We start from the raw sequence: 133,502 nt of genomic DNA, 5'->3' as shown, positions 1-133,502 counted from the left end.
GACTCCATAACAAGACTCCATAACAAGACTCCATAACAAGACTCCATAACAAGACTCCATAACAAGACTCCATAACAAGACTCCATAACAAGACACCATAACAAGACACCATAACAAGACTCCATAACAAGACTCCATAACAAGACTCCATAACAAGACTCCATAACAAGACTCCATAACAAGACTCCATAACAAGACACCATAACAAGACTCCATAACAAGACTCCATAACAAGACTCCATAACAAGACACCATAACAAGACTCCATAACAAGACTCCATAACAAGACTCCATAACAAGACTCCATAACAAGACTCCATAACAAGACTCCATAACAAGACTCCATAACAAGACTCCATAACAAGACACCATAACAAGACACCATAACAAGACTCCATAACAAGACTCCATAACAAGACTCCATAACAAGACTCCATAACAAGACTCCATAACAAGACTCCATAACAAGACACCATAACAAGACTCCATAACAAGACTCCATAACAAGACTCCATAACAAGTCACCATAACAAGACTCCATAACAAGACACCATAACAAGACTCCATAACAAGACTCCATAACAAGACTCCATAACAAGACTCCATAACAAGACTCCATAACAAGACTCCATAACAAGACACCATAACAAGACACCATAACAAGACTCCATAACAAGACACCATAACAAGACTCCATAACAAGACCCCATAACAAGACACCATAACAAGACTCCATAACAAGACTCCATAACAAGACTCCATAACAAGACTCCATAACAAGACAACATAACAAGACACCATAACAAGACTCCATAACAAGACACCATAACAAGACTCCATAACAAGACCCCATAACAAGACACCATAACAAGACTCCATAACAAGACTCCATAACAAGACCCCATAACAAGACACCATAACAAGACTCCATAACAAGACCCCATAACAAGACACCATAACAAGACTCCATAACAAGACACCATAACAAGACTCCATAACAAGACCCCATAACAAGACACCATAACAAGACTCCATAACAAGACTCCATAACAAGACTCCATAACAAGACTCCATAACAAGACAACATAACAAGACACCATAACAAGACACCATAACAAGACTCCATAACAAGACTCCATAACAAGACTCCATAACAAGACTCCATAACAAGACACCATAACAAGACACCATAACAAGACTCCATAACAAGACACCATAACAAGACTCCATAACAAGACACCATAACAAGACTCCATAACAAGACACCATAACAAGACACCATAACAAGACTCCATAACAAGACACCATAACAAGACTCCATAACAAGACACCATAACAAGACTCCATAACAAGACTCCATAACAAGACTCCATAACAAGTCACCATAACAAGACTCCATAACAAGACACCATAACAAGACTCCATAACAAGACTCCATAACAAGACTCCATAACAAGACTCCATAACAAGACTCCATAACAAGACTCCATAACAAGACACCATAACAAGACACCATAACAAGACTCCATAACAAGACACCATAACAAGACTCCATAACAAGACACCATAACAAGACACCATAACAAGACTCCATAACAAGACTCCATAACAAGACACCATAACAAGACTCCATAACAAGACTCCATAACAAGACTCCATAACAAGACTCCATAACAAGACTCCATAACAAGACACCATAACAAGACTCCATAACAAGACACCATAACAAGACTCCATAACAAGACTCCATAACAAGACTCCATAACAAGACTCCATAACAAGACTCCATAACAAGACACCATAACAAGACACCATAACAAGACTCCATAACAAGACTCCATAACAAGACACCATAACAAGACTCCATAACAAGACTCCATAACAAGACGCCATAACAAGACACCATAACAAGACACCATAACAAGACACCATAACAAGACACCATAACAAGACACCATAACAAGACTCCATAACAAGACTCCATAACAAGACACCATAACAAGACACCATAACAAGACACCATAACAAGACACCATAACAAGACTCCATAACAAGACTCCATAACAAGACTCCATAACAAGTCACCATAACAAGACTCCATAACAAGACTCCATAACAAGACAACATAACAAGACACCATAACAAGACACCATAACAAGACTCCATAACAAGACTCCATAACAAGTCACCATAACAAGACTCCATAACAAGTCACCATAACAAGACTCCATAACAAGACACCATAACAAGACTCCATAACAAGACACCATAACAAGACACCATAACAAGACTCCATAACAAGACTCCATAACAAGACACCATAACAAGACTCCATAACAAGACCCCATAACAAGACACCATAACAAGACTCCATAACAAGACACCATAACAAGTCACCATAACAAGACTCCATAACAAGACACCATAACAAGACTCCATAACAAGACTCCATAACAAGACTCCATAACAAGACTCCATAACAAGACACCATAACAAGACTCCATAACAAGACACCATAACAAGACTCCATAACAAGACTCCATAACAAGACTCCATAACAAGACTCCATAACAAGACACCATAACAAGACTCCATAACAAGACTCCATAACAAGACTCCATAACAAGACCCCATAACAAGACACCATAACAAGACTCCATAACAAGACTCCATAACAAGTCACCATAACAAGTCACCATAACAAGACTCCATAACAAGACTCCATAACAAGACACCATAACAAGACTCCATAACAAGACTCCATAACAAGACACCATAACAAGACACCATAACAAGACTCCATAACAAGACTCCATAACAAGACACCATAACAAGACTCCATAACAAGACTCCATAACAAGACTCCATAACAAGACTCCATAACAAGACTCCATAACAAGACACCATAACAAGACTCCATAACAAGACTCCATAACAAGACTCCATAACAAGACTCCATAACAAGACTCCATAACAAGACATTATAACAAGACACCATAACAAGACTCCATAACAAGACTCCATAACAAGACACCATAACAAGACTCCATAACAAGACTCCATAACAAGACTCCATAACAAGACACCATAACAAGACTCCATAACAAGACACCATAACAAGACACCATAACAAGACTCCATAACAAGACACCATAACAAGACTCCATAACAAGACTCCATAACAAGACACCATAACAAGACTCCATAACAAGACTCCATAACAAGACTCCATAACAAGACTCCATAACAAGACTCCATAACAAGACACCATAACAAGACACCATAACAAGACACCATAACAAGACACCATAACAAGACTCCATAACAAGACACCATAACAAGACACCATAACAAGACTCCATAACAAGACTCCATAACAAGACTCCATAACAAGACTCCATAACAAGACTCCATAACAAGACTCCATAACAAGACTCCATAACAAGACACCATAACAAGACTCCATAACAAGACACCATAACAAGACTCCATAACATAGTGCAGTTACATCTACCAGATACAATGCAATAACTGCACATCCTCGTTCCCCCATCCCCCGCAGGGGGACAAGGCCTAACCTGCCAGGATGCATAAAAGAAGAAAGTTAGGTAAGGTGTATGTTTATATATACAGACGGTCCCCTACTTAAGAACACCCGACTTACAGACGACCCCTAGTTACAAACGGACCCCTGGATATTGGTAATTTATTTTAGTTTAGCCCTAGGCTACAATAATCAGCTGTAACAGTAATCACAGGCGTCTGTAATGAAGCTTTAGTGTTAATCTTGATTCTTATGACAATCCAACATTTTAAAATCCAATTATCACAGAGACCAAAAAAGTTCTGGCTGGGATTACAATGATAGAATATACAGTTCCGACTTACATACAAACTCAACTTAAGAACAAACCTACAGACCCTATCTTGTATGTAACCCGGGGACTGCCTGTATATGTATGTGTATACACTCACCGGCCACTTTATTAGGTCCACCATGCTAGTAACGGGTTGGACCCCCTTTTGCCTTTAGAACTGCCCCAATTCTTCGTGGCATAGATACAACAAGGTGCTGGAAGCTCCTCAGAGATTTTGCTCCATATTGACATGATGGCATCACACAGTTGCCGCAGATTTGTCGGCTGCACATCCATGATGCGAATCTCCCGTTCCACCACATCCCAAAGATGCTCTATTGGATGGAGATCTGGTGACTGTGGAGCCATTTGTGTCCAGTGACCTCATTGTCATGTTCAAGAAACCAGTCTGAGATGATTCCAGCTTTATGACATGGCCCATTATCCTGCTGAAAGTAGCCATCAGATGTTACAGGGTACATTGTGCTCATAAAGGGATGGACATGGTCAGCAACAATACTCAGGTAGGCTGTGGCGTTGTACCAAGGGGCCCAAAGACACCATGACACCACCACCACCAGCCTGACCCGCTGATACAAGGCAGGATGGATCCATGACACCAGCACCACCAGCCTGACCCGCTGATACAAGGCAGGATGGATCCATGACACCACCACCACCAGCCTGACCCGCTGATACAAGGCAGGATGGATCCATGACACCACCACCACCAGCCTGAGCCGCTGATACAAGGCAGGATGGATCCATGACACCACCACCACCAGCCTGACCCGCTGATACAAGGCAGGATGGATCCATGACACCACCACCACCAGCCTGACCCGCTGATACAAGGCAGGATGGATCCATGACACCACCACCACCAGCCTGACCCGCTGATACAAGGCAGGATGGATCCATGACACCACCACCACCAGCCTGACCCGCTGATACAAGGCAGGATGGATCCATGACACCACCACCACCAGCCTGAGCCGCTGATACAAGGCAGGATGGATCCATGACACCACCACCACCAGCCTGAGCCGCTGATACAAGGCGGGATGGATCCATGACACCACCACCACCAGCCTGACCCGCTGATACAAGGCAGGATGGATCCATGACACCACCACCACCAGCCTGAGCCGCTGATACAAGGCACGATGGATCCATGACACCACCACCACCAGCCTGAGCCGCTGATACAAGGCACGATGGATCCATGACACCACCACCACCAGCCTGAGCCGCTGATACAAGGCACGATGGATCCATGACACCACCACCACCAGCCTGAGCCGCTGATACAAGGCACGATGGATCCATGACACCACCACCACCAGCCTGACCCGCTGATACAAGGCAGGATGGATCCATGACACCACCACCACCAGCCTGAGCCGCTGATACAAGGCAGGATGGATCCATGACACCACCACCACCAGCCTGAGCCGCTGATACAAGGCAGGATGGATCCATGACACCACCACCACCAGCCTGAGCCGCTGATACAAGGCAGGATGGATCCATGACACCACCACCACCAGCCTGAGCCGCTGATACAAGGCAGGATGGATCCATGACACCACCACCACCAGCCTGACCCGCTGATACAAGGCAGGATGGATCCATGACACCACCAGCAGCAGCCTGACCCGCTGATACAAGGCCAGATGGATCTATGACACCAGCACCACCAGCCTGACCCGCTGATACAAGGCAGGATGGATCCATGACACCACCACCACCAGCCTGAGCCGCTGATACAAGGCAGGATGGATCCATGACACCACCACCACCAGCCTAAGCCGCTGATACAAGGCAGGATGGATCCATGACACCACCACCACCAGCCTGAGCCGCTGATACAAGGCAGGGTGGATCCATGACACCACCACCAGCCTGACCCGCTGATACAAGGCAGGATGGATCCATGACACCACCACCACCAGCCTGAACCGCTGATACAAGGCAGGATGGATCCATGACACCACCACCACCAGCCTGACCCGCTGATACAAGGCAGGATGGATCCATGACACCACCACCACCAGCCTGAGCCGCTGATACAAGGCAGGATGGATCCATGACACCACCACCAGCCTGAGCCGCTGATACAAGGCAGGATGGATCCATGACACCACCACCACCAGCCTGAGCCGCTGATACAAGGCAGGATGGATCCATGACACCAGCACCACCAGCCTGAGCCGCTGATACAAGGCAGGATGGATCCATGACACCACCACCACCAGCCTGAGCCGCTGATACAAGGCAGGATGGATCCATGACACCACCACCACCAGCCTGACCCGCTGATACAAGGCAGGATGGATCCATGACACCACCACCACCATCCTGACCCGCTGATACAAGGCAGGATGGATCCATGACACCACCACCAGCCTGAGCCGCTGATACAAGGCAGGATGGATCCATGACACCCCCACCACCAGCCTGAGCCGCTGATACAAGGCAGGATGGATCCATGACACCACCACCACCAGCCTGACCCGCTGATACAAGGCAGGATGGATCCATGACACCACCACCACCAGCCTGACCCGCTGATACAAGGCAGGATGGATCCATGACACCACCACCACCAGCCTGACCCGCTGATACAAGGCAGGATGGATCCATGACACCAGCACCACCAGCCTGAGCCGCTGATACAAGGCAGGATGGATCCATGACACCAGCACCACCAGCCTGAGCCGCTGATACAAGGCAGGATGGATCCATGACACCACCACCACCAGCCTGAGCCGCTGATACAAGGCAGGATGGATCCATGACACCACCACCACCAGCCTGAGCCGCTGATACAAGGCAGGATGGATCCATGACACCACCACCACCAGCCTGACCCGCTGATACAAGGCAGGATGGATCCATGACACCACCACCAGCCTGACCCGCTGATACAAGGCAGGATGGATCCATGACACCACCACCACCAGCCTGAGCCGCTGATACAAGGCAGGATGGATCCATGACACCACCACCACCAGCCTGACCCGCTGATACAAGGCAGGATGGATCCATGACACCACCACCACCAGCCTGACCCGCTGATACAAGGCAGGATGGACCCATGACACCACCACCACCAGCCTGAGCCGCTGATACAAGGCAGGATGGATCCATGACACCACCACTACCAGCCTGAGCCGCTGATACAAGGCAGGATGGATCCATGACACCACCACCACCAGCCTGACCCGCTGATACAAGGCAGGATGGATCCATGACACCACCACCACCAGCCTGAGCCGCTGATACAAGGCAGGATGGATCCATGACACCACCACCACCAGCCTGACCCGCTGATACAAGGCAGGATGGATCCATGACACCACCAGCACCAGCCTGACCCGCTGATACAAGGCAGGATGGATCCATGACACCACCACCACCATCCTGACCCGCTGATACAAGGCAGGATGGATCCATGACACCACCACCACCAGCCTGAGCCGCTGATACAAGGCAGGATGGATCCATGACACCACCACCACCAGCCTGACCCGCTGATACAAGGCAGGATGGATCCATGACACCACCACCAGCAGCCTGACCCGCTGATACAAGGCAGGATGGATCCATGACACCACCACCACCAGCCTGAGCCGCTGATACAAGGCAGGATGGATCCATGACACCACCACCACCAGCCTGACCCCCTGATACAAGGCAGGATGGATCCATGACACCACCACCACCAGCCTGAGCCGCTGATACAAGGCAGGATGGATCCATGACACCACCACCACCAGCCTGACCCGCTGATACAAGGCAGGATGGATCCATGACACCACCACCAGCCTGAGCCGCTGATACAAGGCAGGATGGATCCATGACACCACCACCACCAGCCTGAGCCGCTGATACAAGGCAGGGTGGATCCATGACACCCCCACCACCAGCCTGAGCCGCTGATACAAGGCAGGATGGATCCATGACACCAGCACCACCAGCCTGAGCCGCTGATACAAGGCAGGATGGATCCATGACACCACCACCACCAGCCTGAGCCGCTGATACAAGGCAGGATGGATCCATGACACCACCACCACCAGCCTGAGCCGCTGATACAAGGCAGGATGGATCCATGACACCACCACCACCAGCCTGAGCCGCTGATACAAGGCAGGATGGATCCATGACACCACCACCACCAGCCTGAGCCGCTGATACAAGGCAGGATGGATCCATGACACCACCACCACCAGCCTGACCCGCTGATACAAGGCAGGATGGATCCATGACACCACCACCAGCCTGACCCGCTGATACAAGGCAGGATGGATCCATGACACCACCACCACCAGCCTGAGCCGCTGATACAAGGCAGGATGGATCCATGACACCACCACCACCAGCCTGACCCGCTGATACAAGGCAGGATGGATCCATGACACCACCACCACCAGCCTGACCCACTGATACAAGGCAGGATGGATCCATGACACCACCACCACCAGCCTGAGCCGCTGATACAAGGCAGGATGGGTCCATGACACCACCACCACCAGCCTGACCCGCTGATACAAGGCAGGATAGATCCATGACACCACCACCACCAGCCTGACCCGCTGATACAAGGCAGGATGGATCCATGACACCACCACCACCAGCCTGACCCGCTGATACAAGGCAGGATGGATCCATGACACCACCACCACCAGCCTGAGCCGCTGATACAAGGCAGGATGGATCCATGACACCACCACCACCAGCCTGAGCCGCTGATACAAGGCAGGATGGATCCATGACACCACCAGCACCAGCCTCACCCGCTGATACAAGGCAGGATGGATCCATGACACCACCACCACCAGCCTGAGCCGCTGATACAAGGCAGGATGGATCCATGACACCACCACCACCAGCCTGAGCCGCTGATACAAGGCAGGATGGATCCATGACACCCCCACCACCAGCCTGAGCCGCTGATACAAGGCAGGATGGATCCATGACACCACCACCACCAGCCTGAGCCGCTGATACAAGGCAGGATGGATCCATGCTTTCATGTTGTTGGCGCCAAATTCTGACCCTACCATCCGAATGTCGCAGCAGAAATCGAGACTCATCAGACCAGGCAACGTTTTTCCAATCTTCTACTGTCCAATTTCGATGAGCTTGTGCAAATTGTAGCCTCAGTTTCCTGTTCTTAGCTGAAAGGAGTGGCAACCGGTGTGGTCTTCTGCTGCTGTAGCCCATCTGCCTCAAAGTTGGACATACTGTGCGTTCAGAGATGCTCTTCTGCCTACCTTGGTTGTAACGGGTGGCGATTTGAGTCACTGTTGCCTTTCTATAAGCTCGAACCAGTCTGCCCATTCTCCTCTGACCTCTGGCATAAACAAGGCATTTCCGCCCACAGAACTGCCGCTCACTGGATGTTTTTTCTTTTTGGACCATTCTCTGTAAACCCTAGAGATGGTTGTGCGTGAAAATCCCAGTAGATTAGCAGTTTCTGAAATACTCAGACCAACCCTTCCAGCACCAACAACCAAGCCACGTTCACAGGCCACAAATCACCTTTCTTCCCCATACTGATGCTCGGTAGAACTGCAGGAGATTGTCTTGACCATGTCTACATGCCTAAATGCACTGCCGCCATGTGATTGGCTGATTAGAAATTAAGTGTTAACGAGCAGTTGGACAGGTGTACCTAATAAAGTGGCCGGAGAGTGTATGTATATATGTATATTCTGTATATGGTGTGTGTGTGTGTGTACATTTGCTGTTTGTATGTGCAGTGTGTATATGCTGTATATACTGTTTGTATATGTGTATTTGCTGTATGTATACTCAGTACGTGTGTAGATGTTGTATATTCTGTATGTGTGTGTATATATGCTGTATGTTTATGCAGAATTGGTCAGTGGCGTAGAAGCCCTGAAATAATTGCAAATTTTAGCTTTATACCACATACCAGTGTGCTGTATGGATTTTATAATACATGGGGGGACGCTGTATGTATTTTATACTACATGGCGATGTGCTGTATGTATTTTATACTACATGGCGGCACGCTGTATGTATTTTATGCTACATGGTGGCACGCTGTATGCATTATATAATACATGGTAGCACGCTGTATACATTTTATACTACATGGCGGTACGCTGTATGCATTTCATACTACATGGTAGCACACTGTATGCATTTTATACTACATGGCGGCACGCTGTATGCATTTTATACCACATGGTGATGTGCTGTATGGATTTTATACTACATGGCGGCACGCTGTATGCATTTTATACTACATGGTAGCACACTGTATGCATTTTATACTACATGGCGGCACGCTGTATGCATTTTATACCACATGGTGATGTGCTGTATGGATTTTATACTACATGGCGGCACGCTGTATGCATTTTATACTACATGGCAGTACGCTGTATGCATTTCATACTACATGGCGGTATGCTGTATGCATTTTATACTAAGTGGCTGCACGCTGTATGCATTTTATACTACATGGCCGTACGCTGTATGCATTTTATACTAAGTGGTTGCACACTGTATGCATTTTATACTACATGGCGGTACGCTGTATCTATTTTATACTACATGGTGGTACACTGTATGCATTTCATACTACATGGCGGCACGCTGTATGCATTTCATACTACATGGCGGTATGCTGTATGCATTTTATACTAAGTGGCTGCACGCTGTATGCATTTTATACTACATGGCGACACGCTGTATGTATTATATACTACATGGCGGCACGCTGTATGTATTATATACTACATGGCGGCACGCTGTATGTATGATACACTACATGGCGACACGCTGTATGTATTATATACTACATGGAGGTATGCTGTATGCATTTTATACTACATGGCGGTACGCTGTATCTATTTTATACTACATGGTGGTACGCTGTATGCATTTTATACTACATGGCGACACGCTGTATGTATTATATACTACATGGCGGCACGCTGTATGTATTATATACTACATGGTGGCACGCTGTATGTATTATATACTACATGGAGGTATGCTGTATGTATTATATACTACATGGCGGCACGCTGTATGTATTATATACTAAATGGCGGCACACTGTATGCATTTTATACAACATGGCGGCACCCTGTATCTATTTTGCCGGGCTTTACTTTCACACCTGGTCCTGACACTTCCTAATATATTACATATATTACATATATATATATATATATACATATATTACATATATGGAGGGGGGGAGTCTCTCTATGGCTCACCTCGGGCATCAGAAAGGCTTGGTTCACCCCCGCTTAGACCACTATATTTCTGTGCCAGCTACATTCTCAAATAGGACAGTGATTGGTGTGTCAAGTGACCCCTGCACAAAAAAGGGGCTTATCCAGTAAAGGGGTAGAGACTTAAAGTGGTGTAAAGTGGTGTGCCCACCAAATGTAATTTTTTTCAGTGTGCTGACCTTCCATGTAGAACTGCATATCTATAAAAGCCCCCAATATTGTGCATAGTAAATGTGTAATTTATTGTCAGGGCCGGCACCTGAACTGGCCATACCCGGGCAAGTTCCAGGGCCCAGAGCTGCTGGGAGGGTCGACATAAGCCTGTACATAAGGAATACATGCGGTTAAAGGGGGCTGTATCTAATAAATGAATAGAGGGTGAGGAGGCTGTGTATAAAATAACCATGAGGGGCTGTTTGGTATGTGAGTTTATTGCAGAGGGGCCCACTGAGGCTTGACTAATATGAAAGTAAGGGAAGTGTTATGCTGGTTTCCTCTAATATACTTTTTAAGTTCATGATTTTTATTTTTGGAACATGTATGCGAGTTATTTATATGACCATTACTGATTTAATGAGCCATTCGTCGTTTCACCGTAAAGAATATTCATTCTATAGTTCTATAGATAGAATGATTCACTTATAGTAATATATAATAAAGAAGAGGAACTAAAACCTCACACATCAAGAAAATTGCACATAAATGAAATGGAACCTACCATGAGAAGTAGATGTGATGGTGGATTCCTCCTCCTGCCTATGTACCAATCTGTAATCTAATAATCCTCAAACCTAACGTGTTAAAAAAACCCTTTATTTTAGTAATATGTAAATTACCTACAGAGGCTCCGGGGGCGTGGAGTAGCCTCAGCTCCCAGTGCCCGGCCAGGCTAGGACACGCCCAGTAGCCTCTGCAGTTAATTTACATATTACTAAAATAAAGTTTTTAACAAATTAGATTAGGTTCCAGGATTATTAAATGACAGATTAGGGCAGAGGCAGCAGGAGGAATCTACCATCAGATCTACTTCTCATAGGAGATTCCTTGCTGTAGGTTTCTTTCCAGTGCGGAGAATTTAGGCTGCATTGATCCAAGGATCCACTAGATGTCGCCATTACCCTGTGCTCGTGGGAACGTGTGTTGTGCTACGCTGTTTCCGGGGGGAAGATTATAGTGGACGGGCTGGTTGGCAGCAGGAGGTAGGAAGGTGGTCCTGGATATGGGGGGGAAGATGTGTGAGCAGAATGTAAAGACAGCCTGATATATGGTAATATGGATATCACAGGCTGACACATTGCAACTAGAGGCTAAGACAATGCAACTATAAGTTAACACATAGTAACCACATGCTAACGCATAGTAACTACAGGCTGACACAATGCTACTAGAGCCTAACAATGCGACTACAGGCTGACACAATGCGACTACGGGCTGACACAATGCGACTACGGGCTGACACAATGCGACTACGGGCTGACACAATGCGACTACGGGCTGACACAATGCGACTACGGGCTGACACAATGCGACTACGGGCTGACCCAATGCGACTACAGGCTGACACAATGCAACTACGGGCTGACACAATGCGACTACGGGCTGACCCAATGCGACTACGGGCTGACCCAATGCGACTACGGGCTGACACAATGCGACTACGGGCTGACACAATGCGACTACGGGCTGACACAATGCGACTACGGGCTGACCCAATGCGACTAGGGGCTGACCCAATGCGACTAGGGGCTGACCCAATGCGACTAGGGGCCGACCCAATGCGACTACGGGCCGACCCAATGCGACTACGGGCCGACCCAATGCGACTACGGGCCGACCCAATGCGACTACGGGCCGACCCAATGCGACTACGGGCCGACCCAATGCGACTACGGGCCGACCCAATGCGACTACGGGCCGACCCAATGCCACCACGGGCCGACCCAATGCGACCACGGGCCGACCCAATGCGACCACGGGCCGACCCAATGCGACCACGGGCCGACCCAATGCGACCACGGGCCGACCCAATGCGACCACGGGCTGACCCAATGCGACTACGGGCTGACCCAATGCGACCACGGGCTGACCCAATGCGACCACGGGCTGACCCAATGCGACCACGGGCTGACCCAATGCGACTACGGGCTGACCCAATGCGACTACGGGCTGACCCAATGCGACTACGGGCTGACCCAATGCGACTACGGGCTGACCCAATGCGACTACGGGCTGACACAATGCTACTACGGGCTGACGCAATGCTACTACGGGCTGACGCAATGCTACTAAAGCCTAACAATGCAACTACAGGCTGACACAATGCGACTACGGGCTGGCACAATGCGACTACGGGCTGGCACAATGCGACTACGGGCTGGCACAATGCGACTACGGGCTGACACAATGCGACTACGGGCTGCCTTATTGGGGCACATTTACATAGAAAAGTGCGGTGTGTACTATGTGCAGTTAGCTGTGTAGTGTGCAGGGGGCGCCAAATTCACGATTTCTGATGCACATTCTTCATGATTCTGGCGCCCCCTGCACAGAGTGCACCAACGTGATTTTTTTGGTTCACCTCTAACATTGGCCATGCAACACATTTCTGTCTGACTTTTCATGTGAAATCTCCGACTGAGCACCGGAACGCTGCCTTCAGTGCAGAAATGTGTGTCGCATAAAGACTAGTGCAGCCATGACACAAAACGGTCAAGTGTGACACACATGCGACGCGGACACTTCTTAAATATCTGTGCAAGCAGATGGCGCACGGCCCTTAGTAAATGTGGCCCATTGCTACTACAAGCTGATACATAGTAACTAGAGGCTGGCATAATACAACCACAGACTGGTACATGACAAGTAGAGTCTAACACAATGTAACTACAGAGTCAGCTTAATAATAAATAATATCTTTATATAACATCATTATATTCTGCAGTGCAGGGTACATATACAAAAATATTATAGAATGGAAACATAATGATATAAAAACAATTGGAGGGAGGGCCCTGATCACCAGAGCTTACAATCTGTCAACTTTAATTTTATATATAGCAGTGGGAAAACTAAAGCCGAGCTCTGATTGGCTGCCATCAGGTACTACAACACTTCTGATAATTCTCCCCCATTGTAAGTACTGCTGGGAGATCTCAGCTCTGAAGCCTGCAAGTAAAGGGAGTATAGTAGCGCCCACTATTCGTTTATGTTATCGGCCGCTGCTTTGGATCGGAACTTATATTACACATTTGCTAATTTCTGTCTCATTATTTATCCTCACAGAGTCTGCACACTATGGCGCTGTCACAGGAGATGGACGCTCACTTCTTAAAGCTGCCGTGGCAGACCCTCCACGTAGGAGAATTCAGTTTCTTCACTAAAGTTCATTTTACAGAGACCTCATATTGTCTTCTTGTGTCGGACCTTAAAGGTGTGTGGTGTGAGGAGGCTGCAGCCGATGTAATACAAGAGAGGTCAAAGGTAAAGATTTGGACTATCCTAATTGTAGCAGGATGTAACTCAGGGCACAGTGATTTCACAAGCAGAATAATGAGTGCAGCTCTGGAGTATAATACAGGATGTAACTCAGGATCAGTACAGGATAAGTAATGTCATGTATGTACACAGTGACTGCACCAGCAGCAGAATAGTGAGTGCAGCTCTGGAGTATAATGCAGGATGTAACTCAGGATCAGTACAGGATAAGTAATGTCATGTATGTACACAGTGACTGCACCAGCAGCAGAATAGTGAGTGCAGCTCTGGGGTATAATACAGGATGTAACTCAGGATCAGTACAGGATAAGTAATGTCATGTATGTACACAGTGACTGCACCAGCAGCAGAATAGTGAGCGCAGCTCTGGAGTATATTACAGGATGTAACTCAGGATCAGTACAGGATAAGTAATGTCATGTATGTACACAGTGACTGCACCAGCAGCAGAATAGTGAGTGCAGCTCTGGGGTATAATACAGGATGTAACTCAGGATCAGTACAGGATAAGTAATGTCATGTATGTACACAGTGACTGCACCAGCAGCAGAATAGTGAGTGCAGCTCTGGGGTATAATACAGGATGTAACTCAGGATCAGTACAGGATAAGTAATGTCATGTATGTACACAGTGACTGCACCAGCAGCAGAATAGTGAGTGCAGCTCTGGAGTATAATACAGGATGTAACTCAGGATCAGTACAGGATAAGTAATGTCATGTATGTACACAGTGACTGCACCAGCAGCAGAATAGTGAGTGCAGCTCTGGGGTATAATACAGGATGTAACTCAGGATCAGTACAGGATAAGTAATGTCATGTATGTACACAGTGACTGCACCAGCAGCAGAATAGTGAGTGCAGCTCTAGGGTATAATACAGGATGTAACTCAGGATCAGTACAGGATAAGTAATGTCATGTATGTACACAGTGACTGCACCAGCAGCAGAATAGTGAGTGCAGCTCTGGAGTATAATACAGGATGTAACTCAGGATCAGTACAGGATAAGTAATGTCATGTATGTACACAGTGACTGCACCAGTAGCAGAATAGTGAGTGCAGCTCTGGGGTATAATACAGGATGTAACTCAGGATCAGTACAGGATAAGTAATGTCATGTATGTACACAGTGACTGCACCAGCAGCAGAATAGTGAGTGCAGCTCTGGAGTATAATACAGGATGTAACTCAGGATCAGTACAGGATAAGTAATGTCATGTAGGTACACAGTGACTGCACCAGCAGCAGAATAGTGAGCGCAGCTCTGGGGTATAATATAGGATGTAACTCAGGATCAGTACAGGATAAGTAATGTCATGTATGTACACAGTGACTGTACCAGCAGCAGAATAGTGAGTGCAGCTCTGGGGTATAATACAGGATGTAACTCAGGAGCAGTACAGGATAAGTAATGTCATGTATATACACAGTGACTGCACCAGCAGCAGTATAGTGAGTGCAGCTCTGGGGTATAATACAGGATGTAACTCAGGATCAGTACAGGATAAGTAATGTCATGTATGTACACAGTGACTGCACCAGCAGCAGAATAGTGAGCGCAGCTCTGGGGTATAATATAGGATGTAACTCAGGATCAGTACAGGATAAGTAATGTCATGTATGTACACAGTGACTGCACCAGCAGCAGAATAGTGAGTGCAGCTCTGGGGTATAATACAGGATGTAACTCAGGATCAGTACAGGATAAGTAATGTCATGTATGTACACAGTGACTGCACCAGCAGCAGAATAGTGAGTGCAGCTCTGGGGTATAATACAGTATGTAACTCAGGATCAGTACAGGATAAGTAATGTCATGTATGTACACAGTGACTGCACCAGCAGCAGAATAGTGAGTGCAGCTCTGGAGTATAATACAGGATGTAACTCAGGATCAGTACAGGATAAGTAATGTCATGTATGTACACAGTGACTGTACCAGAAGCAGAATAGTGAGTGCAGCTCTGGGGTATAATACAGGATGTAACTCAGGATCAGTACAGGATAAGTAATGTCATGTATGTACACAGTGACTGCACCAGCAGCAGAATAGTGAGTACAGTTCTGGGGTATAATACAGGATGTAACTCAGGATCAGTACAGGATAAGTAATGTCATGTATGTACACAGTGACTGCACCAGCAGCAGAATAGTGAGTGCAGCTCTGGTGTATAATACAGGATGTAACTCAGGATCAGTACAGGATAAGTAATGTCATGTATGTAAACAGTGACTGCACCAGCAGCAGAATAGTGAGTGCAGCTCTGGTGTATAATACAGGATGTAACTCAGGATCAGTACAGGATAAGTAATGTCATGTATGTATACAGTGACTGCACCAGCAGCAGAATAGTGAGTGCAGCTCTGGGGTATAATACAGGATGTAACTCAGGATCAGTACAGGATAAGTAATGTCATGTATGTATACAGTGACTGCACCAGCAGCAGAATAGTGAGTGCAGCTCTGGAGTATAATACAGGATGTAACTCGGGATCAGTACAGGATAAGTAATGTCATGTATGTACACAGTGACTGCACCAGCAGCAGTATAGTGAGTGCAGCTCTGGGGTATAATACAGGATTTAACTCAGGATCAGTACAGGATAAGTAATGTCATGTATGTACACAGTGACTGCACCAGCAGCAGAATAGTGAGCGCAGCTCTGGGGTATAATATAGGATGTAACTCAGGATCAGTACAGGATAAGTAATGTCATGTATGTACACAGTGACTGCACCAGCAGCAGAATAGTGAGTGCAGCTCTGGGGTATAATACAGGATGTAACTCAGGATCAGTACAGGATAAGTAATGTCATGTATGTACACAGTGACTGCACCAGCAGCAGAATAGTGAGTGCAGCTCTGGGGTATAATACAGGATGTAACTCAGGATCAGTACAGGATAAGTAATGTCATGTATGTACACAGTGACTGCACCAGCAGCAGTATAGTGAGTGCAGCTCTGGGGTATAATACAGGATGTAACTCAGGATCAGTACAGGATAAGTAATGTCATGTATGTACACAGTGACTGCACCAGCAGCAGAATAGTGAGTGCAGCTCTAGGGTATAATATAGGATGTAACTCAGGATCAGTACAGGATAAGTAATGTCATGTATGTACACAGTGACTGCACCAGCAGCAGAATACTGAGTGCAGCTCTGGGGTATAATACAGGATGTAACTCAGGATCAGTACAGGATAAGTAATGTCATGTATGTACACAGTGACTACACCAGCAGCAGAATAGTGAGTGCAGCTCTGGGGTATAATACAGGATGTAACTCAGGATCAGTACAGGATAAGTAATGTCATGTATGTACACAGTGACTGCACCAGCAGCAGAATAGTGAGTGCAGCTCTGGAGTATAATACAGGATGTAACTCAGGATCAGTACAGGATAAGTAATGTCATGTATGTACACAGTGACTGCACCAGCAGCAGAATAGTGAGTGCAGCTCTGGAGTATAATACAGGATGTAACTCAGGATCAGTACAGGATAAGTAATGTCATCTATGTACAGTGACTACACCAGCAGCAGAATAGTGAGTGCAGCTCTGGAGTATAATACAGGATGTAACTCAGGATCAGTACAGGATAAGTAATGTCATGTATGTACACAGTGACGGCACCAGCAGCAGAATAGTGAGTGCAGCTCTGGGGTATAATACAGGATGTAACTCAGGATCAGTACAGGATAAGTAATGTCATGTATGTACACAGTGACTGCACCAGCAGCAGAATAGTGAGTGCAGCTCTGGGGTATAATACAGGATGTAACTCAGGATCAGTACAGGATAAGTAATGTCATGTATGTACACAGTGACTGCACCAGCAGCAGTATAGTGAGTGCAGCTCTGGGGTATAATACAGGATGTAACTCAGGATCAGTACAGGATAAGTAATGTCATGTATGTACACAGTGACTGCACCAGCAGCAGAATAGTGAGCGCAGCTCTGGGGTATAATATAGGATGTAACTCAGGATCAGTACTGGATAAGTAATGTCATGTATGTACACAGTGACTGCACCAGCAGCAGAATAGTGAGTGCAGCTCTGGGGTATAATACAGGATGTAACTCAGGATCAGTACAGAATAAGTAATGTCATGTATGTACACAGTGACTGCACCAGCAGCAGAATAGTGAGTGCAGCTCTGGGGTATAATACAGGATGTAACTCAGGATCAGTACAGGATAAGTAATGTCATGTATGTACACAGTGACTGCACCAGCAGCAGAATAGTGAGTTCAGCTCTAGGGTATAATATAGGATGTAACTCAGGATCAGTACAGGATAAGTAATGTCATGTATGTACACAGTGACTGCACCAGCAGCAGAATAGTGAGTGCAGCTCTGGGGTATAATACAGGATGTAACTCAGGATCAGTACAGGATAAGTAATGTCATGTATGTACACAGTGACTGCACCAGCAGCAGAATAGTGAGTGCAGCTCTGGGGTATAATACAGGATGTAACTCAGGATCAGTACAGGATAAGTAATGTCATGTATGTACACAGTGACTGCACCAGCAGCAGAATAGTGAGTGCAGCTCTGGGGTATAATACAGGATGTAACTCAGGATCAGTACAGGATAAGTAATGTCATGTATGTACACAGTGACTGCACCAGCAGCAGAATAGTGAGTGCAGCTCTGGGGTATTTTACAGGATGTAACTCAGGATCAGTACAGGATAAGTAATGTCATGTATGTACACAGTGACTGCACCAGCAGCAGAATAGTGAGTGCAGCTCTAGGGTATAATATAGGATGTAACTCAGGATCAGTACAGGATAAGTAATGTCATGTATGTACACAGTGACTGCACCAGCAGCAGAATAGTGAGTGCAGCTCTGGGGTATAATACAGGATGTAACTCAGGATCAGTACAGGATAAGTAATGTCATGTATGTACACAGTGACTGCACCAGCAGCAGAATAGTGAGTGCAGCTCTGGGGTATAATACAGGATGTAACTCAGGATCAGTACAGGATAAGTAATGTCATGTATGTACACAGTGAGTGCACCAGCAGCAGTATAGTGAGTGCAGCTCTGGGGTATAATACAGGATGTAACTCAGGATCAGTACAGGATAAGTAATGTCATGTATGTACACAGTGACTACACCAGCAGCAGAATAGTGAGTGCAGCTCTGGGGTATAATATAGGATGTAACTCAGGATCAGTACAGGATAAGTAATGTCATGTATGTACAAAGTGACTGCACCAGCAGCAGAATAGTGAGTGCAGCTCTGGAGTATAATACAGGATGTAACTCAGGATCAGTACAGGATAAGTAATGTCATGTATGTACACAGTGACTACACCAGCAGCAGAATAGTGAGTGCAGCTCTGGAGTATAATACAGGATGTAACTCAGGATCAGTACAGGATAAGTAATGTCATGTATGTACACAGTGACGGCACCAGCAGCAGAATAGTGAGTGCAGCTCTGGGGTATAATACAGGATGTAACTCAGGATCAGTACAGGATAAGTAATGTCATGTATGTACACAGTGACTGCACCAGCAGCAGAATAGTGAGTGCAGCTCTGGGGTATAATACAGGATGTAACTCAGGATCAGTACAGGATAAGTAATGTCATGTATGTACACAGTGACTGCACCAGCAGCAGTATAGTGAGTGCAGCTCTGGGGTATAATACAGGATGTAACTCAGGATCAGTACAGGATAAGTAATGTCATGTATGTACACAGTGACTGCACCAGCAGCAGAATAGTGAGCGCAGCTCTGGGGTATAATATAGGATGTAACTCAGGATCAGTACTGGATAAGTAATGTCATGTATGTACACAGTGACTGCACCAGCAGCAGAATAGTGAGTGCAGCTCTGGGGTATAATACAGGATGTAACTCAGGATCAGTACAGAATAAGTAATGTCATGTATGTACACAGTGACTGCACCAGCAGCAGAATAGTGAGTGCAGCTCTGGGGTATAATACAGGATGTAACTCAGGATCAGTACAGGATAAGTAATGTCATGTATGTACACAGTGACTGCACCAGCAGCAGAATAGTGAGTGCAGCTCTAGGGTATAATATAGGATGTAACTCAGGATCAGTACAGGATAAGTAATGTCATGTATGTACACAGTGACTGCACCAGCAGCAGAATAGTGAGTGCAGCTCTGGGGTATAATACAGGATGTAACTCAGGATCAGTACAGGATAAGTAATGTCATGTATGTACACAGTGACTGCACCAGCAGCAGAATAGTGAGTGCAGCTCTGGGGTATAATACAGGATGTAACTCAGGATCAGTACAGGATAAGTAATGTCATGTATGTACACAGTGACTGCACCAGCAGCAGAATAGTGAGTGCAGCTCTAGGGTATAATATAGGATGTAACTCAGGATCAGTACAGGATAAGTAATGTCATGTATGTACACAGTGACTGCACCAGCAGCAGAATAGTGAGTGCAGCTCTGGGGTATAATACAGGATGTAACTCAGGATCAGTACAGGATAAGTAATGTCATGTATGTACACAGTGACTGCACCAGCAGCAGAATAGTGAGTGCAGCTCTGGAGTATAATACAGGATGTAACTCAGGATCAGTACAGGATAAGTAATGTCATGTATGTACACAGTGACTGCACCAGCAGCAGTATAGTGAGTGCAGCCCTGGGGTATAATACAGGATGTAACTCAGGATCAGTACAGGATAAGTAATGTCATGTATGTACACAGTGACTGCACCAGCAGCAGAATAGTGAGCGCAGCTCTGGGGTATAATATAGGATGTAACTCAGGATCAGTACAGGATAAGTAATGTCATGTATGTACACAGTGACTGCACCAGCAGCAGAATAGTGAGTGCAGCTCTGGGGTATAATACAGGATGTAACTCAGGATCAGTACAGAATAAGTAATGTCATGTATGTACACAGTGACTGCACCAGCAGCAGAATAGTGAGTGCAGCTCTGGGGTATAATACAGGATGTAACTCAGGATCAGTACAGGATAAGTAATGTCATGTATGTACACAGTGACTGCACCAGCAGCAGAATAGTGAGTGCAGCTCTAGGGTATAATATAGGATGTAACTCAGGATCAGTACAGGATAAGTAATGTCATGTATGTACACAGTGACTGCACCAGCAGCAGAATAGTGAGTGCAGCTCTGGGGTATAATACAGGATGTAACTCAGGATCAGTACAGGATAAGTAATGTCATGTATGTACACAGTGACTGCACCAGCAGCAGAATAGTGAGTGCAGCTCTGGGGTATAATACAGGATGTAACTCAGGATCAGTACAGGATAAGTAATGTCATGTATGTACACAGTGACTGCACCAGCAGCAGAATAGTGAGTGCAGCTCTGGGGTATAATACAGGATGTAACTCAGGATCAGTACAGGATAAGTAATGTCATGTATGTACACAGTGACTGCACCAGCAGCAGAATAGTGAGTGCAGCTCTGGGGTATTTTACAGGATGTAACTCAGGATCAGTACAGGATAAGTAATGTCATGTATGTACACAGTGACTGCACCAGCAGCAGAATAGTGAGTGCAGCTCTAGGGTATAATATAGGATGTAACTCAGGATCAGTACAGGATAAGTAATGTCATGTATGTACACAGTGACTGCACCAGCAGCAGAATAGTGAGTGTAGCTCTGGGGTATAATACAGGATGTAACTCGGGATCAGTACAGGATAAGTAATGTCATGTATGTACACAGTGACTGCACCAGCAGCAGAATAGTGAGTGCAGCTCTGGGGTATAATACAGGATGTAACTCAGGATCAGTACAGGATAAGTAATGTCATGTATGTACACAGTGACTGCACCAGCAGCAGAATAGTGAGTGCAGCTCTGGGGTATTTTACAGGATGTAACTCAGGATCAGTACAGGATAAGTAATGTCATGTATGTACACAGTGACTGCACCAGCAGCAGAATAGTGAGTGCAGCTCTAGGGTATAATATAGGATGTAACTCAGGATCAGTACAGGATAAGTAATGTCATGTATGTACACAGTGACTGCACCAGCAGCAGAATAGTGAGTGTAGCTCTGGGGTATAATACAGGATGTAACTCGGGATCAGTACAGGATAAGTAATGTCATGTATGTACACAGTGACTGCACCAGCAGCAGAATAGTGAGTGCAGCTCTGGGGTATAATACAGGATGTAACTCAGGATCAGTACAGGATAAGTAATGTCATGTATGTACACAGTGACTGCACCAGCAGCAGAATAGTGAGTGCAGCTCTGGGGTATAATACATGATGTAACTCAGGATCAGTACAGGATAAGTAATGTCATGTATGTACACAGTGACTGCACCAGCAGCAGAATAGTGAGTGCAGCTCTGGGGTATAATACAGGATGTAACTCAGGATCAGTACAGGATAAGTAATGTCATGTATGTACACAGTGACTGCACCAGCAGCAGAATAGTGAGTGCAGCTCTGGAGTATAATACAGGATGTAACTCAGGATCAGTACAGGATAAGTAATGTCATGTATGTACACAGTGACTGCACCAGCAGCAGTATAGTGAGTGCAGCTCTGGGGTATAATACAGGATGTAACTCAGGATCAGTACAGGATAAGTAATGTCATGTATGTACACAGTGACTGCACCAGCAGCAGAATAGTGAGCGCAGCTCTGGGGTATAATATAGGATGTAACTCAGGATCAGTACAGGATAAGTAATGTCATGTATGTACACAGTGACTGCACCAGCAGCAGAATAGTGAGTGCAGCTCTGGGGTATAATACAGGATGTAACTCAGGATCAGTACAGAATAAGTAATGTCATGTATGTACACAGTGACTGCACCAGCAGCAGAATAGTGAGTGCAGCTCTGGGGTATAATACAGGATGTAACTCAGGATCAGTACAGGATAAGTAATGTCATGTATGTACACAGTGACTGCACCAGCAGCAGAATAGTGAGTGCAGCTCTAGGGTATAATATAGGATGTAACTCAGGATCAGTACAGGATAAGTAATGTCATGTATATACACAGTGACTGCACCAGCAGCAGAATAGTGAGTGCAGCTCTGGAGTATAATACAGGATGTAACTCAGGATCAGTACAGGATAAGTAATGTCATGTATGTACACAGTGACTGCACCAGCAGCAGAATAGTGAGTGCAGCTCTGGAGTATAATACAGGATGTAACTCAGGATCAGTACAGGATAAGTAATGTCATGTATGTACACAGTGACTGCACCAGCAGCAGAATAGTGAGTGCAGCTCTGGAGTATAATACAGGATGTAACTCAGGATCAGTACAGGATAAGTAATGTCATGTATGTACACAGTGACTGCACCAGCAGCAGAATAGTGAGTGCAGCTCTGGAGTATAATACAGGATGTAACTCAGGATCAGTACAGGATAAGTAATGTCATGTATATACACATTGGGGGTTATTAATCAATGTTTTTTTGTGGATTCTTTTAATGTAAAATAGTTGCATCACGGGTTGTGCAATTTTTTGTTGAATGGGGCAAACTCTTCCCACCTGAACATAAAAGTTGTAACCTACAGATTTATCAGACTGTCGGCTAGGGAATGACCTTTTATTGTTACTGTTTAACAAACAAGTGGCAACAAGTCAGCAGTGCAGGAGAACATTGCTGATAGACTTATTAGAGGGCCAACACACTGTCACAAGGAGCCGGCCTAGTGATACACGAGCCGCACTGACTACTAATCTGAAGTATAGCTCCAGCAGAATAGTTCTAGAGTACAGAATTGGGTCGTAGCTGTACAAGCTAGAAGTGAAGTCATTCTTTACTCTTCTTTCTGCTCCCGAGATTCCGTTCTTCCCCTTTGTTCCTGCACAGGAGCTGAATAAACGCCTGAAAGCCCCCATCTCCTCGTTCCTGGGTCATCTGTCCCAGCTCATCCGTCCCTTGTTGGATTCTAAAGAGAAGACAGCGAACACATTGTCCTGCACCCGCACCCGGGGGACCCTGATGCTGCATGTGAAGAGTCGGCTCTCTGGGCTCCCATTTTACTGGAACTTTCACTGTGAAGAGTCCAGCGTCGGCACGGTGAGAGATGGCGCCCAGAATAGTCCTATCAATTATTTATCTTATATCTTCTCATATTTTATGCTCTTGTTACATCCAAAGCTGCATTCAGAATTCTACCTCTTACTGCAGGAGTACAGATTGTGCTTTGCTGCATTGCATTGTGGGAGATGTTGTGTTTACACGTCTCATTACCCGTAAAGCTAATTTCTTTCAAAATACAGAAACATTCTCCGGCATTGGAAGGGCAGCGCCCACAAATTCCATTTGGTTATGAGCAGAATTTTGCCACTCTGTTAGCTGAAATGAAAATTTGGAAGAAACCAGACTTTTTTATACTTTGAAGCTGATGAGCTTGTCATTTGCTATGTGACCACTAGGTGGCGCCATCCCCATAGATTAGTAATACAGTGATGTGACGATGTCACTGCCGCCTGCCAGGGGGGTTTTATAGTGATGTTGGGTCCAGCTGGTGGGTTATGCTGGGACTTGTAGTCCCACTGTTTGGAAAGAACCACAGGTTGTAGGTGTTCAGATAAAGTGCGATTCTGCTGATGAATATTTTATGCAGCAACAAATATACTCATTAGGGAACTCATGCAATTGCCTAGGGCCCCAGAGCTTAGAGGGGCCCCATGCTGGCGTCCTCATGCCCAGAATACAGCTATAATCTACGGCAGTAATAGATTCCTCGCTCTGCCTTGTGCATTAGTTGGCTTCAGAGATACTAGATCGTCAGACCACACAGTAGATACACCTTGTACCGTGGCTCCTCTGTTTGATTGGCAGGTGTGCCGCCACTTCCTGCAGCCCCTCATCTCCATGACCAAGGCCTTGGACTCTCAGTGTCAGGAGCTCTGCCTCTTACTCAGGAGGAAGGATGAAGAAATTCAGGATTATCTGGAGGGCGGAGCAGTGCTATCACGAGGTAAAGACATTAACATTTAAAGGGGATGTCCAGAGAAGGACATCTCTACAACTGTGAGGATGGGAGAATGGTCAGTGTAACCCCTTATATGCCATGGGCTGACACCTCCAGCATTACTGTGTGGAAGGGAATGGATGGATCATCATGGGATCTGGAGGCCTCATAAATATTATAATGATGGGGCAGCAATTAAAAAACATTTCCCACGTCCGGCAAATAATTAATATTGTTTGTAAAATATAATTTTAATGTATAAATTCCTCCCATTTTTTAGATCTCTGCTGTCATTGTTTACTTCCTGGGAATACATTTCAGTCCCTGGTCACGTGATGTCACACAGGTGCACAGCTCTATATATCCCTGGTCATGTGATGTCACACAGGTGCACGGCTCGTTATATCCCTGGTCATGTGATGTCACACAGGTGCACGGCTCGTTATATCCCTGGTCATGTTATGTCACACAGGAGCACGGCTCGTTATATCCCTGGTCATGTGATGTCACACAGGTGCACGGCTCGTTATATCCCTGGTCATGTGATGTTTCACAGATGCACAGCTCGTTATATCCCTGGTCATGTGATGTTACACAGGTGCACAGCTCGTTATATCCCTGGTCATGTGATGTCACACAGGTGCACAGCTCGTTATATCCCTGGTCATGTGATGTTACACAGATGCACAGCTCGTTATATCCCTGGTCATGTGATGTTACACAGGTGCACAGCTCGTTATATCCCTGGTCATGTGATGTCACACAGGTGCACAGCTCGTTATATCCCTGGTCACGTGATGTTTCACAGATGCACAGCTCGTTATATCCCTGGTCATGTGATGTTACACAGGTGCACGGCTCATTATATCCCTGGCCATGTGATGTCCCACAGATGCATGGCTCGTTATATCCCTGGTCATGTGATGTCACACAGGTGCACGGCTCGTTATATCCCTGGTCATGTGATGTCACACAGGTGCACGGCTCGTTATATCCCTGGTCATGTTATGTCTCACAGGAGCACAGCTCATTATATCCCTGTTCATGTGATGTCACACAGGTGCACGGCTCATTATATCCCTGGCCATGTGATGTCCCACAGATGCACGGCTCGTTATATGCCTGGTCATGTGATGTCACACAGGTGCACGGCTCGTTATATCCCTGGCCATGTGATGTCACACAGGTGCACGGCTCGTTATATCCCTGGTCATGTGATGTCCCACAGATGCACGGCTCGTTATATCCCTGGTCATGTGATGTCACACAGGTGCGCGGCTCGTTATATCCCTGGTCATGTGATGTCACACGGGTGCACGGCTCGTTATATCCCTGGTCATGTGATGTCACACAGGAGCACGGCTCATTATATCCCTGGTCATGTGATGTCACACAGGTGCGCGGCTCGTTATATCCCTGGTCATGTGATGTCACACAGGTGCACAGATCATTATATTCCTTGTCATGTGATGTCACACAGGAGCACGGCTCATTATATCCCTGGTCATGTGATGTCACACAGATGCACGGCTCATTATATCCCTGGTCATGTGATGTCACACAGGTGCACGGCTCGTTATATCCCTGGTCATGTTATGTCACACAGGAGCACAGCTCATTATATCCCTGTTCATGTGATGTCACACAGGTGCACGGCTCATTATATCCCTGGCCATGTGATGTCCCACAGATGCACGGCTCGTTATATCCCTGGTCATGGGATGTCACACAGATGCACGGCTCATTATATCCCTGGTCATGTGATGTCACACAGGTGCACAGCTCATTATATCCCTGGTCATGGGATGTCACACAGATGCACGGCTCATTATATCCCTGGTCATGGGATGTCACACAGGTGCACAGATCATTATATTCCTGGTCATGTGATGTCACACAGATGCACGGCTCGTTAGTACCATAGGGAGTAATCAGATCTGTGTGAAATATAACAATGCACCTGTGTGACATCACATGACCAGGGTCCAGTTTTTATCTACAGGAAGTAAGCAATTAAGTTTCCTGTTGAATGACAGCAAGCAGAGATTGAGAAAACTGAGGAATTGATACAGAAATTATATGGGCAGATTGCATAATTTTTTTATTACACAAACAACATTTAGTTTTTTGTTTTTTTTTTGCTTAAAGTGGACAACCCCTTTAAGTAGTAAACTTACAAAAGGATACGTTTTAGGTGAACTGTTAATTCCTTTAAAAATGAGTAGAATGTTTCTTAGATTTGTGGATGATGTTTCTGCAGAGCGCTTGAAAACGGAGACTTTTGATGAGAATTCCTTCTCCAAGTCCTTCATGAGGAAGGTAAGTGTTGAGTTCTAAATTTAAAGGGGTGTTCCAGTTGTGTGTAAATTAAGGGGGGCTTCCACCCTTTTTAATTTGACCATCTATGCTGATTGTTGGGTAGGGGAAGGGGTTTGTGTGACGCACTACAACCTGCACTACCGTAACAGTGGAGGGAAGTGAAAGCAGAAGGCTCTGTGCTCTGTGTAGTGGCCAGGCAGAGGTACTGCAGCCCATTGTAGTAAATGAGAGCTGAGCCGCCGCTGCGTTAGGTGTGGGAACCCCATCAGACTGATAAAGATGGGCAATCAGTATCCAAAGGAGCCATTTAAAGGGCTTTTCCAAATATGTGAATTTGATGACCTATCGGCAGGAGAAGTCATCAAGTTTTTGGGGTTCTATAGAGAAGATGCACCTCTGTTCTCTTATGATATGCCAACACTGGAGGAATCTGCTTGGACGATTGGACCAATAATTTGATATTATCCCAAATCTGAATAACCTCCTCAGGTTCAGTGACTGTCTAGGTTCATTTTCATTATCTCTGCTTGCTGTCAATGACTAGGTACCTTCTACTTTTACATCTAGATGCAGAAAAAACTGCCCTAATCGCATATTTTTGCACAGCTGAGGGTTTGTTACAATTGTATCTTATCAGCTGTAATAGGTCTATATTGAATGTAGATATTTGGGGCGGCAGCAGTTGGCATGAGCCCGGCGTTTCCTGGTATGACTTCAGCACACGCCTTATACAAGGTGTGTGTATATAAACACCAGGGACTGCTGGGACTTGCCTCCTGCCCGCACCTTCCCATAGTCTGGGGTGTCATTAGACGGAGGTCCTATTTGTTTTAACCACGTGCCAGGAGATCAATACCGCACCGAGGATCATGAGAAGATGGAGAAGCGATAACCAGTCTGGATAAAGAAGACATTGTAAGGAGTTTATGGGAAGTATGAGCGCTGTCAATAGAGGGCGCTCCAAACCGGTGTGACTGCTCACAATTACAGAGCATTCCAGTATTGGGGTGCCTAAAGTGGGGGAAGAGTCAGTGCAAACTTCCCTGGTGGTCTAGAGTAGTGGAGAGGTAACCGCTAGATTCCCTGGTGGCCTAGAGTAGTGGAGAGGTAACCGTTAGATTCCCTAATGGTCTAGAGTAGTGGAGAGGTAACCGTTAGATTCCCTGGTGGCCTAGAGTAGTGGAGAGGTAACCGTTAGATTCCCTGGTGGCCTAGAGTAGTGGAGAGGTAACCGTTAGATTCCCTGGTGGTCTAGAGTAGTGGAGAGGTAACCGTTAGATTCCCTGGTGGCCTAGAGTAGTGGAGAGGTAACCGTTAGATTCCCTAATGGTCTAGAGTAGTGGAGAGGTAACCGTTAGATTCCCTAATGGTCTAGAGTAGTGGAGAGGTAACCGCTAGATTCCCTAATGGTCTAGAGTAGTGGAGAGGTAACCGCTAGATTCCCTGGTGGCCTAGAGTAGTGGAGAGGTAACCGCTAGATTCCCTAATGGTCTAGAGTAGTGGAGAGGTAACCGCTAGATTCCCTGGTGGCCTAGAGTAGTGGAGAGGTAACCGCTAGATTCCCTGGTGGTCTAGAGTAGTGGAGAGGTAACCGCTAGATTCCCTGGTGGTCTAGAGTAGTGGAGAGGTAACCGTTAGATTCCCTAATGGTCTAGAGTAGTGGAGAGGTAACCGCTAGATTCCCTGGTGGTCTAGAGTAGTGGAGAGGTAACCGTTAGATTCCCTGGTGGTCTAGAGTAGTGGAGAGGTAACCGCTAGATTCCCTGGTGGCCTAGAGTAGTGGAGAGGTAACCGTTAGATTCCCTAATGGTCTAGAGTAGTGGAGAGGTAACTGTTAGATTCCCTGGTGGTCTAGAGTAGTGGAGAGGTAACCCCTAGATTCCCTGGTGGTCTAGAGTAGTGGAGAGGTAACCGCTAGATTCCCTGGTGGTCTAGAGTAGTGGAGAGGTAACCGCTAGATTCCCTAATGGTCTAGAGTAGTGGAGAGGTAACCGTTAGATTCCCTAATGGTCTAGAGTAGTGGAGAGGTAACCGCTAGATTCCCTAATGGTCTAGAGTAGTGGAGAGGTAACCGCTAGATTCCCTGGTGGTCTAGAGTAGTGGAGAGGTAACCGTTAGATTCCCTGGTGGTCTAGAGTAGTGGAGAGGTAACCGCTAGATTCCCTGGTGGTCTAGAGTAGTGGAGAGGTAACCGTTAGATTCCCTAATGGTCTAGAGTAGTGGAGAGGTAACCGCTAGATTCCCTAATGGTCTAGAGTAGTGGAGAGGTAACCGCTAGATTCCCTGGTGGCCTAGAGTAGTGGAGAGGTAACCGCTAGATTCCCTAATGGTCTAGAGTAGTGGAGAGGTAACCGCTAGATTCCCTGGTGGTCTAGAGTAGTGGAGAGGTAACCGCTAGATTCCCTGGTGGTCTAGAGTAGTGGAGAGGTAACTGTTAGATTCCCTGGTGGTCTAGAGTAGTGGAGAGGTAACCCCTAGATTCCCTGGTGGTCTAGAGTAGTGGAGAGGTAACTGTTAGATTCCCTGGTGGTCTAGAGTAGTGGAGAGGTAACCGCTAGATTCCCTGGTGGTCTAGAGTAGTGGAGAGGTAACCGCTAGATTCCCTAATGGTCTAGAGTAGTGGAGAGGTAACCGCTAGATTCCCTAATGGTCTAGAGTAGTGGAGAGGTAACCGCTAGATTCCCTGGTGGCCTAGAGTAGTGGAGAGGTAACCGCTAGATTCCCTAATGGTCTAGAGTAGTGGAGAGGTAACCGCTAGATTCCCTGGTGGTCTAGAGTAGTGGAGAGGTAACCGCTAGATTCCCTGGTGGTCTAGAGTAGTGGAGAGGTAACTGTTAGATTCCCTGGTGGTCTAGAGTAGTGGAGAGGTAACCGCTAGATTCCCTGGTGGTCTAGAGTAGTGGAGAGGTAACCGCTAGATTCCCTGGTGGCCTAGAGTAGTGGAGAGGTAACCGCTAGATTCCCTGGTGGCCTAGAGTAGTGGAGAGGTAACCGCTAGATTCCCTGGTGGTCTAGAGTAGTGGAGAGGTAACCACTAGATTCCCTGGTGGCCTAGAGTAGTGGAGAGGTAACCGTTAGATTCCCTGGTGGTCTAGAGTAGTGGAGAGGTAACCGCTAGATTCCCTGGTGGTCTAGAGTAGTGGAGAGGTAACCGCTAGATTCCCTGGTGGCCTAGAGTAGTGGAGAGGTAACCGCTAGATTCCCTGGTGGCCTAGAGTAGTGGAGAGGTAACCGCTAGATTCCCTGGTGGCCTAGAGTAGTGGAGAGGTAACCGCTAGATTCCCTGGTGGTCTAGAGTAGTGGAGAGGTAACCGCTAGATTCCCTGGTGGCCTAGAGTAGTGGAGAGGTAACCGCTAGATTCCCTGGTGGCCTAGAGTAGTGGAGAGGTAACCGCTAGATTGCCTGGTGGTCTAGAGTATTGGAGAGGTAACCGCTAGATTCCCTGGTGGTCTAGAGTAGTGGAGAGGTAACCGCTAGATTCCCTGGTGGCCTAGAGTAGTGGAGAGGTAACCGCTAGATTCCCTGGTGGTCTAGAGTAGTGGAGAGGTAACCACTAGATTCCCTGGTGGCCTAGAGTAGTGGAGAGGTAACCGTTAGATTCCCTGGTGGTCTAGAGTAGTGGAGAGGTAACCGCTAGATTCCCTGGTGGTCTAGAGTAGTGGAGAGGTAACCGTTAGATTCCCTGGTGGTCTAGAGTAGTGGAGAGGTAACCGCTAGATTCCCTGGTGGTCTAGAGTAGTGGAGAGGTAACCGCTAGATTCCCTGGTGGTCTAGAGTAGTGGAGAGGTAACCGCTAGATTCCCTGGTGGTCTAGAGTAGTGGAGAGGTAACCGCTAGATTCCCTGGTGGTCTAGAGTAGTGGAGAGGTAACCGTTAGATTCCCTGGTGGTCTAGAGTAGTGGAGAGGTAACTGCTAGATTCCCTGGTGGTCTAGAGTAGTGGAGAGGTAACCGCTAGATTCCCTGGTGGTTTAGAGTAGTGGAGAGGTAACCGCTAGATTCCCTGGTGGTCTAGAGTAGTGGAGAGGTAACCGCTAGATTCCCTGGTGGTCTAGAGTAGTGGAGAGGTAACCGTTAGATTCCCTGGTGGTCTAGAGTAGTGGAGAGGTAACCGTTAGATTCCCTGGTGGTCTAGAGTAGTGGAGAGGTAACCGCTAGATTCCCTGGTGGTCTAGAGTAGTGGAGAGGTAACCGCTAGATTCCCTGGTGGTCTAGAGTAGTGGAGAGGTAACCGTTAGATTCCCTGGTGGTCTAGAGTAGTGGAGAGGTAACCATTAGATTCCCTGGTGGTCTAGGGCAGGTAAGGTCTTACTTCGCCATCTTGGTAGAGTAGTGTTCATGCTGATTGTCTAGAACAGTGGTGGCGAACCTATGGCACGGGTGCCAGAGGTGGTACTCAGAGACCTCTCTAAGGGCACACGCTCCATCACCTGAGCGCAGAGTTTGCCAGACAGGACTCGAGTCCCAGGCAGCTCAGGACCCTCAGAGGAAGCTACAATGATAATCCGAAACTTCTTCTCCTTCTTTCTACTGTATTGGGGTCCTCAGGTGCTCTGCCATAAGTTACTGCCTAAATTATTGCATTGGCACTTTGCTAAAAATATTTGGGTTTGGGCTAAGAATGAATGATAACTACCCAGGTGTAGGGGATCCATGTTCTCTTCCCTTGTGGCCTAGAGTAGTAGAGGCATCAATGCCAGATTCTTTAGTGGGCTAGAGGAGTTAATGGTAGCATCCCTGGCAGTCTATAGGAGTGCAGGAGTTAATGGTAGCATCCCTGGCAGTCTAGAGGAGTGGATGAGTTAATGGTAGCATCCCTGGCAGTCTAGAGGAGTGGAGGAGTTAATGGTAGCATCCCTGGCAGTCTAGAGGAGTGGAGGAGTTAATGGTAGCATCCCTGGCAGTCTAGAGGAGTGCTGGAGTTAATGGTAGCATCCCTGGCAGTCTAGAGGAGTGCAGGAGTTAATGGTAGCATCCCTGGCAGTCTAGAGGAGTGGAGGAGTTAATGGTAGCATCCCTGGCAGTCTAGAGGAGCCCTGGTGTTCTAAAGTTGTGGAAGAGGTTAGTGCTAACATCTCTGGTGGTCTAGAGGAGTGGAAGATTTTACGCTAATATCCCTGGTGGTCTAGAGGAGTTAGTGCTAACATCCCTGGTGATCCAGAGGTGTGAATGAGTTAATGATAGCATCCCTGGTGGTCTAGAGGAGTGATGGAGTTAACGATAAGAACCCTAATGCTCTAGAAGGGTGGAGGAGTTAATGATAGCATCCCTGGCAGTCTATAGGAGTGCAGGAGTTAATGGTAGCATCCCTGGCAGTCTAGAGGAGTGGATGAGTTAATGGTAGCATCCCTGGCAGTCTAGAGGAGTGGAGGAGTTAATGGTAGCATCCCTGGCAGTCTACAGGAGTGGAGGAGTTAATGGTAGCATCCCTGGCAGTCTATAGGAGTGCAGGAGTTAATGGTAGCATCCCTGGCAGTCTAGAGGAGTGGATGAGTTAATGGTAGCATCCCTGGCAGTCTAGAGGAGTGGAGGAGTTAATGGTAGCATCCCTGGCAGTCTAGAGGAGTGGAGGAGTTAATGGTAGCATCCCTGGCAGTCTAGAGGAGTGCAGGAGTTAATGGTAGCATCTCTGGCAGTCTAGAGGAGTGGAGGAGATAATGGTAGCATCCCTGGCAGTCTAGAGGAGTGGAGGAGTTAATGGTAGCATCCCTGGCAGTCTAGAGGAGTGCAGGAGTTAATGGTAGCATCCCTGGCAGTCTAGAGGAGTGGAGGAGTTAATGGTAGCATCCCTGGCAGTCTAGAGGACTGCAGGAATTAATGGTAGCATCCCTGGCAGTCTAGAGGAGTGCAGGAGTTAATGGTAGCATCCCTGGCAGTCTAGAGGAGTGCAGGAGTTAATGGTAGCATCCCTGGCAGTCTAGAGGAGTGCAGGAGTTAATGGTAGCATCCCTGGCAGTCTAGAGGAGTGGAGGAGTTAATGGTAGCATCCCTGGCAGTCTAGAGGAGTGGAGGAGTTAATGGTAGCTTCCCTGGCAGTCTAGAGGAGTGGAGGAGTTAATGGTAGCATCCCTGGCAGTCTAGAGGAGTGGAGGAGTTAATGGTAGCATCCCTGGCAGTCTAGAGGAGTGGATGAGTTAATGGTAGCATCCCTGGCAGTCTAGAGGAGTGGAGGAGTTAATGGTAGCATCCCTGGCAGTCTAGAGGAGTGGAGGAGTTAATGGTAGCATCCCTGGCAGTCTAGAGGAGTGCAGGAGTTAATGGTAGCATCCCTGGCAGTCTAGAGGAGTGGAGGAGTTAATGGTAGCATTCCTGGCAGTCTAGAGGAGTGCAGGAGTTAATGGTAGCATCCCTGGCAGTCTAGAGGAGTGCAGGAATTAATGGTAGCATCCCTGGCAGTCTAGAGGAGTGGAGGAGTTAATGGTAGCATCCCTGGCAGTCTAGAGGAGTGGAGGAATTAATGGTATCATCCCTGGCAGTCTAGAGGAATGGAGGAGTTAATGGTAGCATCCCTGGCAGTCTAGAGGAGTGGAGTAATTAATGGTAGCATCCCTGGCAGTCTAGAGGACTGCAGGAATTAATGGTAGCATCCCTGGCAGTCTAGAGGACTGCAGGAATTAATGGTAGCATCCCTGGCAGTCTAGAGGACTGCAGGAATTAATGGTAGCATCCCTGGCAGTCTAGAGGAGTGCAGGAGTTAATGGTAGCATCCCTGGCAGTCTAGAGGAGTGCAGGAGTTAATGGTAGCATCCCTGGCAGTCTAGAGGAGTGGAGTAATTAATGGTAGCATCCCTGGCAGTCTAGAGGAGTGGAGGAGTTAATGGTAGCATCCCTGGCAGTCTAGAGGAGTGGAGTAATTAATGGTAGCATCCCTGGCAGTCTAGAGGAGTGGAGGAGTTAATGGTAGCATCCCTGGCAGTCTAGAGGAGTGGAGTAATTAATGGTAGCATCCCTGGCAGTCTAGAGGAGTGGAGGAGTTAATGGTAGCATCCCTGGCAGTCTAGAGGAGTGGAGGAGTTAATGGTAGCATCCCTGGCAGTCTAGAGGAGTGGAGGAGTTAATGGTAGCATCCCTGGCAGTCTAGAGGAGTGCAGGAGTTAATGGTAGCATCCCTGGCAGTCTAGAGGAGTGGAGGAGTTAATGGTAGCATCCCTGGCAGTCTAGAGGAGTGGAGGAGTTAATGGTAGCATCCCTGGCAGTCTAGAGGAGTGGAAGAGTTAATGGTAGCATCCCTGGCAGTCTAGAGGAGTGGAGGAGTTAATGGTAGTATCCCTGGCAGTCTAGAGGAGTGGAGGAGTTAATGGTAGCATCCCTGGCAGTCTAGAGGAGTGGAGGAGTTAATGGTAGCATCCCTGGCAGTCTAGAGGAGTGGAGGAGTTAATGGTAGCATCCCTGGCAGTCTAGAGGAGTGCAGGAGTTAATGGTAGCATCCCTGGCAGTCTAGAGGAGTGGAGGAGTTAATGGTAGCATCCCTGGCAGTCTAGAGGAGTGGAGGAGTTAATGGTAGCATCCCTGGCAGTCTAGAGGAGTGCAGGAGTTAATGGTAGCATCCCTGGCAGTCTAGAGGAGTGGAGGAGTTAATGGTAGCATCCCTGGCAGTCTAGATGAGCCCTGGTGTTCTAAAGTTGTGGAAGAGGTTAGTGATAACATCTCTGGTGGTCTAGAGGAGTGGAAGATTTTACGCTAATATCCCTGGTGGTCTAGAGGAGTTAGTGCTAAGATCCCTGGTGATCCAGAGGTGTGAATGAGTTAATGATAGCATCCCTGGTGGTCTAGAGGAGTGATGGAGTTAACGATAAGAACCCTAATGCTCTAGAAGAGTGGAGGAGTTAATGATAGCATCCCTGGTGGTCTAGGACTGCCTGGTTCTCTGGAAGTCTTGAGTAGTGGAAGAGTAGTTTCTAGTAACTCTGGTTTCAGTGATGGCCTAGAGTCATATTGGAGCGGATGGCTGGTTTTCTAGAGCTGTAGGGATGTGGGGAAGGTTCCCTGGTGCACAAGAGATGTGAAAGGAATAAATGTTGGCTTCCCTGATGGCCTAAGGCAGCGGTGCCAGCATAGGCTCTGAGAATTTAAAGGGGTTGTACAATAAAGCAAGTTAGGTCCTATCCACATGATGAGGCTGACTTGCGGATTGGTGGGGGTCTCAGTGATGTCAGGGGGTCTCCTGTGGATAGGGCCTAACTTGCTTTGTGAAAAGCCCCTTTAATTTTGACTTCCCTGGTGGTCTAGAGGACAGGATTAGGATTAGATGTTACCCATGGGGTTCACCCTGGATGTTTAGATCTTCTTGTAAGTCTGAGGATTTGTATAGTTGTAGCAGTTGTGCACAGAGGAGAAGCCCCTCCTTATGGCCCGGGCAGTACATGGTATATATGATCATGTTGTATATGTTATACGGATTTCCGTATCTGGGATGGGCTGACAAACAGGATGCAGACTGACAGGACACCATTATCAATAATATGGGGGCAGGTGAGACCCTCAGGAGCTTCACATCCCCCATCCCCATACAATCCATGGAGTAACCGCTTCATGTCTGTGAGGTAGAGACGAGCGCATCCCGGAAATCTCCACAGGCAACATCAGCTCTAATGTATCATCACCCTGGAGTACAGTAACCTCTCCCCTCCGAGGTCATCAATGTCTGAGAGTTATAGAGGGAATCACAATGACCATTGTTACCTGAAGATTTCAGGTTTCCTCTGTATTATACCCCAGAGCTGCACTCACTATTCTGCTGCTGGTGCAGTCACTGTGTACATACACAACATTACTTATACTGTACTGATCCTGAGTTACATCCTGTATTATACTCCAGAGCTGCACTCACTATTCTGCTGCTGGTGCAGTCACTGTGTACATATATGACATTACTTATCCTGTACTGATCCCGAGTTACATCCTGTATTATGCTCCAGAGCTGCACTCACTATTCTGCTGCTGGTGCAGTCACTGTGTACATACATGACATTACTTATCCTGTACTGATCCTGAGTTACATCCTGTATTATACTCCAGAGCTGCACTCACTATTCTGCTGCTGGTGCAGTCACTGTGTACATACATGACATTACTTATCCTGTACTGATCCTGAGTTACATCCTGTATTATACTCCAGAGCTGCACTCACTATTCTGCTGGTGCAGTCACTGTGTACATACATGACATTACTTATCCTGTACTGATCCTGAGTTACATCCTGTATTATACCCCAGAGCTGCACTCACTATTCTGCTGCTGGTGCAGTCACTGTGTACATACATGACATTACTTATCCTGTACTGATCCTGAGTTACATCCTGTATTATACCCCAGAGCTGCACTCACTATTCTGCTGCTGGTGCAGTCACTGTGTACATACATGACATTACTTATCCTGTACTGATCCTGAGTTACATCCTGTATTATACCCCAGAGCTGCACTCACTATTCTGCTGCTGGTGCAGTCACTGTGTACATACATGACATTACTTATCCTGTACTGATCCTGAGTTACATCCTGTATTATACCCCAGAGCTGCACTCACTATTCTGCTGCTGGTGCAGTCACTGTGTACATACATGACATTACTTATCCTGTACTGATCCTGAGTTACATCCTGTATTATACTCCAGAGCTGCATTCACTATTCTGCTGCTGGTGCAGTCACTGTGTACATACATGACATTACTTATCCTGTACTGATCCTGAGTTACATCCTGTATTATACTCCAGAGCTGTACTCACTATTCTGCTGCTGGTGCAGTCATTGTGTACATACATGACATTACTTATCCTGTACTGATCCTGAGTTACATCCTGTATTATACACCAGAGCTGCACTCACTATTCTGCTGCTGGTGCAGTCACTGTGTACATACATGACATTACTTATCCTGTACTGATCCTGAGTTACATCCTGTATTATACTCCAGAGCTGCACTCACTATTCTGCTGCTGGTGCAGTCACTGTTTACATACATGACATTACTTATCCTGTACTGATCCTGAGTTACATCCTGTATTATACCCCAGAGCTGCACTCACTATTCTGCTGCTGGGGCAGTCACTGTGTACATACATGACATTACTTATCCTGTACTGATCCTGAGTTACATCCTGTATTATACCCCAGAGCTGCACTCACTATTCTGCTGCTGGTGCAGTCACTGTGTACATACATGACATTACTTATCCTGTACTGATCCTGAGTTACATCCTGTATTATACTCCAGAGCTGCACTCACTATTCTGCTGCTGGTGCAGTCACTGTGTACATACATGACATTACTTATCCTGTACTGATCCTGAGTTACATCCTGTAATATACCCCAGAGCTGCACTCACTATTCTGCTGCTGGTGCAGTCACTGTGTACATACATGACATTACTTATCATGTACTGATCCTGAGTTACATCCTGTATTATACTCCAGAGCTGCACTCACTATTCTGCTGGTGCAGTCACTGTGTACATACATGACATTACTTATCCTGTACTGATCCTGAGTTACATCCTGTATTATACTCCAGAGCTGCACTCACTATTCTGCTGGTGCAGTCACTGTGTACATACATGACATTACTTATCCTGTACTGATCCTGAGTTACATCCTGTATTATATCCCAGAGCTGCACTCACTATTCTGCTGCTGGTGCAGTCACTGTGTACATACATGACATTACTTATCCTGTACTGATCCTGAGTTACATCCTGTATTATACTCCAGAGCTGCACTCACTATTCTGCTGCTGGTGCAGTCACTGTGTACATACATGACATTACTTATCCTGTACTGATCCTGAGTTACATCCTGTATTATACCCCAGAGCTGCACTCACTATTCTGCTGCTGGTGCAGTCACTGTGTATATACATGACATTACTTATCCTGTACTGATCCTGAGTTACATCCTGTATTATACCCCAGAGCTGCACTCACTATTCTGCTGCTGGTGCAGTCACTGTGTACATACATGACATTACTTATCCTGTACTGATCCTGAGTTACATCCTGTATTATACTCCAGAGCTGCACTCACTATTCTGCTGCTGGTGCAGTCACTGTGTACATACATGACATTACTTATCCTGTACTAATCCTGAGTTACATCCTGTATTATACTCCAGAGCTGCACTCACTATTCTGCTGCTGGTGCAGTCACTGTGTACATACATCCTTCATGTGATAATATCCCAGAGAATATATCAGATTTTGTGGAATATTTTATACTATGATTAGAGGTTTCTGTACAGGTCTGGGTGGAGTCATTTGTTCCAGGGATTAAACACTTTGTTTACTAAGTAAATAAAAACTAAAAAGTAAGATGTTCTCCCCTAATTATCCCTGTGCTGTGACGGCTTCCATCATCCCCAGATCCCCTGTGCATTAGAGGGGCTGCGTGTGAGTTGCTGTTGTCAGTGGCGTCACTTGTTGTTCTAGGAGCGGGCGCTCCGTGCGCTGTGTGAATTGTCGCTCGCCTCTTTGATCCCGGCCGCCGCCGCTCTGGCACAGAATATTATTTCTAGCTCCTAATTCTTTTTATCTCTCCTCTCGAGGCGGAATAAGCCACGTCTAATTGTTTGTATTGCGGAGAGATCATTAAAGCCTCACAGGATTGTCAACCGCACATGGAGCTGGCGGCCGCCCAACGCGTCACACACAGGTGGAGTGTGGGTGCTATGGGACATCACTGCGGCTGAACCCTATACGGGGTAGGATATGGATGGATAAGGGAAAGAGATAAACAGAGGCTCCTGCAGACGAGCTGAAACGTTGCGCTGCGGGAACGGAGAAGAAGAACTGTCAGATGGATTTGGGACCCTAAACCAACTACAGGTCATTATGTACAAGTGGTTTAGGGTCCCTAATCGACCTTTTTCAAGTTTTTAAATGGCAGGAAATTAAAAAAAAAATAAACTCGTATACTTACCTGGATGAGGAGATCCCTCACCAGCGCCTCCTCTCGCAATGAGGGAAGCCGGAGCATTACACCCGGGGTTTTAATACTCCGGCTCCGGAATGTGCAGGTTCCGAGGAACCGAGGTGAGTATCAAGTTTAATATAAAGGGCAATTTGAGGCACTAAAGCACCGGGCCATATGGACCTGTGGGTGGTTTTGTGTACCAAATCACCGTGACAGGTTCCCTTTAATTGCATTGGTGTGCAGTCATATTTCGCACCCCTGTATTGTCATAGGAACAAGGATTATCCATAAAGCTTCATTACAGACGCCTTACTGTACATCACTGCCGCCTGGCACACAAGTAAAGCATCCGGAGAGCTTCACTACAGGTCACAGTGGGCAGAGAGGTCTGTCTGTAACTAGGGGTCGTCTGTATGTTGGGTGTCCTTGAAGGGGTTGTGCGAGACTGTAAAACAAAAAACATTAGTGGTCAGGAGGTGGCTGCTGAAAAAAATAAACATGTACTTACCTCTGTGGTCCCTCCCGTCGTCCCATGCTGCCATCTCTCCAGTCTGTGCCTCATGTAAACAAAAAGAAGCACAGCTTCCGGCTGGCCACGTGGGTGGGTGCTGCCGGCCACGTGGGTGGGCAACCACCTAGGCCGGTCAGAAGCTGGGCGCAGCGTGACTTCCATGCCCCTGATTGTTTACAAGGGGCACGGACCGGAGAGATGGCAGCGGTATCCTGGACCACGAATGTGAGTACATGTTTACGGATCAAGTCCAGTGGTGGGTGCACGCCTCCACCAAACCCGATCCACCGGTTTGTAAGGTCAGATATCCAAAAATATAATAAGGCAGCTCTCCAGTAAGTATAAAGGTGATATTTATTCACCCATGCCAAAATAAATTGCACCTTATTTTGCCGTGAGAAATGAGATACCGTAGATATGTGATAGGGAGACCTAGATAGTAATGTGATAGATATGAGATAGATATTATAAAGATACAAGATAGATAAATGGATATATTGATATACCAATAGATATGTGAGATGGATAGTAATGTGATAGATTCAAGATAAAGAAATAGATTTAACTTATATACTCGAGTGTAAGCCTAGTTTTTCAGTACAAAAAATGTGCTGAAAACCCAAGCCAGCAGGGGGCTGGCTATATACTGGGGGATATGGGCTGGCAGACTATACACTGGGGGGGGGGGGGGCAGGTGCTGGCTATATACTGGGGGATATGGGCTGTCTGGCTATATACTGGGGGATATGGGCTGTCTGGCTATATACTGGGGTAGGGGGCTGGCTATAAACTGGGGGATATGGGCTGGCAGACTATATACTGGGGGGGGGGGCAGGTGCTGGCTATATACTATGAGGCAGGGTCCGGCAGGCTATATAATGGGGAGGCTGTGACCAATGCATTTCCCACCCTCGGCTTATACTCAAGTCGATAGGTTTTCCCAGGTTTTTGTGGTAAAATTGGGGCCTCGGCTTATACACGAGTATATACAGGTGTATACAGATAGATAGTAATGTGTGAGATGGATATGTGATAGATACATGCTTATTTTTTTGTAATGTAGATAGATGGATGATATGAGATAGATAGATAGATGGATGATATGAGATAGATAGATGGATGGATGATATGAGATAGATGGATGGATGATATGAGATAGATAGATGGATGGATGATATGAGATGGATAGATGGATGGATGATATGAGATGGATGATATGAGATAGATAGATGGATGGATGATATGAGATGGATAGATGGATGGATGATATGAGATGGATGATATGAGATGGATAGATGGATGATATGAGATAGATAGATGGATGGATGATATGAGATGGATAGATGGATGGATGATATGAGATGGATAGATGGATGATATGAGATGGATATGAGAAAGATGGATGATATGAGATGGATATGAGATAGATGGATGATATGAGATGGATATGAGATAGATGGATGATATGAGATGGATATGAGATAGATGGATGATATGAGATGGATATGAGATAGATGGATGATATGAGATGGAAATGAGATAGATGGATGATATGAGATGGATATGAGATAGATGGATGATATGAGATGGATATGAGATAGATGGATGATATGAGATGGATATGAGATAGATGGATGATATGAGATGGATATGAGATAGATGGATGATATGAGATGGATATGAGATAGATGGATGGATGATATGAGATGGATATGAGATAGATGGATGGATGATATGAGATGGATATGAGATAGATAGATGGATGATATGAGATGGATAGATAGATGGATGGATGATATGAGATGAGATGGATGATATGAGATAGATAGATAGATGGATGATATGAGATGGATGAGATGAGATGGATGATATGAGATGGATGATATGAGATGGATAGATAGATGGATGATATGAGATGGATAGATAGATGGATGATATGAGATGGATATGAGATAGATGGATGGATGATATGAGATGGATATGAGATAGATGGATGATATGAGATGGATAGATAGATGGATGATATGAGATGGATATGAGATAGATGGATGATATGAGATGGATAGATAGATGGATGGATGATATGAGATGGATATGAGATAGATGGATGGATGATATGAGATGAGATGGATGATATGAGATAGATAGATGGATGATATGAGATGGATGAGATGAGATGGATGGATGAGATGAGATGGACATGAGATAGATGGATGAGATGGATGGATAGATGGATGATATGAGATAGATAGATGGATGGATGATATGAGATGGATAGATGGATGGATGATATGAGATAGATGGATGATATGATATGAGATAGATAGATGGATGATATGAGATGGATATGAGAAAGATAGATGGATGATATGAGATGGATATGAGAAAGATAGATGGATGATATGATATGAGATAGATGGATGGATGGATGGATGATATGAGATGGATGATATGAGATGGATGATATGAGATGGATGATATGAGATAGATAGATGGATGATATGAGATGGATGATATGAGATGGATGATATGAGATGGATGATATGAGATGGATGATATGAGATGGATGATATGAGATGGATGATATGAGATGGATGATATGAGATGGATGATATGAGATGGATGATATGAGATGGATGATATGAGATGGATGATATGAGATGGATGATATGAGATGGATGATATGAGATGGATGATATGAGATGGATGATATGAGATGGATGATATGAGATGGATGATATGAGATGGATGATATGAGATGGATGATATGAGATGGATGATATGAGATGGATGATATGAGATGGATGATATGAGATGGATGATATGAGATGGATGATATGAGATGGATGATATGAGATGGATGATATGAGATGGATGATATGAGATGGATGATATGAGATGGATGATATGAGATGGATGATATGAGATGGATGATATGAGATGGATGATATGAGATGGATGATATGAGATGGATGATATGAGATGGATGATATGAGATGGATGATATGAGATGGATGATATGAGATGGATGATATGAGATGGATGATATGAGATGGATGATATGAGATGGATGATATGAGATGGATGATATGAGATGGATGATATGAGATGGATGATATGAGATGGATGATATGAGATGGATGATATGAGATGGATGATATGAGATGGATGATATGAGATGGATGATATGAGATGGATGATATGAGATGGATGATATGAGATGGATGATATGAGATGGATGATATGAGATGGATGATATGAGATGGATGATATGAGATGGATGATATGAGATGGATGATATGAGATGGATGATATGAGATGGATGATATGAGATGGATGATATGAGATGGATGATATGAGATGGATGATATGAGATGGATGATATGAGATGGATGATATGAGATGGATGATATGAGATGGATGATATGAGATGGATGATATGAGATGGATGATATGAGATGGATGATATGAGATGGATGATATGAGATGGATGATATGAGATGGATGATATGAGATGGATGATATGAGATGGATGATATGAGATGGATGATATGAGATGGATGATATGAGATGGATGATATGAGATGGATGATATGAGATGGATGATATGAGATGGATGATATGAGATGGATGATATGAGATGGATGATATGAGATGGATGATATGAGATGGATGATATGAGATGGATGATATGAGATGGATGATATGAGATGGATGATATGAGATGGATGATATGAGATGGATGATATGAGATGGATGATATGAGATGGATGATATGAGATGGATGATATGAGATGGATGATATGAGATGGATGATATGAGATGGATGATATGAGATGGATGATATGAGATGGATGATATGAGATGGATGATATGAGATGGATGATATGAGATGGATGATATGAGATGGATGATATGAGATGGATGATATGAGATGGATGATATGAGATGGATGATATGAGATGGATGATATGAGATGGATGATATGAGATGGATGATATGAGATGGATGATATGAGATGGATGATATGAGATGGATGATATGAGATGGATGATATGAGATGGATGATATGAGATGGATGATATGAGATGGATGATATGAGATGGATGATATGAGATGGATGATATGAGATGGATGATATGAGATGGATGATATGAGATGGATGATATGAGATGGATGATATGAGATGGATGATATGAGATGGATGATATGAGATGGATGATATGAGATGGATGATATGAGATGGATGATATGAGATGGATGATATGAGATGGATGATATGAGATGGATGATATGAGATGGATGATATGAGATGGATGATATGAGATGGATGATATGAGATGGATGATATGAGATGGATGATATGAGATGGATGATATGAGATGGATGATATGAGATGGATGATATGAGATGGATGATATGAGATGGATGATATGAGATGGATGATATGAGATGGATGATATGAGATGGATGATATGAGATGGATGATATGAGATGGATGATATGAGATGGATGATATGAGATGGATGATATGAGATGGATGATATGAGATGGATGATATGAGATGGATGATATGAGATGGATGATATGAGATGGATGATATGAGATGGATGATATGAGATGGATGATATGAGATGGATGATATGAGATGGATGATATGAGATGGATGATATGAGATGGATGATATGAGATGGATGATATGAGATGGATGGATGATATGAGATGAATATGAAGGCTTATCAGTGATTCTGGGTGATAGCTGTGGTGCCTTATAGTGTGTCCTCCATATCTTCCCTATAGAAGGTGATGTACACACTGGGCGCAGTGATCTCCATCCTTTATAGTTCAGGCTCCTGTAATGTTTTCGCCTCCTTTCCGACTTCAAAGTCCCCTTCCCTCGGTCAGAAAAAAAAAAGGACTCCGCCAATTAAACGACGCCACCGGCAAACCTTCATCTATTCCCGGAAGACAAGAAGCTTCTATTTGACATTTTACATGTTGTGAAACTTTTGATGGCTGATAATCTTTTTCATCAATATTTTCCTTTATAAACCCTCCCGTCTGTTTATTCGCTGCCGCCTAGAAGCTCGTCCGTTCATGTAAACCATAAAAAACCATTAAAATAGCCACGTATCCATATTTAGCCTCGAGAGGTAAAAGCTAATAGAGGCCTAAGTGATGTTTTTGGCTTCGGAACGTCTTTAAAGGTTGTTCTCGAGGAGTAAAAATATATATATAAAAAAAAAAAAAAAGTTGCAAAAAAAAAAAAAAATTCCTGGCCCGGAGCCGAAGCTACTGTACAAACTGTTAATAAAAACTTAGCGTGTCCACGTCTGTATGTATGTAAACGTATATAAATTTTATTAGTTAAAGGAGCCGGCGAAGGTCTGTGCAGGCAGCGGAGGGGAGTGTGCGGATCTTCAGAGGGATTACTCGCTGCCCAGTAGCAGTCAATTAGCTGCTGGAAGGAGACACGCTGCTAAGTCAACAAATTAGAGAGAGTCAAAAAGTGAATATAACAGTCTGCTGAAAGGCTCCCCAGAGCCCCAGGTGACAGGACCGAGTTGTTAGAATGTGGCAAAGTGTTACACAGAAATAGTTACACAGGGAGGGGGGGGGGGGGGGGCAGACAGCGAAAATATGTTGGTGGAGTAAATATATATAGATTTTTTTTTATATATATTTGAAAAAAGTTCAGAGAAGTTTATTCTGCTTTTTTAAACTAATGTAATCAGAAACCGAAAATCGATGGTGTTATTTCATCCCTTTAGGTATAGAAGAAGGGCACTTATTGGGAGTTCACACGCTGCAGGTTCTGGATAATATTTTCGCTATGTGATTCTTTAAATTAATTCGCCGGAATAGAAGAGCAGGAGGAGCTGAGTATATGGCATATAGTGTCCTGTCTGCAGGCAGCATGTTATAGAGCAGCAGGAGCTGAGTATATGGCATATAGTGTCCTGTCTGCAGGCAGCATGTTATAGAGCAGGAGGAGCTGAGTATATGGCATATAGTGTCCTGTCTGCAGGCAGCATGTTATAGAGCAGGAGGAGCTGAGTATATGGCATATAGTGTCCTGTCTGCAGGCAGCATGTTATAGAGCAGGAGGAGCTGAGTATATGGCATATAGTGTCCTGTCTGCAGGCAGCATGTTATAGAGCAGGAGGAGCTGAGTATATGGCATATAGTGTCCTGTCTGCAGGCAGCATGTTATAGAGCAGGAGGAGCTGAGTATATGGCATATAGTGTCCTGTCTGCAGGCAGCATGTTATAGAGCAGGAGGAGCTGAGTATATGGCATATAGTGTCCTGTCTGCAGGCAGCATGTTATAGAGCAGGAGGAGCTGAGTATATGGCATATAGTGTCCTGTCTGCAGGCAGCATGTTATAGAGCAGGAGGAGCTGAGTATATGGCATATAGTGTCCTGTCTGCAGGCAGCATGTTATAGAGCAGGAGGAACTGAGTATATGGCATATAGTGTCCTGTCTGCAGGCAGCATGTTATAGAGCAGGAGGAGCTGAGTATATGGCATATAGTGTCCTGTCTGCAGGCAGCATGTTATAGAGCAGGAGGAGCTGAGCAGATTGTACATAGTGTCCTATCTGCAGGCAGCATGTTATAGAGCAGGAGGAGCTGAGTATATGGCATATAGTGTCCTGTCTGCAGGCAGCATGTTATAGAGCAGGAGGAGCTGAGCAGATTGTACACAGTGTCCTATCTGCAGGCAGCATGTTATAGAGCAGGAGGAGCTGAGCAGATTGTTCATAGTGTCCTATCTGCAGGCAGCATGTTATAGAGCAGGAGGAGCTGAGCAGATTGTACATAGTGTCCTGTCTGCAGGCAGCATGTTATAGAGCAGGAGGAGCTGAGCAGATTGTACATAGCATCTTATCTGCAGGCAGCATGTTATAGAGCAGGAGGAGCTGAGCACATTGTACATAGTGTCCTATCTGCAGGCAGCATGATATAGAGCAGGAGGAGCTGAGCAGATTGTACATAGTGTCCTATCTGCAGACAGCATGTTATAGAGCAGGAGGAGCTGAGCAGATTGTACATAGTGTCCTATCTGCAGGCAGCATGTTATAGAGCAGGAGGGACAAAGAAGTTTGTACATGGTGTCCTATCTGCTGGCAGCATGTTATAGAGCAGGGTGATCTGTGCTGATGGTACACACTGCCCCATCTCCATATCTCTATTTCTATCTATGCCTATTTGTGTATTATGTGCTTGATGTGTAATGCTACACTTCTCCTGCAGGAGTCGCTGTGAGGTCAGCCCCATCTTTCCCATTGATACCATTGGTGGACGGCGGTAGGACAATCTCCTTAATCCTTGCGGTTAACATGTAAACAAGCGGAGTAATATAAGAAGGATCTCTCCGTTGTGGAGTTGCCCTTTAATTGGTGGTGCACTGTGTACATTTCTGCAGGGCAGTCAATGTAAACCCATTTATAACACGCGGCTTCTAGTAAAACAGGCTCCACGGTTATATTGGCGTACACGAGCGGTTTGGCGCGAGTCAGGCGCGGCGTGTACGTAACGTAGGCTGCGGTGTTACCGGACAATAATAAGTCCCCCACCTGCTGTTTACCGTCTGAGTAGTGAGAGCGCGTCCTTGTTACTCTGCCGTGTTTGCAGCGACCCACATTTTCCTAAAAGGCGCAGGGCTGTGAGTCACCTCTGTGTTTACCCACGGAATGGGCCCAGAATAGGTACCGGGCGGGCGAGCTCCCCCCCCCACCCCCACCTCTTTATACACCTCGGCTTCTACGTTCAATGTGAGGCTTCAGCACAACGCCATAGTGTTACCCACACACACAGAAACCACGGGCCAGGAGCAACACCGCTGACGTGGCTCAGGGGCTCCGTGCACGGGATCTCTCCAAAAAACGAAAAAATTACAAAAAGAAATCAAACCCCCCTTCTGTCAACTGCAGGTGGATATTTGATATAGAGCAGACAGTGGGGCTCATTTACTTACCGGGTCCATTCGCGATCACGCGGTGCGTTCTCCGAGGAGGATTCGGGTTCTGCAGGGAGTCACTAAGGTCGTGCGCCCAATATCCTGCATGTGTCGCTGCTGCGCTGAGGTCCGCCGGAGTTCACCTTCTTCTTCCCGGTGCATGTAAGTGCTGATCTTGCGACACACATTCTTTCTTAAATTCCGCGGTTTTTCCATATCCTTCGGGTTGTCCGACGGCCAGGCCCCCGATTTCAGTTAGGTTAAAGCCAGCGCCGATGCGCCAAAATCCGATCGCATGTGCCAATATCCCAGGGCAATTCAGCGGAAATCGTCAGGAAACCGGACGAAAGTGCCAGATTTGGACCCTTAAAAAATGAGCCCCATTGTGTATTTTTTTTTTTTTTTTTTTTACCTTTACTTTTTGGGGGCCAAGCATTTGGGAAATGCATAATCTCTCTCTTACTGTGCTTGCTCGGTGGGCGGACCTTTCCTTGACCAATCACACGTCTTCTCTCATGGGCAGCTCCTCCTTTTGGTTCTTGCAGTCTCACAGACACAGAAAAGAGAGAAGTTGCAGCCACAGGAGGATCTTATAGCAATGGGGGTTATTCCAGCGCAGTAAAAATAATTAATTTAAACAATAAAATGTAATTGTATCATAAAATCTCATATCGTGGCACCACCTGGGCTTTACAGCGTGCATTAATGTGCACGTCCACCAACTGAGCTGAGTACTAGCGGACGCACATGCTCTGCATAGTGATCTCAGCAGGGCCGCCAATGGAAGAGCTTCTTGCCCTGCTTGTCAGGAAAGGAGCAGTTTAAGTGAGGATACTCTCTCCGCAGGGAGACTAATAAAGGCTGTACCTTCAGGAAGACTGATCCTCCCAACAAATCTGAGATTAGCAGGACGGCCATGGGGAGCACAGGGTGATTGTACATGATCAAAATAGGAATTTTTATATTTAGAATACAAAACTGCCATTATCAGGCTATTTTGGACTTTTATTTTGAATCCGATTTATTAGCCTTAATTTGGTGCTCGTTTCTTCTGACAGCAGAAATTGGTCTTTTTCCCATGGCCCATTCTGTGGGGGCATCATCCAGGAAAGCAACTTTGAAGTGAGATGTAAATTGGATGTGTAAAGTCAAGTAATAGTGAAGAGTTCAGCACTGAAGTCAAGCTCTCCCCATGTCTGAACCCTCTACTGTGATTGACAGCATTCTCCAGACTTTTGGAGACGCAGTTACTTAAGTCCCTGGTTGCAGAGCGGGTGTTGGGAGATGGGAGAGCTTGACTTCTGTGCTGAACTCTGTAGCTCCCAGACTTCAACAACCAATTTACAAGGTGATTTTCTGGTTGATGCCACAAAACACTGGCCCATGAAATAGACATAACCTGGAAGGTGTTAATCTGTTTGACATCATACTGGTAGTGGTTTATTGGGCCAATTTCTGCTGACAGGTTCCCTTTAAATTGAATCTGTTCTCAGTGATGACAGCACAGACTACAGCCAGTGTTAGATATTGTCTCTGGAGAGATGTATACAGGCAGTCCCCGGGTTACTTACAGGATTGGTTCTGTAGGTTTGTTCTTAAGTTGAATTTGTATGTAAGTCAGAACTGTATATTTTATAGTTGTAGCTCCGGCCAGAACTTTTTTGGTCTCTGTGTGTGGTGGATTTTAAAAATGTTGGGTTGTCATAAGAACCAGGAGTAACAATAAAGCTTCATTACAGAGACTTGTGATAACTGTAATAGCTGATCATTGAAGGGTAAAGTAGAGTAAATTGCCAACATCCAGAGGTCCGTTTGTAACTAGGGGTCGTCTGTAAGTCGGGAGTTGAATTTTGTTAGTAGCAGAAGAACTGTGATATATGGCTTTTTATTCCAGGATTGTAGTTTCTCCTGGTGCTATGGGGGCCTGTCCTCACGCTGCTCTGCTCTTTACAAGCAGGTAATTAATTACTGAATAATAATTCCTTTATTTATATAACGCCTACAGATTATGCAGCGCAGCACAAAGTTTTGCCAAATTGGTCCCAATCTAAACAACCTACCAGAGTGTGGGAGGAAACCGGAGGAAACCCACGCAAACACGGAGAGGACATACAAACTCTTTGCAGATGTTGACCTGGATGAGACTTAAATCCAAGACCCCAGCGCTGCAAGGTTGTAGTGCTAACCACTGAGTCATGAGTATTGTCACTGGAAATATGTGTAATCATATCTTTGTGTATGTTGTTTGTTGCAGCAGGACTGTGAAATATGGATTTATATTCCAGGATTGTAGCTTTTCTAAGTGCAAGGGGGTTGTGTCCTCACACTGCTGTGCTCTGTGTTGAGTTGTCCCTCTCTTCTGTTCCAAGTTACACCTTCTGATTGGATACTACAGCAGACACTCAGAAGGCAGAGGTAAGTCATTTCACTTACAGTGTGAGGACACGCCCACAGGGCACTTGGAGAAGCCACAATCTTGGAATATAAATCCATATTTCACAGTCCTGCTGCTACTAATAACATACACAAAGATAATTAAACATCTCTCCAGGTATAATACATAAGTGGCTGCAGTCTATTTGCTGATATATCTCATATATCAATGTACAATTGGCAGTAACAGAGCTGCAGATGCTTGTATACTGACTATATGACTCCATACCAATATGTTCTATGGCCTCTCTGTGCAGGGCCCCATAGCAGGCAGAAATGTACATATTTGTATACTCACACATGCAAGTTATTTTATACACACATATAGAGCATATATACATCACATATATGTTATATACATGTTATGCTGTACAGTGTGCAGCATAACATGTATATAATGGTGCACATCCTCCACTCTTTAGTATGTCAGGTCGGATGACGGGACCCCCTGACACTGTGGGCCCCATAGCGGCTGCTATGTTACGCCCCTGTCTCTGTACGTTGCTGTGCTGTCCCCATTAGTCTCCTGCTGGCTCAGGTGTCAGATTTTCTTGGTATATCAGAGCTGTAATAAGATGTGTGCTGCTTGGACATGATCAGGACAGATTTATAGCCAATGCAATGTCATTACAAGTGTTTCCATTCATTAACAGCAAGCTGAGATCCTGAAATAGGACAATCAGATGATGCATACAAATCTTTTTAAGCAATATACATGTCCAGTAATTCCAGAAGTCCCCTTATAATGGAACTCAGGTGTCTACAAAGGGGCATCTTGTGTTGATACGCGGGGCCCAGGGGCCACAGTGACATGGCAGGGAGCGGCTGCTGTGCCCTCTGCTACATGTGCAGCTTCAGTCCTATTAGTCAGGGAGTAAAATCTAGAAAGAGAAGATTCAGTGTTTGCCGTCCTGGAAAATGAAGAAACCTCAGGGAGTTAAAAACAGAATCACAGTAAACATCGGCGGCCAGGACAGAGCGGTTATTAATGTCGCCCTGACCGCTGTCCTCATCCCCGGCCTGGGGTGCATGGACACTCCTCCGCTTATACAGAAGCCCTATAGCCCACCCTTTATACTCCTAGCTATATATACACTTCTCCTTCCTAGTCATGTGACACGCTGAATTATGGAGCAGATTTGTAACGGTAAAGTCGGGTGATCACCCGTTGGCGGCCATATTGGATGTAACCAGACTTTCTGTAGAATTTATCAGAATGGGACGACTGGTGGACCGCTACTTAACGAGGATGTTATTACTTGAATTATCCAATCGGCGATCACTTTAAGGCGGCCGTCGTGCGGCGATTAGTGCAATCGATGTTCTATATCCATCCTCCCACGTAGCCACAACAATTGTATTTGTGGCGGCGGCAGTGTCTTGTCCCCAGCAGGAGACTCTTGTTTGTTTGGCTGCAGTCTCCCTGTGATAATGGGATGGATACAATGACAGGGCTGTGGTTACTGCACCAGGGTAGTGGTCAAAGTGACAACACAATGAAACCATTTCAAACCCATTGTGGCGATCGGCGTCGTGTTTTACATGTTACCAGGGGGACGTTACGTGAGCCGTGCCAGACCTGCCTTGTATCAGTGATCTCTATACACAATCCTATTATCCTGTATATAGTTTGTATCAGGTTCCTATGAATACTGAAATCCAGGGGATCCGCATCAGGACTGATATAACTATGTAACAACATAGAATAATAATGCCGGATCAGTCAACAGCAACTTGTCTATGGTTTCCATTTGCAAAAAGACTGCAAATAATCCGATCAGAGATCTAAAAGATTTTCCGGGTCTATTTCCCATTGAAAACAAAAAAAACAATATGGTTACCTGTGTCCTCTAAGGAGAAAGTGCAAATAGGTGATAGGTGGTAAGAAATACTCTTGAAAACACAGTATAACAGGCCTCCATCCTTCTTAATGAAACTTTTGAAATTATCCAAATGAGCCAGAAAGTCTCTGGAGAGCATTACCAGAGCCCCTCCATGCTGCCGCTTCAATAGTTGTTACACTGTGCATGAGTGCTCCACACCCCCAGTGTTTGAGATTACATCAGGCAGCGGTGGGTGGAGGATCTGAAGGATCAGTGGGTAACGGCTGTGAAGCTACAGCACAGAGGGGTTCAGGTAACACCCTATATAACTAATATAATAATTGGATCTGTGTAGGTGTCCCTGGTTTATCCATGCTTGATTCTGATAGTAGATTTCCTTTAGGTCGTGTAAAGCTACAATTATAAATCAAGGGTAAGGTATATAGAGAGGTGAAAATAAAGCGGATGAAAAAGGAGATGGAAAGCAAAGTCTCCGTGTGGCTGATAACAGGGAATAAAAGATTGCATTCACCTGAACAGCAAAAATGAGATAGGTTTTTGTGTTCCTGTAGCCAGAAAAGTTGGGTACACTCGCATGCTCGCCTTGTTTTCATTGATGGCGGAAACCCACTTGCATTGCTGGAAGTGAGGTGCTCTGTCTATACTCCCTTGTTTATGTGAGATAACCCTGTAACCCCAAAACTGTCCTTTATCTCACCTCCAAAACCCAGAGCATGGGGACTCCGAGTGCTTCCGGGGCTGGAGCACGGAGAAGTCATTGCTTTTCCTTTTAGGTGGGGGTCCTTTGAGATGAGCTGCAAAGTATCAGTCCTTATTGTTTGTGTAATGTGCAGGGAGTGCGGCCGGCTGACCTGGGAGGGGAGGGGTTGGCAGCCGCCATTGTGTTCTAGGCAAAAAATAACTGTGTGTATTCCTGGAGAGGCAGGAAACGCTATTACTAAGTGTATCCGAGGCAGAGGGACCCCGAGTCACCACCGGACCAACCTCTACTTAATCATTGGAGTGAAAGCAGGACCTTACGGGAAAGGATGAGTCTCTGATATCCTATCAGAGGACGGGAGGTTCATTGCTCCAGCATCGTCCTAATGAGGAGTATTCTAATTTATGACTAATCTCAAGCATTTTCTGGAGAAGTAGTTGCCAAATGTAGATTTTGAGTAGTGACCCCACTAAGGAATCAAAACCTGAGGACCATCACATGACCACAGGGGCCAAATACATGCAAGACAATGTTATCTAACCCTATGTACAGGAATATAACTACTATAATATTGCCCCCTATGTACAGGAATATAACTACTATAATACTGCCCCCTATGTACAGGAGTATAACTACTATAATACTGCCCCCTATGTACAAGAATATAACTACTATAATACTGCCCCCTATGTACAGGAATATAACTACTATAATACTGCCCCCTATGTACAAGAATATAACTACTATAATACTGCCCCCTATGTACAGGAATATAACTACTATATTACTGCCCCCTATGTACAGGAATATAACTACTATAATACTGCCCCCTATGTACAAGAATATAACTACTATAATACTGTCCCCTATGTACAAGAATATAACTACTATAATACTGCCCCCTATGTACAAGAATATAACTACTATAATACTGCCCCCTATGTACAAGAATATAACTACTATAATACTGCCCCCTATGTACAGGGATATAACTACTATAATACTGCCCCCTATGTACAGGAATATAACTACTATAATACTGCCCCCTATGTACAGGAATATAACTACTATAATACTGCCCCCTATGTACAGGGATATAACTACTATAATATTGCCCCCTATGTACAGGGATATAACTACTATAATACTGCCCCCTATGTACAGGAATATAACTACTATAATACTGCCCCCTATGTACAGGGATATAACTACTATAATATTGCCCCCTATGTACAGGAATATAACTACTATAATATTGCCCCCTATGTACAGGAATATAACTACTATAATACTGCCCCCTATGTACAGGGATATAACTACTATAATACTGCCCCCTATGTACAGGAATATAACTACTATAATACTGCCCCCTATGTACAGGAATATAACTACTATAATACTGCCCCCTATGTACAAGAATATAACTACTATAATACTCCCCCCTATGTACAGGAATATAACTACTATAATACTGCCCCCTATGTACAGGAATATAACTACTATAATACTCCCCCCTATGTACAGGAATATAACTACTATAATACTGCCCCCTATGTACAGGAATATAACTACTATAATACTGCCCCCTATGTACAGGGATATAACTACTATAATACTGCCCCCTATGTACAAGAATATAACTACTATAATACTGCCCCCTATGTACAGGAATATAACTACTATAATACTGCCCCCTATGTACAGGAATATAACTACTATAATACTGCCCCCTATGTACAGGAATATAACTACTATAATACTGCCCCCTATGTACAAGAATATAACTACTATAATACTGCCCCTATGTACAGGAATATAACTACTATAATACTGCCCCCTATGTACAAGAATATAACTACTATGATACTGCCCCCTATGTATAAGTATATAACTACTATAATACTGCCCCCTATGTACAGGAATATAACTACTATAATACTGCCCCCTATGTACAGGAATATAACTACTATAATACTGCCCCCTATGTACAAGAATATAACTACTATAATACTGCCCCCTATGTACAAGAATATAACTACTATAATACTGCCCCCTATGTACAAGAATATAACTACTATAATACTGCCCCCTATGTACAAGAATATAACTACTATAATACTGCCCCCTATGTACAGGAATATAACTACTATTATACTGCCCCCCATGTACAAGAATATAACTACTATAATACTGTCCCCTATGTACAAGAATATAACTACTATAATACTGTCCCCTATGTACAGGAATATAACTACTATAATACTGCCCCCTATGTACAAGAATATAACTACTATAATACTGCCCCCTATGTACAAGAATATAACTACTATAATACTGCCCCCTATGTACAAGAATATAACTACTATAATACTGCCCCCTATGTACAGGAATATAACTACTATTATACTGCCCCCCATGTACAAGAATATAACTACTATAATACTGCCCCCTATATACAGGAATATAACTACTATAATACTGTCCCCTATGTACAAGAATATAACTACTATAATACTGCCCCCTATATACAGGAATATAACTACTATAATACTGCCCCCTATGTACAAGAATATAACTACTATAATACTGCCCCCTATGTACAGGAATATAACTACTATAATACTGCCCCCTATGTACAGGAATATAACTACTATAATACTGCCCCCTATGTACAGGAATATAACTACTATAATATTGCCCCCTATGTACAGGAATATAACTACTATAATACTGCCCCCTATGTACAGGAATATAACTACTATAATACTGCCCCCTATGTACAGGAATATAACTACTATAATACTGCCCCCTGTGTACAGGAATATAACTACTATAATACTGCCCCCTATGTACAGGAATATAACTACTATAATACTGCCCCCTATGTACAAGAATATAACTACTATAATACTGCCCCCTATGTACAAGAATATAACTACTATAATACTGTCCCTATGTACAGGGATATAACTACTATAATACTGCCCTCTATGTACAAGAATATAACTACTATAATACTGCCCCTATGTACAAGAATATAACTACTATAATACTGCCCCCTATGTACAGGAATATAACTACTATAATACTGCCCCCTATGTACATGAATATAACTACTATAATACTGCCCCTATGTACAAGAATATAACTACTATAATACTGCCCCCTATGTACATGAATATAACTACTATAATACTGCCCCCTATGTACAGGAATATAACTACTATAATACTGCCCCCTATGTACAGGGATATAACTACTATAATACTGCCCCCTATGTACAGGAATATAACTACTATAATACTGCCCCCTATCTACAGGAATATAACTACTATAATACTGCCCCCTATGTACAAGAATATAACTACTATAATACTGCCCCTATGTACAAGGAATATAGCTACTATACTACTGCCACCTATGTACAGGACAATAACTACTATACTACTGCCACCTATGTAAAAGGAATATAGCTACTATAATACTGCCCCCTATGTACAGGAATATAACTACTATAATACTGCCCCCTATGTACAGGAATATAACTACTATAATACTGCCCCCTATGTACAGGAATATAACTACTATAATATTGCCCCCTATGTACAAGGAATATAGCTACTATAATACTGCCCCCTATGTACAGGAATATAACTACTATAATACTGCCCCTATGTACAAGAATATAACTACTATAATACTGCCCCCTATGTAATAGAATATAACTACTATAATACTGCCCCCTATGTACAAGAATATAACTACTATAATACTGCCCCCTATGTACAAGAATATAACTACTATAATACTGCCCCCTATGTACAAGAATATAACTACTATAATACTGCCCCCTATGTACAAGAATATAACTACTATAATACTGCCCCCTATGTACAAGAATATAACTACTATAATACTGCCCCCTATGTACAGGAATATAACTACTATAATACTGCCTCCTATGTACAAGAATATAACTACTATAATACTGCCCCTATGTACAAGAATATGACTACTATAATACTGCCCCCTATGTACAGGAATATGACTACTATAATACTGCCCCTATGTACAAGAATATAACTACTATAATACTGCCCCTATGTGCAAGAATATGACTACTATAATACTGCCTCCTATGTACAAGAATATAACTACTATAATACTGCCCCCTATGTACAAGAATATAACTACTATAATACTGCCCCCTATGTACAGGAGTATAACTACAATAATACTGCCCCCTATGTACAAGAATATAACTACTTTAATACTGCCCCCTATGTACAAGAATATAACTACTATAATACTGCCCCCTATGTACAAGAATATAACTACTATAATACTGCCCCCTATGTAATAGAATATAACTACTATAATACTGCCCCCTATGTACAAGAATATAACTACTATAATACTGCCCTCTATGTACAAGAATATAACTACTATAATACTGCCCCCTATGTACAGGAATATAACTACTATAATACTGCCCCCTATGTACAGGAATATAACTACTATAATACTGCCCCCTATGTACAGGAATATAACTACTATAATACTGCCCCCTATGTACAAGAATATAACTACTATAATACTGCCCCCTATGTAATAGAATATAACTACTATAATACTGCCCCCTATGTACAAGAATATAACTACTATAATACTGCCCCCTATGTACAAGAATATAACTACTATAATACTGCCCCCTATGTACAGGAATATAACTACTATAATACTGCCCCCTATGTACAGGAATATAACTACTATAATACTGCCCCCTATGTACAGGAATATAACTACTATAATACTGCCCCCTATGTACAAGAATATAACTACTATAATACTGCCCCCTATGTAATAGAATATAACTACTATAATACTGCCCCCTATGTACAAGAATATAACTACTATAATACTGCCCCCTATGTACAAGAATATAACTACTATAATACTGCCCCCTATGTACAGGAATATAACTACTATAATACTGCCCCCTATGTACAGGAATATAACTACTATAATCAAATGCAAAAAAGAAAAGAGAAAAACAGCTCACCCAGATGAAATCCTTGTATGGCCTGGAAACGGCTGTTGCACGGAGTCCTGGGTCCCATCCGGTATAGGAACCGCCAGAAAGGCAAATGGTGAGAAGAAAAACGACAAGAGTGTGGACTCCAGCAAAATATAGCACAGAAGGTTCTTAGGTGAATAAAATATGTAAAAATTTCTTCTTTTAATTCAAATCTTCATTAAGAAAGCTTGCAAGTAGCAAGAAAAACATACATCGGTGGCACACCAAGACATGACACAAAACACGTAATGCAAGCATTACGTGTTTTGTGTCATGTCTTGGTGTGCCACCGATGTATGTTTTTCTTGCTACTTGCAAGCTTTCTTAATGAAGATTTGAATTAAAAGAAGAAATTTTTACATATTTTATTCACCTAAGAACCTTCTGTGCTATATTTTGCTGGAGTCCACACTCTTGTCGTTTTTCTTCTCACCATAACTACTATAATACTGCCCCCTATGTACAAGAATATAACTACTATAATACTGCCCCCTATATACAGGAATATAACTACTATAATACTGCCCCCTATGTACAGGAATATAACTACTATAATACTGCCCGCTATGTACAGGAATATAACTACTATAATACTGCTCCCTATGTACAAGAATATAACTAATATATTAGTGCCCCCTATGTACAAGAATATAACTACTATAATACTACCCCCTATGTACAGGAATATAACTGCTATAATACTGCCCCCCTATGTACAGGAATATAACTGCTATATTAGTGCCCCCTATGTACAAGAATATAACTGCTATAATACTACCCCCTATGTACAGGAATATAACTACTATAATACTGCCCCCTATGTACAGGAATATAACTACTATAATACTGCCCCCTATGTACAAGAATATAACTACTATAATACTACCCCCTATGTACAGGGATATAACTACTATAATACTGCCCCCTATGTACAAGAATATAACTACTATAATACTGCCCCCTATGTACAAGAATATAACTACTATAATACTTCCCCCTATGTACAAGAATATAACTACTATAATACTGCCCCCTATGTACAGGAATATAACTACTATAATACTGCCCCCTATGTACAAGAATATAACTACTATAATACTGCCCCCTATGTACAGGAATATAACTACTATAATACTGCCCCCTATGTACAGGAATATAACTACTATAATACTGTCCCCTATGTACAAGAATATAACTACTATAATACTGCCTCCTATGTACAGGGATATAACTACTATAATACTGCCCCCTATGTACAGGAATATAACTACTATAATACTGCCCCTATGTACAGGAATATAACTGCTATAATACTGCCCCCCTATGTACTGAAATATAACTGCTATATTAGTGCCCCCTATGTACAAGAATATAACTACTATAATACTACCCCCTATGTACAGGAATATAACTACTATAATACTGCCCCCTATGTACAAGAATATAACTACTATAATACTGCCCCCTATGTACAGGGATATAACTACTATAATACTGCCCCCTATGTACTGAAATATAACTGCTATATTAGTGCCCCCTATGTACAGGAATATAACTACTATAATACTGCCCCCTATGTACAGGAATATAACTACTATAATACTGCCCCCTATGTACAAGAATATAACTACTATAATACTGCCCCCTATGTACAGGGATATAACTACTATAATACTGCCCCCTATGTACAGGGATATAACTACTATAATACTGTCCCCTATGTACAGGAATATAACTACTATAATACTGCCCCCTATGTACAAGAATATAACTACTATAATACTGCCCCCTATGTACAAGAATATAACTACTATATTACTGTCCCCTATGTACAAGAATATAACTACTATAATACTGCCTCCTATGTACAGGAATATAACTACTATAATACTACCTCCTATGTACAGGGATATAACTACTATAATACTGCCCCCTATGTACAGGAATATAACTACTATAATACTGCCCCTATGTATAGGAACATAACTACTATAATACTGCCCCCTATGTACAAGAATATAACGTCTATAATACTGCCTCCTATGTACAAGAATATAACTACTATAATACTGCCCCCTATGTACAGGAATATAACTTCTATAATACCGCCCCCTATGTACAAGAATATAACTACTATAATACTGCCCCCTATGTACAAGAATATAACTTCTATAATACTGCCCCCTATGTACAAGAATATAACTACTATAATACTGCCCCCTATGTACAGGAATATAACTACTATGATACTGCCCCCTATGTACAGGATATAACTACAATAATACTGCTCCCCATGTACAAGAATATAACTACTATAATACTGCCTCCTATGTACAAGAATATAACTACTATAATACTGCCCCTATGTACAAGAATATAACTACTATAATACTGCCCCTATGTACAAGAATATAACTACTATAATACTGCCCCCCTATGTACAGGAATATAACTACTATAATACTGCCCCCTATGTACAAGAATATAACTACTATAATACTGCCCCCTATGTACAGGAATATAACTTCTATAATACTGCCCCCTATGTATAGGGATATAACTACTATAATACTGCCCCCTATGTACAAGAATATAACTACTATAATACTGCCTCCTATGTACAGGAATATAACTGCTATAATACTGCCCCTATGTACAGGGATATAACTACTATAATACTGCCCCTATGTACAGGAATATAATTACTATAATACTGCCCCCTTTGTACAGGAATATAACTACTATAATACTGCTTCTAATGTACAGGAATATAACTACTATAATACTGCCCCCTATGTACAAGAATATAACTACTATAATACTGCCCCCTATGTACAAGAATATAACTACTATAATACTGCCCCTATGTACAGGAATATAACTACTATAATACTGCCCTCTATGTACAGGAATATAATTACTATAATACTGCCCCCTATGTACAGGAATATAATTACTATAATACTGCCCCCTATGTACAGGAATATAACTACTATAATACTGCCCCCTATGTACAGGAATATAACTACTATAATACTGCCCCCTATGTACAGGGATATAACTACTATAATACTGCCCCTATGTACAGGAATATAATTACTATAATACTGCCCCCTATGTACAGGAATATAACTACTATAATACTGCTTCTAATGTACAGGAATATAACTACTATAATACTGCCCCCTATGTACAAGAATATAACTACTATAATACTGCCCCCTATGTACAAGAATATAACTACTATAATACTGCCCCCTATGTACAGGAATATAACTACTATAATACTGCCCCCTATGTACAGGAATATAACTACTATAATACTGCCCTCTATGTACAGGAATATAACTACTATAATACTGCCCCCTGTGTACAAGAATATAACTACTATAATACTGCCCCCTATGTACAGGAATATAACTACTATAATACTGCCCTCTATGTACAGGAATATAACTACTATAATACTGCCCCCTATGTACAAGAATATAACTACTATAATACTGCCCCCTATGTACAGGAATATAATTACTATAATACTGCCCCCTATGTACAGGAATATAACTACTATAATACTGCCCCCTATGTACAGGAATATAACTACTATAATACTGCCCCCTATGTACAGGGATATAACTACTATAATACTGCCCCCTATGTACAGGAATATAACTACTATAATACTGCCCCCTATGTACAGGGATATAACTACTATAATACTGCCCCCTATGTACAGGAATATAACTACTATAATACTGCCCCCTATGTACAGGAATATAGCTACTATAATACTGCCTCCTATGTACAGGAATATAACTACTATAATACTGCCCCCTATGTACAAGAATATAACTACTATAATACTGTCCCCTATGTACAGGAATATAACTACTATATTACTGCCCCCTATGTACGAGAATATAACTACTATAATACTGCCCCCTATGTACAGGAATATAACTACTATAATACTGCTCCCTATGTACAGGAATATAACTACTATAATACTTCCCCCTATGTACAGGAATATAATTACTATAATACTGCCCCCTATGTACAGGAATATAACTACTATAATACTGCCCCCTATGTACACGAATATAACTACTATAATACTGCCCCCTATGTACAAGAATATAACTACTATAATACTGCCCCCTATGTACAAGAATATAACTACTATAATACTGCCCCCTATGTACAGGAATATAACTACTATAATACTGCTTCCTATGTACAGGAATATAATTACTATAATACTGCCCCCTATGTACAGGGATATAACTACTATAATACTGCCCCTATGTACAGGGATATAACTACTATAATACTGCCCCCTATGTACAGGGATATAACTACTATAATACTGCCCCTATGTACAAGAATATAACTACTATAATACTGCTCCCTATGTACAGGAATATAACTACTATAATACTGCCCCCTAAGTACAAGAATATAACTACTATAATACTGCCCCCTATGTACAGGGATATAACTACTATAATACTGCCGCTATGTACAAGAATATAACTACTATAATACTGCTCCCTATGTACAGGGATATAACTACTATAATACTGCCCCCTATGTACAGGGATATAACTAGTACTAAGGAGCTCGGGGCAGTAATCATCACTCGGTAAGGATGTCACATTCACAGTTTTTATCTTATTCTGTATCAGACAGTAGCAGTCGTGGTTCTATTATGTAGGCACAGATAGTGATTGATCTGAGTTCTCCATGCTGTGCCGTGTCCCCCTCGTGGTCTTTGTGTCTCTGCTGCTGTGATAATTTTCTAAGCCTTTTCTTCTGTGACGTTATATCAATTACAGTTTTCATAACATTAAAGTTTTTGGAAGCATCTGGTCTTGTAAAAACGGGAGTGTCCCTCTACACATGACCCACATACCGTTTAAAGGTTACCCCGTACTGCCTGCACCCCCGTACGTGCCTCAGTGTAATTATGGTTTAGCAGGAGCGGCCGTCGCTTACCATTAGGGATAAGGTCAACATGTGACTCCTTGGAACCACAATCATTGCGAAGAAAACAAACACGGCAAAGGTCGTCTTGTTCTTAGATTGGTCTGTGGCCTCCTGAAGGGTGAGGGAGGTGAATCACGGTGATGCCACAGTGAGTCCACGTCCTCCTTGCGTGAGCCTCATCCAGTCATCTTGTTTGTCCATCTTACTCATTTCCAGTACCGGTGGATCTATACTCGGATCGTCACAGCGAAGATAAACAATCTCTTCCGGGACTGTGTGACTACAAGATTTCTTAATAAAAGGAGTTTTCCCCTTAAAATTCCCAGATTTCTTCTTCATCATGACCCCAAATTTCTTTGGTAACGTACATGGTAGCACTCACAATACTGATATTCATCCTTGACTTCACCAATGACGGAGGTTTGGTTGCTTACGAACACTTAGCCCTCGGTCAATCTATAAAGAGGCGTTTCGTTATTGGGTTCCTGGATCTTTTGTTCATTTTTTTTTTCCAGGACACTAAAATACTGGGGCAGATTTACTTACCCGGTCCATTCGCGATCCAGCGGCGCGTTCTCTGCGGTGGATTCGGGTCCGGCCGGGATTTATTAAGGTAGTTCCTCCGCCGTCCACCAGGTGCTGTGTTGAAGTTCCCCGGAACGCACTGGAATACGCCGAGCCGGGCTGAGTGAAGGTAAGTGCAAGCTCCGCGACAGATTTTTTTTTTAAATGCAACGGTTTTTCCGAATCTGAGTTTTTGTTTGGCCACGCCCCCCCCCCTCCCCCCGATTTCCGGCGCGTGCATGCCGGCGCCGATGCACCACAATCCGTTCATGTGCACCAAAATCCCGGGGCAATTCAGGGGAAATCGGTTCAAATCGGAAATATTCAGGAAACACGTCGGGAAACCTCGAATCAGGCCATTAGTAAATGATCCCCAATATGATGTAAATGCTTCACCAAAAGATATGACATGATGGTAACTTACCGCCCCAATTTCGTAAATAAGGAAGGGGGACATTCCTAGTTACCTGTAACCCCTGGTGTTGATTAGAAACAGGGCGGCATGGTGGCTGAGTGGGCGGCACATCCGCCTTGCAGCAGTGGAGTCCTGGGTTTAAATCCCACTCAGGTCATCATCTGCAAAGAGTTTCTTTTTTCTCTCTGTGTTTGTGTGGGTTTCCTCCGGGTCCTCCCGTTTCCTCCCACACTCCAAAACATACTGTTAGGTTGATTAGATTGTGAGCCCCATTGGGGACAGGGACCGATTTGACAGCTCTGTGCAGCGCTGCGGAATATGTGTGCGCTATATACATAAAACAATAATAATTATTATTTATTATTAGAAGGGGAAGATAAATCCTTGTTTTTTTGTGCCTGACCCTTTAACATCAGAAACAGATTCACCCCCAGATTTCGGCAACCCCACACTACCCCGTGTCCCTGATGCTTAACTAACTTTTCTTCCGTTATTAAAGGTAAACCTTTGTCCCACCTCACATCCCTCCTGATACTCAACCTCCACCCTGCTCTTACCAAACCTCTTTACCCAACACTCCATCGCCTTTTCTTTAATACTTTAACTATTTTTTTTATCTCACTTCTGGACAACATTTACACCAGGAACCATCATATCTCTCCTCCGGTTCCGACCCCATCACTTCACTGAAACTACCCTAACTCTAATGACCTACAGCTTTCCAAGGCCAAACTATAACCTCCTCTGTTCTCCTTCCTCTTCCTTTATAGAATGATGACCCCCCCCCCTCATCCTTTGGCATTCGAGAACTTCTCCAACTGTGCACTGAGAGGAGAGGAGATCATATCTGTTGCTTCCATCTCATGTAAGGTTTACTGTCATATGGTCAATAACAATCTGCTATTTGCCAACTTTATGACAGTATTCTGTCTAAAAAAAATGGTACCAGTGGTTTTTGAGTACCATTTTGTGCCACCCATAGTGGGTACACCTATCTACACAGAATAGATGTATTTTGACCCCAGTGGCGAACCTGGTACAAAGACGTCCCAAAGCAGGTATCAGAATAAGGCCATTGCTGGCGTCGGTCTAGGATTATATCCTACAACCTTCTGGTGTTGGCCCATCGCATCATATCCCATGACTATCTGGTGTTGATAAATGGCGTTATATTCTACAACCATCTAGTTTTTGTCCATGGCATCGTATCCTATGACCTTTTAGTGTTGGTCCATGGCATCATATGCTTCGACCTTCTAGTGTTGGTCCATGGCATCATAACCTACGACCTTCTAGTGTTGGTCCATGGCATCATAACCTACAACCTTCTAGTGTTGGTCCATGGCATCATAACCTACAACCTTCTAGTGTTGGTCCATGGCATCATAACCTACAACCTTCTAGTGTTGGTCCATGGCATCATATCCTACGACCCTCTGGTGTTGGTCCATGGCATCATAACCTACGACCTTCTAGTCTTGGTCCATGGCATCATATCCTACGACCTTCTGATGTTGGTCCATGGCATCATAACCTACGACCTTCTAGTGTTGGTCCATGGCATCATATCCTACAACCTTCTAGTGTTGGTCCATGGCATTATATCCTACGACCCTCTGGTGTTGGTCCATGGCATCATAACCTACAACCTTCTAGTGTTGGTCCATGGCATCATAACCTACGACCTTCTAGTGTTGGTCCATGGCATCATATCCTACGACCCTCTGGTGTTGGTCCATGGCATCATAACCTACAACCTTCTAGTGTTGGTCCATGGCATCATATCCTACGACCCTCTGGTGTTGGTCCATGGCATCATATCCTACGACCCTCTGGTGTTGGTCCATGGCATCATATCCTATGACCCTCTGGTGTTGGTCCATGGCATCATATCCTACGACCTTCTGATGTTGGTCCATGGCATCGTAACCTACAACCTTCTAGTGTTGGTCCATGGCATCTTATCCTACGACCCTCTGGTGTTGGTCCATGGCATCATAACCTACAACCTTCTAGTGTTGGTCCATGGCATTATATCCTACGACCCTCTGGTGTTGGTCCATGGCATCACAACCTACAACCATCTAGTTTTTGTCCACGGCATCTTATCCTACGACCCTCTGGTGTTGGTCCATGGCATCATATCCTACGACCCTCTGGTGTTGGTCCATGGCATCATATCCTACGACCCTCTGGTGTTGGTCCATGGCATCATAACCTACGACCTTCTAGTGTTGGTCCATGGCATCATGTCCTACGACCTTCTAGTGTTGGTCCATGGCATCATAACCTACAACCTTCTAGTGTTGGTCCATGGCATTATATCCTACGACCCTCTGGTGTTGGTCCATGGCATCATAACCTACAACCTTCTAGTCTTGGTCCATGGCATCATATCCTACGACCCTCTGGTGTTGGTCCATGGCATCATAACCTACAACCTTCTAGTGTTGGTCCATGGCATCATAACCTACAACCTTCTAGTGTTGGTCCATGGCATCATAACCTACAACCTTCTAATGGTGGTCCATGGCATTATATCCTACGACCCTCTGGTGTTGGTCCATGGCATCATAACCTACGACCTTCTAGTCTTGGTCCATGGCATCATATCCTACGACCTTCTGATGTTGGTCCATGGCATCATAACCTACGACCTTCTAGTGTTGGTCCATGGCATCATATCCTACAACCTTCTAGTGTTGGTCCATGGCATTATATCCTACGACCCTCTGGTGTTGGTCCATGGCATCATAACCTACAACCTTCTAGTGTTGGTCCATGGCATCATAACCTACGACCTTCTAGTGTTGGTCCATGGCATCATATCCTACGACCCTCTGGTGTTGGTCCATGGCATCATAACCTACAACCTTCTAGTGTTGGTCCATGGCATCATATCCTACGACCCTCTGGTGTTGGTCCATGGCATCATATCCTACGACCCTCTGGTGTTGGTCCATGGCATCATATCCTATGACCCTCTGGTGTTGGTCCATGGCATCATATCCTACGACCTTCTGATGTTGGTCCATGGCATCGTAACCTACAACCTTCTAGTGTTGGTCCATGGCATCTTATCCTACGACCCTCTGGTGTTGGTCCATGGCATCATAACCTACAACCTTCTAGTGTTGGTCCATGGCATTATATCCTACGACCCTCTGGTGTTGGTCCATGGCATCACAACCTACAACCATCTAGTTTTTGTCCACGGCATCTTATCCTACGACCCTCTGGTGTTGGTCCATGGCATCATATCCTACGACCCTCTGGTGTTGGTCCATGGCATCATATCCTACGACCCTCTGGTGTTGGTCCATGGCATCATAACCTACGACCTTCTAGTGTTGGTCCATGGCATCATGTCCTACGACCTTCTAGTGTTGGTCCATGGCATCATAACCTACAACCTTCTAGTGTTGGTCCATGGCATTATATCCTACGACCCTCTGGTGTTGGTCCATGGCATCATAACCTACAACCTTCTAGTCTTGGTCCATGGCATCATATCCTACGACCCTCTGGTGTTGGTCCATGGCATCATAACCTACAACCTTCTAGTGTTGGTCCATGGCATCATAACCTACAACCTTCTAGTGTTGGTCCATGGCATCATAACCTACAACCTTCTAGTGTTGGTCCATGGCATCATAACCTACAACCTTCTAGTGTTGGTCCATGGCATCATAACCTACGACCTTCTAGTGTTGGTCCATGGCATCATAACCTACGACCTTCTAGTGTTGGTCCATGGCATCATATCCTACGACCCTCTGGTGTTGGTCCATGGCATCATAACCTACAACCTTCTAGTGTTGGTCCATGGCATCATATCCTACGACCCTCTGGTGTTGGTCCATGGCATCATATCCTACGACCCTCTGGTGTTGGTCCATGGCATCATATCCTACGACCCTCTGGTGTTGGTCCATGGCATCATATCCTACGACCTTCTGATGTTGGTCCATGGCATCGTAACCTACAACCATCTAGTTTTTGTCCACGGCATCATAACCTACAACCTTCTAGTGTTGGTCCATGGCATTATATCCTGCGACCCTCTGGTGTTGGTCCATGGCATCATATCCTACGACCCTCTGGTGTTGGTCCATGGCATTATATCCTACGACCCTCTGGTGTTGGTCCATGGCATTATATCCTACGACCCTCTGGTGTTGGTCCATGGCATCACAACCTACAACCATCTAGTTTTTGTCCACGGCATCTTATCCTACGACCCTCTGGTGTTGGTCCATGGCATCATATCCTACGACCCTCTGGTGTTGGTCCATGGCATCATATCCTATGACCCTCTGGTGTTGGTCCATGGCATCATAACCTACGACCTTTTAGTGTTGGTCCATGGCATCATGTCCTACGACCTTCTAGTGTTGGTCCATGGCATCATAACCTACAACCTTCTAGTGTTGGTCCATGGCATTATATCCTACGACCCTCTGGTGTTGGTCCATGGCATCATAACCTACAACCTTCTAGTGTTGGTCCATGGCATCATGTCCTACGACCTTCTAGTGTTGGTCCATGGCATCATAACCTACAACCTTCTAGTGTTGGTCCATGGCATTATATCCTACGACCCTCTGGTGTTGGTCCATGGCATCATATCCTACGACCCTCTGATGTTGGTCCATGGCATCATAACCTACAACCTTCTAGTGTTGGTCCATGGCATCATATCTTGTGATCTTCTGATGTTGGTGGATGACATCATATGCTACAACCTTTTGGTGTTGGTTCATGGAAACATATCCTAAGACCTTCTAATGTTGGTTAATGGTATCAATAGCCATATCCTGCATCTCTTGTAGTAGAGAAGGGTGGATGGTTCTCTGGGTGTTCTCATGAGGCGCATTTGATCTGATTAGGTTTTAAATCTTGCATCCTATATCACAAACTCTTTTATAAAACCTTATATTGGGGACAGTCAATGATGAAAACCTTATTGTCCTTGATGGAGTTCAGGCTTCTTTTTGTTTGGTGAAGTTTTGTTGGTCAACACTTTAAAGAAAGGACAGGAATACCGTTCCGCGATATGATCGGTACAAGGGAGTACTTGTGCTTTGGGTTAATAAGTCGTGAGGTTTCGAACCCATTGACTCTCGGTTTTACGATGGCGATTTCTGCAGGATGACCCGGCTTCCTGCTCGCCCGCTTTTGCTCATGTGATCAATGTTTGCTTTTGTGTTACCTAATTAGGGTAATTGCACGTCGGGGTTTTTTTGTTTCCTATGTGTAACGCTTGGCAGTTAATATATTGAGAGGCGCACACTTCACTCTAACTCCCCCGTCATGTGGCATGGCACAGGCTCAGAGCGGTGAGATAGGAGAGCCGTGGTTTTTGGACGGGCTTTTTTGTCTCCCCTCGTAAGGAAGTAGTGAACTTAAAGCAGATGCTGTGTGACAGAATGTTAGTGCGGTGTCTGTACCATGAGCCCTATAAAGCTGCCCTGTAATCACCCTGCCAGCGCTGTTCTCCTGCCTTGTAATAAACACACCCTATATTTGTCCTGCTCGCATCCTCCTCTGTAATAACACCATGGCACAGCTTAAAGATTTGGGATTTTTGGTCAGATCTGTTAAGCATTTTGAGGGGAGACAAAGGTAAACAGATAAAAATTTCTCCAGATCCCGCTGACGTTTTCTGCCAAAAGCGAACTGGATACAGATGCGGGACCATATATGTGGCTGGGAATCCACGGTACACAGCACATTGTGGGACGGTGATAACATACATGTCGGGAGATGTGATTCAATGGAATTTGTGTTGGGGGGGGACACACATTTTTTATTTTAAATAGAACTGCAGGTGAAATTATCTGTGAAAGTCCAAGAGGGTAATAATGGACATTTTTTGTTCCGTTACTTCTGTAAATCTGCATTACACAAAAAACAGTGCTTAATTAATGATGCATTTGGTAATAAACGTAGCAGTTCACTTAAAAATATGTTTGACCATGCATATATCTGATCACATGAAATCACAGCATGCCTGAATGGAGAGGAGTAGAAGTTCATGCAGGTATGCTGTGATTTTATGCGATCAGATATATGCATGGTGTACATTTTGCTAAGGTTTGGAGGCTAAAGGACCTGAAAGCATGGGAATGAGCTGGTGGAATTAGCCTGAGAACACCACGCTCACCCCAATCTGCTATAGATATCCCTGGATATCAGGTAAAATTCTAAACTTGATTATATGGAAATCTGATGGAAACGATTATTAGCTAAAAGAAAGGTGTCAATTAGTTAATAGGGCTCATCGGAACCTGCGACTAGCTGTATTCGTGAAAAATGTGGTGACAGGTTCCCTTTAAGTCAGATCTGTTTAGGGGCACAGTGGGTAGTCATAGAAGTTACTTTTTATGGGTAGCACGGTAGCTGAGTGAGTAGCACTTCTGCCTTGCAGCGCTGGGGTCCTGGGTTTGAATCCCACCTAGGTCAACATCTGCAAAGAGTTTGTATGTTCTCTCCTTGTTTGCGTGGGTTTCCTCCGGGTCCTCCGGTTTCCTCCCAAACTCCAAAACATACTGGTAGGTGATTAGATTGTGAACCCCATTGGGGACAGGGACTGATTTGACACCCCTGTGCAGCGCTGCGTAATCTGTGTGCGCTATATAAAGAATTATTACTATTATTTATATTTACATGTGACACCACGTCCATGTAACCCGTTTAATGCAAAGTCCTATATAAATTTGTCCGAGCTGCAATACCAAGTGCAGCCACTATACAATTTATGGCGCTGCAAAGCTTCTGAATGCTGCAGTCTCTTCAAACACCTGACAGGTTGGGGTGCCAGACCTCACTGATCTCAGGATAGGGTATTAGTCATGGAAAGCCCCTTTAAGCAGTTTTCAATATAATTATTAAAATGGCACCATCATATTTTTGTTTATGGGAATTATTTATTGGGTGTAGAATTATCCGCGCTGTGTCACCTCTCCCGGCAGTGAGTGGGTTAAGCCCTTGCGTCACCGTGTTGTGTTTTGGTGGAGTGAGTGAGCTCCAGCCGCTGACCGAGGCTTATCTTGGCCTGGACCCAGCTGGGAGCACAATGGGCGTGAGTGTGATATGCCAGGAATGCCGTATTAAAACATTAGAAGAGAGAACACAGGGATGGTCAAGCCATAAAAATAGCTCCGGCTGGCATGTCAGTGTTGTGGTTGTGGCACAGCGAGGGGATGGCAGTGGAGCATGCTCTGTGAGAGCCGGGTACCACATGCCAGGGCTCTGCTGTGCCTGCCGGCTCTGTGGATTGATACAATGGTGGCTGCACGGTATAGCGCCGGGTCACGGAGTATTTACAGCGACGGCTATTTTAACATCATCTTCAGGAATGCCGCAGCAGAGGCCAGACTGTCTCTGGAAGGTCAGCGGCTAGACAGGTCTTTAAAGGGATATTCCAGCCAGAAGCCCATACCAGATAGGTCATAAGTGCAAGATTTGGTGACCAGGATGGTAACCCTTGTGTCCCTGCAGCTATATTCCAGAACTTCCAGAAGATCTGTCCATTGTTCTGCTCTGAGTAAAAGCTGTACCTCTGCCCCTCAGAGCAGATAAGATGGACTGTGGAGCAGTTTAATGCAGAGAGATAAGCACAGCAGTGTGAGGAAACGCCCCCAGTGCACCAAGTCCAGCTACAATTTGATATACAAATCCATATGTCACAGTCCTGCTGCTCATAACGTGGCCAAAGGTATGAGGACTCATGTTTCAGGGACAATACCTACTGGTTGCACAAAGTACAGAGCACAGCAGTGTGAGGACGAAACCACCTTTCCCTTTGAAGAACCCATAATCCTGGAATATAAATCCATATTTCAGAGTCCTGCTGGCCGCAGGAGTACGCAGGGCAAAGTAGTGTGAGGACACGCCCCCAGTGCACTTGGAGAATCTACAATTCTGGAATATAAATCCATATTTCACAGTCCTGCTGCTACTAACAATATAAACAGAGAGATAAAATCCACATCTCACAGTCCTGCTGCTACTAACAACATACACAAAGGTATAATTTCACGTCTATCCAGGGACAATACCAGCTGGAGTCTGCATGGTCATACCCACTGACAGGTTCCCTTCAAATGTATATTATTTACTGGTATGACATCATGGAGATCATTTTATGATGTCACCGGGGGGCAGCCTGTGCATGATGCCCTGAGCTATGATGACATTACCCTCACCTAGTGATGATGTCATCTTACATCAGACACCCACAGATTTAGGCCACTAACGCCTTCCGATGGGGTCTGTCAGGTGGTGGTCCCCTCCATCACGGAGAAGTTTAGACATGGATACCTGTCTCTTGTAGGCAGCACTTATCTCACCTGATCCCCTGTGCGCTTTGTGGACGGACCCAGCATTAGACATTGTCATCACCCCGTAACGTGTATGAGCAGAACCTGCTATGACACATGAAGACTGCTGGAGAAGCCCTCTCCATGGCTCCGAGGACCCTCTCCTTCCTCCTGCGGTTTCTTGCTATTACTGCCCTGGTTCGGCTTCTGATTTCTGAAGTGAGGAGCAGATGAAAAGCCCAAGTCATGAGTGTGAGCGCGGGATTAATGGCTGCAGTGTGCGGTACTCACCTGGCTATTCATAGCAGCCCTTTCATGAGAGCCTGTGCCTCACGGTCCTTTAGCCCGGAAAAGTTTGGTGGCCGCACTGTCTGAGAGCCCACATTGGGCCCCAGTGTTTTCCTTGGTGTTTACTGTTCTCTGTGGGATCTGGGGTTGGCCCTGAGGACGGAAGGCTTGTAGAATTAGGGGTGAGCAGAGAAGGTAACACACAGTCCTTGTGACTCCGAGGGGATGGATGTGCAAGGAATAGCTCTGACAGACCAGATAAATCATTGCAGGTCACCAGGGGTCAGGACGGAGCTCGCTGCCGGAGAAGTTCCACTTCTGTGCAGATCATTGCACCTTGTAACAGTGTGCACCCTTTATGGGATGGACACTGCACAGGAAACTTTCTATTTTCTCTAGGGATCTTTTTCCTCTAAAATTTCCATAAAATCCATGCGTCATTCTCTTCTTTCCAATATTCTATTGTAATGTTCTGGAGAAGCTGGGAGAGAAGAAGTTGTCATCCATCTTTCATATTCCTGGACTTCTACTTCATCTTGGGATCATGACCCTACAGATTCCCCTAAATTTCCATGTACCGCTTTCTTCTGCACACTATTCCACGTCCTGGACCAATTGGCTGACAGTCAGTACTTACCCTGTGTCATTATTTAACGAGGTTCTCACTAAGCTTTGATAAATTCCTGGATATTTGCCCTGCAAAGTTCCTATAATATTCCAGGGATCACTCTTCTCTGCAAAGAACTCAGTTCTAGTATTTCTTATTTCTGGAAAAGCTGGGTGACAACCAATAACCTCCAGCTTTTCAGACTTGTATATGTAAGATCATCCTGGTTTGCTGCATTACCACATGTTCAGGCTTGTAGGAAAGCTGAGTAATGACCTTTATAGCACAGCCCTAATGACTATCACCCATCTTTCCAAGAAATCGATACAACTAAGGATCGGCTGTTTCTAATGTTTCCTCCTGGCCCACGGTGGCTATTGGTTGGTTGACTATATGATAATTGACCTCTAACCCATCGATGTGTGAACTAGTCCGCAAGTGTCCTATAATACCTGCAGCGCGACGTCAAAAACGGATCCGCTAAGACTTGGATTGAAATCTGAAAATCTAAACAGAATCATAGAGAAACTGCAGCAAGAGTCTGAAAATCTGGAGCCAAGTCTTTACTTCATATCTTTATGACCCACAGACTGTTCCAAGATAATGTTGGAATTGTGATTGGGGCCTTATTCAGCTGCCATTAGGGGGCACCACTCCATGTGGGGGTGTACAATGCTTAGGTAACATCCACATGATGCCACAAGGGTTTTGGGTTGCAGTGGCTCTTCAGTGGGAACAGACTTCTCCCCTTTGGTAGGTACAAACACTTACATACAGAGAGAATTGCTGCCTAGGTTCCCCTTGGAAAAGTATGTTTCCTTTCATTTTGCACATCCATGCATAAGCCGCAGGAAATTTTTTTTTTGAAGTTTCTCTAAGATTCTTTTAAAAATGTTAATTCTCTGGTGTCATAATTAAGGACTTCAGCAGAGAGATGGCTGTGCGTGACCTTCATGCTCCAGACCCCTCTCACTGCTAGGACCTGTGACCTATGGGACTAGAACTTTACCTATGGGATAACAAATCAGCAGATCGGTGAACATAATCCTACAGCGCAGTTTATAATGACACAGACATTGGACTATAGCAATGGATAAAATGGGGCGAGTGTCTGCATTGTGCCATGTGCTCAGAAGGACCCTCACCTCATTATACCTAAAACCAGGCTCTTGTGCTATTGGTTGGCACCGAGGATTAGCCAGGAATGTGTCTCCCTCTCTAATTACCTCTCATTCAAAGCGGCCTGCCTCGCTCTATCTTTCCCCTCGTTCTTACTTCTTCCTCTAGTGGCGGAAAGCGATTAAGCTGTGGTTTGCGTCTCGCTCTCCTTTTTTTTATGTCGGGCACATGGCCGGCTTATTTTTGTAATGCATAGGTCTTGGAATGATGGAATTCCTTGCCCAGCCCGCACTCTAATGTAGAAGGCTTTTTCAAGTGGTTTCAGCGTTACAGGTTTGAGGGCACAGGCCGCTGTTGCAGTTAGATTTAATTACAGGGGCTCGTTCCTCCGCTCCCATTACTCACTGCCTTTCTATATGGCCTTTCAGGGTTTTTTTTTCCAGTTCGTTTGGGGCTGAATGAAGCTTTCTCTTGTCAGTGAGTCGCACAAGCGGATGGAAATGTTACTTGATGCCATTGTATCAGATTGGGAGACAATACATATGATAGGTCTGGGAGGCTGCAGAGGATGAAAGTGCAAAGTGCAGGGTCACTGGGTGCCAACAGGGAGAACGCTGTAGGAAGGAATTGACTTGCAGTGACGTGTGGTGCCACAGGGGGCATAGTACTATGGGAGCAGCCGGAAGAGACCAAGTTGGAATAATTGTACGGAAACTGCAGTAAGAGACAAAGATGATGCGTCATTTTGTGTCATTTGGTAGTAATAGGATTTTCAGGAAGAAACCAAGATGCATTGTCATTAGATGCCAACAGGGGGCGTAGAATTATGAGAGTTACTAGAAGAAACAAAGATACAATGTCATTCGGTGCCAACGGGGGGCATAATACTATGAGAGCTGCAGGAAGACACTATGTTGATGTATCAGTTTATGCCTATAGGGGGCGTAGTAATACAATTTGCAGGAAGAAACATTGTTGCAATGTTATTAGATGCCCACAGGGGGAGTAGTATTATGCAGTAAGAAATCAAGAAAATGCAGTATTTGAGGCCATTATAGGAATTACTGGAAGTAATCAATGGCATAGTACTATGGGAGTTACAGTACGTGACACACCATTTGGTGCCAACAGGGGGCATGGTATTATAGGAGTTGTAACTGAGGCCAAGATGCAGTGTAATGTGGCACCAACAGGGGGCATCAAATGTAACAGTTGCAGAATGATGTAAAGATGATGCACCATTTTGGGCCAACAGTGGGGTGCTATGTTAATGGGGCTGCAGAGAGAACCTACCATGCAGGTTCTATTGGCACCTATAGGTGGCATAATACTCTGGGACCTGTGGTGTCATATCCTATGTAAAAGTAATTGTTGGGCAATAGACCGTGTTCATGTTGGGTTTTCTCCAGATCATCTCCTATCCTAGACCCGAAATTACTCTTCTTGGAGTCATACAGGATTGTAGGAGATGATGTCACTACACTGGCCGGTGATTGGCTCAGCTCATGCACAGCGCATGTTATCACTTCCGCCCCTTCAGTGATGGAAATGAAAGTGGATATTTGGATCGGAAAGTATATTTTATTCCCCTATTTTCTATACTATAGGACAAATTCTTTAGAGTTGTTACATATTCTAGGTATAACCCTTTGAACTTGTGAAATGTGAAGTGTAACAACCTAGTTTGTCTAAAGTTGGGATTCCTAATCATTTTCATATCTGCATCCTGTCATTGAATAGAATCATTAGGGGAGATTTAAAACCTTTAAAACTAAAATGGATCAATGCAACCATTCACGGCACAGCATTCATTTTGTATAAAGTTCTTGATAGATGAGAGCCGTGCTCTGATTGGTTGCCTTGGATAACACAAAGTTCTGCTTTGAGACCATTTTTCCAAAATCTACCAAATTTTCTACATTCAGTGGCGGAGTCCTCTTCAATATGCAGAATTATATATAATATAATCTCTGTGCTATATGCCATCAGATAGACATGAGCTCTGTGACGCGGCCATTTTGGTTTCCATATCTAAGGCTCCGTAAGTTTATAATGTCCCCCTTCTCCCCCCACTTATGGCGATGAACTATCTAGCAGAAAGCTCCTTCTGTATTAGGTCTTTTTTTTTTTTTTTTTGCTAATATCGCTGGAATCCACAAAAACGCCTAAAGTGAAAGCAGTCGCTGGTGTGCGAGCAATTTGATATTTAATCTGTATACATTTCCGTATATATTTCATCCCCTACCCATTAATTTTCTGTCTACCACAATCCTGCAGTAATAAGGTGCACACAGACAGGCTGTTGGGATACGTCCTATATACAGCGACGGGCTCCCTTAACCCTTTGCATGCAGAGCAGCCTCCTAACTGGACATATTGTAAGTTTCTAAGACTATACTTTCCCCGTTGTGACGCACACCTTATGGGTTACTCCGTACCTCCCCCTCTCCGGCCATCAGAGACTCTGTGCCTTTTTCCGGTAATTATTCCAATGACCAATCTGTCTGTGGCTTACCCCGTGGTTTGTCCACACTGTTGGCTCCAGCTTTTCTCCTCACCAGATGCTTTTGTGGGTTTTGCTTTTTTTTTTTCCTAGCGGCCCGAGCCAGACTCTTAACCCCAGAAAACAAACAAGCCCATCACAGTGCGACGAGCGACCATGGGGGGACAGGCCAAATAAATATTGATTACAGTGTGACGATACCTTGTGGTCTCCGCAGCGGAGGAGAAGCGTCACACACCTCATGACATTTGTCTTGGGTATTTTGGAGCCCATTTAATGATATTAGTTTTCCAAATTTGAGATCCTTGGAAAGGTATGATGGTGGGGATGGTGCTTGAGGTCCGCAGATAGTAGAATCGTCGCCTTTGTGCCTTGTGTGTAGCGGTGCGGTTGGATTCTGGGGGTGTTATCCCACAATGTATACATCGTGCTCGAAGCGCGTGGAAGAAACCAAGACACACCCGCCTTGGACCGTCTCTGGACACCGAGTCCTTGCCATGATACCTTTTAGAATCACAGAGAGGCCATAGTTGTCAGATCTTGATGGACAGCTAATCTCGTCGTAGGGTCTACTCCATTCACTATGAAAGCAGTCTTCTCTAGAAGATCTCAAGTTTTGGCTGGACGGATTGTCAAACTTTTTGAACACTTCTTGAGCAAACAATTTTGGTTGACCACCTTTAAATTAGACCCTCTGGTTTCTGGTGCAGATAGAAAGATGTTTTCTTCTCTTGCGGCTCCCAATGACCTCGCTTGCAATGTTGACGTTCCTGTACCTATAATTAGTGACTAACCTGTCTCCACCACTGATTCCCTTTTACATGATGGTGTCTGTACCAATTGATGAGTGCATTAATGTTTATTAATTGGCCCCAGAACAGTGTTAGTAGAGGACACGACCATCAGATCCTACCAACCCTGCTCCTCAGAAACCGGACTTGCATTGAAGGTCTTATGAGTAGTGTCTTAGTTCTTGTGAAACCCATAAATGATGTTGGTTTTCCAGTTTTGGAATCCTTGGTTTTATGATGGGAGTGATGTTTGTAGTGGTTGATTTTGGGGTTATCATCCAACCTTTTACGTGTGAAAAGTAAAGCCATTTCCACACACATAGGACACTCTCTGGGCAGTGAATGGCAACCATACTTTTTTTACTAGTAGAATGCTAATGGTCAAAATTATACTCTGCGCTCCGTTCACTGTGATAGCAGTCTTCTCTAGAAGATCCCAAGCTTAAGGTGGAAGTGTTTTTGGACTTCTTCGGTAAACGAATTTAGTTGACCACAATCAAATTAGACCTTGTGGTTCCTCATGCAAATAGAAAGATGTTTTCTTCTCTTGTGGCTTCTACTGACCTGGCTTTTGATGTTGACGTTGCTGCACCTATTATTAAAGACTAACTTGTCTCCATGACGGATTCCCTTTACATTATTAATGCATTAATGAGTGCATTAATATTTATTAATTGGCCCCAGTGCAGTTTTATTAGAAGGACACAAACATCAGCCCTTACCAGTCCTGCTCCTGTGATGAGAACTTGGTAAAGAAACATTGAAGAAACTCATCTTGTTGAATCTCACATGAATCTTGGCTTTCCAGTTTTGCAATCCTTGGGTTTATGGTGTGGAAGACGTTCAAGTAGTTGATTTTGGGGGTTATTATCCAACTTTTATGTGAGAAAAGTAAACCCATTCCCACAACGAATACCAACTGTGCTTTTTCAATACAGATGAGCAGACCCAACGTCGTGCTGGATTGGCAGCCGAACAGCCAATCCGGCAAATGGTTGCCCCTAGCAACTAGCCACCATTATGATTGGCCAGGGGGACACCCAGCAATCCGCAAGTATGTCCGGGTCAGGCGGCTGAACTCAAACTTTGGGTCGGCCATCTCTAGAAGGTTCCAAGCTTTTGGGGAACAATTGTTTATGGACTTTTTGAACACTTCTATGGTAAACAGATTAGAGATTCTAGGTCCCCATGCAAATAGAAAGATGTTTCCTATTTGATCACCTTGAAATTATGCAGAAATCTTCATCTTTAAGGCTCCAGACTCTTAGTTGTCTCTGATCTGATAAATGGTTTTGGTTTTCTAATTTTGGAACCTTGTTCTTTATAGCGCGGACAGTTTGGTGGAGGAAGTTAAATGTTGGGGGTATTATCTAACATAGTGAACTTAACCTTTCATATGAGTAAAGAAAACCCAATTCCACACACCTGGGACTGTCTCCAGACACCAAAGTAGACCTCGATGTATTCTTTAGAAAGTCTCAAGGTTTACGTGGAAATATTAATGCACTTTTTTTTTTTTAACCGTTCTGCAATCTGCATAAACTATTTTGACTGATCATCTTAAAATTGGACATTCCCATTCTTCATTCTTTTCTTTGTGCCATTGACCATTCTATAAATAATGGTCTGTTTTCAAGATTCTGTTTAATGCAATTAAATCTCTACCATCTAGTGCACACATCGCCCCCAACGGGTGGCTTGTAAAAGGGACAAGAGAATCAAACACTTTAACCCTAACTCCTCAGACACAGTGCCCATTCCCACAAGGATAACTTGGTAGATACTCTACAAATTCATCCTTTGGTTTTTGACTTCACTAGGCTTTTGAGTTGATCACTTCACGGTTCTCATCTTGAGAATGCTTAAAGGGGTATTCTCGCCTGGACATTCACATTCAGTTTGATAAATCTGCCATATATAAACATTTCTTCAATTGGATGTTATTAAAAAAAATGTTCCTGTGTGAAGATAATTTTCCATAAATGTAGTCTTGTTGTCCCTCGGATACGGCCACCTCTGCTGGAGTGATTGCACAAAGGAACAAAAAGTGTTTGTATATGAAATGTCCGGGAGTTACTGTATGTCGCACAGCCGTCCTGTGGTAATGATCGCTGAAGCCAGGAGGTCAGGCAGGACTGGCCACTGCTGCCAGAGTGGGGGGTGGTCGTATCCAAGGAAGCCATCTCATTTCTAAGGGACAGAATGACTACATGTATGAGAAATTATCTTCACACAGGAACATTTTTTTTAATAACATCCAATTAAAGAAATGTTTATATATGGAAGATTAATGAAACTGAATGTGAATGCTGAGACGAGAATACCCCTTTAAGGCCTCACGCACCTGACCATGGGAAATTTGCGTCCTGTTTCAGCCAGTTGGAGATGGGAAGGGGCCGCGTGAGCCGTTCTCGGTAATCTTGCAGTAAGACATGGTATGCTCTTCGCATCATGACCATGCACAATAGACCTCTATGCCGCAATCTGTATACGGTCGTGTGGATGAGGTCGAAGGCTGCATTTGATGTGAGCACCCTAACGCAGTGATTTGAAGCATTGGCGCCAACTACATGGATCCAGGGCATGGGAATTAGCATGCTACAAGTTAACCCAATCCTGTTATCACTGCATGAAGATTAATCTGGTGACCCCCTGACAGCTCAATTACGGTAAATGGTTTACAAAGTTTGAAGCAACTTGAGAACTGGTTTCCAGCCTTGCCCTGGCCCCATTGTGCACCACTAGTGGTTATAATTCATTTAGAGGACTGCAGTGTCTACAATGGCTCCCCGACAGCTGAACACTCTGTAGGTGTCTGTGTCCTCATCACTTGAAGTGGAAACATTCCCATTTTGACATCAACATTTTGTATCATCAGAACACGAGGCGTCCAGAACAAAAAAGCCATTGCCGAAAAATTTATTGTAATTTGTTTCTATATTTGCTTTGTTGGCTTTAAATATTAATTTAGGGAAATTTTCTTCTTTGTGTCTGTCTGTACCGAACATGAAGATAACAATTTCCTTGTTCCAGCCTGGACAGTAATTACCTTCTTATAATGGGTCTTACACAGATGATCACTCCATGATGCCGTGTTATGGGGTGGACCTGGCCATTGGTGGTGAGAGTCGCAGTCTGTGTAGAAGCTCTTAAAGGGAATTTTTTGTGATATATATTTTCTATATCATTGTGTCCCATCTATTGGGCCCTAATAGGAGATTTCCATCACATTACGTTCCATGACGATATGGCAGCCATTCTTGAAGGGAGTTTTTCTGAAGGAGCTAGCTTAGATTCTATGAATTAAATGGATCAGGACCTAAGCACTGCAACTCCTTTTCTAAATTAGTTAGGGTCCTCACACTAATCTTAATTCTATAAAACTGTTGTCCGGTAGAGGAAAAGTTGATCCTTTAGGATAAAATCCCTTTAGGATCATCGCTAACCTGTGGGAGCACTCTGCAGCAGATCTCCTGCAGCACCCCCGCAGGTGAAACTAGGCATTACATAGTGTTCTTTGCAAACAATAGGCTTTGTACTGTAGCTGTCCTTCACCCCATAGGGGTCCTAATTATAAGACCTCACTCTATTACCTTCCTGCTCAGAGTCTTTAAAATAGATTTTTAAAAAAACAAAAAAAACTAAATTCAATTAGTTATTTCCTGAATCAAATAGTATCAAACGTAAAAAAAATTTTCCTGGTTAGATTAACACTAAGTCCTGTATTATGTAGATTTTGAGAGTTACAGAAACCCATATCTACCTACTCATCTTAAATAAAGGGGAGGGGCTTCAATAAGGGGGAGGAGCCTGGACATCTACGTTAATAGCCATCCATACCCGGGGTATAGATGTTCTATTTTTCTGTAATAACTTTACACCGACAATGAGACCATGAGAAATCCCATGTAGAGAATTATTGGCATCTGGAAGCTGCGGCAGAACATAGCGGAAGTCCTGACACGTGTGTGTCCTGTATATAACCTTCTCTATTGTTCACTGGTGACAGCCCGGCCACCTTTCACCTTCCCTGTAGACTCCCCAGGGATAAAGGCACTCTGCCTGTAAGGACTTCATATTCTGGTAAGTGAGAGCTGTCCTGCTGCTCTACTTAAAGGGGATTATCAGGTTAAAGGGAACCTGACAGCTCCCTGGTCTTATATACAGGCGGTCCCCTACTTAAGAACACCCGACTTACATACGACCCCTAGTTACAAACGGACCTCTGGATGTTGGTAATTTATTGTACTTTAGTCCTAGGCCACAATAATCAGCTGTAACAGTAATCACAGGCGTCTGCAATGAAGCTTTAGTGTTAATATTGATTCTTATGACAACCCAACATTTTTAAAATCCAATTGTTGCAGAGACCAAAAAAGTTCTGTCTGGGATTACAATGATAAAATATACAGTTCCGACTTACATACAAATTCAACTTAAGAACAAACCTACAGACCCTATCTTGTATGTAACTTGTGGACTGCCTGTAAACTGAACATATAAGGTGTCTTCCATCATGAGTATGAGAGAATCAGAGCAATCTACATTGTTATAATAGTGCAGGTCTTTTGCCAACTTGCAGAGGTGGAGAAGGGCACTGCCAATGAAGGTAGTGGGGAAATCAGACACTAGATAAAGGCCACGCCCATAGTGCACCAAAATGTTACATTTCAAAGAACAGAAGATGATTGGAGGTCCAGCACTCCGCAGCAATCAGCAGTGAGATGACACATTGTTCTACGTTTATACAATGTATCATTTGCCTTTTATCCATTGTTTTATCTCTTTGGGGTGTGTCAGGACAAATTGGGGTGGCGGAGTATCGCCAGTAATTAATGTGGCTCTATTATTTTATTATAATGTGTTTGGCACCTCGCTCGTTTGCTTGGAGTAAGTAGAGCAGGATGTTGTGATTGTACAACTGCTCCACATTCTATACATCCGGTGGGGGTTGTAGTGCACAGAAATACACGACCGATACCCTCCAACATGTACATAAACCGTACAGAAGGGAAATGCAGGAGATTCCCGCACCAAATACCCATTGAGGGTCTTGGTGCAAAGCAGTTGTATTACTATCTCATCCAGGAGAGGGAGCTAGAGTTCAGCCCATGTAATGATCGTGAGGACAGTACTGCACATTGCAAGATGTGGTTGTATGATGAGGATTGGAAGTGAAAAACTGGGAAAGTTGCACAGTGGAAGAAGCAGCATGTATTTAACAGCGCTACCAAGTATTTCAGGAGAGGATTGTTGTAATATAGTATTAAGAAATGTATCCCCATACATGGCAGGGGGTGGGGGTGTCAAGCACATTACTTAGAAGGAGTAATGTCTACAGAAGCACAGAGTATTTCAGGAGACTAGAGGCAGTACTGATGTTATAGGGCTACATGCCACAGCATTGATCATGGAAGAGTCAGGGAACAACAAGGTGGAACAGATTTGCTAATCGTTACAGAGTATTTTAGCAAAAAATGTACAGGCGGTCCCCTACTTAAGGACATCCGACTTAGATGACCCCTAGTTACAGACGGACCTCTCTGCCCCCTTTCTGGATGTTACTATAGTCCCAGGCTGCACTGATCAGCTGTAAGGAGTCTGTAATGAAGATTTATTCATAATCCTTGGTCCATTTACAGCAAAAAATTTTGATACTCCGATTGTCACTGGGGCAAAAAAAATTTTGGTCTGGATCTACAATTATAAAATATTCAGTTTCGACTTACATACAAAGTCATCTTGAGAACAAACCTATGGAACTTATGTTGTAGGTAACCCGGGGACTGCCTGTACTCACCTGGTGGAGCAGGAGTGAGCGGGGGTAGGAGGGGGATGGATACATTAGGAGGTCACAAGGGAATAGTAATGTACATGGGGAAACCTGGGACCTGTCCCTTGTGGATTGTATCCGTCCCTTCCGGAGATTATGCAGACATTTCTCAGATCTTGCTGCTGTAGAAGGTGAAGGCGACAGAGCTGCTGATTTTTTTTTCCCCCCTTATAATTTACACGGATGACATCATCATATTTATACAGCTGGGTGAGAACGCTTCCGCGCGGCCGCATCGACCTTGAATCTGTGTGGATGAAGTTATTATATGCATAAAGATGTGTCTATTTTCATAACCGAGATTTTCCCTCCCTGTTCTGTCTGTCCCTGGATCACACCCACTCCCACCACTCAGCTGCATCTATTATTCCATTCCTGGGGCCCAGCGACTGTGGGATCACTCATCATTTTTTGGATTTTGGAGCACCTGACATTGAGCACATCATATGGCTGTACTAATAGGGGCACGTACAGCACAGGGTTAATCCACACAGTGATGTCACAGTACAGGGTTAATCCACACAGTGATGTCACAGTACAGGGATAATACACACAGTGATGTCACTGTACAGGATAATACACACAGTGATGTCACAGTACAGGGATAATACACACAGTGATGTCACTGTACAGGATAATATACACAGTGATGTCACAGTACAGGGATAATACACACAGTGATGTCACAGTACAGGGATAATACACACAGTGATGTCACAGTACAGGGATAATACACACAGTGATGTCACAGTACAGGGATAATACACACAGTGATGTCACAGTACAGGGATAATCCACACAGTGATGTCACAGTACAGGAATAATACACACAGTGATGTCACAGTACAGGGATAATACACACAGTGATGTCACAGTACAGGGATAATACACACAGCGATGTCACAGTACAGGGATAATCCACACAGTGATGTCACAGTACAGGGATAATACACACAGTGATGTCACAGTACAGGGATAATCCACACAGTGATGTCACAGTACAGGAATAATACACACAGTGATGTCACAGCACAGGGTTAATCCACACAGTGATGTCACAGTACAGGGATAATACACACAGTGATGTCACAGTACAGGGATAATCCACACAGTGATGTCACAGTACAGGGATAATCCACACAGTGATGTCACAGTACAGGAATAATACACACAGTGATGTCACAGTACAGGGATAATACACACAGTGATGTCACAGTACAGGGATAATACACACAGCGATGTCACAGTACAGGGATAATCCACACAGTGATGTCACAGTACAGGGATAATACACACAGTGATGTCACAGTACAGGAATAATATACACACAGCAATGTCACAGTACAGAGATAATACACACAGTGATGTCACAGTACAGAGATAATACACACAGTGATGTCACAGTACAGGGGATAATACACACAGTGATGTCACAGTACAGGGATAATACACACAGTGATGTCACAGTACAGGGATAATACACACAGTGATGTCACAGTACAGGGATAATACACACAGTGATGTCACAGTACAGGAATAATACACACAGTGATGTCACAGTACAGGGATAATACACACAGTGATGTCACAGTACAGGGATAATACACACAGCGATGTCACAGTACAGGGATAATACACACAGTGATGTCACAGTACAGGGATAATACACACAGTGATGTCACAGTACAGAGATAATACACACAGTGATGTCACAGTACAGGGATAATACACACAGTGATGTCACAGTACAGGAATAATACACACAGTGATGTCACAGTACAGGGTTAATCCACACAGTGATGTCACAGTACAGGGATAATACACACAGTGATGTCACAGTACAGGGATAATACACACAGTGATGTCACAGTACAGAGATAATACACACAGTGATGTCACAGTACAGGGTTAATCCACACGGTGATGTCACAGTACAGGGATAATACACAGCGATGTCACAGTACACGGATAATACACAGTGATGTCACAGTACAGAGTTAATCCACACGGTGATGTCACAGTACAGAGATAATACACACAGTGATGTCACAGTACAGGGATAATACACACAGTGATATCACAGTACACGGATAATACACACAGTGATGTCACAGTACAGGGATAATACACACAGTGATGTCACAGTAGAGTAGAGAGAGCTAGAGTTCACAGCGATGTCACAGTACAGGGATAATACACACAGTGATGTCGCAGTACAGGGATAATACACACAGTGATGTCACAGTACAGGGATAATACACACAGTGATGTCACAGTACAGGGATAATACACACAGCGATGTCACAGTACAGGGATAATACACACAGTGATGTCGCAGTACAGGGATAATACACACAGTGATGTCACAGTACAGGGATAATACACACAGTAATGTCACAGTACAGGGATAATACACACAGTGATGTCACAGTACAGGGATAATACACACAGTGATGTCACAGTACAGGGATAATACACACAGTGATGTCACAGTACAGGGATAACGCACACAGTGATGTCACAGTACAGGGATAACACACACAGTGATGTCACAGTACAGGGGATAATACACACAGTGATGTCACAGTACAGGGATAATACACACAGTGATGTCACAGTACAGGGATAATACACACAGTGATATCACAGTACAGGGATAATACACACAGTGATGTCACAGTACAGGGATAATACACACAGTGATGTCACAGTACAGGGATAATACACACAGTGATGTCACAGTACAGGGATAATACACACAGTGATGTCACAGTACAGGGATAATACACACAGTGATATCACAGTGTTCATGGGGTATAACAGAGCCAGTCCAACTTGGATTATTAAATGGTAGTTTAAGTGAAATGTGAAATATTTCCATCTATATCTGTGTGTACGGTATAACCTGTGTTCTAGAAGATTTTTGTACCTTTAATTTCCCCATTTTCTTTGACATTGACAGTGATTGTAATCTCCTCCCATACAGACAGTCCAGCTCCTTACAATTCTTTGGCATGACTTGATAGCATCATGCATTGACCTGACACTCGGCTCTGCTACATGTACAGAGCACATAGACCGCTCCCCCCATAGCTCCTGCCTTTGTTGGTGTTGATAACCTGGCCGGGGCTGAATGAGGCATTGATGGGGTATGGCTCTGCAATGCTCTCCTGTATAATGGCGGTGTCACCGGCCGGACACAGGACCTGTGTATGTGAGCACTTTATATACCAGCCTTTGTGGCACTGGGCTAGTCAATGCCCTCCTTTTGGTGGCTTGCACGCAGACTGCTCCTCGTACTGTCTCCATTCCCCTTCCTGTCCTGTGCTCCTTACCTCGTAAAATATACAGTAGCTGCCATTGTTTCCGCTGCGCTAAACCTATCACTTCCCTGACAGGGGTTTTGGCTGTTCCCCCCTCCACCCCCCTCTGCTACCTGTATTGCGGTGACTTGCGTCTCCCATACTTCTCCGCATTTGGAATGCTGATCCCTGATTGGCCAGTCTCCAGCCCAAACATCCCTATCCCACTTCAAGTGACACGGAACAATTGGTGCATCAAAGAGCATCAAGAGCATCAATGCCCCCCCCCCCCCTTCCCTAAATCCTTTCGTTCTGACCCCGTGACCCGTAACGGGATATACTTAGGACTTCTTATTCCTCTTTTAGGGAAGTTTTTGGCTGTGTCCCCTCGCCTGGCGCCCCTCACTCCCCTCTCTGCTTCCTTATCTGTCCCCTTCCAGCTGCTCTCGGGGCGGAGGGTAATACGGGGTCTGGCCGGCCGGTCTGACAGGCGGCCGCTTTCACCTCACGGCTAACCAGAGTTATTTTTGCATGAATACAGGGGAGTGTCTCACCTTTTATTATGTTTGTTTTTCTGTTTGTGCGTGCACGGGTATTTTTAGTTTTAAAAGACGGAAAAAAAAAACCTTAGTGAAAAGTCCCCCTTCTTACACAGGGCCTGCTCTCAGTCGGATTTCGACGGTCGGTCCCTATGGACTCCGAACATGAGAGTCAGGTTTCTCAATAAAACGGCGGGGCTCCGTCCCCAGCAGCAGCAGCAGCAGCCAGACCAGGAGCTGGGAGAAGGCTGGGGCCAGGCTCCTGGAAGCCCTTCATCTCCCCTCGTAAAGCCGCAGAGGTGATGTGCGCATGGGACTGCAACTGATAATAATTAGATTTCCTCTGCAGCCGGCTACTGGTGCAGAGGGGAACCGGGTTCAAATCCCTTTCAGGAGACGTTTAACCATATCAGTCCGAGTGCAAAGTTATTATAAAAGCGGCAGCCAAAAAGACATAAACGTCACAATCTTAGGATACCTTTTCATCTTGTGACTGATAACAGAGAGCAATTGACTGCATTCAGCTGCACTGGAGAGAATGCTAGGGACAGGTATATTACGGTAACTTGTTAGAGTTCATAAACCACGTTTTGCCGATCATCCCCTTAACATAGCCGTATAAGGGATGTGTACAGTTTTGCATTGGCATCTTAAAAATTTAAAAATAGGGGCAAAAAATACAAAAACAAGAATTTTGTATATACATTGCCTATCCAGGGCTATGTATCTCCATGGTAACAGACTACCTACAATCCCCTGGTGTAGTCAGATTCAGAAGATGTGTCTTTTCTTCTCTAAAAGACAGTAGAAGAGGAAGCAGAGAGAGGTAAGTATTTCCGGCTCTGCTTATAGTTACTGATTTCCAAAAAATCAGATTGTGCCCTGCTGACTGAGGTCACATCGATGGTTGGAGAGAAGCTTAGCATGGAGCTCATTACTTCTCCTGTAATCGCCTTTGCTTGCTCTTTAAGGCCGCGGTCACACGTTCTGCTAGAGTTGTGTTCGTAACGTAATAGTAGCACAAAGGGGGCGGGCCTCATCCTGATCGCATATGCGTTTTCAGGGAAACACACACGATCGATAACCAGGACCCGGTGTCTTTCATTTAAACAATACAAGACACCGCAGCCTGGTTACCTATCTCATGTGTTTCCCTCGAAACGCATATGCGATCGGGCCGAGGCCGCCCCCCCGTGTTCTAGCGCCGTATTATGAACGCAACGCCTGTGGAACGTATGTCTGTGTCCTAGGTGTATCAGAGCATGCCCAGGTTTTCAGTAACTCTTCCTAATTTGGCATGGGGCATCATACATCCCACTGTTCCACTAAATCGAGGATAATTAGTAGGCACAGATAACCTTCCACCAGAGGCAATGGCAACTTACTCCACGACTCATTCAGAGCACATACACACTTGTGATCTGTTAATATGAACTGGCCGGTTTGTAGTCTGCAACACATTGATTGTATAGTAGCTGTAGACATAAACTGTGAGAGAATCTTTGATCAGGACTATTCAAAAATTTATGTTAAAATCCTCTGTGCCTGTAGCCAGCACTAGGGGGAGCTGAGGAGCTTTATGACTACAGGTTTGTTCTATAGATTTCTAAAGCCCCCTCTAGTGGTAGTGTTTGGAGGGAAGCTTCTCCCTCTACAGTATATTGTAGGGATCAGTGAGTATGATGCCGGGCTCAGTGGGTACATGCTCTACCCTGTACCAGCACCATTATCCATGTTGCGCTGCAATGCGTGCAGTGTGTTACTAGATGCATCGCTCTCGTTCTCTCCTTAACTGGGGCTGCAGTTTATGAGTTTTCAGCACTTAGTAAAAGGTGAGATATTTCCATGTGTCCGATCTGTTAATATGATGTTAAAATCCTCAGCTGCCAAAAATAACACATAATATTGTAGAACACGCTATAAGCCGATTACAGGTCTACAAGCCTCCCCTGCAGCCTGAGCCGGGCGTGCGCTCCCCCTGAAGGTCCACTACTCCTATAATTGTCAGCTCATAAATGTACAACAGCGTTATGAGAGAGTGGCTGATAACAGGGAACAAGAGAATTCCATGCACCTGTGATACAAGTCCGAACCTAGGTAAGCTTACTAGTGTATGACTCTCAGCACCTGCCTATACACCATGACTTCTCTGTCTCTGCTTCACACATGTATCTACAGGGCCTGGGGGCCCCTCAGGGGCCAGATCTGAATTCTGACAACCTCTATCTCCAATCTGATGCTCTTATTACACTTGTACATTGTAACAGTTCCCAAACCTTATACCGCCATCATCTGCAGCATTAGGCCAGCTGTTGCTTCACTGATACAATGTAACAAATACCCAGAAGGCCAGTCTTTCCTTCATTCATCCATTGTGTGAGTAGCATTAGACCAGCGTTTACTCAAGTGATACATTGTAATACACTCTTTGTAATGTGAATACTCTTAGTACATTGATACATTGTAACAAGCCATTATCTGTGTGATCAGCATAAGGGTGATGTCACGCATAACGTTTTTAGGCCGTTTTTTTGGTCAGTGCGTTTTCAGATTGTAAAAAACGTGTGCGTTTTTTGAAAATGCAGGCGTTTTCGTCCGTTCTTAATTGCACAAATTGGGAAAAACTGCATGCGGTTTTCACGATCTGAAAACTAAAAACGGCCCAAAAACGGCATAAAAACTGCATGTGTGACATCACCCTAAGGCTACCAATTACTGCACTCACACACTGAAACAAACCCCCTGTAGTGTGATCAGCCATATTGCAGCCTTTACTGCATAGATACTCAGCAGCATGAGCCCCATTAGGCTAACTGTTACTGCAGTAATACGCTGTATCAAGCCCCCTGCTGTGTTACTCAGGTCACCCCTGCTCTATCTATACACAGGACAGGGAGTCATTTTCTTATCAGTGGGGGTCTGACCGCTGGGACCCCCACCTATAATGATAATGGGGCATCAGGGCACATGCCTAAACTGCTGCTCTGTCAGTTAGGGTGCTGTCACACAGTGCATTCTTGGACGCATGCGGTTTTGTGACAGCACCCTTAGGGTGGTGACACACATGGCGTTTTTGGGCCGTTTTTAGTAGTGCATTTTCAGACCGGAAAAACGCATGCGTTTTTGACCAGTTTGAATTAAGATAATTGGTCAAACCTGTCAAAAACGCATGTGTCTTTTACGATCTGAAAACGCACTACTAAAAACGGCCCAAAAACGGACTAAAAACATCATGTGTGTCACAACCCTTAGGAGAGCGGGACCCTATTCTCATGATTGTGTGGGTCCCAATGGTCAGACTTCAAAACATTATCCCTTATCCTCTTACAATGTTACATCTGTATTTTGCAACATTGTAGCAATTTTAATTCCAGGAATTGTCATTCAGAAAACAGCTCCATTCTAAATTTTTGGGAGCCCCGCACTCTTCCCCCCTCCGCCCCTTGGCTGTGATATAGTGGTGCTGCGGTTGGCAATCGTTGCGTCTATTTTTGTACATTAATTTTATAATAAATCCAAATAAACTGCAACTTTTTTTCTCCTTCCCAATGCGGAGTGTGGCCCGGCGACTGGGAATCAGGCGCTGCGCTGTTTATTGTACATAGTACACACTTGTAATACAGCACTGTAAATATTTGTCTGGCCATTGCGGTGGCACCTCTGTGACAGGGTGCCGTGCTGCCGCTGGGCTGATTGGGTTGGGGGTCCCCTTCTCACTTCTTTCGCTGTGTCTCCCAGATGTTTCATGTCAGCCCTGAGCATGCAGAGCAGGTCCGGCCCGTGCCAAGCCACAGTCAGCTGAGATCTGGAGACTGAAATGTACAGAATCTGGTCGCGCAGGAAGCGGCATATTTTAAGGTGAAGACTTTGAATCCCCCCGTTGTGATGAGGGGTTCACGGCCTCCGGCTACCTAAGAAGGTGCTCTCTCTTCTGCGCCTCTGATCTACTTAGTAAGATCTGATTGCTGGCAGTAAGACTCCGGGCCCCGCACCCACTGTGTACTCAGCCCCTCTGACAACTCCCACCTTGCTGTCAGGGTTCATGATTTTCTTCAGGTGACACCAAGATGCTGCAAAGGTCATCTACAAGGAACTAATCTGAAAGACTACATATTACTTTTATAAACCTAAAGATGTAGAAGTTTTACTAATATTATGAATTAAAAACTTGTATCCGTTTTGTGTATGCAGCTCCTTTGCTCTTGGTCACAGACTACGAACAAACCCAGGGTAGTATGCAGAATGTTTACCCGCCAAGTGTATATGAAATAACATAAATGTTTCTTATTGGACCCCTTATAAGAATTTTCATAAAAAAAGCTGCAGCCAATGTTAGGTATTGTCCCTGGACAGATGTGTAATCAGACCTCTGTGTATGTTGTCAGTAGCAGCAGGACTGTGATATATGGGTTTATATTCCAGAATTGTACCAGGGGCATGTCCTCACACCGCTGTTCTCTGTTCTATCTACTGCCGGTGTTAGGTGTTGTCCTGGCATAGATGTCTAATCAGACCTTTTTGTATGTTGTTAGTAGCAGCAGGACTGTGAAATATGGATTTACATTCCAGGATTGTAATTGGAGCGTCTTTAAACTGCTTTGTTCTTTTTATTTAAACTGCTTCCGAGCCCCCCTTTTCTGTAATATCCAAGCAAAACCCTGCTACTGCTCTCACTCAGAGCAGAGGGGAAGGGCTGTTCTGTGAGATCTCACGTAAGAGTGCTTCACAATACATCGAGTCCAGATACAATCCTGGAATATAAATCCATAGTTCACAGTTCTGCTGCTCCTAACATACAAAGATATGATTACGTTGCTCTTCAGGGACAATGCCTAACACTATTTACAGTTGGTACTGCTAGTACATTCCCTTTTGGATATGCTGGTAATTATTTTTATGGATTAAAATTTTTACATTCTTTGCATTTTAAAATGTTACAGACCTGTCCATCTCCATGTGTACCTGGTAACCTACTTTATTCCAGAAGATGGAACCACAAGAGTAATCAATATCTATCTCCTATTTATCGATCATCTATCTCTATTATCTATCTACTATCCATCTTCGCCATCATTTATCTCATAGCTAACCCTGAGATAGCAATTCCATAGAATCCTCCACAGTAATGAGCGATGCATCTGTGATCAGGATCTGAAGAGGAAGGTTTCCAGTCACTGTCAGAAAGCGGAGATCTTTGAATTTCTGCAGAACGTTAGAAAGTTAGAAACTTTGCAGAACTTCTCATCTCGCACTTGTTAACGCCGTGGATTAGGAGATTTTATGGCGTGCGGAGGACCTGTGAGCGCCGATGCTCGGGATTTGCAGCTGGTGCGGGATTACGGGATATTACAGGGTTTAGGATCCAGTTACTTTAGGAAATGGAGGCTGTAGATTAGTAAGCTCCCACTTCCCATACACCGTTTCCCTACAGTAGAGGGGTCGGCACATAATGGAGTGTGTGGAAGATGGCCAGACCTGTGAGTGTCGCTGACGCTGCCCCCTGGCACACATTGTATATGGGGGCTGCCCAACCTAGTCACTCCCTGAAGGAAGATAAACATGTAGGCACTGAAAGATTCCTTCATCGCTGCTCGCTGCCGTACAGCCTGCCAGGAATGACACCCCGCCGAAAGAAAGGCTAGCTTGTGAGCGTGTGTATGGGGGGAGTGAGGGGCATGCATCTCCTCCACCCCAAAATACAAGTGTACAGCAACAAGTGGCACACAACAATAGGATCATCTCTGTGTCTATAAATCCTCTTTACGTACATTGGGCCACAGTTATTAAAGTGTTTGCGCCAGTTTTCTGTCTGACTTTGCACTGAAAGAACGTGCAAACTGCTTACACATGTATTTATAAAGTGTCTGCGGCAGTTTTGTGTGGCGGCTGCTCTGTGTCTGACAAGATAGAAAAAATGTCACCTAAAGGGGCGAGTTAGTGCTTAGGCGGAGTTTGCGCCACATTTATTACTGACGTGCGCCACAATTCTGCAACGTGAACAAAGTGCACCAAAGAAGGGCGCCAGTTTCGATTACTGGCGCCCTCTGCACACTTCACAGGCAGACTGCACTAGTTTTGATAAATGTGGGCCACTTCTCCAGTCACATCCCAAGCTGTATTCAAAGTCTTGGAATCCAAGAAATTGTCTTCTGTCAATTTATAAAGTTGTGACCCTGTAGATTGCAGCCAGTGTTAGGTATTGTCCCTGGAGTGATGTGTAATCAGACCTTTGTGTATTTTGTTAGTAGCAGCAGGACTGTGAAATATGGATTTGAATTTCTGGATTGTAGCTTCACCATGTGCACTGAGGGCCTGTCCTTACACTGCTGTGCTCTTGGCTCTGTGCATTGAGCTGCCCCGGAGCCCCTTTACTTTGCTCTGAGGGACTAAAGCATTAAACCAGAAGTCCCCCGCTCCCTCATCTGAAACTCATCCTGTGTTCCCTCATATACTCTAATCACATCTAAAGCTTGCTGTGTTTTGACAATTTGTATTCTATGATCTTGGTATGTAAGAGAAAGGTTTTGTTTAAAATCTTCTAAAAGTGCATAAGAGCCAAAAAAAACCTAAATACCGTGCCTGGCATCCATGTTACTGAGAGACCGCACCTTACCCCCACACTTGTGATCTCCCCCTGCTGGTTATGACGGATGTCTACCCTTTCCCAGCTGCTCCGAGGGGAACATGGTAATTTTCTCACCCATCCTGACAGTAAGACCCTGAACTTCTTGCCAGTTTGTGTTGGGATTGATGAGCAGATCTCTATCTGTGGTATCACGCTGGCCCCGGGACGTCTGTCGGCCATCGGTGTCTGGGGTCTCCGTGCCACTTCAAACAGGAAGAAACAGTCTGATGGTGGGAGCCACGTAGCCACATAACCTGGGGTGAAATTTGGTTTGAGCAATTTGTTTTCTTGTTTTAGATAAATATGAATTTTGGTAGAATATTTTTAGATTCATGGGGTCGGTGAGCATGGACTCCTTCCAGCCATAGACTGAGGGGGGTACTTATTTATAGCAATGGACTGAATAAGAAGGGCAGCTACGAAAATATTATACAGATCTAATAACACTGGTATAACATGGACAAATCTATTATATCATGTCTTTAGTCACAGCCAGAGCTGCATTTAGCGCTTTAGTACCTGTCTGTATGAGGGCGTTTCAATAAGTACCGGTGTTAGAAATGAAGACACCATTTTTTCAAAATTTTTTTTTAATTTTTTATCATAGTCCCCTTTCAGAAAGATCCACTTCTCCCAACGTTCCCGCCATTTTTTAACCCCTCCAAAAAATAGGATTTGTCGGAGTCTCCAAAATACGCCTCGGCGATGACTTCCTCGTTTGAGCAAAATTTTTTTCCCGCGAGCCATTTCTGCATGTTAGGGAACAAGAAAAAGTCGCAGAGAGTCGGATCGTGCGAATACGGGGGGTACGGCAGCAATTGATAACGCAATTCATGCAGTTTGCCGACGACAACTCAGATGTGCCGAAGCGTTATCTTTTTTGCCAAATGTGTCTGTGTCTCCTTCAATTTTTTGGTCGAAGCGGTCCAATAACTGACTGTAGTATTGTCCAGTGATCGTTCTTCCTTTTTCTAAAAAAAATCCATGTGGATGACACCATTCGCATCCCAAAAAATCATCTCCATGACCTTTCCGGCCAATGGGACAGTCTTCGCCTTCTTTAGAGCAGATTCATCGGGAGAAATCCATTGTGTTGATTGTTGCTTAGTTTCTGGTGTGTAATGATGAATCCAGGTTTCATCAATGGTGACAACTCGATGCAAAAACTCCTTCGGATCTCGCTTAAATTGCTCCAAACGCTGCTCCGAAGTTACCAGCCGCATCCGCTTGTTGTCCATCGTGAGCAATCGCGGCAGCCATCAGGCGGACAATTTTTTCATTGCCAACTTATCATGTAAAATATTAATTGCTGTTCCGGTTGACACACCTGTGGCCTCTGATACTTAGCGCACTTTCGTTCGTCGATCAGCGAGTATCATGTTGTGGACTTTTTGAGGATTTTCTCGGTAACCACGTCTGCCGGGCGTCCTGGTCGCTCCTCATCAAAAACGGATGTTTGCCCACGTTTAAATTCTAAACTGTGGTCATAGATGGCGGAGTGTCCCCATAAGCATCCAACTTTGCTTTTATCTCCTCGCATTTTTTTCCCATCCAAAAACAAAAAGCGAACTACCGACCGATACTGCTATTTCTCCATCTTAGCGAAAAACACGAAACATGTCCTACTCAAATGGCTGCCAAGTCCAAACGAACCAATCAATCAGTCTGCAATTTGTTTTGCTGTCTTCAAACATAGGGACTTATTAAACTACCCTCCTATTATGCTAGCAGGCATACCCCTACAGATTACCTACAGTGTAAAATTATTCACAACCCTTGAACTGTTCCTAATTTTTAAACATTACAACCACAAACCTAAATGTATTTTATTTACATTTTATGTGATCACACACAAAGTATCAAGAATTGCTGAAAATGATATGCGGTTTGGCGGACCACCGTTATCTGCAGTGTCAGGTCTGTTGGTGATTATCCTCACTGTGTCTCTTCAAGTTCCCCCCATTCTTCTTTGTACATCTAGAGGCTGGAGGTTCCCCCATTCTTCTCTGTACATCTAGAGGCTGGAGGTTCCCCCATTCTTCTCTGTACATCTAGAGGCTGGAGGTTCCTCCATTCTTCTTTGTACATCTAGAGGCTGGAGGTTCCTCCATTCTTCTCTGTACATCTAGAGGCTGGAGGTTCCTCCATTCTTCTCTGTACATCTAGAGGCTGGAGGTTCCTCCATTCTTCTCTGTACATCTAGAGGCTGGAGGTTCCCCCATTCTTCTTTGTACATCTAGAGGCTGGAGGTTCCCCCATTGCTCTTTGTACATCTGGAGGCTGAAGGTTCCTCCATTCTTCTCTGTACATCTAGGGGCTGGAGGTTCCCCCATTCTTCTCTGTACATCTAGAGGCTGGAGGTTCCTCCATTCTTCTCTGTACATCTAGAGGCTGAAGGTTCCTCCATTCTTCTCTGTACATCTAGGGGCTGGAGGTTCCCCATTCTTCTCTGCACATCTAGGGGCTGGAGGTTCCCCCATTCTTCTCTGTACATCTAGGGGCTGGAGGTTCCCCCATTCTTCTCTGTACATCTAGAGGCTGGAGGTTCCTCCATTCTTCTCTGTACATCTAGGGGCTGGAGGTTCCCCCATTCTTCTCTGTACATCTAGAGGCTGGAGGTTCCTCCATTCTTCTCTGTACATCTAGAGGCTGGAGGTTCCTCCATTCTTCTCTGTACATCTAGGGGCTGGAGGTTCCCCCATTCTTCTCTGTACATCTAGAGGCTGGAGGTTCCTCCATTCTTCTCTGTACATCTAGGGGCTGGAGGTTCCTCCATTCTTCTCTGTACATCTAGGGGCTGGAGGTTCCCCCATTCTTCTCTGTACATCTAGAGGCTGGAGGTTCCCCCCATTCTTCTCTGTACATCTAGAGGCTGGAGGTTCCCCCATTCTTCTCTGTACATCTAGAGGCTGGAGGTTCCTCCATTCTTCTCTGTACATCTAGGGGCTGGAGGTTCCCCCATTCTTCTCTGTACATCTAGGGGCTGGAGGTTCCCCCATTCTTCTCTGTACATCTAGAGGCTGGAGGTTCCCCCCATTCTTCTCTGTACATCTAGAGGCTGGAGGTTCACATTTAGTAAATACGATGAGACAGGAGTTGATACTTTTGCTTTGTACACTAGAAAACTGGCATTCAAGACATGATAAATCTGCCCCATAGCGTTTGGCTATTAGTTATGAGCAAACCCACTTCTTCCATATGGTTGCTGTGCCCCTACATTGGCATGGACTTCTGATAGCTTTCAGCAATGGCTTCTCCATGACGCTCTTCCATAAGGGCAGAGGACGCGACTAACAGTTGTTCTGTAGATCCCTGCAGTTCCTGTATTGCTCCTAAGCCTCCTGTCTGGAGCTGTCAGTGGTCGGTGGGCGGCCGTGCCGCACTGCTTACAATTACAGGTGATAGATTATGCTCCTGTGTCATAACATTATCTCTGAGCTGTCTGGTATGTTCTATGGTTTTCAAGATGCTGTTTGTTCACTTATGTTCTCTTACAAACCTCTGAGGCCTTCATAGAATATCTGTAGTTATACTGATAATAAATTACATAAAGATATTCTCTAAAGACATTTGGATACACTGGATGTTATTACGGGATATCAGCGTACCGGGGAGTGAACACTTATGTACCCTTATACTTTTCAGATTTTTAATTAGAAATAATTTAGAAAAGCATTTATCATTCTGTTTACTAGACTCGGACACCTCCATCAGGGCAGCAGTGACTCTGGGGGTGAGCGGACCCTGCAGCCTGTTTGCTGTAGACATGCAGTTATTAGTCCTGACGAGGTGGCTACACCAGATCGGAGTTGTAATGAGTCTATATTGTCAGCTCCTATAAATGATGAATATCTAGATACATGTGGCAAGCCGGACGGGAGGCTCCTGGTATATTAAGATTAATGACTCCTGTGCTATGGACAAGACTGGTATGTGGCTTTGCTGCCAACTCACATTGGTAGGTACCAGTCCATACTTATTCGCTTCACTGTGAGCCTTTCCAAATGCTAAACTGTGAATGAATTGTTAATAATAGGAATTTGCATCAAATGTACAACTTCTTTAAGGATTGTCAGCATAGTGACATTTTTCTTTGACATGGGGAATAGTAAGAATCCTTTGATGATGTCCAGGAGGAATAACATAGGAATAGCACAATGGCAGGTGCCCATCTTCATCCATCGTCCTGGTTAGAGAAATTCTCCATCTTACAAATAGAAGATAACCAAAATGATGTTTTTGAGACCAAATTATCAAATGATAAAAATGCTTTTATTACTGAACGTGCCTTCTCCTAGCCACATTGGGACACATTTACTTACGTTTCCGCTGGAGTTCACTGCATTGTCCGTGTATAATGCCCAGTGCTGTCATTCACTAAGATCGTGTGACAGAGTTCATCATCTTTAAGTGGTGCATGTAAGTGCTTGGGCTCGTGACACAATTTGAAAGATAAATCCTGCGCTCAGTCCGAATCAGTCGGATCGTCTGAAGGTACCGTCCCTTCCCCCAATTTCTATCGAATTGAAGCAGCGCAGCTGCGCCAAAAAACGATCACATTTGCCAAACTCCCAGCGCAGACACTTCTTAATTCCTTCTCTTCAGGGGTTTTTCATAAAAGCAGAAAACCCCTTTAAACCTCATGCCTGCAAAGCGTATCTATTCTATTCTGCAGTTCAATGGGTGCAGTCCAGGAGTCAGCAGTTCACTTGTTTTATAGTGATTCATAGTGAATAGATTCTGGAGTGGGAATCTTACAGGTGACTTTGCCACACATGGAAGGTGCCTGCAGGGAGCTGGGCCTGACGTGGGTGAAAGGGCCATGGAATTAGGGAATGGTGACTCAGCAGAGCATTGATACCGTGAGATAGTATGGAGTCTACAGATCAGGATGAGCAGAGTCAGTGTTATGATATGTAATTCCTACAATTGTGCAATATGTTTTATGTATCACTTCTTCACCATTTTCAGGATCTCTGCTTGCTGTCAGTGGCAGTAACCCAGTACAGTACATACCTTGCCCGGCTATGGAGATAATTGTATCCAGTCTAGACAATGTTCATAATCATCACGATCAGTTACAAATAAACTTTCTGGCAGTTTGCTACAATGTATCAGCCTGGGGTCCAGTAGAAGTTGCTGAGCTTTTCTGTTCTATGAAGCCTGGGTGACTGGTGGCTCTATAACTATTATTAATGGCTTTTGTAGTTTTGCATAACTCATTAGTCTAATTGGCTGACACAGGAAAATGGCGTCTTTAAGCTGGTTATCCAATAACATGGATTGATATTCCTTGATTTGTAGCTTCTCCAAGTAAAATGTACTGTGGTGTGTCATTACACTGCTGTGCTCTTTAGTCTTGCATCCAGTGTTGGACATTATCCCTGGAGAGATGTATAATCATACCTTTGGTTATGTTGTTAGTAGCAGCAGGACTGTGAAATATTATTTCTGTATTGCAATTTCCTCATATGCACTGTGGGCATGTTCTCACACTGCTGTGTCCTTGGCTCTATGTATTGAGTTGCTTTCATAGGAAAGGTTACATGTTGAAGTCCCTAGTGTACTGTACAGTGAATTTACAATCTTGGAATATAAATCCATATATCACAATCCTGCTGCTACTAACATACATACTCCCTAGTAGCCTGCCATGATATTCTTGCCCCGGGGTGCATTTCTGACACCAGGCTATGCAGTGCTCCTTGCTATAACCTGCAGCTGAGGAGGAGTTAATCTTTGGTCCTGTCTCACCCACAGCAGTGAAAATAGCCCATAGCGGAGATGGATTTTTATGTTGCACAGAGATACTGGAAGCAGGGGGAGAGCAAGGCCCAAAATACTCCTCTCATGCAGCCCAGAGGACACATTAGTGTAAGACGGCGGCTTTAATGTGGGAAGCGGAACGGTAGATGTTGTTCTCTGCTGTGCCCTGATAGCAATGATGTAAGACCTGGCATTGTGCAAGTAACAAAGTAGCACAGACTAAAGCTCTGTGTAATCTAGCTTGTTGTCAGTGACCACAAGATGACGGGTGAAGAAGGTCTGGGATCAGATCATTGTCATGAGATTTAGGTTAGGTGTGTCCCATTATTGTAACTTACATACACTCAGCGGCCACTTTATTAGGTCCACCATTGGTAGTAACAGGTTGGACCCCCTTTTGCCATCAGAACTGCCTCAATTCTTCGTGGCATAGATACAACAAGGTGCTGGAAGCTCCTCAGAGATTTTGCTCCATAGTGACATGATGGCATCACACAGTTGCCGCAGATTTGTCGGCTGCACATCCATGATGCAAATCTCCCGTTCCACCACATCCCAAAGATGCTCTATTGGATTGAGATCTGGTGACTGTGGAGCCATTTGTGTCCAGTGACCTCATTGTCATGTTCAAGAAACCAGTCTGAGATGCTTCCAGCTTTATGACATGGCGCATTATCCTGCTGAAAGTAGCCATCAGATGTTACAGGGTACATTGTGCTCATAAAGGGATGGACATGGGCAGCAACAATACTCAGGTAGGCTGTGGCGTTGTACCAAGGGGCCCAAAGACACCATGACACCACCAGCACCAGCCTGACCCGCTGATACAAGGCAGGATGGATCCATGACACCACCACCACCAGCCTGACCCGCTGATACAAGGCAGGATGGATCCATGACACCACCACCACCACCAGCCTGAGCCGCTGATACAAGGCAGGATGGATCCATGACACCACCACCACCAGCCTGACCCGCTGATACAAGGCAGGATGGATCCATGACACCACCACCACCAGCCTGAGCCGCTGATACAAGGCAGGATGGATCCATGACACCAGCACCACCAGCCTGAGCCGCTGATACAGGGCAGGATGGATCCATGACACCACCACCACCAGCCTGACCCGCTGATACAAGGCAGGATGGATCCATGACACCACCACCACCAGCCTGAGCCGCTGATACAAGGCAGGATGGATCCATGACACCACCACCACCAGCCTGAGCCGCTGATACAAGGCAGGATGGATCCATGACACCACCACCACCAGCCTGAGCCGCTGATACAAGGCAGGATGGATCCATGACACCACCAGCACCAGCCTGACCCGCTGATACAAGGCAGGATGGATCCATGACACCACCACCAGCCTGAGCCGCTGATACAAGGCAGGATGGATCCATGACACCAGCACCACCAGCCTGACCCGCTGATACAAGGCAGGATGGATCCATGACACCACCAGCACCAGCCTGACCCGCTGATACAAGGCAGGATGGATCCATGACACCACCAGCACCAGCCTGACCCGCTGATACAAGGCAGGATGGATCCATGACACCACCACCACCAGCCTGACCCGCTGATACAAGGCAGGATGGATCCATGACACCACCACCACCAGCCTGAGCCGCTGATACAAGGCAGGATGGATCCATGACACCACCACCACCAGCCAGACCCGCTGATACAAGGCAGGATGGATCCATGACACCACCACCACCAGCCTGAGCCGCTGATACAAGGCAGGATGGATCCATGACACCACCACCACCAGCCTGACCCGCTGATACAAGGCAGGATGGATCCATGACACCACCACCACCAGCCTGACCCGCTGATACAAGGCAGGATGGATCCATGACACCACCACCACCAGCCTGACCCGCTGATACAAGGCAGGATGGATCCATGACACCACCACCACCAGCCAGACCCGCTGATACAAGGCAGGATGGATCCATGACACCACCACCACCAGCCTGACCCGCTGATACAAGGCAGGATGGATCCATGACACCACCACCACCAGCCTGACCCTCTGATACAAGGCAGGATGGATCCATGACACCACCACCACCAGCCTGACCCGCTAATACAAGGCAGGATGGATCCATGACACCACCACCACCAGCCTGACCCGCTGATACAAGGCAGGATGGATCCATGACACCACCACCACCAGCCTGACCCGCTGATACAAGGCAGGATGGATCCATGACACCACCACCACCAGCCTGAGCCGCTGATACAAGGCAGGATGGATCCATGACACCACCACCACCAGCCTGAGCCGCTGATACAAGGCAGGATGGATCCATGACACCAGCACCACCAGCCTGAGCCGCTGATACAAGGCAGGATGGATCCATGACACCACCACCACCAGCCTGACCCGCTGATACAAGGCAGGATGGATCCATGACACCACCACCACCAGCCTGACCCGCTGATACAAGGCAGGAGGGATCCATGACACCACCACCACCACCAGCCTGACCCGCTGATACAAGGCAGGATGGATCCATGACACCACCACCACCAGCCTGACCCGCTGATACAAGGCAGGATGGATCCATGACACCACCACCACCAGCCTGAGCCGCTGATACAAGGCAGGATGGATCCATGACACCACCACCACCAGCCTGACCCGCTGATACAAGGCAGGATGGATCCATGACACCACCACCACCAGCCTGACCCGCTGATACAAGGCAGGATGGATCCATGACACCACCAGCACCAGCCTGAGCCGCTGATACAAGGCAGGATGGATCCATGACACCAGCACCACCAGCCTGACCCGCTGATACAAGGCAGGATGGATCCATGACACCACCAGCACCAGCCTGAGCCGCTGATACAAGGCAGGATGGATCCATGACACCACCACCACCAGCCTGAGCCGCTGATACAAGGCAGGATGGATCCATGACACCACCACCACCAGCCTGAGCCGCTGATACAAGGCAGGATGGATCCATGACACCACCACCACCAGCCTGACCCGCTGATACAAGGCAGGATGGATCCATGACACCACCACCACCAGCCTGACCCGCTGATACAAGGCAGGATGGATCCATGACACCACCACCACCAGCCTGACCCGCTGATACAAGGCAGGATGGATCCATGACACCACCACCACCAGCCTGAGCCGCTGATACAAGGCAGGATGGATCCATGACACCACCACCACCAGCCTGAGCCGCTGATACAAGGCAGGAGGGATCCATGACACCACCACCACCAGCCAGACCCGCTGATACAAGGCAGGATGGATCCATGACACCACCACCACCAGCCTGAGCCGCTGATACAAGGCAGGATGGATCCATGACACCACCACCACCAGCCTGACCCGCTGATACAAGGCAGGATGGATCCATGACACCACCACCACCAGCCTGACCCGCTGATACAAGGCAGGATGGATCCATGACACCACCAGCACCAGCCTGAGCCGCTGATACAAGGCAGGAGGGATCCATGACACCACCACCACCAGCCTGACCCGCTGATACAAGGCAGGATGGATCCATGACACCACCACCACCAGCCTGAGCCGCTGATACAAGGCAGGATGGATCCATGACACCACCACCACCAGCCTGACCCGCTGATACAAGGCAGGATGGATCCATGACACCACCACCACCAGCCTGAGCCGCTGATACAAGGCAGGATGGATCCATGACACCACCACCACCAGCCTGAGCCGCTGATACAAGGCAGGATGGATCCATGACACCACCACCACCACCAGCCTGAGCCGCTGATACAAGGCAGGATGGATCCATGACACCACCAGCCTGAGCCGCTGATACAAGGCAGGATGGATCCATGACACCACCACCACCAGCCTGACCCGCTGATACAAGGCAGGATGGATCCATGACACCACCACCACCAGCCTGAGCCGCTGATACAAGGCAGGATGGATCCATGACACCACCACCACCAGCCTGACCCGCTGATACAAGGCAGGATGGATCCATGACACCACCACCACCAGCCTGACCCGCTGATACAAGGCAGGATGGATCCATGACACCACCACCACCAGCCTGACCCGCTGATACAAGGCAGGATGGATCCATGACACCACCACCACCAGCCTGAGCCGCTGATACAAGGCAGGATGGATCCATGACACCAGCACCAGCCTGACCCGCTGATACAAGGCAGGATGGATCCATGACACCACCACCACCAGCCTGACCCGCTGATACAAGGCAGGATGGATCCATGACACCACCACCACCAGCCTGACCCGCTGATACAAGGCAGGATGGATCCATGACACCACCACCACCAGCCTGACCCGCTGATACAAGGCAGGATGGATCCATGACACCACCACCACCAGCCTGAGCCGCTGATACAAGGCAGGATGGATCCATGACACCACCACCACCAGCCTGAGCCGCTGATACAGGGCAGGATGGATCCATGACACCACCACCACCAGCCTGACCCGCTGATACAAGGCAGGATGGATCCATGACACCACCACCACCAGCCTGAGCCGCTGATACAAGGCAGGATGGATCCATGACACCAGCACCACCAGCCTGACCCGCTGATACAAGGCAGGATGGATCCATGACACCACCACCACCAGCCTGACCCGCTGATACAAGGCAGGATGGATCCATGACACCACCACCACCAGCCTGACCCGCTGATACAAGGCAGGATGGATCCATGACACCACCACCACCAGCCTGAGCCGCTGATACAAGGCAGGATGGATCCATGACACCACCACCACCAGCCTGAGCCGCTGATACAAGGCAGGATGGATCCATGACACCAGCACCACCAGCCTGAGCCGCTGATACAAGGCAGGATGGATCCATGACACCACCACCACCAGCCTGAGCCACTGATACAAGGCAGGATGGATCCATGACACCACCACCACCAGCCTGAGCCGCTGATACAAGGCAGGATGGATCCATGACACCACCACCACCAGCCTGACCCGCTGATACAAGGCAGGATGGATCCATGACACCACCACCACCAGCCTGAGCCGCTGATACAAGGCAGGATGGATCCATGACACCACCACCACCAGCCTGAGCCGCTGATACAAGGCAGGATGGATCCATGACACCACCACCACCAGCCTGACCCGCTGATACAAGGCAGGATGGATCCATGACACCACCACCACCAGCCTGAGCCGCTGATACAAGGCAGGATGGATCCATGACACCACCACCACCAGCCTGAGCCGCTGATACAAGGCAGGATGGATCCATGACACCACCACCACCAGCCTGAGCCGCTGATACAAGGCAGGATGGATCCATGCTTTCATGTAGTTGACGCCAAAATTCTGACCCTACCATCCGAATGTCGCAGCAGAAATCGAGACTCATCAGACCAGGCAACGTTTTTCCAATCTTCTACTGTCCAATTTCGATGAGCTTGTGCAAATTGTAGCCTCAGTTTCCTGTTCTTAGCTGAAAGGAGTGGCACCCGGTGTGGTCTTCTGCTGCTGTAGCCCATCTGCCTCAAAGTTGGACGTACTGTGCGTTCAGAGATGCTCTTCTGCCTACCTTGGTTGTAACGGGTGGCGATTTGAGTCACTGTTGTCTTTCTATCAGCTCGAACCAGTCTGCCCATTCTCCTCTGACCTCTGGCATCAACAAGGCATTTCCGCCCACAGAACTGCCGCTCACTGGATGTTTTTTCTTTTTCGCACCATTCTCTGTAAACCCTAGAGATGGTTGTGCATGAAAATCCCAGTAGATCAGCAGTTTCTGAAATACTCAGACCAGCCCTTCTGGCACCAACAACCATGCCACGTTCACAGGCCACAAATCACCTTTCTTCCCCATACTGATGCTCGGGAGAACTGCAGGAGATTGTCTTGACCATGTCTACATGCCTAAATGCACTGAGTTGCCGCCATGTGATTGGCTGATTAGAAATTAAGTGTTAACTAGCAGTTGGACAGGTGTACCTAATAAAGTGGCCGGTGAGTGTATATAGCACATGGTGGCAGTGGGGGGGCTTGACTTTGTTGTCATGTAACATATGTAGCATTTCTCACACTAGAGCAGATACATTGTATTTAGTGGTTATGTAGTGTATCCACTTCAATGTTCCAGGTATTATTATGTGCCTTTTACATAGATCTTCAGCTCCTCCTCCTTGTAGTAAGATACCTCCCCTTATAATGAGGCTCCTCCTCTAGTGCAGCAGTATCTCCATGTAGCGACCTCTTCACTTTTGATAGACAGCTGCATCTAAATATACAGGCGGTCCCCTACTTAAGAACACCCAACTTACAGACAACCCCTAGTTACAATCGAACCTCTGGTGATTAGTAATTTACTGTACTTTTACCTTGGGCTACAATAAGCTGTTGTAACAGTTATCGCCGGTGTCTGTAATGAAGCTTTATTGTTACTCCTGGTTCTTATGACTGTCAACTGTCACAGAGACCAAAAAAATTTTGTCTGAATCTACAATTATAAAATATACAGTTCCGACTTACATACAAATTCAACTTAAGAACAAACCTACAGAACCTATCTTGTACGTAACCTGGGGGACTGTCTGTACAGATCTGCAGTGTAAAGCATGGGGGACAAAGAGGCAACCTGGACCAGGCAGGATTTTAAGAGAGTTGACACAATGTGACCAGTAGAACCCCCCAGAACAGGGGCAGGGGCTTCATTCCCTTGTATAAATGTAGCGGCCATTGGAGCGTGTCCCCTGCCACTCCATGAATTCTCTATGGCACCACTGGAGGACACTGTCCTGTAGACAGCAGTGGGGTCCCAGCAGTAGGACACCCACCAATCATCTATGGTACAGTCCATACACACAACATATCCGGCCAATGCTGCATCTAAATGTCCTGTAGTATTGTGTTATATCAGTGTGTACAGTCCGGGACTGTAATCCTGAAGCTCTATCAGCTCTTATTATGTCTTCTCCACAACCTTGAATTGTTCTTTGTTGTAGAAGTCAGAGGAAATGTTTTTGGAGTTCTCTTCACCCTCAGTATCACAGGATCCTTAGTATAAACCTGCAGACATCATGGTGATGGTTCATGCTCCTTAAAGGGCAAGCACCCCTAACAGCCTGATACCCATGGAAAGGTCAATCTCTTTTAATCCAGAGACACCTTTTAATTGCATTATTTGAAATGTGGATAAGTATGAAAAATCCAGAACCCTCCTTTTATAATAGAGCTAGACTACAGCTTGTTCCACAATAATCATATAGTATTGATTCTTCTCTACTGGCTCAAGGGTTAGTAGACCTCCATGTAGTACCGGGGTTTCTCCACTGGCTCAGTGGTTAGTAGGCCTCCTTGTAGTATCAGGGTTTCTCCACTGGCTCAGTGGTTAGTAGGCCTCCTTGTAGTATCAGGGTTTCTCCAGTGGCTCAGTGGTTAGTAGGTCTCCTTGTAGTATGAAGGTTTTTCCAGTGGCTCAGTGGTTAGTAGGTCTCCTTGTAGTATGAAGGTTTTTCCAGTGGCTCAGTGATTAGTAGGTCTCCTTGTAGTATGAAGGTTTTTCCAGTGGCTCAGTGGTTAGTAGGCCTCCTTGTAGTATCAGGGTTTCTCCACTGGCTCAGTGGTTAGTAGGCCTCCTTGTAGTATCAGGGTTTCTCCACTGGCTCAGTGGTTAGTAGGCCTCCTTGTAGTATCAGGGTTTCTCCAGTGGCTCAGTGGTTAGTAGGTCTCATTGTAGTATGAAGGTTTTTCCACTGGCTCAGTGGTTAGTAGGCCTCCTTGAAGTATCCAGGTTTCTCCAGTGGCTCAGTGGTTAGTAGTTCTCCTTGTAGTATTAGGGTTTCTCCACTGGCTCAGTGGTTAGTAGGCCTCCTTGTAGTATCAGGGTTTCTCCACTGGCTCAGTGGTTAGTAGGCCTCTTTGTAGTATCAGGGTTTCTCCACTGGCTCAGTGGTTAGTAGGTCTCCTTGTAGTATCAGGGGTTTCTCCACTGGCTCAGTGATTAGTAGGCCTCCTTGTAGTATCGGGGTTTCTCCACTGGCTCAGTGGTTAGTAGGCCTCCTTGTGTTATCAGGGTTTCTACACTGGCTCAGTGGTTAGTAGGTCTCCTTGCAGTATCAGGGTTTCTCCACTGGCTCAGTGGTTAGTAGGCCTCCTTGTAGTATTAGGGTTTCTCCAGTGGCTCAGTGGTTAGTAGGCCTCCTTGTAGTATGAAGGATTCTCCAGTGGCTCAGTGGTTAGTAGGTCTCCTTGTAGTATAAGGGTTTCTCCAGTGGCTCAGTGGTTAGTAGGCCTCCTTGTAGTATAAGGGTTTCTCCAGTGGCTCAGTGGTTAGTAGGTCTCCTTGTAGTATAAGGGTTTCTCCAGCGGCTCAGTGGTTAGTAGGCCTCCTTGTAGTATCGGGGTTTCTCCACTGGCTCAGTGGTTAGTAGGCCTCCTTGTAGTATCGGGGTTTCTCCACTGGCTCAGTGGTTAGTAGGTCTCCAGTGTTACAGCCTATTATTACCTCCTGGCAGTACTGTGGACCTTACACTGGCCTAGTGGGTATTATCGTCCACAAAGCCTTGCTTTACTATTAAACCTTGTAAAGATCTGTATATACTTTCTACGTCCTCTCTGTAATCATTTCTGTACATGTTTTACGCTTTCTGCCTTTGTGTAGAAATTAGTTTGCACATTTCTTGACTGCTCCAGTGCGGATCAGCGTTTGATAATCTGACATTTCTGTTTTATGTGGTTTCAGAATATCCCAGAGCAGCGCGGGACGTCAGGGCTCAGCGAGCGTCTGCAGCAGTTATACAGCGATGTGATGGTAGTACAAGAGCAGCAGGAGCCGGACGTGGCAGGTGAGGTGAAGGGGTTAAACCAAAATATCTGTGTGTGTTCAGATTAAAGGGATAAATATGTTACATTGTTGTTACACTGGTTATATGTAAGTAACATTAATAATTACCTACCAATCACATAGGAAACCCGTCAGCAGGTGTGACCATACAGTACTGCAGCCAGTGTTATATATTGTCCCTGGAGAGATGTGTAATCAGACCTCACACTGCTGTGCTCTGTGCTCTCTGCAGCCAGTGTTATGTATTGTCCCTGGAGAGATGTGTAATCAGTCCTCACACTGCTGTGCTCTGTGCAGCCAGTGTTATGTATTGTCCCTGGAGAGATGTGTAATCAGACCTCACACTGCTGTGCTCTGTGCTCTCTGCAGCCAGTGTTATGTATTGTCCCTGGAGAGATGTGTAATCAGACCTCACACTGCTGTGCTCTGTGCTCTCTGCAGCCAGTGTTATGTACTGTCCCTGGAGACATGTGTAATCAGACCTCACACTGCTGTGCTCTGTGCTCTCTGCAGCCAGTGTTATATATTGTCCCTGGAGAGATGTGTAATCAGACCTCACACTGCTGTGCTCTGTGCAGCCAGCGTTAGGTATTGTCCCTGGAGAGATGTGTAATCAGACCTCACACTGCTGTGCTCTGTGCTCTCTGCAGCCAGTGTTATGTATTGTCCCTGGAGAGATGTGTAATCAGACCTCACACTGCTGTGCTCTGTGCTCTCTGCAGCCAGTGTTATGTATTATTCCTGGAGAGATGTGTAATCAGACCTCACACTGCTGTGCTCTGTGCTCTCTGCAGCCAGTGTTATATATTGTCCCTGGAGAGATGTGTAATTAGACCTTTATGCATGTGATGAGCAGCAGGACTGTGATATATGGATTTATATTCCAGGATTATGATTCTGGATGTGTCCTCACACTGCTGTACTCTTAGCTCTCTACATTCACAAATATTTCTGGCTCCTTACTGTTGTCTTAATCTGTTAAAGCAATTTAGATCTGAGTGTAAAGGCTGTGGAATAGTTCAATGCGGTGAGGTAAGAGCACAGCAGTGTGAGGACACTTGGAGAAGCTACACTTGGAATATAAATCCATATTTCACAGTCCTGCTGCTACTACTAACACCATGCACAAATGCACAGCTCTCGAGGGACAATACATAACATTGTCTACTTTCTGCACTGTATGAGTGTCTTCTGAATGCCAAGTTGTGATGCTACAAGAGTCTATACTCAAAAACCTTCATAGTAAGGACCCACTAGCAGGATACATTGTGTACAGAGGAGATCAAATAAAGGGTGTGGTTTATGTAAATTGTGGATTGATAATATGTGCCATACATTATAAACCAATCTTTGGAATGTACATTGCAGGGGCTGCAGCCCACCGGATGTCGGAACAGTCGACTGAACTTTCTGCATTGACAGAGCGCTCAGCGGCTCAGCAAGATGTGGGCGATGGGCAGACGCACAAACCCTCCCAGGTGAGGTGGCATCAGCCAGACAAAAGTGAACAGACTACAAAAACGCTAAAGAATATATTGTATATGACACTGGAGCAGTATAGACTGACAGAGAGAGGAGGGATCGCATGAGACCGCGGACAGAGCACGACGAGGAGGGATCGCATGAGACCGCGGACAGAGCACGACGAGGAGGGATCGCATGAGACCGCGGACAGAGCACGACGAGGAGGGATCGCATGAGACCGCGGACAGAGCACGACGAGGAGGGATCGCATGAGACCGCGGACAAAGCACGACGAGGAGGGATCGCATGAGACCGCGGACAGAGCACGACGAGGAGGGATCGCATGAGACCACGGACAGAGCACGACGAGGAGGGATCGCATGAGACCGCGGACAGAGCACGACGAGGAGGGATCGCATGAGACTGCGGACAGAGCACGACGAGGAGGGATCGCATGAGACCGCGGACAGAGCACGACGAGGAGGGATCGCATGAGACCGCGGACAGAGCACGACGAGGAGGGATCGCATGAGACCGCGGACAGAGCACGACGAGGAGGGATCGCATGAGACCGCGGACAGAGCACGACGAGGAGGGATCGCATGAGACCGCGGACAGAGCACGACGAGGAGGGATCGCATGAGACCGCGGACAGAGCACGACGAGGAGGGATCGCATGAGACCGCGGACAGAGCACGACGAGGAGGGATCGCATGAGACCGCGGACAGAGCACGACGAGGAGGGATCGCATGAGACCGCGGACAGAGCACGACGAGGAGGGATCGCATGAGACCGCGGACAGAGCACGACGAGGAGGGATCGCATGAGACCGCGGACAGAGCACGACGAGGAGGGATCGCATGAGACCGCGGACAGAGCACGACGAGGAGGGATCGCATGAGACCGCGGACAGAGCACGACGAGGAGGGATCGCATGAGACCGCGGACAGAGCACGACGAGGAGGGATCGCATGAGACCGCGGACAGAGCACGACGAGGAGGGATCGCATGAGACCGCGGACAGAGCACGACGAGGAGGGATCGCATGAGACCGCGGACAGAGCACGACGAGGAGGGATCGCATGAGACCGCGGACAGAGCACGACGAGGAGGGATCGCATGAGACCGCGGACAGAGCACGACGAGGAGGGATCGCATGAGACCGCGGACAGAGCACGACGAGGAGGGATCGCATGAGACCGCGGACAGAGCACGACGAGGAGGGATCGCATGAGACCGCGGACAGAGCACGACGAGGAGGGATCGCATGAGACCGCGGACAGAGCACGACGAGGAGGGATCGCATGAGACCGCGGACAGAGCACGACGAGGAGGGATCGCATGAGACCGCGGACAGAGCACGACGAGGAGGGATCGCATGAGACCGCGGACAGAGCACGACGAGGAGGGATCGCATGAGACCGCGGACAGAGCACGACGAGGAGGGATCGCATGAGACCGCGGACAGAGCACGACGAGGAGGGATCGCATGAGACCGCGGACAGAGCACGACGAGGAGGGATCGCATGAGACCGCGGACAGAGCACGACGAGGAGGGATCGCATGAGACCGCGGACAGAGCACGACGAGGAGGGATCGCATGAGACCGCGGACAAAGCACGACGAGGAGGGATCGCATGAGACCGCGGACAGAGCACGACGAGGAGGGATCGCATGAGACCGCGGACAGAGCACGACGAGGAGGGATCGCATGAGACCGCGGACAGAGCACGACGAGGAGGGATCGCATGAGACCGCGGACAGAGCACGACGAGGAGGGATCGCATGAGACCGCGGACAGAGCACGACGAGGAGGGATCGCATGAGACCGCGGACAGAGCACGACGAGGAGGGATCGCATGAGACCGCGGACAGAGCACGACGAGGAGGGATCGCATGAGACCGCGGACAGAGCACGACGAGGAGGGATCGCATGAGACCGCGGACAGAGCACGACGAGGAGGGATCGCATGAGACCGCGGACAGAGCACGACGAGGAGGGATCGCATGAGACCGCGGACAGAGCACGACGAGGAGGGATCGCATGAGACCGCGGACAGAGCACGACGAGGAGGGATCGCATGAGACCGCGGACAGAGCACGACGAGGAGGGATCGCATGAGACCGCGGACAGAGCACGACGAGGAGGGATCGCATGAGACCGCGGACAGAGCACGACGAGGAGGGATCGCATGAGACCGCGGACAGAGCACGACGAGGAGGGATCGCATGAGACCGCGGACAGAGCACGACGAGGAGGGATCGCATGAGACCGCGGACAGAGCACGACGAGGAGGGATCGCATGAGACCGCGGACAGAGCACGACGAGGAGGGATCGCATGAGACCGCGGACAGAGCACGACGAGGAGGGATCGCATGAGACCGCGGACAGAGCACGACGAGGAGGGATCGCATGAGACCGCGGACAGAGCACGACGAGGAGGGATCGCATGAGACCGCGGACAGAGCACGACGAGGAGGGATCGCATGAGACCGCGGACAGAGCACGACGAGGAGGGATCGCATGAGACCGCGGACAGAGCACGACGAGGAGGGATCGCATGAGACCGCGGACAGAGCACGACGAGGAGGGATCGCATGAGACCGCGGACAGAGCACGACGAGGAGGGATCGCATGAGACCGCGGACAGAGCACGACGAGGAGGGATCGCATGAGACCGCGGACAGAGCACGACGAGGAGGGATCGCATGAGACCGCGGACAGAGCACGACGAGGAGGGATCGCATGAGACTGCGGACAGAGCACGACGAGGAGGGATCGCATGAGACCGCGGACAGAGCACGACGAGGAGGGATCGTACAGGTGACTGGGGCGCGGACAGAGCACGACGAGGAGGGATCGCATGAGACCGCGGACAGAGCACGACGAGGAGGGATCGCATGAGACCGCGGACAGAGCACGACGAGGAGGGATCGTACAGGTGACTGGGGCGCGGACAGAGCACGACGAGGAGGGATCGCATGAGACCGCGGACAGAGCACGACGAGGAGGGATCGCATGAGACCGCGGACAGAGCACGACGAGGAGGGATCGCATGAGACCGCGGACAGAGCACGACGAGGAGGGATCGCATGAGACCGCGGACAGAGCACGACGAGGAGGGATCGCATGAGACCGCGGACAGAGCACGACGAGGAGGGATCGCATGAGACCGCGGACAGAGCACGACGAGGAGGGATCGCATGAGACCGCGGACAGAGCACGACGAGGAGGGATCGCATGAGACCGCGGACAGAGCACGACGAGGAGGGATCGCATGAGACCGCGGACAGAGCACGACGAGGAGGGATCGCATGAGACCGCGGACAGAGCACGACGAGGAGGGATCGCATGAGACCGCGGACAGAGCACGACGAGGAGGGATCGCATGAGACCGCGGACAGAGCACGACGAGGAGGGATCGCATGAGACCGCGGACAGAGCACGACGAGGAGGGATCGCATGAGACCGCGGACAGAGCACGACGAGGAGGGATCGCATGAGACCGCGGACAGAGCACGACGAGGAGGGATCGCATGAGACTGCGGACAGAGCACGACGAGGAGGGATCGCATGAGACCGCGGACAGAGCACGACGAGGAGGGATCGTACAGGTGACTGGGGCGCGGACAGAGCACGACGAGGAGGGATCGCATGAGACCGCGGACAGAGCACGACGAGGAGGGATCGCATGAGACCGCGGACAGAGCACGACGAGGAGGGATCGTACAGGTGACTGGGGCGCGGACAGAGCACGACGAGGAGGGATCGCATGAGACCGCGGACAGAGCACGACGAGGAGGGATCGCATGAGACCGCGGACAGAGCACGACGAGGAGGGATCGCATGAGACCGCGGACAGAGCACGACGAGGAGGGATCATACAGGTGAATGGGGCGCGGAGTAGCCTTTTGCTCTCGCTCCCTCTTGAGGCTACTTTACGCCCCATTAGCCTCTGCCGATAATTTGCATAAAGATAAAAAAAAAAATTTCTGTTTCTAATAAATAAAATGGTTAGCCAGGGACACTGTAGGGATACCTCAGAGAGTAGCAACCTACCTTATTAAGTAGATCCTTGATGGTAGGTTTCCTTAAAACCCTTCCAGCCGGTATGACCATACAGACGACAGATAGTCTTATTGGTATTATCCCTGGAAAGATGCGTAATCAGACCTTTATATATGTTATTAGTAGCAGCAGATCTGTGAAATATGGATTTATATTCCAGGATTGTAGATTCTTCAACTGCACCGAGGGTGTATCCTCACACTGCTGTGCTCGGACTCACTGCAGCCAGTGTTGGGTATTTTCCATGGAGAGATGTGTAATCAAACCTATGTGTAGGTTGTTAGTAGCAGCAGAACTGTGAAATATTGATTTATATTCCAGAATTGTACTAGGGGGCGTGCCCTCACACTGCTGTGATACCTGCTTATAGCATTGAGCTATTTGCATTTGCTCTGAGTATTATTCTGTAACATTACACACAGTGCTCAGAGTGAAAGCTGTAATAGGCTTCTGGTTAAGTAGTACATCAGTTACTAAGAGCAGACAGAAGGGGTTTTGAAGCTGGTTAGGTGAGAGAGTTAAGAGCACAACAGTGTGAGGACATACACGTGAACATGGTATAATTACCAGGGACAATACCGTCTGCGTGGTCACACCAGGAGACCCATTAAAGGGAACCTGTCACCAGGGACCTCATTTTCACCAAAGACAGGTTGTAGAAGCCTATCACACCTGCAGTGCACATTGGTCTTTCTGCTTTTTCTAAGCATTTGCATTACAATATAATTGTGTGTTATAACTTACCTTGCATCCTGACAGAATCCTCTGTGTAGTCCCATGGGTTGGGCTTTGGTTTGGATGCAAAAACTCAATGTGACTTGTCTGAGCTGCAGGCTGCCTCCATCTTTGTGCTCCTGTACAGCTCCTCTCCCACCGATGTTAGCTCACCAAGCTGTGACCTCTGTGAAGGAGCAGGATGGAGGAGCTGTACAGGTACACAAAGGTGGGGGCTGAGAGCTGAGGAGTCTGCAGCACAGACAAGTCACCTGCTGTTTTTTTAAATGCATCCAAACCAGAGTCCAACCCCTGGGACTACACAGAGGATTCTGTTAGGGTGCAAGGAAAGTTATAACACAATTATATTGTAATGCAAATGCTGATAAAAGGCAGAAAGGCAGATTTGTAATGTAGCTGTGATGGGCTCCTGTAACCTGTCTTTAGTGAAAATGAGGTCCCTGGTGACAGGTTCCCTTTAATCAACTACTGACATTGGAGATCTCATGGAGAATATGTCTAATTCAACAACTTCTGTGACCTTTAGGCCTTGCTATCTCCTTCCCTGGGAGCAGAACTTTGTCACTTTCCCATGTAGTAGCAGAATAGCACAGCCGTGTTTAGTGTCCTTCCAGCTGTGATGTCACTGTATGATGTCATCACTGTGACTACTGCTGCAGTGCACTTTTGTGAAGTGTTAGGGACACGTGAGTGCAGAGATGGAGGAGATGCTGTGCAGTTTTTGCTCGGCTGATCACTGGGGAGCGCTGTGACCCAGAAGGTCCTTTGATGCGATGCCCACTACTGTCTTGTGACCTCCTGTGCTCAGTGTATGGGAGCAGTCAGGTCACTGCGCTCAGGAGCCTACGACAAGGGGAAAACCTCTCCCAGCTCCACCCCCGGGACACACAGAGGCCTTGGAAGGAGACCAGCCCCAACGAGGCTATAAAGTAACAAACATGTTCATAAGCAATTCGTAAACCTGAGGGTTTGTTACAGTGTATTCAGACTAGACAATAAGCTGAGACTCAGGTCGTTTGTTACAATGTATTAGTTCTTTATCAGTTGACACAGAGAATAATCTAGAGAGAATACAATGGTAACAGATTGGCTACCGATAAACAATACACAGGCAGTCCCCTACTTAAGAACACCCGACTTACAATCCTGGATTTTATTCCTGGTTCAACAACCCAACATTTTTTAAAATCCAATTGTTACAGAGCCCAAAAAAATTTTGGCTGGGGTTACAATTATAAAATATACAGTTCCGACTTATATACAAATTCAACTTAAGAACAAACCTAAAGAACCAATCTTCTACTTGACCCGGGGACTGCCTGTATAAACCTGCTCTGTATGGTTTTACTCACAGAATAGAGTCTAGGCTGGGTCCAATTGTAACAAACCCTCAGCTGTAAGAATTACAGAGCTGATAATTCTTACAGCTGAGGGTTTGTTACAATTGGACCTATTATATGCTCTATTCTGTGAGAAACACACTGTACAGGGCAGGTTGATATATTGGTACAAGTTACAGTTCTTACCGAGCTCAGATCATGAAAATATTGAGAAACTGTAATTCAAAAGTTTTATATAAAAAGTTAGACTTGTTGTACAACTTATGTAGGGGTCCAGTAGGGGGCACTAATCCGTATATTATCTGGATATGACATGTATCTAAGACCTGGTATATTTCTTGTCTTACACAGGTGCCTCCTGGCGATGTCCTGTCGCTGACACAGCAGCCCCCGGTTGTAGTGTCCAAGGCTAAGAAAAGGAAAGCTAAGGGACTGTTCACATAAGCATCTGCTGTATTGGGGGGGGGGGGGGGCTGGCCATACAGAAAATAGAAGCTGTGCTCCAAGCATCAGCTACTGTCATCTGGCAATCACAGCATTGGCTCACTGAAAAGGACAGGCTTCCATCTGATAAGCTGTGGCCCCCTAGTGGTGAACGTGCAGATCACACTCATGGAAGGATCTGGCTGCCACACATCTACGCTGGAGTCTCATTTTATATCCTGGGAAATGTACATTTTATTTAATGGTAGTTATTTACAATAAATGTGATTTCTTACAAATTTTAATGTTTTATTACATAGCAGTCGTCACATGGGATTATGTGCATAAATATGGAGGCAACAGTCTGCAGGTATTTTAGTATTTTCCAGGATATGCTATGTGACCAATGTACACATTGACTGCACCAGCAGCAGAATAGTGAGTGCAGCTCTGGAGTATAATACAGGATGTAACTCAGGATCAGTACAGGATAAGTAATGTCATGTATGTACACAGTGACTGCACCAGCAGCAGAATAGTGAGTGCAGATCTGGAGTATAATACAGGATGTAACTCAGGATCAGTACAGGATAAGTAATGTCATGTATGTACACAGTGACTGCACCAGCAGCAGAATAGTGAGTGCAGCTCTGGGGTATAATACAGGATGTAACTCAGGATCAGTACAGGATAAGTAATGTCATGTATGTACACAGTGACTGTACCGGCAGCAGAATAGTGAGTGCAGCTCTGGGGTATAATACAGGATGTAATTTAGGATTAGTACAGGATAAGTAATGTCATGTATGTACACAGTGACTGCACCAGCAGCAGAATAGTGAGTGCAGCTCTGGAGTATAATACAGGATGTAACTCAGGATCAGTACAGGATAAGTAATGCCATGTATGTACACAGTGACTGCACCAGCAGCAGAATAGTGAGTGCAGCTCTGGGGTATAATACAGGATGTAACTCAGGATCAGTACAGGATAAGTAATGTCATGTATGTACACAGTGACTGCACCAGGAGCAGAATAGTGAGTGCAGCTCTGGAGTATAATACAGGATATAACTCAGGATCAGTACAGGATAAGTAATGTCATGTATGTACACAGTGACTGCACCAGCAGCAGAATAGTGAGTGCAGCTCTGGGGTATAATACAGGATGTAACTCAGGATCAGTACAGGATAAGTAATGTCATGTATGTACACAGTGACTGCACCAGCAGCAGAATAGTGAGTGCAGCTCTGGGGTATAATACAGGATGTAACTCAGGATCAGTACAGGATAAGTAATGTCATGTATGTACACAGTGACTGCACCAGGAGCAGAATAGTGAGTGCAGCTCTGGAGTATAATACAGGATGTAACTCAGGATCAGTACAGGATAAGTAATGTCATGTATGTACACAGTGACTGCACCAGCAGAAGAATAGTGAGTGCAGCCCTGGGGTATAATACAGGATGTAACTCAGGATCAGTACAGGATAAGTAATGTAATGTATGTACACAGTGACTGCACCAGCAGCAGAATAGTGAGTGCAGCTCTGGAGTATAATACAGGATGTAACTCAGGATCAGTACAGGATAAGTAATGTCATGTATGTACACAGTGACTGCACCAGCAGCAGAATAGTGAGTGCAGCTCTGGGGTATAATACAGGATGTAACTCAGGATCAGTACAGGATAAGTAATGTCATGTATGTACACAGTGACTGCACCAGCAGCAGAATAGTGAGTGCAGCTCTGGGGTATAATACAGGATGTAACTCAGGATCAGTACAGGATAAGTAATGTCATGTATGTACACAGTGACTGCTCCAGCAGCAGAATAGTGAGTGCAGCTCTGGAGTATAATACTGGATGTAACTCAGGATCAGTACAGGATAAGTAATGTCATGTATGTACACAGTGACTGCACCAGCAGCAGAATAGTGAGTGCAGCTCTGGGGTATAATACAGGATGTAACTCAGGATCAGTACAGGATAAGTAATGTCATGTATGTACACAGTGACTGCACCAGCAGCAGAATAGTGAGTGCAGCTCTGGGGTATAATACAGGATGTAACTCAGGATCAGTACAGGATAAGTAATGTCATGTATGTACACAGTGACTGCACCAGCAGCAGAATAGTGAGTGCAGCTCTGGGGTATAATACAGGATGTAACTCAGGATCAGTACAGGATAAGTAATGTCATGTATGTACACAGTGACTGCACCAGCAGCAGAATAGTGAGTGCAGCTCTGGGGTATAATACAGAATGTAACTCAGGATCAGTACACGGTAAGTAATGTCATGTATGTATACAGTGGGGCTTATTTACTAAGGATATGCGGACGCACTTTCCGATGTTTGCATGGATGTGACAGGTATTTAACAGGGGATTGTGTCACATGCGATCAGATTTTGGTGCAGCCGCGCTGGCTTTAATGTGACAGTAATCGGGGGGTCGGGCCGTAGGACGATCCAACTGATTCGAACTGAACTTTCAATTTGGGTCACAAACTGCTATTTGTTCAGTTCTGTAGTTCAGGGAACCACAAGATGCAATTTGAGATTCTTAGCTTTAATATGATACAACACAATGGTTCTAGGTGCTCCGGATCCAAAGACTGATATGGAAAGCTCTCTGTAGCGCTGCAGATAGAGGCGTCTGAAGTGACGCTCCCTCTCTAGCCAGACAAATATGACTCTTCTCACGTTTGGAGGAAAATAAAATGGTGAGATTGAATGTAAAAGAGGAAATTCTAGAAGGGACATTTTATACCTTACCTGAGGGGGCTGATCGATTAGCGGGGTAAAACCTGGTGATGGAGCAGAGCAGAACACATCGTACCGTGTTTCCCCAAAAATAAGACAGTGGGGCACATTTACTTACAAGTTCCACCAAATTCCGTAAAAGTGCATTGTCTGACGATTCACTAAGATCGTGCTCCAGAAAATGCGAATCTGACGGTTCCCCGCACAAGTCCGACAGAGTTCACCATCTTTTTTGTGGTTCACCTTTACCATAGGGCGTGCGACACAATTTGAAAGTTAAATACGGCCCCTGGTCCGAATCAGTGGGACCGTCGGACAGCACGTCCCCTAATTTGTGTCGCATGCAGGCAGCGCAACTGCACCGCTAAAGGGCCACATGCACCACAATCCCAGCGCAGACACTTCTTAAATACCTGTGCAAGACGTTTTAGCCAAGAAGAACGCGCACAGTCTGAGAAAAGTGCGGCGAGTGACCCTTAGTAAATGAGCCCCAATGTGTCCTGTATTAATGTTTGCTCCTAAAGAAGCGCTAGGTCTTATTTGCAGGGGATGTCTTATTTTTCCATAAACAAGAATTCACATTTATTGTTGAACAAAAAAAATCTACTTATCTATCATCCTTATAACTCTCCAAACTCTAAATTTCTTGTTATCCATTTCTATTGGAATTATTGGGCCGGATCTCTCATGTTCAGCAATGACACTTTCCCCCATGAGCCCTTCTTGTGGGGGCAGCTGCTCATAATACATGTGCAATGCAACAGTGTATCTAAACGATCTACTAATACTAATGTACGGTCTGGGGGGAGCCGTAGTAATGGCGGCCACTAGGTGGTATTTTCAGGGGAGGCCGTATATTTCTAAGCTTGGAAAATTTTTTTACTCGGTCTTATTATCAGTGCTGTCTTATTGTAGGGGAAACAGGGTAGTAGCTAGTCACAAGCTTGGATTTACAGATAGAACCTGCAGAGGGAAGTCTAGGGGCCTAGATCAGGAATTTGTCTCTAGATACACAGATCATAGGTCGGAGCTTGTGTCTAATCATGTTTCCACCTCTTTGGAGATTAAAAAGTTGCATTACTCCACATTTATATACCTTAAAGCGAACCGGTCACCAGCTGGTGTTATGCTGATTTAAAAAATGCCTTTATCAGCATTTTTAAGTATTTTAGTAGTTTATATAAGTTTATTTCACATTACCTGGCTCCCTGCCAGCAGCATGTGATGAGGAGAGGAGCAGCTGCAGCCTGTGTCTCCTCATGCTTTATTCCTCTCCTCCACACCATCCCCCTCCCTCCCCTGCTTGCTCAATGCACATGACAGGAATTGGGAAGCGGGGAAGGAGCTGATCCTAACCCTAGCCTGGGACTCGCCACGTGCTACAGGCAGGGAGCCAGGAAATGTAAAATAAACTATTATAAAGTATTGAAATGATTCAGAAAGCTGACAAAGGTATTTTTTAATTCATCAGCAGAGACTATGGGTTACAAAAGCTATAGCCCTGAGCTCACCCATAAGTGCATCATTAAACCCCTCAGCATCCTCCGCATTGTGGTTTGCACAAGGTATATTTCAAGTTCACTGTCTAGCAGTCTGCAGTAAGCTCCACAGCTCCTCCTACTGGTGGCTGGTGGTAGAAACAATCTTATTATGAAAAACTCCCGGTGTTCAATGTTCACCTTTTAGCAATATTTCTCCCTCCCTACTGAATAGAGCCAGACAGGTACAATATATGGAGCACATGGACGGGAGGATAATATCCGGCGGAATAATCTGCGGACTGCGGTCTTCTCAGAGATTGAGGCAGCACAGTGAGGTAATTGAATTAATCTGGGTGCAGAAGGTCGGTCGGACGGGTGAAGTAGTGTGTCTAAGATCCTACATCAGATACTAACACTGAAATGGGGAAAATTAAATATAGCGAGGGGTGTCAGATTAAATGTAAACGCAAACTGAGGCGAGGAATGTGCTGCTCTGATGTATGTGCTGTCTTATAGGAACATGATGGGATGGGGAATGGTGGACAGAGGAATCAGAGAATATAGAGGAGTCACAGAGATACATCGTATCCATAGTGTTACAATTGTTCTTTTGTTACATGACTTATCAGAGAAATTAATATAGAACAAACCGGATAATACAAGGTGCTGTCTAATGATAAAATAATGAAATAGAAGCATAAAAAAACCTGAAAATTGGCTGCTATTCCCAGGACCCCAACCACAAAAGTCCACAAGGTCCTATGTAAAATAACCAAATGAATATATGTATCTATTTTCCTATCAAATTATCTAAAATGTACCTATGTATCTATCTCTCCAATATCAATTTATGGATTTATCCATATATTTCCCCCTTTATGCATTTGCTCTCACTACTTGTTGCCATTGTTGTGCAGCGCTGCGGTTTATGTTGGTGCTATATATATATAATTATTATAGATATTCTATCACACCTCTGTGTTGCCATCTTCCCATGATCTCCTCTTCTTCCATAGATCTATGGATATAATCCGGAGTGTGACTTGAGCCCTGATTCCTGGAGCGCTGACTTGTTAACCCCCGAGGGCTTGGTGTATTAACCCCTGGTTAGGATGTTATTGTTGGCAGTGGCTGAAGGTTCGCCTGGGGTTGTAAGTAGTGACTGCTGAGTGCTCCCATACTACAGCCGTGCCCCCCGCTCTGCCCCACCCTGCTAATTTGTCACTTTTTTTTTATTGAGTGGTTTTGGGGGAGCCAGTCTTGTTTAAATGGCTCTTTGACTGGTCCAGGAGTATTTTTAGAATGGGGATAACAAGGGCAGTGAATGAACAAGGCTCGCAGAGAGTCCGTCTAGCTCCTGGCGGGACCTGGTGTCCCCATCTTTCATTAGTGTACCCCCCTCCTCCTAAGTCGGAGACAGCACGACTGGCACGGAGGGGCTTGGATGTGGATATGGGGGCACCACTATGTAGAGGTCAAGGAGGGTTTTATTAGGGTTAAACCACAGTTTATAATTAGCTGTCGCCCTAGCAAGTCGGGTTTTAACCCTTTCATGTCTGCAGCCTCGTAACAAGCCAATGACATGGTCGACGAGGGACACCATGAAATCTACAAATGTATGTATCACAACCAGGACAGCAATAATGTATTACATTACAGAGATATGTGGAATTAACTATGTATATACATAAATTAATTTTTTTTTTAAATGCCTGCATTTGGAGCAGCATAAAGTGTTTAGGTACAGTGGAAGTGGGCGGGGTTTGGGGCGTCGTCACGCAATGGGCGCACGGCGCGATATGGTTTCGCACTCCATGCACAAGGGGAAAAGATAAGACATGTCCTATCTTTCCCCTTGTTACGGCGCCGTGCGACATGCATCGCTCCTCTCCATCGGGGTGAACATATGCCCGCCGGGCTATATCCTGGTGGGCATACATTTGTGTGTATGTAGCCTTATTCATAGATCCAGCCATTGAGACTACTGTAATCTTCTCATATTTGTTATCCATGACCTCCTTCCTACTAAAATCAACTTTTAAAATTATGCCAGAAGGTTCCTAGTGTGTTACTAGAGCCTCTCATTGCTGCAGCTTCACAGTCAGTTACACCTTCCCCCCTCGCTTTGCTTGATGTAATCTCACACAGTGGGAGGGAGAAGGAGCAGACAGTGTAACAGCCTGTGAAGCTAAACCACACAGGGGATCTGGTAATGCCCCCATAGACCTTCTGGCTCATAAGCATAATTGTAAAAGTTGATTTTAGATAAGAAATCTAAGAAGATTACCTTAGTCACAGTGCCCGGATCTATGAGTAATGTCATGATGGATTATGATGGTAGATTTCCTTTGAGCACAGTTCCCAGAAGCACAGAGTGGGGAGCACTGAGATTAGTCAATGATAAATCCCCCACTATGAGTTCCATAGTCAAAGAAGCACAGAGTTCCCAGCAGCACAGAGTATTTAGGAAATGATGGTACTGATCACAGCACAGGATGAGAGTCTGTACCAGAATGTAGGGGGGGGGTCCCTATTCTGGAACGGCACTAAATAAAGCATTACGCTCCCTGGTTTCTGAACCTTCGCTATCCGTTCCTGTACACGTCTTATATTTTATTACAGCTGCAGCTCCTGCACATTTAGGAAGTATTGCTGCTGTGACATGATTTCATCCCGTGTACAGTAGCAGGAATGTGCCCTACACCCGGCGCCAGGTGCCAGTGTTATCCTGTCAAGGCATCATCAGCGGAACCAGACAGACACACAGTAACAATGTATCCACCGCATCCAGGATAAAAAAAAAAAATACTAAGTACAATCCCCCTCTAATTTTCACATCCACCTTTCATGCAGTCCAAAATGTATCCATGGTAACAGACTGCAAACCAGGTCTGTGTAGTCAGATTGTGGCTCGTCCCCTGGATGTATTCCTGTACATGTTACCGTTGTAGCAGCGTCTTGCTGCAGGCGATTCACATCTGATTTCATTTGATGTTGTGGGATCGTTGTTGTGGTTTATTATCAGGAAGATTCTTTGATCTTTGCAGTCTGAGAAATATTAAAGGTGGCATTGAAGGTTCTTAAAGCAGACAAGACGCTATTGTCTGTCCGGGTGACAATAGGGCGATACAAGATGGAAGTATCTGGGTCTTTGTATCTGGCACACCTTCCTTGAGGAAAAACCCATATAAAAGTGACAAGAGGCCAGTACTGTATCCGCACCTGTAGCCAAGTGGCAGATCAGAAATGACCCAAAATTCCACCAGAAGGTTACTGACCACCATACTGTAACATACTGCAATCTGATGTGTTTTGTGTTATCAGATGCACTGCATCATTACGTTAAAAGAATTTTCCATACTGATAATATTTCCACAGAATAGGCCCTTAATATCTGATTGCTGGGGCCAACAACCCCACACATGAGATGTTCTCAGTAGCTGATACCTCGTAGATGGAGCAGGAAGCAGATAGCACTGTTCTTACAGCAGTGGCCAAGCCAGGTGCCTGCAGATCATTTCCTATTTGTATGAATGGGAGCTACGATGCAGTTTCACAGGTCGGCCACTATACAGTGAACGGCGTGGTGTTAGACCACCGGTAATTTGATACCGAGGACCTGTCCTTAGGATAAGTATTCAATATCTTTAGCCCAGAAAACCACTTAAAGGCTTTAGCCAAACCTCCGAATAAATGTATACATAATATGACACAATGACCTTCTCTTGTTTAGCTATTGGGGCACATTTACTGAGGTTCTTGTATCGGACTTTGCACATTCTTTTAGGTAAAAACGTGGTGCACTCTGTCGGTGCAGTGAGAGCCGGATTCATGCAGAACGTGCACCAGAAATCCAGAATCTGGTGCCCCCTGCACACTACACAGGTAACTGCACATAGTACACACTGCACTGTTCATAGTAAATGCCCCATTGTGTTTTTGTTGTTAGTCCTTGTATACCATGCATGGATATAGTTGTAATTCATTGGGCATTGCCTGGGCTCCCTTGGACCACCTCCACACACTTGGTAATATTCTGCCTCAGCTTTACCCATAGCCATCTGGGTCTTTTATTGGATTTGGTTATTTTTAGTGATTTTTCACTCTGCGGACCATATATTACACCGTCAGGGCTGCTGTCTTTTTGCCCTGGTGGCGTTATATGGAGTTGACTTACACCTGGTCCTCTCCTGTTTAGACCTCTACACTGTGTAGTACATTTCTTGTTATAGCTTGAGTGCAGTATGTGGTATTAGTTTGGTTTATCATTTGGTGTGTTCTGGGGGGCCCTGTTGCAGGTGGTTTGCCACTATTGCATGGCATCACCTGCTATGTGCAGTCACGAAGGCAGTTGACCTGCATTTTCGTGTTTTAAATGTTTTTATATTTTTGTCCTTTTGAGTTTTCCGTTTGTATTTGTACTCCAATAAAATATTGTTAATTATATTTCTTTTGGCTGCTTGACATATGTTCCTCGTGCTTTTCTCATAGTTGTAATTCACATCTGCTCTCCCTTCCCCTCTCCCAGCGGAAAGTGTCAGCAAATGCTGTTTTACATACAGCCAATAAGCTGTATATAACCAAAACCTTAGGATGCAGAAACCTTTAACATAAACCTCTAGAAGCAGATTATATTTTTGGTCAAGATTTCTTACCCGCCTTTCTTTCTATTCTTCTTACATACAAGTCTGTTACTATCTTAACGACCCCTTTCCGAGAAACGGTTTAATGCGGCCGCGTGCTACCAGTACCGCACGGTTTTGGAATGGGTAGCCATCTATTTAAATGGCTGTATTTCCCACTGGACCATAGCGTAGGCAAAAAAAAGATAGAGCTTGCTATATCTTTGTCAGTATGTACAGCCCCGCTGCATGGCGCCTCACGGAGAGGGAAGGGGTGAGGAGTGCTCCAAGCATAACATGGCCCTGAGGGTCATATTGGTGTATGGCTTCAAATAGCTCCTATTAATTTGTCTAAGAGCTGTCTATAGGTCAGCCCTTAGTAACCCTAAAAGACTTTTTTTTACCAAGCCCCCGGGTTACGTACAGAATAGGTTCTACAGGTTTGTTCTTAAGTTGAATTTGTATTTAAGTCGGAACTGTATATTTTATAATTGTAACCCCACCCAAATTTTTTTTGGTCTCTGTGACAATTGGATTTTAAAAATGTTGGATTGTCATAACAACCAGGATTACCAATAAAGCTTTATTTCAGACGCCTGTGATAACTATTATAGCTGTGTATTGTAGCCTAAGGCTAAACTACAAGTTACCAACATCCAGAGGTCCGTTTGTAACTGACGGTCGTCTGTAAGTCGGGTGTTCTTAAGTAGGGGACCACCTGTATATAGGGCAGGCTACACCCTTTAGGTATGGGAGGAGTATATTTTGACCGCATGATATGGCCCCTAATAGCGGTGCATGAGAGCAGACAAGTCTCTCCGCAGCCTCCATTGCAGCACATGATGCGTGCAGAGTGACATGTCTGATCACGCTCCATCTTCTGCACTATTATAGAGGAGGCCGGTATGTAGTCAGAAGATATGGCTGATATAACAGCTGCAAATAATGTTTCCAATGCATTCCTCAACATTTCCATTCCCCATGCCAACGACAAAGTCTTTTTGATAAAATTTGTGAAAGTTGCAGGAGGGTGCACATCCTTGAATGTCTTGTATGAGACAATGGTTATCACCATTGCCCCAGTACATAGTGTTTGGTCTGCAGAGTGTGGCAGCAACAATGTTATTATGCGGAATAAGAGTCTGTTACAATGTATAGTTTTTATTGTAATTTTTGTGAATAAATCATTCTCCTGGTGACTGCGGGATCCCCACAGCCCTGTGATCTCTACACTACACATTCATCTTCATTAAAATGAGTTTTCCCTCTAAGGGCATTTTGTTGTCTGTATAAAAAAAGGCGTTTTGCCAATGTATGTTATTTCCCCATATCATTTGCCTCCCGGCTGCTTGATTATGCTACGTATAGACAGTGCGCGTAAGGACACGGCTTCTCAACACAGTATTCAGTATAGTGCGGTTATCACTAGCGCTTCATTTATAATGTGCAGGGATATCTATCAATCACCTATCATTCAGGTGCAGCATCCCACTAATCAGATCGCATGTAAATCAAACAGAAATTAAATTGGTGACGTTACAGAGAACATCCACTCACTGATCCTGACAACAACAGCGAAGGACGGGATTTCATGGCTCTTAATTACAACAAGGTACCAACTATTCCAATGCTAATGGTACTGATCCTGAGTTACATCCTGTATTATACCCCAGAGCTGCACTAAATATTCTGCTGCTGGTGCAGTCACTGTGTACATACATGACATTACTTATCCTGTACTGATCCTGAGTTACATCCTGTATTATACCCCAGAGCTGCACTCACTATTCTGCTGCTGGTGCAGTCACTGTGTACATACATGGCATTACTTATCCTGTACTGATCCTGAGTTACATCCTGTATTATACCCCAGAGCTGCACTAAATATTCTGCTGCTGGTGCAGTCACTGTGTACATACATGACATTACTTATCCTGTACTGATCCTGAGTTACATCCTGTATTATACTCCAGAGCTGTACTCACTATTCTGCTGCTGGTGCAGTCACTGTGTACATACATGACATTACTTATCCTGTACTGATCCTGAGTTACATCCTGTATTATACCCCAGAGCTGCACTCACTATTCTGCTGCTGGTGCAGTCACTGTGTACATACATGGCATTACTTATCCTGTACTGATCCTGAGTTACATCCTGTATTATACCCCAGAGCTGCACTAAATATTCTGCTGCTGGTGCAGTCACTGTGTACATACATGACATTACTTATCCTGTACTGATCCTGAGTTACATCCTGTATTATACCCCAGAGCTGCACTCACTATTCTGCTGCTGGTGCAGTCACTGTGTACATACATGACATTACTTATCCTGTACTGATCCTGAGTTACATCCTGTATTATATCCCAGAGCTGCACTAAATATTCTGCTGCTGGTGCAGTCACTGTGTACATACATGACATTACTTATCTTGTACTGATCCTGAGTTACATCCTGTCTTATACCCCAGAGCTGCACTCACTATTCTGCTGCTGGTGCAGTCACTGTGTACATACATGGCATTACTTATCCTGTACTGATCCTGAGTTACATCCTGTATTATACCCCAGAGCTGCACTCACTATTCTGCTGCTGGTGCAGTCACTGTGTACATACATGACATTACTTATCCTGTACTGATCCTGAGTTGCATCCTGTATTATACCCCAGAGCTGCACTCACTATTCTGCTGCTGGTGCAGTCACTGTGTACATACATGACATTACTTATCCTGTACTGATCCTGAGTTACATCCTGTATTATACCCCAGAGCTGCACTCACTATTCTGCTGCTGGTGCAGTCACTGTACATACATGACATTACTTATCCTGTACTGATCCTGAGTTACATCCTGTATTATACTCCAGAGCTGCACTCACTATTCTGCTGCTGGTGCAGTCACTGTGTACATACATGACATTACTTATCCTGTACTGATCCTGAGTTACATCCTGTATTATACCCCAGAGCTGCACTCACTATTCTGCTGCTGGTGCAGTCACTGTACATACATGACATTACTTATCCTGTACTGATCCTGAGTTACATCCTATATTATACTCCTAGGCTGCACTCACTATTCTGCTGCTGGAGCAGTCACTGTGTACATACATGACATTACTTATCCTGTACTGATCCTGAGTTACATCCTGTATTATACCCCAGAGCTGCACTCACTATTCTGCTGCTGGTGCAGTCACTGTGTACATACATGACATTACTTATCCTGTACTGATCCTGAGTTACATCCTGTATTATACTCCAGAGCTGCACTCACTATTCTCCTGGTGCAGTCACTGTGTACATACATGACATTACTTATCCTGTACTGATCCTGAGTTACATCCTGTATTATACTCCAGAGCTGCACTCACTATTCTGCTGCTGGTGCAGTCACTGTGTACATACATGACATTACTTATCCTGTACTGATCCTGAGTTACATCCTGTATTATACTCCAGAGCTGCACTCACTATTCTCCTGGTGCAGTCGCTGTGTACATACATGACATTACTTATCCTGTACTGATCCTGAGTTACATCCTGTATTATACCCCAGAGCTGCACTCACTATTCTGCTGCTGGTGCAGTCACTGTGTACATACATGACATTACTTATCCTGTACTGATCCTGAGTTACATCCTGTATTATACTCCAGAGCTGCACTCACTATTCTGCTGCTGGTGCAGTCACTGTGTACATACATGACATTACTTATCCTTTACTCATCCTGAGTTACATCCTGTATTATACTCCAGAGCTCCACTCACTATTCTGCTGGTGGAGTCCTATGTCCTAATTACAACTGTGTAGTATAATAGCAGTGATTTCTGTATATGGTTGTGGGCTGCTAGGAAGGCAGAGATGGCTCTGGATTGGCACACTCCTGCTGCCTCCTTTGGTTTTGAAGAGGTTAACAGTTTGCTCTGTGGTTTCTGTACAGGACCAGGGTGTTTTAGTATTATTTTTTGAGGTTGGCAGCTCTGAGGGGAAGCCCATCCCTGCCCAGTATTGTTGTGTGACAGAGTTAATCAGATCATTTAATCCTGTTGTGGAAATATTGGGCCTCATATAATAACAATAGAGACCGCAGCCTCCACTGGTTAAACTTCAACCTGCAAGGCACACTGGAGCAGCACGGGCGGCCTTAACCTTTATCCCAAAGGAGCAGAGTCCCTCCATGTTGTGTCTGTTGCTGTGATAAGGGAGGTGCTGCGAAGCCGGAGGACAAACTTCAGATTGATTCTAGATGCCCTCTACCCGCTCGCACCCATTCAGAGATAGAGAAAGTGACCCAGGACCTGCCCAATTACTCATGACTTCCTCTGTAGACAACAGCTGATCGTACAGGACCACAACGCATTCATGAGCCCGCCATATTCAAAGAAAGAAAGCAAAAGAATCTGTAATGTACATTCATTCATAAAACTTAGTAACCGGGAGAAGTATAAATCCTGATGGTGACCAACATCAAATATCATTCTCTACTTATACTGCCCCCTATGTACAAGAATATAACTACTATAATACTGCCCCCTATGTACAAGAATATAACTACTATAATACTGCCCCCCATGTACAGGAATATAACTACTATAACACTGCCCCCCATGTACAGGAATATAACTACTATAATACTACCCCCTATGTACAGGAATATAACTACTATAATACTGCCCCCTATGTACAGGAATATAACTACTATAATACTGCCCCCTATGTACAAGAATATAACTACTATAATACTGCCCCCTATGTACAAGAATATAACTACTATAATACTGCCCCCTATGTACAAGAATATAACTACTATAATACTGCCCCCTATGTACAGGAATATAACTACTATAATACTGCCCCCTATGTACAGGAATATAACTACTATAATACTGCCCCTATGTACAAGAATATAACTACTATAATACTACCCCCTATGTACAGGAATATAACTACTATAATACTGCCCCCTATGTACAAGAATATAACTACTATAATACTGCCCCCTATGTACAAGAATATAACTACTATAATACTGCCCCCTATGTACAGGAATATAACTACTATAATACTGCCCCTATGTACAAGAATATAACTACTATAATACTGCCCCCTATGTACAAGAATATAACTACTATAATACTGCCCCCTATGTACAAGAATATAACTACTATAATACTGCCCCCTATGTACAAGAATATAACTACTATAATACTGCCCCCTATGTACAAGAATATAACTACTATAATACTGCCCCCTATGTACAAGAATATAACTACTATAATACTGCCCCCTATGTACAGGAATATAACTACTACAATACTGCCCCTATGTACAAGAATATAACTACTATAATACTGCCCCCTATGTACAAGAATATAACTACTATAATACTGCCCCCTATGTACAGGAAAATAACTACTATAATACTGCCCCCTATGTACAAGACTATAACTACTATAATACTGCCCCTATGTACAAGAATATAACTACTATAATACTGCCCCTATGTACAAGAATATAACTACTATAATACTGCCCCCTATGTATAGGAATATAACTACTATAATACTGCCCCCTATGTACAAGAATATAACTACTATAATACTGCCCCCTATGTACAAGAATATAACTACTATAATACTGCCTCCTATGTACAAGTATATAACTACTATAATACTGCCCCCTATGTACAAGAATATAACTACTATAATACTGCCCCCTATGTACAAGAATATAACTACTATAATACTGCCCCCTATGTACAAGAATATAACTACTATAATACTGCCCCCTATGTACAAGAATATAACTACTATAATACTGCCCCCTATGTATAGGAATATAACTACTATAATACTGCCCCCTATGTACAAGAATATAACTACTATAATACTGCCCCCTATGTACAGGAATATAACTACTATAATACTGCCCCCTATGAACAAGAATATAACTACTATAATACTGCCCCCTATGTACAGGAATATAACTACTATAATACTGCCCCCTATGTACAGGAATATAACTACTATAATACTGCCCCCTATGTACAGGAATATAACTACTATAATACTGCCCCCTATGTACAGGAATATAACTACTATAATACTGCCCCATATGTACAGGAATATAACTACTATAATACTGCCCCCTATGTACAGGAATATAACTACTATAATACTGCCCCCTATGTACAGGAATATAACTACTATAATACTGCCCTCTAGGTACAGGATTATAACTACTATAATACTGCCCCCTATGTACAGGAATATAACTACTATAATACTGCCCCCTATGTACAGGAATATAACTACTATAATACTGCCCCCTATGTACAGGAATATAACTACTATAATACTGCCCCCTATGTACAAGAATATAACTACTATAATACTGCCCCCTATGTACTGGAATATAACTACTATAATACTGTCTCCTATGTACAAGAATATAACTACTATAATACTGCCCCCTATGTACAAGAATATAACTACTATAATACTGCCCCCTATGTACAAGAATATAACTACTATAATACTGCCCTCTATGTACAAGAATATAACTACTATAATACTGCCCCCTATGTACAAGAATATAACTACTATAATACTGTCCCCTATGTACAAGAATATAACTACTATAATACTGTCCCCTATGTACAAGAATATAACTACTATAATACTGCTCCCTATGTACAGGAATATAACTACTATAATACTGCCCCTATGTACAAGACTGACTGCAGCTTTGCATAGTTACACTTGTTAATACACCCCCTTTATGTAGGGATCAGGGAACATTCTACATATCACTGCATTCTGATTGGTTGATACCAGGGAGCAATGCAGGTTCAGCACCTCTAGGGGTAACATATATGTGACTCGTTCCTCTTCTCACAGCCATAGACAAGCTGTAGAGAATAGCAGGCAGAGGTGGGAGCACAGGGCAGGACAGGGAGAGGTCTCAGCAGGGATCTCCTCTCTCCAGCCATTAATATAACATCCAGAGGGATTTTGTAATATAACAACAAGTTATTTAACCTTCTCTTAGCCGTGAGATAAATCATGTGATGTAATGGCGGGGAGGATGGGGACTATACATAGGGATATAAGGTAAGCTATGCAAGCACCAGTACGAGCATTACCATGGGCTGGCATCTCTACCACCTGTCTTTAATTACACATTGGTCACTCGGGGTTAATAATGAAGTGATCTGCCAACCTGTATAGTGTGATTATAGTGGACTCCACATTAGAGGTTGTTACAATTTATCAGAATGGATCAATACATGTAAAGCATCTAGATGCTTGTTATGTGATACCATGTATCATGGCTGCCCCGGGGGGCGCACATTAGTGGTATAGTATATCAGAGCTGGTCATGGTCTCAGGTGCCCACCATTAATGGTTTAGTAACTCCGAGCTTTTCCCTCTCCAGGTGCCCCCCATTAGTGTTATAGTATCTTAGAGCTACTCTCAGGTATCCACCCATTAGTGGCATAGCATCTCAGAGATGGTCACATCCCTAGTTACCCCCATTAGTGGTATATTAACTCAGAGCTGATTCCTGCTCCAGGGGGTGCACATTAGTTGTATAGTATCTTAGAGCTACTCTCAGGTATCCCCCCATTAGTGGTATAGTATCTCAGAGTTGGTACTCATCTTAGGTGGCCCCTCAATTACTTCCATAATATCTCAGAGTTGGTCTCTGCCAAAGGTGCCCTCCATTAATGGCAT

The 133,502-nt window shown here is 45.2% G+C and overlaps 1 protein-coding gene across 3 annotated transcripts; it reads left to right on the top strand.

Moving 5' to 3' along the window:
- Positions 1–12,223: 12,223 nt before the first annotated feature.
- On the top strand, positions 12,224–117,177 carry NHEJ1 (non-homologous end joining factor 1). Of its 3 annotated transcripts, none has more exons than XM_072122339.1 (8): positions 12,224–12,339; positions 14,423–14,620; positions 24,492–24,701; positions 25,470–25,608; positions 27,863–27,921; positions 108,754–108,856; positions 110,224–110,333; positions 116,817–117,176. In XM_072122339.1, the coding sequence occupies exons 2-8, from the start codon at positions 14,435–14,437 to the stop codon at positions 116,907–116,909; spliced, it is 900 nt and encodes a 299-aa protein (XP_071978440.1). In that variant the 5' UTR covers positions 12,224–12,339; positions 14,423–14,434; the 3' UTR covers positions 116,910–117,176. The 3 variants fall into 3 exon arrangements, with proteins under 3 accessions (XP_071978440.1, XP_071978439.1, XP_071978441.1); XM_072122338.1 differs by having other exon boundaries at positions 12,332–12,407; XM_072122340.1 differs by lacking the exon at positions 110,224–110,333 and having other exon boundaries at positions 12,332–12,407; positions 116,817–117,177.
- The last annotated feature ends 16,325 nt before the right edge of the window (positions 117,178–133,502 follow it).

Source organism: Engystomops pustulosus, chromosome 8 (genome assembly GCF_040894005.1).
Source record: "Engystomops pustulosus chromosome 8, aEngPut4.maternal, whole genome shotgun sequence".
NCBI classification, from domain to species: domain Eukaryota; kingdom Metazoa; phylum Chordata; class Amphibia; order Anura; family Leptodactylidae; genus Engystomops; species Engystomops pustulosus.
Note: the sequence above shows the minus strand (reverse complement) of the source record. Positions and strands in the feature narration are given on the sequence as shown.

Excerpts from the sequence above, each read along its gene's own strand:
- NHEJ1 (XM_072122338.1), top strand. Across the intron at positions 27,922-108,753 it reads CCAAGTCCTTCATGAGGAAG|AATATCCCAGAGCAGCGCGG; the intron begins GTAAGTGTTGAG and ends ATGTGGTTTCAG. Across the intron at positions 108,857-110,223 it reads GCAGGAGCCGGACGTGGCAG|GGGCTGCAGCCCACCGGATG; the intron begins GTGAGGTGAAGG and ends TGTACATTGCAG.